The 140,437-nt window shown below is 52.8% G+C and overlaps 4 protein-coding genes across 4 annotated transcripts; 2 read left to right on the top strand and 2 right to left on the bottom strand.

Moving 5' to 3' along the window:
• Positions 1-22,552: 22,552 nt before the first annotated feature.
• On the top strand, positions 22,553-63,013 carry VWA5B2 (von Willebrand factor A domain containing 5B2). The gene is made up of 21 exons (XM_065410984.1): positions 22,553-22,691; positions 23,995-24,156; positions 34,317-34,536; positions 35,159-35,313; positions 43,025-43,156; positions 43,704-43,828; positions 44,050-44,226; positions 48,337-48,447; positions 48,884-49,086; positions 50,872-50,986; positions 52,767-52,949; positions 53,199-53,397; positions 53,730-54,019; positions 57,119-57,344; positions 57,538-57,867; positions 57,952-58,089; positions 58,579-58,698; positions 59,281-59,358; positions 60,162-60,231; positions 60,769-60,877; positions 62,345-63,013. Exons 1-21 carry the CDS (start codon positions 22,553-22,555, stop codon positions 63,011-63,013), a joined length of 3,951 nt encoding a protein of 1,316 aa, XP_065267056.1.
• Positions 63,014-63,885: 872 nt separating this feature from the next.
• ALG3 (ALG3 alpha-1,3- mannosyltransferase) lies at positions 63,886-69,828 on the bottom strand. Its single transcript, XM_065410841.1, has 9 exons — positions 69,636-69,828; positions 68,965-69,064; positions 68,599-68,746; positions 67,939-68,099; positions 66,620-66,740; positions 65,851-66,056; positions 65,463-65,539; positions 65,002-65,146; positions 63,886-64,343 (listed from the first exon to the last, which is right to left on the bottom strand). Exons 1-9 carry the CDS (start codon positions 69,826-69,828, stop codon positions 64,154-64,156), a joined length of 1,341 nt encoding a protein of 446 aa, XP_065266913.1. The 3' UTR covers positions 63,886-64,153.
• Positions 69,829-71,096: 1,268 nt separating this feature from the next.
• Positions 71,097-98,222, top strand: EEF1AKMT4 (EEF1A lysine methyltransferase 4). The gene is made up of 3 exons (XM_065411235.1): positions 71,097-71,268; positions 85,479-85,762; positions 97,646-98,222. Exons 1-3 carry the CDS (start codon positions 71,097-71,099, stop codon positions 97,931-97,933), a joined length of 744 nt encoding a protein of 247 aa, XP_065267307.1. The 3' UTR covers positions 97,934-98,222.
• An 11,901-nt stretch (positions 98,223-110,123) lies between these two features.
• Positions 110,124-110,882, bottom strand: CAMK2N2 (calcium/calmodulin dependent protein kinase II inhibitor 2). The gene is made up of 2 exons (XM_065411452.1): positions 110,714-110,882; positions 110,124-110,194 (listed from the first exon to the last, which is right to left on the bottom strand). The coding sequence occupies exons 1-2, from the start codon at positions 110,880-110,882 to the stop codon at positions 110,124-110,126; spliced, it is 240 nt and encodes a 79-aa protein (XP_065267524.1).
• Between the last annotated feature and the right edge of the window lie 29,555 nt (positions 110,883-140,437).

The following is a 140,437-nucleotide window of genomic DNA, read 5'->3' as shown; positions in this document are numbered from 1 at the left end:
TGGGTTGTGCCACTGTTTTCAGGATGTCAAGAAAGGTCTCAGAAATGGGATCTGTACCTGGGAGTATGCCTGAAAGACCCAGAGCTAGGAACAGCGATTAGTCTCTATCCAAATCCAAGGGGCTCAGAAACATGTGGGATTCAGTGCTTGAATCCAATCACAACAGACTGGTGATCATCCAGAGAGTGGGTCTGTGCCAGGTTCTAACAGCTGATTCTTTCCATTTTGAAAGTGCTGCCCAAATACTAAAGAGAGAAACGCCAACTGCTTGGTCCCACACTCAAGATTTTTGTAAAAACTCTTTAAAATCCCAATAGTAACATTTCCCTAAATTTTTAAACCAACCAATCTTTACCTGTAGCTTGTGCAACTCTAACACAGCAGCAGCACCACGGAGATTCACTGTCCAATCTGCAAGAAATGCAAAAGAGAAACAGCAGGAATTAGGGTCAAGTAAGCTCCTTTTACTAGTCCAAGCTGCCTCTGACCACATGCATCTTTCAACCTGCTTAAAGGAAGTGTCCACTGGATTGTTCATTAGATAAAAAAGCTCCAGAGAATATATTAGAGGCTCCTGGGGTAGAGACTCCCTCTCTGCTGGCCTATGAAGGGTCATGCCCAGCGTCAGTGCTGTGTATATAGAGATAAAGGGGATTAGAGTGCTTCAGAGCCCCAAGGTAACAAACAGAGCCATGGCAAATGCCCAATCTCCTCCTGTATGTTTCCCCCCCTCCCCATGAAAGGCCCACTTGCTACATGACTCTTTTCAGAAATCAAAGCACTGAAATGATGAGTGCTCTGGGATTTCACTTCCCTTTTTGGCAGGAACAGTTATTAAAAGCCAACAGCAGAATCCCATTCAGCAAACATGCCCCAGCTTGCCTCTCTTCCATGCTGGGAAACCTTAGATTTGTAAGGACTAATAGTCAATTTCACCAGTTCTGGGGCTGAGGGTTAGCTTAAGGGGTGGCATGAACACTCTTGACATGGTGATAATGAACTTTTAAAAGATTGTAATTAAAGAACTGAAAAATTGTAACCACTATTTTGACTTTTGACATGTACCCGATCCCCCTGAGTAACCCTCCAGCCATTATCCTGTCCTCCGCCCTGATTTGAAAACCTTATATCCTGGCTCTCCAGTTTAGTGGCTCGGTTGGGCTTTTGGATGCCAGTGTCATTTTGCAAACAGGCCCAGCTGTTTATTTCATGATAATCTTTAGAAGGGTGAAATTTTCTTGGGATGAAATGGTGACACCACTCTTTTTTATAGCCCTAAAACTGGCTTCCCCCTCAATGTTTCTCACTGGTCCCACCCTGTCTTTCCAGCTGCAATGCCAGAATTATGACAAGACAAAATGTTCAGATTCCAGTGACTCAAATAGTTCCTTCTGCCAACAAGTCCGGGCATATCTGTCAGGATGACTTGAACTGCTCTAGTCTGCATCCATGTGTGTGACTGTCGGGGAAACGGGGTTTATTTATGCCTCACTCTGCAGTTGTAATTCATAGAGCATCCAAATATGAATTTTTCATGATTACACTCTACCATTCTCACCCCATAGACTCTTCAAAACAAGCCCCTGTTAGATTAAAAGTGAAATTTGTTCCCTTCTTGAAATACAGTCCCCAAGCAGGCTTATTCCTAATGCTGCGCAAGTTAGTTGGTTGGCAGAGGTTTGCTCAGTTATCTGTGGGTTTCGGTAAAACCACCCCTGAAGGATAGAAGGGTTGTAGCAATAAGTTAGGTTTCATTTTAGGCTGAGCACCATCCCTGTCTGTGAATTATAATTATCGTTCATAAAGTGCTAGAGCCAAGCAGGGGCCATGAACAGGTCAGGGAGTGGAGCCTTTGACCTGTAGGTCATCACTGATCTCAGACCCACAGGCATCTATAGCGTACCCACAACATACCCCCCCCCCCCGGCAGGGGATTCAGCCCCTACTCCACTCCACCCCCCAGCATACCCCCAGCAGGGAACTCACCCCACCCCGCCCCCCAACATGCCTCCCAGCAGGGAACCCAGCTCCTACCCCACTCCCCAACATACCCCCCCGACAAGGAACTCAGCTCCTACACCACCCCCCGGTAGGGGATTCAGCCTCTACCCCACCGCGCCCCCACCCCCAACATGCCCCCCGGCAAGGAACCCAGCCCCTACCCCACTCCGCCCCCCGGCGGGGAAGGGAACTCACCCCCAGCTTGGCCCCCCGGGACTGCACCGCGACACTTCCTCACCCAGCACCCGGTGCCCTCGGTTTCTCTTGAGATCTTGTTTGCTCCACCCCAGGGCCGGGAGAGCCGCCGCTTGGGAGTTGGCCGGAGGGGGGCGTGGCATGGGGACGGAGGGCGGTGGAGAGAGGGCGGGGCCATGGCGTGGGGGATTGGCAGGAAAGAGCTGTGGCGCGTGGAGGGAAGGGGGAGGGGTGGGGAGGTTGGGAGATGGAGAAGTTGGGAGGGGGAGGGGCAGTTGGTAGCGAGAAGGGCTATGGCAGGAGGATGGGGGGGCCGTTGGCAGTGGGAGGAGCTGTGGCACAAGGGGGGTGGGGAAGTTGGCGAGGGGGGTTGGGAGAAGGAGGGAGGAGCATGTCACAGGGAAGGGGCAGTTGAGAAGACTGGCACAGTGTTGGCAGTTGGCAGTGGGAGGAGCTGTGGTACAAGGGGGTGGGGGAGTTGGGAGAGGGATGGGGGGGTTGGGAGAAGGAGGGAGGAGCATGTCACAGGGAAGGGGCAGTTGAGAAGACTGGCACAGTGTTGGCAGAGGGGAGGGGCAGTTGGCAGTGGGAGGAGCTGGGGGAGTTGGGAGAGGAAGGGGCCGTGGCACAGGGAAGGGGGGGTTGGGAGAAGGAGGGAGGAAGGAGCAGTTGAGAAGATTGTGGCACAGTGTTGGGAGAGGGGAGGGGCAGTTGGCAGTGGGAGGAGCTGTGGCACAAGGGGCTGAGGGTGGGGTGGGGGAGTTGGGAGAGGGATGGGGGGAGTTGGGAGAAGGAGGGAGGAGCATGTCACAGGGAAGGGGCAGTTGAGAAGACTGGCACAGTGTTGGCAGAGGGGGGAACCCTGATGGCCCAGGGAAGGGGGAGGGACAGTTGGGAGAGGGAAGGGCTATGGCACCATACAGGGATGGAAGCTGGGATAGCCAGGATATCAACTGTGGGATGAAATATCTCCAAAGCAGATGGGCCCCATTGCATAAATATCCAGAGGGAGCAGAGTGATGGTGCTGAGACTGGAGCAAAGGGAGGTGGACAATGTGATGGGGGAGCTGATGGGGAGAGAGACTGATGGAGCGGCAGGAGACAAATTCCTCACACAGCACCATAAGGTCAGCAATTCCTGGTAATACAGTAGTGCTTGAAGGGAAGGGTGCTTGTGGAGAGGAGTTCTTTGTCTCTGATGGAGCTCATCCCTACCTATGGTTAATGCTAAATCATCACCAGCTGTGAGTTATCATTTCTTAAGTTGAACAGCAAGGGATGAAACTGAAAACATTTACAGGATGCTAGAGCCTTTTTAATGGGCATAGCTGGATTTTCCCACTAGAGGGAGTCATTCACTCAAATATACAGAGAACAGCACAGCATTTGGCAAAATAGGCAGACACAAGCCCTTTAAGGCTAGCCCTGACATGTGTTTTACAGAGACAGGTGACTGGGCCCTGTTGAATGTACAGCTGCAGCACAAAGAGGCTCATCTCTTAAATGAGCCTGCTGCTCCTAGTCACTGGCAAGCAGAAGGAAGAGTGAAATCCTTGCTGTTTGTGGAAGTCTTGCCACCAATCAGAAATCAGTCTGTCTCCTTGCTCACCGAAAATGTTTATGCTTCAACTTTTATGTGGACAAAGTGAACTTTATGAGTGTGAGGACCTTCTACATGGGGAAAATTCCAGGAACATTCGTTGTTTCCTTGGAGGGTTGGGGGTTAGAATGTGTCAAATTTTGTTGCATAAAACCAGGCTTGAAAAAGTAAAATTTCACTCTGGATCAAATGTATTGACAATGTCACATTTGCATAGCCCTGCAAGAAGCAGCAAAATACAAGGTATCAGGTCAAATTCCACTCCCGGCGGAGTCAATAGAGTCCCTCTGGATTTACACCAGTGTGCCTGAGAGCAGAATCTGGCCCATTTCCTTTAGATTACACCCCATTTAGGAGCTCACCCTCTAGGAGGTCAAGAATCATTATCCAGGCATACACAGAGTTTATAACTCTTCATCACACAATACATTTTTGTGAGGTGTTGATGAATTCTTTTCAAGCTTGGGCTTTAACAGACACTGTGTCCTTTTCTACAGAACCTTGGGGATAATAATAGCTGCTCAGGGAGGGAAGGATGGCTAGGCAGGCTAGCTGCCTGCCCGGCAGATAAGCCTTGTCTGTCCCACTGTAAATATCTAACCCAACTTAGGCTACATCTACACTACGGGGGGGTCGATTTAAGATACGCAAATTCAGCTACGCGAATAGCGTAGCTGAATTCGATGTATCGCAGCCGACTTACCCCGCTGTGAGGACGGCGGCAAAATCGACCTCCGCGGCTTCCCATCGACGGCTCTTACTCCTACCTTCGCTGGTGGAGTAAGAGCGTCGATTCGGGGATCGATTGTCGCGTCCTGACGGGACGCGATAAATCGATCCCCGAGAGGTCGATTTCTACCCGCCGATTCAGGCGGGTAGTGTAGACCAGGCCTTAGACAGCCTTTTATATGCTGCTCTGTGCAGAGCCAGCATGCATGGAATGAATGCAATACATGTGAAAAGCCCAGGAAGGATAGAGGGGGGTAAGCAAAGACGAGGCTGCTGAAGATGAGGATTTAGCTCTCAGTACAGGAGGCTGTAAAAATCTGAAAACAAATTAACATCTCCTTCACTCCATTTCTCTAAGAGGCAGCATCGCCACCTCACCTGCATCCTCCCTTGTGCAACCTGCCGCAGCACAATACAGTCGCTTTTGGAGAAGGGGCTGTCTCTGTCTCTTTCCTTTTAATCACAGCGTCTCCCTGCAGTAGAAAATCCATCATTTCAAAACATTCCAACCCCCTCCCCCTTTTTTTTTTGAGGCTGTTTGTATCCCTGCAGGGGTGGTGTTAGAAAGTTGACCAGCAAGATGAAGGATGTTCTGTATCTCAGAGTAGGGCTAGGGAAAGCCTGTTTTATAGACACCAGCTGTTGCAGGATCACCTTGATGTGCTTCACTCCTCTGGATCCCAATAGGTACAGCAGCCATATGAGCTCTGTGGAACACCTTATTCCTTTCAGGCAAGCGGCAGATTAACAGATCCTTGTCAATTGCACTTTCTGCTGCTTAATATCAAAAGGCAAAATAACAGTTGTCATGGGAGCATAGCAGCAGCTGTGTGGGATTTGCTTCCCTGATTAAAAATCTGTGGAGCAGAGGGATGTCCTGCCACCCTAGAGGGCATGTTCCTACTCTCGCTGCTGAGCACACGACATCTCCTTCATTCTGTCTTTGGCACAATTCAGATGGGAAAGTAAGGGGACATCCCACTTCAGCACAATCCAGATAGGAGAGGGGAAGTTCAATAATTTAGCACAATGGAGAGTGGGAGGGGAGGAGCCATCCCATTCCAACATGATCAGAAGGCTTATGACTGCAATTTGTAACCCACTAACCCCCTCTTTTTGTCCTATGACTGCGGAGGCATTAATGGGCCATTCTACCTTGGTCCCTTAGAATATGTGCTGTCTACTTGTGCTAAACAATCCACCTTGCATTGGCTGTGACTCTGGGAGTACTTTTCCCAAACCTGAAGAAGAGCTCTGTGTGGCTCGAAAGCTTGTCTCTCTCACCAACAGAAGTTGGTCTGATAAAAGATATTACCTCACCCCCATGTGTCGCTAAGATCCTGGGACCGACATGGCTACAACTAGACTGCATACAGAAATGGAGTGGCAGTTTCACAGTAGCATGATACAGATGGCGAGATATGATCATCCAACTCCATTCCTTGCATCTCTCCTCATGTACTTCTTCCTTCCATTCCCTCTCTTCTCCTCCCAGCACCTTCATATCTCTTTCCTGCTGAATTTTCCCTCTCCTCCCATTGTCTTCTTGTCCCTCAGCCCTCTTTTCTGGTCTTTCCCCTCTTCTTTTTTGAGCTACCAGACAAACACACCTGTCAGTTGAAATCAGAATCAGAGCCACTTTTGTGGATAGATACGCCTTTTGGCCTAATACTGGACTGGTTCTGCAAACTGTATCGCAGATGGCCTAATCGAACTGTTCAAGCATCTAGCACATTTTTTGGCAATATGTAAATAATTACACACACAAAACGACATTAAAAGAACATTATTAAGGTGGTAAAGTCAAGCACTTAAAAATTAGGAGGTGCCAGAATTAAAGTTGCCTGTGCAACCTTAATTCAGCCCTCTTGTGTGTATGCGTTATGGTAGTCTTTCATTACATGATCACATTCTGTTTTTTTCCATAAGCAGTGTTCCCCTCACTTCCTTATGCTGCTCTACTGGTTCTTAGTACCAATCTCCTTGCCCAGCCAGTCCCAGTAGCCCCCTGACTTCTCATCTGATCTCAGGTTTTCTGCTACCTCCTGGCTCCCACTCCTTGTTTCCCTTCCTGGTTCTCAGCCCCAGGTTCTTACCCAACCAGACCCAGATTCTTTGACCAGTTTGGTCCAGTCTCTCCCATGGGTCCCAGTTTCAGTCTCCTTTCCCGGCCAGTCCTTCTCTTCCTACCGTGAACTACCAGTTCCAGATTCCCTATCTCCCACACCAGCTTCCAGTTCCAGTCTCACCCTCCCCAGGCTCCTTATCCCAATCTACTCCCAACATCCACCTGCAGGTATGGCTCTTGTCCTCTCTGCCTTTGTCTCAGGCAGCTTCCTCTTCCATGCTGCCTGGACAAGGAGAGGAGGCACTGAGAGCACAGAAGAGACAGTCTTCCTGCTCTCAGTTCAGGTGCCCAAACCCAGCACAGCTCAGAGCTGCAATTGCAGGGAAAATCCTCCTCAGCCCTAGGCTGGAGTATGCTCAGTGTGGTTGGACTCTCTGGGGACTTTAGCTGCTAAAATCTAAGAAGTCTTGACTGAGCATGCGTGAACTGTGATTTCTTTTAAGGCTTCTAACTTGGTAAAATTTGGGTCGAGTGTCACAGGGATGGCAAAAGACCCATCCCTGACAAAAGGCCACTCCCATCTGCCAAACTTCAAGTCCCTGCTCCAAAACATGGGGGTGCTGTTCAAAGAAAAGGTTGCCAGCATTTTTTGATATGGGCAAAACAACGTATTTTCCCCCAACCTCGTTCTCAGAAACAGCTCAACCATTTTGAGGCAGACATGTGGCATGGAAAATTTCACTGTGAATGTTAAAGTTTGGCAAAATGATAACTATAAACAGGGTTTTATAATGGGAAGTGTCGGGCAACTTTAATAATAGGTAGTGCTACCAGCCCTGCCTATGATAAATTATATACCCCACATATCCAGACAGTGGTGTAGATGCTGTTTGTCTATGCCCTCCAGGTGTGTATTTGGTACACCTCTGCCTTTGCTGGGAGTCATTTGGTGGCATATTGCAATGTAGATACTTTAGGGTTAGCAAACATAACTATGAGTGTTAACTTGCTGCAATATATACATATGCAAGCAGTGCAGGAGATTAAATACTGCAGTATATACATTGTAGGAAGTGGTATGCTGCAGTACATACACTGTGTAGAGTAGCCTACAGAAGTATGTGTACTCTCCAGGATGACATACTGCAGTATATGAACTGTAGAGAATTAGCACACAGGAGAGCAACTCATGCTGATGATTGCTAAATTGGTCACCAACAAAACCAGCACCATCTGTGATCTGGTTTTGGATGGGACACCAGATCTTGCATGCACCAGTAACATCTGTTTAAAATTATCTGTTGTCCCATTGTAGTTCCCCTAATTCCCTCAAAATACTCAGTACAAACTGAGAAGGTTCCCAGGAAAGGGTAAAAAGGAAAGAGAAGGCAGAGTAGCAGTCTTGTTCCCCTCCAGCCTCAAATACAGAAGATAGAGAAGATACCCCATCCTAGAAACCAAAAGCTTTCACCTGCATCCATATGGTCTGGCAGGCTAGGGACAAAAGGAACCTGCGGATCTACAGACCTCCAAATGAAGACTTCCTGAAGGAACTAATGGACCTGTTGCCTAGCATAGTGCCTGAATCACTCAGGTTCATCATTCCGGGTGACTGTATCCTACACCTAGACAACACCAAATACATCATAATATCCGAATTCCTCAGTTGCATGGAATCCATACAGTGACTGGATCCAAACCTTCAGCTGGGCACACACTAGATCTGATCTTCATCCTAATAGATATTATGGATGTCACAATCCTCACACCATCCTGGTGAGACCGTTGCCTCATCTAAGCAAAGATCATAGTCTTCCCTTTATCTCACTAGGGAAGTGAAAGAAAAATCCAGTTTACTTACAAAAAAATTTGGAATATGTTAAGATTTCAGATCACCCTAGAAGGGTTAAACCAACTAACTGCAAAGCAAAGGTGGTGATGATGAGCTAGTAAGATAGTATCACCTACTGATTACTGCTGCCAGCACTGTTGCCTCAACCTGCCCTCTGCCCTCAAGCTGACCAAGATCACCATGGTTCACCAACAAACTGCATCAGATGAAGAACATGGGCAAAAGGTTAGAACACCTGTTCCAGATCCATCCACTGACAGCACAAAGACTTCCTGCAGGGCCATGTCACTGCAGTAACAAGCAGAACCAGAATTTCAAAATCACTGTTGGCAAAGCTGTTCCACAGAGTGAACTGGCTAATCGACTTGGACTGCATCAGAGAGACATCAGACACACACGCCTCAACAGCAAGGTCTTCTACTTTCCAGAAAAGATCAACTGTGAATACATGAGGCAGAATACCTGGTAGTGGACCAGATGGCATTAACCACCTCACCCCTCTAACTGAGGTTTGTCCCATGACACACAATGAAGCACTGGAACCTCTTAGAAACATTCAACCTACCACTAATGAAACTGATCCCTGCACCTACTGGCTGGTGAAAGCCAACAAAGAACAACTGTGTCTGTCTACCACTTATCAAAATAATCAATGCATTGTTTAGAGAGGCAAACATGGCAGACTCTAAAAAATGCAAATAGTTAACACAGTCCTTAAAAAAGACAGCACGCAGTGCAGAGTCTCTCTTCAACTAGTGCCCCATCTTCAGCAGCTATTTCCTAGGCAAAATCATCAAGAAAATACTGACAAGCATGCACTAACATCATGTGACCTCTGTTAATATCCTGGATGCTTTGCAACTGGCCTCAGACAGGACACAAGATGGTGCAAATTGTGTCAAACGTCAGCCTCCTCATTGCAGCGAATGTAGGCCACGTCTCAGTGAGGATGCTGCTCAATCTCTGCAGCTTTCAACACAGCCGAACACAAGGTGCTGATGATTCGCCTACTTGACATAGAGTAAATGGTGCAGCAGTGCAATACCTCCAATCTTTCTTCTCCAGTGCGACCCAGAGAATGGTGACGGGCAATTGCCCCGTCTTGTGGAGCCCTCACATGCAGAGTCCCACAGGGATTCATCCTGACCCCATTCCTCTTCAATATCTACATTAGACTACTTGAAGACTCTGCTGCCAACAATATACCAAGTATCAGGGGGTAGCTGTGTTAGTTTGTATCCACGAAAACAACGAGGAGTCCGGTGGCGCCGTAAAGACTAACAGATTTATTTGGGCATAAGTTTTTGTGGGTAAAAAACCACTTCTTCAGATGCATGGAGTGAAAATTACAGATACAAGCATAAATATACTGGCACATGAAGAGAAGGGAGTTGCCTTACAATTGGAGAACCAGTGATGACAAGGCCAATTTAATCAGGGTGGATATGGTCCACTCCAAATAATTGATGAGGAGGTGTCAATACCAAGAGAGGGAAAATTGCTTTTGTAGTGAGCCAGCCACTCCCAATCCCTATTCAAGCCCAAGTTAATGGTGTTAAGTTTGCAAATGAATTGTAGCTCTGCAGTTTCTCTTCGAAGTCTGTTTTTGAAGTTTTGTTGTTGCAGGATGGCTACTTTTATATCTGTTGTTGAATGTCCAGGGAGATTGAAGTGTTCTCCTACTGGCTTTTGTATGTTACTATTCCTGATGTCTGATTTGTGTCCATTTGTTCTTTTACGTAGAGACTGTCCGGTTTGGCCAATGTACATGGCAGAGGGGCATTGCTGGCACATGATGGCATATATCACATTAGTAGATGTGCAGGCGAATGAGCCCCTGATGGTGTGGCTGATGTGGTTGGGTCCTATGATGGTGTCACTAGAGTAGATATGGGGACAGAGTAGGCAATGGGGTTTGTTACAGGGATTGGTTCCTGTAATATACCAGTGACACTCAGCTTTACATTTCATTTTCAGATACTGTCAGTGCCATCACAAGGATGTTGTGATGTCTACAGGAGATTAGTAACTGGATGAAGAACAGTTGGTTCAAACTATCCAGGTGAGACCAAAGTAATGTTGTCTGAAAAGGAAAAATGCTTAGAGGAACAAGCAGGGACCCTGTCCTCCTCTTCGATAGAAGGTTTCTCTACACTATTTGCCAAGTACAACAAATCCTCAGGATCATATTCAACTCATTATTAACACAATGAGGCAGCTTGCTAGAAAGTTTTGTCTCTTCCTCCCTATCCTGATTAGGACTTTGTCATTTCTGGGCTGGATTAGCATAATTTCATATCTTTGGGGCTGAAAATGAAAGCAACACTGAGAACTCCAGCTTGTGCAGAATATGGCCACTAGGCTACTTAACTTGATGGATTGCCATGAGCACATGATCCTCATCCTCTGTTCCCTCTGCATCCCAGTCTGCTTCCAATGATAGTTCAGTTAAAAGTACTGATGCAGATCTTTTGGGCCATCAGTGGATGAGGACTCAACTATATCTATGACCACCTCCCCATCTGTGACCCACTAAGTCAGGCATGTTCCTTTGGGACAATTCAGTTCACAAAGCCCAGGACAAAAGATGTGAGAGCCAGGGATAAAGGCCCAGATCCTGACTCCCATTCCATCTTGATTTGCACTGCTTAGGCCTTACAAAGCTGATGGGAAACCAGGTTAACTGGCCAATTGGGGATTCCCCCAGTTTAAGGGAATCCAAAGGTCGCATTGAACTGGTGTAGTTACACCTGAGGATATTGGCAGGATTGGCTGGAAATCAGTCAGCTCTCTTGCTTCCCACCAGGAAATCCCCAAATCACCAGACCAGGGCTGAGCATAAGGTCATTGACGGCAGGGTCAAACCAACCCTCACATGTGCAACACAACACTTTGAGGAAAAACAAGGGACAAGCGTGAATGTGCAGATAGCTGTGGGTGAACACACAAAATTGCCAGAGCTCTGGCGGTGATTTAAAGGGCCCGGGGCTCCCCGCAGCAGCTGGAGCCCTGGGCCCTTTAAATCACCCCTGGAGAAGCCGGTCCAGTCTGGCATGGCGTACTGGCTCTTGCCGGTATGCCGTACCGTACCGGCTTACTTTCACCTCTGCCTTTTGTGCCCGGAGAGGAACTCTGAGCTCCGCCCATATGTGTTGCCATTCACCTATGTGTTCCGTTTCTTTCCCAGTATCTACATGTTTATATCTGTTCAGCTCTGGATAAATGATGACTACAATAGTGGATTTAGTGTTATGAAAAAGGATAGTGGTTATTATGTATAAGCAGCTCTACAAAGAGGGGGTAACAGCATAGGCAGGGCTATAACATAGTGACAGAGAAGCCCATAAAATGGGAGTTCAGTATAGAAAACTATCCAAAACTTTGCCTGTTTTAACTGATCCTGATTGGAATGGAAATTTCCAGACCTTCCTGGCTGCTCTCTTCTAGGCTGGAATCTCAGACTGGGTCCTTTTCCACAAGATTTGTCCTTCTTCCCCTCCTGGGTGAACTTGCATCTCCTGAGATGATTAAGGGGGCAGGTGGTATGATTTAAGTCTATAAAGTCATGAATGGTGTGGAGAAAGTGAATAGGGAAGTGTTATTTTCCCCTTCATATAGCACAAGAACTAGGGGTCACCCAAAGAAATTAATAGGCAGCAGGTTTAAAACAAACAAAAAAAAGTACTTCTTCATACAACACGCAGTGTGGAACTTGTTGCCATGGGATATTGTGAAGGCCAAAAGTATAAATGGGTTAAAAAAAGAATTAGACAAATTAATGGAGGATAGGTTCATCAATGGCTATTAGCCAAGATGGTCACGGACGCCACCCCATGCTCTGGGAGTCCCTAAATCTCGTACTGCCAGAAGCTGGGACTGGATGACGGGTGATGGATCACTCAAAATTGCCCTGGTCTGTTCATTCCCTCTGAAGCATCTGGCACTAGCCACTGTCAGAAGACAGGCCACTGGGCTAGATGGACCATTGGTCTGACCCAGCACAGACATTCTTATGTTCTTATGAGATTGGGCTCTCCCTAGAGATTCTGCTATCCTGCTTCCTGCTTGCCTCTGGGCTGGCATTTCACTCTGATGAAAGCAGGAAGTGCAGAGGCTCACAATAAATGCTTTAAAATGTTGAACTGAACCTCCAAATAGCTTTTGGAGTTTGAGTTTTGGGACAATCTATGGAGTCTGTTGTCATTCTGTGCAATCCTTTCCTAGTGCTGATGGTTAGTTGTGGTGCAGTTTTGCTATAATGAGGATCTCCGTGGGAGCTGAGACCTACTTCTGGTATTGTGACACAAGGCTGTGTGTTAATACTTCAATAGGGCTTGTCTGGATTCTTGCCTCTGTGAAGTTTGGGGCTAGTATAATTAAATGAGAGAGTTCAGTCAGTTGAGGTGAGGGATTTGATCTGGGTAGTGGGTTGCAGTGTAATGCTGGGATTATGGGCAGGGAAAGTTGGTAAATGAGTCCTGGGTGGGACTGGGTACTCTGGTGTCTGAGGTAGATAAGAGCCAGGGTTGTGCACACCATGAGCAATATGTTGGGATTTCACCTCCTCCGCCTAACAGGCATTTGTCCTGACACCTCTGAGCTGGGCCTGCAGACGGGGATCAAAAGGATCAGACTTGTCTCTGCTGTAATCTGCTTGTTGTGTGTGTAAGTCTGTAGCTCACTACTGCTTTTCTGCCTGTCCCTCAAGTACCTCTGACAAGGTTCACCATCCCCCTGAGAAACAAGACAGCACATGCAGAGCAGGCTCCATCCCCTCCCAGTTGCTGCCAGACCAGTGCGTATGGCCCTTTAATTAGGCTGGGCTTGGAGCTGCTCAGCTCCCTTACTTCTGGCACTGAGGAGGGAGAGATGTAGTACAGTACTGAGGAAGCCAATGCCAGAGAGAGAGGGAGTCTGCAGCAGAGAGAGAGAGAGAGAGAGAGAGAGAGAGCAGGCTGGGGAGGGAACACATCATTTTCCTCTTGAGAGGAGAAAGAAGAGCCTGCGGGGCAGGAAAGACCAGGCTTCTAGTGAGTGTCCTGGGCAGGGCACCATCCAGAACTGGGCTGATTTCATTCCCCCTTCTTATGTGTTTCTAATTCATCTGAAGCTGGGCGAGTTGGGACTGCAGACTCTGTGTCATCCTCCAGGTAAGTGCTTAACACTCAGTCCTGCCAGGCAACTTTGCAGGGCAGAAAATGGGAGGTTTGAACAAGGTCTAGTGGTGGGGGGATGGATATGAGACCTTCGCTTTCTCAGGCTCCCCCCCAACCCTTGGGGGTAAATTGTGGCCAGCGACCCCCTAAACGGGACACGTGTGTGTCTGACTTCTGCTTGCTTATGTTTTTCATGGCTGACTGGGAGACTCATTGCAGACTGGTAATAAATTTTCTGAATTAGCAAGAAAGCAAATGAACACCATGAAATAACCCTCCAGTCAAGGCCGCAGCATCGCAGACTGACCTGCCCTTAAGTATTTGACAAGTGTAGTTTTAATTATGTATGATAATATGTCATAGTATATTAGCAAATGTTCCCTGGTCTATACTCTACAAGTCCCCGATATCTGAGGAGGGTGGAGCCTGCCCCCCAGCCCTGCTTTGGCTCATCAGGCTTTGCTGAGAAGTGGGGAGAGTGCGCTCGGGTGTCTTTGTGGGGTTTTTTTTGGTAAGAGTTACTGGGCTTGGGGATCAATGGCATGAGAATTAGCAGCTTTGATGGTACGCTGAAAAGAAAGTTATCTCTGTTTCCTGGCATTGGATTATTGTTGTAAAGATTTCTATTTGATGAATGGCTTCAGGGAAGGCAGGGATTCCCCTGACCTATTATACCCACCGCCCATGCAGGGATGGAGACTTTTAGCTTGTCTGGGATCAGTCCGCATGAAAAAGGTGCTCAAGTGAGTTTCTTCTTGATGTCAAACTCCCCTAAGATTCAGTGGCTTGGACATGAAGGGGCATCATGAGCCAAAGAGACTTTGAGGTATTTCCTTGGTTTCTGTCTGACACTTTGTTAACATGACACTTTTCCCTGCCCACCTGAGCAATGTGGTTGGGAACAGATGGGGGCTCCCATCAGGAGGCCCCGTTTTTTAATGTCCGATATGTGTATTAACTTGTGGGTGGCTCTGTCTCAATGGACTCAGGGCTGCGTTTCTTATTTCACCTTTTGTGACAGCTTCCCTCTTTGCCAGTCGGAAGTGGGAACTGCTTCTTTGAGATCTGGTGATCCCAGTGCAGCCCATAAAGGGTCAGGATAATCCCTACTTAGCCTAATGTCCTTATCACAGAGTCTCCAGGAAAATTCTCTTCCCCCTGCTCCCCCACTGTGCCTGACTCCTCCCCCTCGTTTGCACTTATGGGTGCCTTGTAAGTGTGGGTACATGGCAATTTTGTGTGTTCACCCACAGCTATCTGCACATTCACGCTTGTCCTTGGTTTTCCTCAAAGTGTTGTGTTGCACATGTGAGGGTTGGTTTGACCCTGCCGTCAATGACCTTATGCTCAGCCCTGGTCTGGTGATTTGGGGATTTCCTGGTGGGAAGCAAGAGAGAGGACTGATTTCCAGCACTGTTAGGGAAGGCAAGTCTTCCTTTATTTTCAGGTGGGTCTGTGAGACCTACAGTGCAGAGACAACTAGAGACAAGAACACAAAGGTGAGCACTTTGGTCCAAATCCTCAAAGATATTTAGGTGCCTGACTCCCATTGATACCAATGGAAATTAGGCACCTAAATACCTTTGAGGATCTGGGCCGTTGTGCAAACATCTGAAATTGGGCTGGGTGGAAACTGTGTTCATTAGGGACAAGAGAATCCACTGCGCCCATGCTAGACCTGGGGGCCCCCTATTCTGAGCTGTGAAGGAAATTCACTCTCCACATGCACCCCAGTATTGGCACACATGCTCAGAACTGTAGGATCCCCTCTGGTGGGTCAGCATAGCTTTTAACCTTCTGGATCTTGAGTAAGAGACAACACCAATAAAAAGGAGACAGCAAACTAATAGCAGAAAGTTGACAGGAGGGAGCAACAGAGGGTCCTGTGGCACCTTTAAGACTAACAGAAGTATTGGGAGCATAAGCTTTCGTGGGTAAGAACCTCACTTCTTCAGATGCAAGTAATGGAAATCTCCAGAGGCAGGTATAAATCAGTATGGAGATAACGAGGTTAGTTCAATCAGGGAGGGTGAGGTGCTCTGCGAGCAGTTGAGGTGTGAACACCAAGGGAGGAGAAACTGCTTCTGTAGTTGGATAGCCATTCACAGTCTTTGTTTAATCCTGATCTGATGGTGTCAAATTTGCAAATGAACTGGAGCTCAGCAGTTTCTCTTTGGAGTCTGGTCCTGAAGTTTTTTTGCTGTAAGATGGCTACCTTTACATCTGCTATTGTGTGGCCAGGGAGGTTGAAGTGTTCTCCTACAGGTTTTTGTATATTGCCCTTCCTGATATCTGACTTGTGTCCATTTATCCTCTTGCGTAGTGACTGTCCAGTTTGGCCAATGTACATAGCAGAGGGGCATTGCTGGCATATGATGGCATATATAACATTGGTGGACATGCAGGTGAATGAGCCGGTGATGTTGTAGCTGATCTTAACCAGATCAGCTACAACATCACCGGCTCATTCACCTGCATGTCCACCAATGTTATATATGCCATCATATGCCAGCAATGCCCCTCTGCTATGTACATTGGCCAAACTGGACAGTCACTACGCAAGAGGATAAATGGACACAAGTCAGATATCAGGAAGGGCAATATACAAAAACCTGTAGGAGAACACTTCAACCTCCCTGGCCACACAATAGCAGATGTAAAGGTAGCCATCTTACAGCAAAAAAACTTCAGGACCAGACTCCAAAGAGAAACTGCTGAGCTCCAGTTCATTTGCAAATTTGACACCATCAGATCAGGATTAAACAAAGACTGTGAATGGCTATCCAACTACAGAAGCAGTTTCTCCTCCCTTGGTGTTCACACCTCAACTGCTCGCAGAGCACCTCACCCTCCCTGATTGAACTAACCTCGTTATCTCCATACTGATTTATACCTGCCTCTGGAGATTTCCATTACTTGCATCTGAAGAAGTGAGGTTCTTACCCACGAAAGCTTATGCTCCCAATACTTCTGTTAGTCTTAAAGGTGCCACAGGACCCTCTGTTGCTTTTTACAGATTCAGACTAACACGGCTACCCCTCTGATACTTGACAGGAGGGAACAATCTGGAGTTGTTTCTTCAGGCAAAGTTAATGGCAGTAGGTGCGGTGCTGCTGGAGGTTCTGTCTTTTGGCTGAGGAGTAAAACCAAAGTCCTAACCACTTGTGTTCAATAAGGATCCCGTGGCTGGTTTTACATGAGTTGGGGTTTGACTGGCTAACTTCCAGCATGGATGATTACATTCTGTCTCCCCACATTGCCCCTGCAGAGGCAGTTGGACACAACATTCTGTTCATGTCTTGCCCTAAACTACTCTGCATTGCCACTGGACACTGTTAAACAGTGGTTACATTCCACCCCAGGGTTGGGAGTGTTATCACAGCTGAGTTTAGGACTTTTTATATATCCCATAGGTGCGGGAACTAGGGGTGCTGCCGCACCTCCTGGCTTGAAGTGGTTTCCAGCATATTCAGGGTTTACAGTTTGGTTCAATGTCTCTCAGCACCCCCACTATACAAATTGTTCCAGCACCTGATGTATCCTAAAGTGTGTTAAGGTTGCAAAGTGAAGCATTCGAAGTCTGGCTGCCTGCACAACTTTAGCTCTGCTTCTTTGTGTATGTGCCTTATGATAATCTGTAATTATACATATAGCTTTTCTGCAGGATCCCTGCCTCACACAGTGTGCTAGATAGCTGTTGCTCAGTGAACGAGGCAGCTGTTCAATATTTATTCTTATCCTTTTCATTCAGTTTATGGCCTCTGGGCCCATACACTGCTCATCCTCCAACTCCGACAATGAGTTAGGCAGTGGTCCTGAATTAATTTGTTACATGCTATAAAACTTCAGCAGCGAATGAAGTTTGGGTCCTCTTTACTCCTGCCTCATTCCATGTCCAGCCTGGTCATTAAATGTGGCTAGGTCTGTGGGGAAGTAATCATGATCATGTAATTAAAGAGTATGGTAAATTGGCATGCTGCCCTGATTTTCACCAGCTTAAGATCAAACCCTTTTGTTTGAAATTTCCTACTTTTTTACAATGAACAAACCCCCTGTATTGTGTACAGTGTTAGAAAGCTCTGTCCTGTATAATATGTGCAATCAATGAGATAGAAGCCCTGGCTTCACTCTACATGCACCATCACATACAATATCCCCCACACACCATGGCCTTAACATTGATTTCCTGCTTTACTTTCTTACTTTCTTACACATGCATGTGAAAGTCCACTGTAATGTTATGACATCACCTTTTCAGTGGAAGTTTCCACTGGGTTTGCCTATGTACCTGTGTGTAGTGCAAATGAAGCATGGCAGATTGTTAGCTTTATCATATTAAAATTAACCCCATTGCATATGCAAAACCATTATAACTTGGGAAAATTAGACAGAAATATACATGCTGAATTTCAGCAGAACACGCAAAAGTTTGACCCAGTTACAAGCTTCTGAAAATGACTCTTCAGACTCTAAGCACTTGAGCATCCTTAACTATTCCCATCACTCCAGCTAGAATACAGTCAGGCAAGTGCTTTGAGATTCATTAAGGTGAAAGGGAGCAACAGAAATGTCAGGTTATTATTTATTTTTTAAAAAATACAGTAGGAATAAACTCTCAGGAATATTGTGAGTCTTAATCAATGTTTAAATGAAAGTTCTGAGATCCGTGGATGAAAGAAGCTAGAGTATCTTATACTTCATTATCATTGCCTGATCTCACAGACACTCTGGGCCAAATTCAGATCTGGTTTAAGTAGATTTAACTCTTATTGTCTTCAGTGGATTTCCACTTCCTTACACTAGGCCTGGATTTGGCCCTTCTCTCAATATCTACTACAGATGCTGTCAACCACTCACCTTCCCTGGCTGTTTCCCAACACACAGCTTATTCCCCTGGATTCTGAATCAGTTGATCCATAGCAGGGATGCTGGCTCTTTAAATTACGATTCTCTTTCCCCTGCCAGCTGAAATAGATATTAACAATAGCTCCCTTAGGTAGAAGTGACAAGCAGGAGTGGGGTAGGAGACATAAAGAGCTAGCAAGTTATGCTTCCCTCTGTACCATTTGATAGGCAATCCAGAATAAGAGAAAGGGGCTGACACCTTGCTCAGGTGAGGGGACCTGACCTGTCTTGCAGGAGATGCTGTGGGGAGAGCAGTAGGAACCCACAGTCTTTGCAGTCACTGCCACAGACCCTTTGCTTCCCAATGGGGGAATAGGAGGAGGAGGGGCACAGGGTGAGGACCTGTGGATCTGTTTTTATTCATTACCAACTGGCTCACTGCAACCTACATAAAACATGAGAGGGACAGATGGGACTTGTTTACTTTGGTAGAATAAACGTAAAGACTGTGATCAAAAGCAGCCAGTACAGCCTCTGTGGTAAGTCCCTGGTAAACAGCTAAATGGAGCTCTGGCCAATCAGGGGCCTGGCAAATAGCGAGCTCACTGGTTGCGCATGAAGCACACTGTCTTGGGAACAAGTGGAGTGGCTCTGAGGTGAAATGTGTCTGAGCCCCCCACAGCTTCCTATGGTTTGCTTGATGCCTTCTTTTCCCTTTGCTTATGCTCAAGGGGTCCTAGTGAGGGCATGATCAGAACAGATGTACATGAGCTTGGCTTCCCAATGCCAGCTGGCACTTGGAGCAGTGGGAGTGTCCCTCTGGCAGTTCCCTATTAGGACGACTGTGCTCTAGAACCCCACCAGAGCTCTAATGCTAACCTGCTGTGATCATCCTCAGAGCAGTTTTAATGACACCCAGAACTACAGCACCACAATAGTGCCAGGACTCAAACTCCCAGCTCCTGAGCCCAAGAGGACCTGTACATCAGGGTGAAATCCTGGCGCTGTGCAAGTTAATAGGACTTTTGATATTGACTTGAACAGAGCCAGGATTTCACCCCGGGACTCTAGTGTTAGGAATCACACTCCAGCTCCTAAATGCAGCAGGCTCCACACCCAGGGCTGGATTACTACCAAGATTCACACTCCCCAGCCTCCTAGGATCTGTGCACTAATCTAAGTTGTCTGGTAATTACATTTTATGGGATGTGTAGGTGGATGGCATGGTAATGGCAATCTCAGATCATCTGTGTTTTCCTGGGTTGTACGTACTTTCTAATGCTCGTCTGTAAAGTTCCGGGACATCGTCCCCATCCTTTGTAGCCACTGCTCTCTTAACAGTGATTGACTTGATCACAGCTCTGTCTCCTCAGATTTGTTTTGGGTTTATCACTCCTCCACTTCAGTGTCTCCATTTTCCAAGTGGCGTAAGGTGCTCCAAACAGATGCATCCTTGACCCATAAATTGTGGGTACATGGAATCTTAAATTACAGTCTGTCTCATAAAGCCTGCTATTCCTGAGATGAAGGCCACTGGAGTGAGATGAAACCAGATGCTTTGTTTCCATCTGGCCTTGCCCTTTTCTCTTAGCCTATTGCACTCAGAGCAGCTAAATCTATAGCACACGTTAGTGATGCTGGGATGTCTCTATCCATTATGCATCTGGGTGAATCAAGAGTGGGAGTTGAGGTGAGGTATGTAGTAAGCTGGATGGGCACAAACTAAATACTGCATGTGTCTGGAGAAGAAGGATCAAAGGAATCTCTTTGCAGGGAAGATGCATTACGGCATATCCGAATGTTTTATGGAAATACATTGATTTGACCAGTTTGGGGATCCATTCACTTACAACTGCAAAGAAGCTCAGCTCTGGGTGGACACTGAGCTAGAATCCTTTTCTTATTCCAGGATTATGCAATCTCTTCCTGTGAAGGGGTGAGGGATATTGATGGAAGAGGGGCCAAACAGCCCCTTCACGTAAGCAGTGAGGCCTGTTGGTTCAGGCAGTCCCTCCATGTGAGTCTTGAGGCACGTTGTGGAAATAACGTTACATTTCACTTCTCGATCAGGAATATCCTTTGTCCAGAGCAATAGTTTTGGAAAAGTCTCTGAGTCGATATGGGGAACTGGAAGTAGGAATGGGGTGGGAAAGTTTGATGGCCTCAGGGATGGGCTGGTGTCCTGACCTTTTGGTATCATTCATGGACTTTTCTCAGGGTAAGTGACCACAGGTAGAAGGTAGGCATAGCCTGGGAGCTACTGTGGCCAGAAGTGGACTCTGCGTGATCTGCCTGAGGGCATTGCTGAGATCCCAGCTGTCCGAGGGATGCATCCTCCCACAATTCCTTCCCTGCTATGTTGTCTCAGATGTAGTGTTGACTTTGTTGTTAATTATTAATCCCCCAACAAACAGAGACTCCAGTCTCTGTTTTGTCTTAGCTACTCTGTGTTTTTTCCCTTCACTTGTTTATCAATTACCCTGGTAACCTTTGTGGGTGGGTGGCTGACAGGGATGGGAACAGCAGATACGGCCTGTGCTTTGAGGCTGAAGCATGGTTTGGTGTCTCCTGATGTCCAGTCCCTAAAGACAGCAGAAGAGAGCATGGAACATAGTCTGGGATGAATCTTCTTTTGCCTTCAGTGTCCATATAGGCCCCCTCTGGAGATCTTAACAGCTAGTACTGGTTTCATTGGAAAGTTTAGGCTGAGTGCTCAGCTGCTGCTGATATGGAAAAATAAACAGAGAGCAAGCGCATGGCTGTTTGATCCCAACCATGCTTAGAATCAGTCCTTGTGTTGCTCTTTTCCTCCCAGTCAAATCCATTCCAAAGGGCCACAGAAACTGGGATTTTTCTCTTAAATTCCATTAAATACAGGGGCTGAGGAAGTCCTTGCCCTGCTTAGCTTGTGGGCTCATTTAATTCTGCTGCTGTTGTGGCCAGTGAGCACTCCCGGAGTGGCTGCTCAGCCTGGCAGCATGATGCTACCTTCCTCAGGTCCCTACCAAGGATTGTTTTTTGAGACCCAGCAGTATGCAAAACATAAGAAGGCCCAGTCTTGCAATAAAGTCTAGATGCAGACAATGCACAGTTCAGAGACCCCACTCTAGTGAGTGCTGGTGTGAGCTTGAGGTGCTGGAGGAATTGTGCAATACTCATTATTGGAAGGCTTGCCAGAAAATTTTTTGTGAAGAGGGATTTGAAAGCAGAGAAGGAGGTGGTTTGGTGCATCAGCAGAGCGAGCTTGTTCCAAGTATAAGAGCATAATGGCATGGAGAAGGCATGAAGGTGGGCATGGAGGAAGGATACAGAGAGGGAAATTAGGGTAGTGCCGTAGCAGGAGCAAAGGAGAGAGCAGGAGAAATGAAGGCAGAAACATATACATGATCCTAAAGGTGAGGATGATGGATGAGAAGTATGTAATACAGCAGGCTAGGGGAAGTCAGGGAGGAGGCTCAGAGGTGGAGTGGAATGGTCAGAGAAGTGTGATAGGAGAATTTGGTATTGCACTTTAGATAGATTGGAGGGGAGCAAGATGAGATTCAGGGAAGCTGGAGAGGAGAAGATTGAATAGCTGAGGTGAGAGAGGACCAAGGCCCAGGTGAGGGTTTTAGATGAAGGTTGGGATGGAGATGAAAGGACAGTAGAGAAGTTGCAGAGTACAAAGTAACAAGACCTGATTAGAACGGAGATGTGAGGAGAGAAGGGGAGAAAGGAGTTGAATGGTACCCCGAGGCTGTACACTTGAGTGATTGGGAAGATAGTGGAATTGTCAAGGGTGACGGAGAAAGGGGGCAGAGGAGAGGAAAGATGAGAAGATCCAGGAGAGCAAAGCATCATGGAAGCCCAAGGAGCAGAGAGAGGGAGGGTGGAGGAATTGTGGAAGGAAGAATATTGTAAAATCACCAGCTTCATTGTGCAATATTCTAATCTTGCAGTTGACTTTTTAACCCCACTTCATTACAGACTTCTGGACCTCTCCTGGTAGTTAAAGACAGCATTCAGTCTGACCTCTCCTTGCCTCCAAACTTCAATGCTTGCTTGTGTTGTTTCACCTTCTCTCTATAGCCCCAGCTGGCAGGACCTGGTAGCTGTGCCTAGAGACCATGCCAGGCTTGTATTCTCTAGCTACCTGGACAGCTCTCCCTCTGAAGAGCTCATGCGTAAAGGCCTGTGCCAACGGGTACTCCCTGGGAGTCACTGCTCACCTCACTTACATCAACTCAGGGGAGGATCCTGTAGAAGGTAAGATGCATCTATCTAGATCTAAAGAATAAGTTGCACCTACTTAACTAGCAGATTGCTGGGCTATAGGAGCAGGTCTGACCTATCTTGGTGTGGAGCCGTGCTGCACCCACCCTCCTCTTCCTGTTAATCCTTGGTCTCTTGAACTCTTGCCTCTACTTAGTGAGCTAAAGGAGGAGACCCACTAGGATAGTCAGTATAGGGAACTGATCTAGGCAGAACCAAACCCAGCATGTTTCTGTAGGAGGCAGCGGAATACACATGCTTGAGCCAGGACATGAATGCTAGATTGGCAGAAGGATCTTTCCCAAACCCAGCACAGCCCATGAGTAAGAAGAGGTGGAAGCACTGGGCTTCCTTCTCCCTGACCATATCATAAGTGAATCTGGGCTGGTTTGCATCCAGGAGGCACTGATCCAGTCACCTTTCAACAAGGCGACAAATAGCCAGGCTGTTGTGCATTTAAACGGCTAGGCACCCTCTGGTGCATTAAGTAGATACTAAAATGGATCTAGAGCAGTTTCCTAGTTGCCTTACTGCATCCTGAAGGTTAAAAATCCCTTGTTGGAGGACTGGCTCGCTCAGAGGGGACTGGAACTGGGATACAAAACCTTGCATCACTAGGTCAACTGCTCTATTCTGTCCACGTTGGGAGTAGTGACTAAAAGTCGTTTCCATGTGATGGCTGTTCAGTGGTTTAGGAGGTGAAGTGAGTTAGTGAGTCTCAGTCCAATTACCACATCACAAAAGCCACCATCAGATTTGCCCCCCTTGCTGGGAGTCTCAACAGAGAAGCTATGGACCGAATAAACAAACTGAGTCTGAATTCTTCTCTTCAACATAGAGGGGTTGCCTTCAGGGCAGAGATAAGACATGTTAGGGGATGTGGAACATGGGAGAAGCTGATGTTGCAATTGCCTGTGCTGTAGCTGCGCTGAGGATAAATGGAGGTGGATGCTCTCCAGGACCTTTCACCAGCACTAAAGCAGAATTTGTGGTGAAGAGCTAATACACCTCTACCCCTATGTAACGCTGTCCTCGGGAGCCAAAAAATCTTACCGCGTTATAGGTGAAACTGCGTTATATCGAACTTGCTTTGATCCGCCGGAGTGCGCAACCCCCCCCCCTCCCCCGGAGCACTACTTTACCGCGTTATGTCCGAATTTGTGTTATATCGGGTTGTGTTATATCGGGGCTGGGAATGTTGAGCCTAAGGTTGGAATCTATTCTGAGTCAGGCTGGTTTCCGTCTGGTAGCTCTTCAAGTCTCAGCCTCAGAATTCTTTTTCCGCTGCCCCCTATAGGTGTGTTCATCTACCCCCTGGAGGAGTCTGAGGTGGTAGCAGGTTTTGAAGCTGTGACAGGAAGCAGAAGCATCACCTTCCAGATCCAGAATCGACACCGAGCAGAGGACTGCTGTGTTGACTGCAGCCCCAGTTTGGGCCAGCCATTGCTCTGTGCCAACGGTAAGTATGCTGGGTGGTGACAGGTCACCTAGCTATATTAGGACAAGGGTGTGGCTAAAATTATGTCAAAGCCAAGGGTTACTCAAATAAGCACAGATGGAATCCAAGAGCCTCCTGAGGGCTGAGAAGTTACGTTTAGCATAGGTGCTGACTTTTATTTTTCCCGGTAGGTGCTCCGCCCCAAGGCCCCACCCTACTCCATCTCCTCCCTCGAGGCCCCACCCTCACTCCACCTCTTCCTGTCCCTGCTCCGCCCCCTCCCTCGAGGCCCCGTCCTCATGCCACCTCTTCCTGCCCCTGCTCTGTCCTCTCTCCCCAAGCCTCATGCCAGCTCGCTGCCTAACAGCTGTGGTTGGTGGGTGCTGAACCATCCCTACTATTTTTTTCCCATGGGTGCTTGAGCCCTAGAGCACCCATGGAGTCAGTGTCTATGCCTGATTCTTTCCTCACTTGTAGTATTGTAAATCAGGAACAACCCCAATGGAATCAGTGGAGTTACACTGGTATAAAATTAATGAACCACAGGTGGTTCACCAGCCTGGGAAGCAGTCTGAGTGGCGCTGTGGTTCACCAGCGGATATAAACCCAATCTGACAAGCCAGAGAAGGCACGTCAGACTGGCAGTGCCAGCAAGAATCTAAAACACACTTCTTGAGTTGAAGAAGCTACTAAGCAGGGGTGAGTCTAGCTGGCATAGCTATACTGACAAAGGCGCTTTAGTGTAAACAAGGCCTGAATTAACCATATTTTTGGGCAGTTATTTTCCTTGTTTCTTGAGGAAGAGGTGTTAGTGAGGGGGCATGATTGGAGGGCACCTGTGGGCAGGGAATGATCTGCCATTGTAGGAACACATCTACCAGCTGGAGGTAGCAAGAAGAAGAGCAGGGAGACCCAGACTTTGTATTTACTTCAGGGAGCTAGTGTAAAGGAATGGGCTCTGCACAGCCCTCTGCAGTACAGGAGTACTGTTGATGTGTGGAATGGCCCATTCACCTCAGTGGGGTGTGCTCAGATGAATTAGGATGCTCCAAAGAGATGAATAGTCTAACACAGGGGTAGGCAACCTATGGCATGTGTGCCAAAGGCAGCACGCGAGCTGATTTTCAGTGGCGCTCACGCTGGCCAGGTCCTGGCCACCCGTCCAGGGGGCTCTGCATTTTAATTTAATTTTAAATGAAGCTTCTTAAACATTTTAAAAACTTTATTTACTTTACAAACAACAAAAGTTTATTTATATATTATAGACTTATAGAAAGAGACCTTCTAAAAATGTTAAAATGTATTACTGGCATGGGAAACCTTAAATTAGAGTGAATAAATGAAGACTCGGCACACGACTTCTGAAAGGTTGCCGACCCCTGGTCTAACGCAATAGCTCTGGGTGGTGTGAAATGACCCATTCATCTTAATGGGACTTCCCTTCTACCTCAGTTTCAGTTGTGGAATACCATTGTTCAAGGTAATCTCACTCTGCTTGTCAGTTTTAAAGCAACTGGAATATTAAAATCCTCTTCTTATTGGGGCGGACAGTATCTGAGGAATGCCTGAACCAAATCACTCCAAATTTGCACCATTGCCCCTGTTGTGGCAAACCAATATCCTAGATAATCTCATTATGCATGTGGATTTTAGAGTACTTTGAAAATTAAAAGAAGCTCATAATGCAGGAGGAGGACATATATTGGGAACCTCTTGATCAAATAACTTAAATTTGCACCATAAATTCTACCCTAGCCCCTGAATAGCTTTTTAATTATTGCTTCCCCAAAAGGGAAGTGGGTGGTGGAAATTATCCACGATTGATCCCGAGAGAATACCAGCATCAGAGCCATAGTTTGAGCCCCAAGTATTGTTTTTTTTAAAAAAAAGTTATAAGAAGTGTAAATTTGGATGTTATATGATTTTTTTAGTGGGACTGTATCTCACTTAAACGACCTCAGAAATCTTGACTACTAAACCAACCCTGTCGCTATTTTCAAGACAAGGTTTTTTTGAGGGCTTTTTTCCCCCAATCAGCTTTCTCTTACCCTAACCCATTCTGCTCCCAGCACTGTTCTATATGTACATGCAACGGTGGAAAGGAACAAATATTCACACCCGGATCTAGTCTTTCAGCTCCACAAAGTCGGCAGTTCCCTGATTTTGGGGAATTAGGAATGTAAAGGATCATTTCATTTTTAAAGGTGATCTGTAAAGGGGCAATAACTGAGACTGTGCCTTTGTTTGATTTTCTTCTGATGTGTAAAGAAGGCATGAAGATTTGTGGTGCTAGGTGTTTTTTGTTTTGTTGATACGTTTGTTTGTTTTGGGGAGTACAATACATTTATATTGCCTCCTTTTATATTAAAAATCCAGGTCCTGTCTAGCCTGGGGGACTCATGCTTTGGCTTTGTCTAGACTAGAGTTGGTGGTCCTGTTATAATTTGAACCAATTGATTGTAAATGTTAATTGTGTTAATAACTGAGGCTCTCCACAAATGTTTGTTCTGTAGCACAAAGTTTTGTGGTTTGCCCAGGCTGAGCCCCCATGTCCTTATACTCTGCAAATGTTTGCACCTAGATTAGCATTTACAGTCACTTAATAAGCAATTGGCAATCAATTACAACAGGAGGACAAATGCTAGTCCAGACAAAGCCTATGATAACAGGAGAACTAGTGAAATGATAACATCACAAGAGTCAAGTATCAGGGGGTAGCCCTGTTAGTCTGTATCCACAAAAACAACAAGGAGTCCGGTGGCACCTTAAAGACTAACAGATTTATTTGGGCATAAGCTTTTGTGGGTAAAAAAAACACTTCTTTAGATGCATGGAGTCACAAGAGTCAAGAGACAGAAAATTGAGCGATGGAGAGGGGAAAGGATTTTAAATCACACTTTGAAAAACTCTGTTTGGTCTGATTTTGTTAACACCTATTTAACTTCAGTGCCAAATGAGCCTTTTGGATAAAGGATGCATGGGTAGAAGGGAGGGATGAGAGTGACAGATTTGCCCCCAGATTTTTACTATCCCGTGGGGGCCAGGACAGTCCCCCCACCCAATGGCACCCCTGAGAACAGACCCTTCCCCAAGCTTGGCACTGGCAGAAATGTGGGAAGGCAGTGGCAGTGATTCTGCATGCCCCATCACCCCCAAATTGTGCCCATGGTGGCCTCCCCTCTCCCGCCACTGCAGTGGGCCCTACCCATCCCCAGCCAGGCTCCCTCTGCCTGGACTCACCTAGTGCTGCCTGCAGTTGGAGCCGACTGGGAGCTGGAGCCTGCCCAGGAGATCTACGTAGGAGGCGGGGCCATCCAACCCAGGTAAGCAAGATCTCACTGCTGCTGATGAGGCTGGGCTTCTGCAGAGCAGAGGGAGCCCTATGCTCCCCCCTAACCCTGGCTGGAGCAGCTCTCTGAGGCTGCTGGAGGAGGGTCCCCATCCCCCACTGAGGGCTGAAGTTAGGACTGGGTCAGCCTCTGCTGCAGCCGCCCAGAAGGCGCAGAACAGCTGATAGGCAGAGTGGGGCTGCATTCAGGGGAGCCCACCAAACAGCTGATTAGTGCAGTAGCCTACCAGCTGATTGGTCTAGGCGGGGCTGCTCAGGAACTGCTGATCCCTGACTGGAGCTGCAGCACCACTATTGCCGGTGGGTGCTAAGCACCCACCGATTTTTTCCCCTGGGAGTCGGTGCCTATGATGTGTAGCTTTCAAGGCTGTCTTTGTGCTTCTGGGTGTTAGCTGGGGTGGGGGATCCCAACCTCCCCTGGAAAGGTGATTCCCAAAGCAATGCTAACATAGCTGGAACCAAGAGGTGCTGGGAGTCCAGCCAGAAACCCCCCTCATGAGTTCAGCCAACAAAGTTTGGAGAAGCAGCATGTGAATTTCCGGATGGTGCCAAAGGAACTGAAACACTGAATCCTTTGAGGTTTGTCCAGGACAAATTAAAACCGACTCTTCTCCCTGTCCGGGCAGGTACTGAGGTGAGAGCTGTCCTACCTACGGGTAGGAGGAGTGATGGAGTATGGGAGTTCTCTGAAATAAACTGTTCCTCCTCCATGAATCCACTGTCCCATAGTTGGACAGTCTGTAATTTGGGGTTGATCCCTCCAGTAACAGCATCCCAGTGCCAGCTGGTTTGTCAGTGAGTGAGGGCTGATTCTCCTGAACCTGCGGTCCTGGGCCAGGCTGTCTTTGAAAAAGGGACAGTTCTCATCCCCATTAACATTTAATTGCTTTCCCTCAGCTTTTGAATATGAGCCTATAGAAACCTCTCTGTGACTTTGTCTCACTACTATCCTTTGCCTCCGAGCAACTTGAATGTGCCACCAGTTCCAGCTGCCTTGACGTCATCTGCTCTAATTCTCTTGTATGCCATGCAAGCCAGCTTCTGTCCTGTCTCCTCCATTGAAACTGCTGATTTAGCTCATTAATAATCTTCAGGCTCTCCTTTCTTTTCTCCTCCTCTGTCTTCTGGTGCTTGTAACAGTCAATCACTACTGCTTCTTCCTCCGGGACATCTGCTTCTCAGTTCAGTCCTACTGCTCCTCCTATCTCTGTGCACTCCCTCAGTGTCTCCCCTAGTGGCTTCTTTTCCTCTTCTCTCCCTCTGTTTATTGACATCCCTGAAGATCCAGGCTCTGTTCTCATTCCCCTTCTCTTCTGCCTCTTTGCTTTTTCTTTGAGTGACCTCATCTGTCCCAATAGTTTCAGCTACTATCTCTTTGCCAGTGACTCCCAAGTCTAACTCTCCTCCACCACCATCACCCACTCTGCCCCATCTCATATCTGCAGTCTTTCCTCCTGGATATGTCACATCTCCAATATTTCATTCTGAAAGTTTAGTTCTACATCTCTGGTTGCCCAAATATCCCCTACATAGCCTATCTCAAACTCAATATGTTTGAACCTGAACTCCATGTATTCCCCTAAAACCATCCCCCTCCTTTTGCAGTGATGAAGTCATCTTTCTCCTCTGGGAACATCCTCCGTTTCCTTCTCTCTGTCTCTCGCTCCCCACCATTCAATGTTAAAAGATCCATTCAGTTCCTGATCTATAAGATCTCAAAGATCCATCCCTGGCTCTCCATTCCCCCACCAAAACCTGCTCTTTGTCATCTCCTGCCATGATTGCAACCTTCTCCTCTCCTCTGGCCTCCCAGATTCTCCCTTCTACTCCACCGTGAACACTGAAGCTGACATCCATCCTCTTTTCCTGACCACTCCACTCCACTGATTGAATTCCTTCATTTGGCTGCCCCTCACCTTCCACATCCAGTTCGGCATAAAGCTCTTGCAGTTAATATATCGCTTGGGCCCGTGCATACTAGGCTCCCTGCGTTGGCGTACTGACCAGGTATGCTTTTGTCGATGCACAGTGTGGTTGCACCATTGGTAGGTATCCCAGTGTGCAATTTGCCGCCATCCAGCGCATTGGGAAATGTTAGCAATGCATGGTGGGGCAAAAAGGAGCCGCGCAGGGGTCACCGGGAGTAAGGGGTCAACTTCCCAGTGTGCAACTGTCTTCATCCCATAATGTCATCTGTATCCCATAATTTTTGCACCTTTTTAAAAAATCCCATGACCCCTTCTCACAGTTTGCCATCTCTGACATAAGCATGAAACCCGCATAGCTCTGCACTATTGTCATGAGCGTTGCAAGCACAGGAGGCATGATCCTCTGGTATTTGCAGAACTGTAAGAAGAATGGAATCTGTGGGGAATGTGACGATTTCTTGGAGGACAAAGATTGCTGTGGGACATAGTGAGACCAATTAAAGCTTGTAGGTGGTGTTCACGGAGCAGTTGCAGATGATGGAGAGCCACTTATGGCATGAGAAATGAGCACTGACAGGTGGGAACACATCATAATGCAGGTTGGGACGAGGACCAGCGGCTGCAGAATTTTCGGATGCACCAGGCCACATTCCGGGATCTGTGTGCCAACCTTGCCCCAGCCCTCTGCAGGGACACCAAAGTGAGAGCTGCACTGAGAGTGGAGAGGCAAGTGGCAATCGCACTCTGGAGACTTACAACTCCAGATTACTACCGGTCAGTGGTAAATCATTTTGGAATTGGGAAATGCACTGTGGGGGCTGTTGTCATGCAAGTGTGCAGGGGCATTAATTGTTTCCTGCTACACAGGACTGTGACTCTTGGCAACTTGTAGGACATAGTGGAGAAATGGGGTTCCCGAACTGGCGTGGAGCGATAGACGGCACGCATCTCACTATTTAGGCACCAGAGCACCTTGCCACAGAGCCGTCAACACAAATGGCTACTTGTCTAGGATTATACAAGTATTGATGGATCACCAGGGATGCTTCATGACATCAGTGTTGGCTGGTTAGGGAAGGTGCATGACACTGGCATCTTTAAGAACATAGGACTGTTCAGAAAGCTACAAGCAGGTACTTTCTTTCCCGATCAGTGGATTGCCATTGGCAATGCTGAAATGCCAATAGTGATCCTGGGGGACCCAGCCTACCACTTGTCCTCTGGCTCATGAAGCCATACACCAGGCATCTCAACAGCACCAAGGAAAGATTTAACTACTGGCTCAGCATGTGCAGAATGACAGTTGAATGTGCTCTTGGTAGATTGAAGGGATGCTGGTGCTGTTTACGCACAAGATTAGATCTCAGTGACAAAAATCCCAATGATTATAGTTATCAGCTGTGTCCTGCATAATATCTGTGAAGCAAAGGGGGAAAGTTGCAGCTGGGGTGGAGGTAGAGCGGCTTTCTCCTGAGTTTGAACAGCCACATGCAAGGGCTATTAGAAGAGCTCAGTGCAGAGCTATACGGTTCAGAGAGGCTTTGAAGGAGCACTTTAACAGTGAATCACAGTACAGTAATGCATTGTGGTGTATTGTGCTGTACCTCACCCTGCTATTTGTGGGCCTGTTAGAAATTGTGTGGTGCTTGGTGTACATCTATGAATATAACACTGTCAATGCACCTAATAATTTTACAGTGCTTGCTGTACATTTATGGTTATCACACTGTGTGTGTCATTGATCCTGTGAGTTATGTCGCACTGTAAAGTAGTTAGTAAGTAGGTGCTTTCAGAACTGCTAGACACTCTGCAGCATATGCTGGGAGCTAATACAGATGAACTAGTTTCCAAATAATATAATTTTATTCAGTAGCAAAACCAGTACAAAGAAAAATCTGTGCACTTTAAAAGCAAATACATTAAAAACTTAATAAACTAATGGAACAGAACTTAAGGGAAAGAACATTTGTGTCCTACCTACACACATTTACCTACGCATTCAGCAACTGTGGCTTTCACAGGTCAGTGTATGTGAAGCTGTGGTTGTCCTTTATGTCCCCTGGGGTGGAGTGGTAAGGTAGGGATGTGCCCCCTGATGGCAGGTGGAATGTTAGGGGTGTGTGTAGACAGGGGCGGCTCTATGTATTTTGCCACCCCAAGCACTGCAGTCAGGCAGCTTTCGGCGGCGCACTTGCGGGCGGTCTGCTGGTAACGTGGATTCTGTGGCATGTGTGCGGGAGGTCCGCCGGTTCCACGCCTTCGGCGTACCTACCGCTGAATTGCCGCCGAAACCGCGGGACCGGCGGACCTCCCGCAGGCATGCCGCCGAAGGCTGCCTGACTGCCGCCCTCACAGCGACTGGCAGGCCGCCCCCCATGGCTTGCCCCCCAGGCACGCGCTTGGTGCGCTGGTGCCTGGAGCCGCCCCGGTGTAGAGAGGTGTAATGGAGTTCTCCAGGGATAGCAAAGGGAGGCATGCCTGTGATTGTTGACCCTGAAGGTCCACAAGAGTCTGCAGCATCTGTATTTGCTGCCAGAGAAGCCTTATTATATCTTGATGCATCCCGAGTCGTTTTCTTTCTCCTCATCATCTGGCTCAGGCATTCTGAAGGTGTAGAGGGAGAACCTGCAGGTAAAACACACAGCGGTACCATTGTCAGTATAGTCACAACAGAAAGGGAAAGTTAAGATTCACAGCTCCCTTCTCTTTCTCCATTAAAGTTTTAAACAAGGCCTTGGAGAGCTTGTGCCCGGTGTCACTACAGCACCAGCCATGGTGAGTACAGCCCGCCAGGGGCGAGGAAAAGGAGGAGGAATTGCTCAGTTGCATAAAACTCTGAGTATAGGCCAGTGGTTTTCAACCTTTTCTCATTTGCAAACCCGTAAAAAATTTCAAATGGAGGTTGGACCCCTTTGGAAATATTAGACAAGTTGAAAACCACTGTTCTGTGGTAACAACAACCTTTCGTGGACCCTTACATGTCGTCTGCAGAGCCTGAGGGGTCTGCAGACCACAGGTTGAAAACCACTGGGATAGGCCAGTGTCACCGAATACTGGCACCATTTTCCATAGGTGGTGGTGGTTTAACTGATATTTCATTCCTGAGGGAAACAAAGGCAGAGAGAGCACAGCCGCTGCTGGTATCCTGAAGCTTCCCGAACCTGTATGCTGCTAGCCTGTGTATTGCAATGGTGCCTGCCATAGGCACCGACTTCCCCTCTTTCCTGTGGGTGCTCGACCCCCCCCCTGCCCCTGGCCCCGCCCCTGCTCCACTCCTTCCATGAGGCCCCACCCCACATCTTCCCACCCCTTCTCCGCCCCCATTACAACCCGTTTCCCAAAGTCCCCGCCCCAACTCTGCTCCCTCCCTGCCAATATTCCAACTCCTTCCCCAAATCCCCACCCCAGCCCCGCCTCCTCCCCTGAGCATGCCACATTCCTGCTCCTCCCCCGCCCCCCGAGCTTGCTAACGCTGCCAAAGAGCTGTTTGGCGGCAGCTGGGCAGGAAATGCTGGGAGGTAGGCGGAGGAGCAGGGACGTGGCACGCTCAGGGAAGGGGGAGGAGGAGGTGGGATGGGAGGTGAGGGGAGCTTGGCTGCCAGTGGGTGCAGAGCACCCACTAATTTTTCCCCGTGGGTGCTCCAGCCCCGAAGCCTACGGTGCCTGCTGAAGTTAACGCTGACTGGTGTGGGAAAGTGTCATACCACGGAGGAAGAAATAAGGCTGCCATCCCTAGAAACCTTCAGGAGAGGATTGCAGAGTACCTCCATGAAAGTTTTATCGAGCTCTCTCAAGAGGATTCAAGGGACACCCCTGTGTACATAACCCCACTGCTCCACACGGCTCCTCTTGCCTAACTCGCTTTTCACAACAGAGGCCTGTGGCTTGGGCTCCTCGGAGGTATCCATGGTGGTGTGCAGGACAGTGTTGGGATCTCCACCAAGTATGATATGCAGCTCTTTGTAAAAGTGGCAGGTCTGTGGCTCGGCACTGGATCAACTGTTGGCCTCCCTGGCCTTTGATATGCCTGCCGCAATTTCTTTGCTTTCGGATGACACTGCTGCTGGTCCCTATTGTACCCCTTCTGCATCCCCCAGGCAATCTGCTCATAGATGTCCATGTTTCTATGGCTGGTCCAGAGCTGTGCTTGTACAGTGTCTTTTCCCCACGGCCAAGGAGATCCAGTACCTCCTTTCTGTTCCAAGCTGGAGTGCATCTGGAGCATGTAGACAGCATGATCAGCTGGGGAGTTGCACACAACAAAAGAGAGCTGCTAGGTGTGCTTGCCAAGCTGGATAATCAGGAAAAGACATTTCAAAAATTAATGGAACGTTAAAGCGGAGGGGGGCCTTCCAGTCTCTGTGACCCCTGGGCAGTGGAATTCACAATTGTGACCAGAACTGTCAGTGTCGGGCATTATGGGACAGCTGCTGGAGGACTGTTAGGGTCGACATAAGTAACGCAGTATCTGTACTCGCATTGTATTGACTTCAGTACATTGACCATGGCTCAATGCCGCTCAGGGAGGTGGTGTTACTGCATCACTGTAATGGGGCACTTACATTGGTGGGAGACAAGCTCAAGTGTAGACACGTACGCAAATAGGTCAACACAAGATGGCTTACATCAGCTTCACTTTGTAGTTAGACCAGACTTTAGACTGTAAACTTCTAGGGCAAGGACTGTGTCTTTTTATATGTTTGTACATTGCTAAGCATACTGATAATACTTAATGTATAATGAATAATAATCCCCTTGGCCTCACTATTCCAGTTTGAGACTGTCCATGGCTGAGGAGCTGATCCCCCCCGTCCTGGTGCTGGTCTGTAACTGCGAACACCAGCTCGATGCTCGAAATGCCTGTCCTGTGGAAACTGCCTGCTGACTGTTCCTTTCCTGCCCAGGTCACCTAATCCTTGATGAAGATTTAGAGCGTTCTACCTTCATCCTCAGCACGGGCCCCATTGGGCCCTCAGAAATCCTGACTGTGGTCTTCAGCAGCAGCCAGGAGCTGTCGACCCTGCCAGCCGGTGCACTCCACATCACGTTCCCCTCCATCCTCACGCCCCTCGTGGTGGCCGTCCCGGAAAGTGCGAGTGAGCCGGGAGGCTTGTGTGACGACAGGTTGGCCCTATGGTGATTTTCATGGCTTTCTCGGAGTCTATGCCATAGTGGGGGCTGAGGAGGTTATAGAAGGGGAGGGAAAGCAGAGGGGCTATAGGGAGGGGATAAGGAGCAGAGGGATGGTTCTGTGGTCACCTCATCCCTGAGGAGATTCCCAGAATGCACCTTAACTTCACCAAACCTGAATACAGAGTCTCACGCTAGAGGGTTTGCCCAGGTCTCCCCAGTTGTGGATTCCCACATTCTCCTGCTGCGTCCTCACGGGGGGGGGAGGGGGCTGACAGGTAAATGCGGGAGGATGTTGGGGTTCAGGAAGATGCTTCATGTTCCCTCCCTGATGAACTGTGGATCTCCACTGGCCTGAGGTGGCAGTAAAGTCCCTGTGGCCTGCCTGAGATACCCAGGTGTGAACTAAAGTCTGGTGCACGTCCCAGGGTATCATCAGAGGAGCCTGTTCATCTCCCAGCTGCTGGAATGCCCAGGAGTGCATGGCAAGAGCTCTCTGCGCTGATAGGGAGAGAGGCTGCTCAGCACTGCAGAGGCTAACGTTCCCCAGCAGGCCAAGCCCACCCCTAGCGGGTGCTTTGCGGTCCGCTCGTGATTGACTTGTCTTTTGTTTCAGTCCCACTAGCTGCTTTGGAGCTACTGGCCTGCGAAGTGAACAGTCATTCATCGTGCCTCCCGAGAGCACAGACGTCTTCAGGGGCCAGGCCTACAATCCCTTCCCCTATGAATTCTCCTTTGAGCTGCTGGTCAAGGGGCCCTGCTTGCTGGCAGGTATGAGGATGATGTTTCTCCGTCGGCTTATTTTTCTCTCTCTTTTGGTGGGTCATCAGTGCTCATGGAAGTGAAGTGTCAATAGAGCTGGACAGTGTGTGGGCAACAGCTGGCCAAGCCTCCCCCTGACAGCCCATCTAGTGTCCCTCAATCCCCATCCGCAGTCGTCCCCCCCCCCCCGCTATTCCAGCCCTGGCATAACAGAAACATGCAGCTCATTTCATGTCCCTTAATCCTGACCCACCACAGCCTGCTATTCCAGCCCTCAGCTCCTTAGATCCATAGCTTACTGATCCTACCCGGCAGCTACCAAGGCTCAAACAGGGGTTGCAGAGTGTCACAAAGGCCCAAAATGAAGGGCACCAAATAATTACTATTCCACTGCAGTTATGGGATTCATTCCCTTCGTGTAAATGGCTCTCTCTGTTAACTCAGATTCATGAGTCTGTTTCTGATGGAAAGTTTCCAACAATAAAAGCTAGGGGGGAACATGTGGGTAACTTTGGGACTAAAATGAGAGATGTCCCATGAAACAAAGGATATTTGATGATGCACCTCATTCCTGAAGACATTTCCTTTTGGTATTTAAGGAAAAAGCTACCTCCTGTCCCTCCGTCCAATCCCTTCTCCAAACCTGCTCCTTCTGCCTCCCTCCATCATTGAGCCTCATTCCTGCTCCAGCCTATGAACAATAAAACTAAAGGGTTGGGGAGCTGAACTAACTTGATGTGATCCCACCATAGCCAAGGAACCTCCTGACCTTCTCTCATGTTAACCTGGTCTGTCCGACCCTCCCCAATGTCCTTGTCTGATGTTATCTCTCCCCGGGACATGTCATCTCTGATTAAGCTCCTCATGGCAGAGAGCAGATTTTGACTATAAATGCCAAGCTGTGAACCAGTGGCATTTTTGCCGTGCTCCAATACACTCACCACAGACTTGAGAGAGGCAAAACCCATCCACTTCTTTGCTGACTTTATTATCACAAAACTCCAACCCAAGCTGCCTCCCCAGGGCACTCACTTAAGACAAAAGCACCCATAGATACCTCTAGTCAAAGGGCTACTGCCACTTCCATTATATCCAGCAGGAATCAATTAACATTTCCTAGTGGTGTCCCAGTACCTTATAACCAGGAGGGTCAGCTGAAGAACCCAACCACACTGCTATATAAGTACACCATTAATAATAGAATGAGAGCTCTTGGGTGAGTCAGGGAACGCAGGAAGGATCAAAGGGCATCTGAGGCAGGTCAGTGGATGAGCCAGTCCACTTACTCCTGCCCCCAAATACCATTTGTGACGGGTTGGATCACAGAAACCCCCTTGGGAGCTGCCACCTAATGTGCAAAGACTACCCCTGCTTCTGTTTTCCCTGCCAGCTCAGGACTCCAGCACCCTGTCTTGCTGAGCCAGACACTCCCGTCTGGCTCCAACACAGACTCAGGGTCTGAATCACTTGCCCCAAAGCTGCAAGTTTACCTGAAAACAGCTCACAGAAGTGTGCTTGTCTTTAGCACTCAGATGCCCAACTCCCAATGGGGTCTAAACCCAAATAAATCCGTTTTACCCTGCATAAAGCTTATGCAGAGTAAACTCATAAATTGTTCGCCCTCTATAACACTGATAGAGAGATATGCACAGTTGTTTGCTCCCCCAGGTATTAATACATACTCTGAGTAAATTACTAAATAATAAGTGATTTTATTAAATACAGACAGTAGGATTTAAGTGGTTCCAAGTAGTAACAGACAGAACAAAGTAAGTCACAAGCAAAATAAAATAAAATGCGCAAATCTATGCCTAATCAAACTGAATATAGATTATCTCACCCTCAGAGATGCTTCAGTAAGCTTTTTCTCAGACTGGACACCTTCCAGGCCTGGGCACAATTCTTTCCCCTGGTACAGCTCTTGTTCCAGCTCAGGTGGTAGCTAGGGGATTCTTCATGATGGCTCCTCTCTCCCTCTCTGTTCTGTTCCACCCCTTTATATATCTTTTGCATAAGGCGGGAACCCTTTGTCCCTCTGGGTTTCTACCCCCCCCCCCCACTGGAAAAGCACCAGGTTAAAGATGGATTCCAGTTCAGGTGACGTGATCACATGTCACTGCAAGACTTCATTGCCCACTTGCCAGCACACACATATACAGGAAGACTAACAGGTAAACACAACCATCTGCAGACAATGGTCCTGGTTAATGGGAGTCATCAAGATTCCAAACCATCATTAATGGCACACACTTTACATAATTACAATAGGCCCTCAGAGTTACATTTTATATTTCTAGTTTTAGATACAAGAGTGGTACATTTATACAAATCAGATGATCATACTCAGTAGATTATAAGCTTTGTAATGATACCTTACAAGAGACCTTTTGCATGAAGCATATCCCAGTTACGTTATATTCACTTATTACCATATTTTCTCTAAAACTATCCCAGTTACATTATATTGACTTATTATCAAGTTTTTATAAAACCATATAGACTGCACAACGTCACACCATTGCACATCATGGATTTATGGGATAGCTGGCTGAGACCAGTCAACTCACTTCACCTGGGGTGGAGTCTTAGCCGCTACCACTTAGACCCAGCAGTAAAAACCTAGCTCTTTATTGCTTAGCCAATATCCTCCTTCACTCAGAGAAATGAAAGTGAGGAATGGCTGTGGGGAGAAGGGACGTGATGGGGATGAATTGCACAGAGACTGGAGTGTGTGCCTGAGAGGTTAGGGGAATTGATCCCATTAGCGTTGGCTCAAGGCCCATCTGCCTCTGAAGTGCTGCACTCCGGCCTCACTGTGCATCAGTCTGGAGAAAATGTCTGTTGGTGCTGAGTGGTTTATAGGCCCCTCTCTGGTAGGAGGGGGAGGTACGCTAGGAAGAGAAATGTCAAGGGGTCCCAGCTGCACTGTGAGCATACCCACAGTCCTTTTTAGACCTTGAAGAGGCTCTTCTCTGCCTCCCCTGAGTTACTGAGTCTGGGGGCGGGGATGTTGGCACTGAGCACTGGTGTGAATATTACACTGGGTGGTGACTAGCCTCGGTGGAGGCCACGCTCAGGTGAGTGTCTGTGTGTGGGGTGGAATAAGGGTGAGCAGGGAGGGGTGCTCAGGGAAGACTCTGGCCAAGTGGGATGGGCAGAGGGTTCTCAGCAGATAGCCTGTGGCTTTCTTCTATACTGTCCCTTATGCGCAGAGCCCCTTTCCTTCCACTTCCACCCTCTCCTCCTTCAGTCTCTCCTCAAAACACGCTTCCTCCTTCTGCGAGGCCTCCAAACCTTAACCTTCCCTCTTAGCAAATGTGTTTAAACACGTGCCCCTGTGTGAGTGTAAGTGCTTGTGCTCATGGCTGTGTGTGTTTGCATGCACTTGTGTAAGCAGGCATGTGTGTGAGTGCACATCTGTATGCATGCATGAGTGCTTGTCTCTGTGTGTGAGCACATGTGCATGCATGGCTCTATGTGTGCATATGCACCTGTGTTTGAATGTGCCTGAGTGTGTGTGTATGTGTTGGTATAAATACTCCTGTGTATGGAAGCATGGGTGTGTGCACATTTGTGTGTGAGTACTTGCATGTGAATGAAGTTCTGGAACAGCCATCCATGGGGAGCAGAGGAGGCAACAAACCTAACTGGTTTCAAGACTGAGCTTGATGGGTTTATGGAGGGGATGGTATAATGAGATTGCCTACCATGGCATATGGCCCCTCCGTGACTGCTAGAAGCAAATAATCCCAGTGGCCGGAGATGGACCCTAGATGGGGAGGGCTCTGAGTTACTACAGAGAATTCTTTCCCAGGTGTCTGGCTGGTGGATCTTGCCCACATGGTCAAGTTCTAACTGATTGGCAGATTTGCGGCTGCAAAGGAATTTCCCCCCAGGTCAGACTGGCAGAGACCTTGGGGTTTTTTTGCCTTCCTTTGTAGTGTAGGGCATGGGTCACTTGCTGATTTGAACTAGAGTAAATGGTGGATTCTCTATAACTTGAAGTCTTTAAATCATGAGTTGAGGACTTCAATAACTCAGCCAGAGGTTATGGGTCTAGTATAGACAGGGGCGTGCACAAGAGGGAGCAAGCAGGGGCACATGTGCCCCCAATAATCAGCAGGGGCACAGAACTCTTCTGGGGTTAGGGTGGAGAGAGCCAGCTCTTCTGGCCCTGGGGTGGCAGACTCGAGGAGAGAGCCAGCTTCTCCGGTTCCAGGGCCATGGGGGGCAGGGAGAGACAGAATGTGCCCCTCCAAAAGTGGTCAAATTTTAATTCCTGCGCACACCCCTGAGTACAGGAGTGGGTGGGTGAGGTTCTGTGGCCAGCAATGTGCAGGAGGTCAAACTAGATGATCACAATGGTCCCTTTTGGCCTTAAAGTCTATGAGTCTATGTGTGACAGTGAAAGGAGGCTGATGGAAATTCCTGAGGGGGAAGGATAATGTTGCCTCTCTGCCAAGCAATATCAGATTTTCAGGGCCTTGCATAATGATGTTAGCCAAACATAACCCCCAAGTTTGAATGTGCCTGAGTGTGTGTGTATGTGTTGGAGGCAGGTAAATGAGAAAATTCTGTCCATTTCTGTTTGACAGACCCTTCCTCCCTCTCATGGGATGGATCTGTTTTATTTTAGCAGAGCTGGTAGTGTGGCCTGTAGTTAAGATTGCATAAACTTCCCATTATAAGACCCTGTTTTCAGTTGCTTATAACTTTGCCAAACTTTAAGTATTTGGGCTGAAATTTTCCATGCCAGATGTCTGCCTCAGCCTGAGTTGTTTTGAAACATTTCCGCTGAAATGGTTTGGCTGTTTCCAGGAGCAATATTAGGGAAAAATACATTGTTTGTCCAGACCAAAAATGCAACTTTAATTTGGCCCCTTTTGCATATGCATTGTGGTACAGTCTTTAATCACATGATCACATACTACAGCTTCATTCACTGCCACAGAATGGATGGTGCTTTGGGAAGGAATCAGGGTTGGCTGTAGTTTGTCGGACCCCTGCCTCATTTGTTGCTGAATTAGGAAGTTGAGTAGTGGATGAGGCAGGGGATTCCAGGACAAGAAAGGATGGTCTCATGGTTAAGACAACTGAATGTCTCCCTGGAGAACTGGATTCTATCCCGGTCTCTGTCCCCGAGTTCCTAGGTGATTCTGGGAAAGTCACTTAAATCAAAATGTTCATGGCTGGCCACTAATTATGTGTTACTCCTTTTCTGGATGCCCAGCGGGAGATACCTATGGCCAGACGAGCAGAGTGCTCAGAATGGCAGCTGCAGACTGTTGGAACTGTGCTTTGAACATATAAAGTCCTGCTACTCTGGAAAATCGGGCCCAAGGTGTCTCACATTGGGCCCCCCAAATTAGTGGACACTTGACAATTTTAGCCTTAAACGTTCCGTGCTTCAATTCCCCATCTATAAAATGGGCGTGATAATAGCACCTATTCCCACAGGAGTGTTGTGAAGATAAATTAAAGAAAGATTGTGAAGCCCTCAGATACAAAGGTGAGAGCATCATAAAAACACTCAGGAGAGAATGAACAGTTTTGAATTCAGGGCAGGGTTTCCATGGTATGGAGTAAATAAGGTCTGGGGCAATACATTGAATGGTGGGATAAAAAATATTGACTAATTTCTCATTTACTCAATGAGGCAGGGGTCCTGTGGAAAAAATAATATGTGATCATGCAATTAAAGATTGTATCATAATGCATGTGCACAAGGGGGCTGAATTCAGATTGCAAAGGCAACCTGAGTTCTGACACTTCCTAACTTTTCAGTGCTTGACTTCACAACCTTAGGGCTGGTCTACACTAACCCCCCCACTTCGGACTAAGGTACGCAAATTCAGCTACGTTAATAACGTAGCTGAATTCGAAGTACCTTAGTCCGAAGTTACCGCGGTCCAGACGCGGCAGGAAGGCTCCCCCGTCGATGCTGCGTACTCCGCTCGCCGAGCTGGAGTACCAGCGTCGAAGGCGAGCACTTCCGGGATCGATCCGGGGCACTTCCGGGATCGATCCGGGATCGATTTATCGCGTCTTAACCAGACGCGATAAATCGAACTCAGAAAATCGATTGCTTACATCCGGACCCGGATGTAAGTGAAGACGTACCCTATGTGTTCGTTTAGCATAGCTTTTTGGATGTAATTATTATCTATTTGCAGTCACTCCAAATATCTCTGTACGTCTTCTGCGGGGGAGGAACAGCAGGGTCTAGGGGAGAGAAAGAATTGTCATAACAGGCCACAAGCATTTAAAAAAGGCACCCAGCTGATGCAGCAGGGACTTAGATTATGTCTGCCCTGCAAACAAAATCTGCAGCAGCGATTCTGAGCTGCAGCCTGCAGCCTCAGGCTCACTAGTATGGTGCTAAAAACAGCAGTGTAGACGTTCCCACTTGGCTGGAACTTGGGCTCTGAAACCTAGCGAGGGAGATGCGTCTTAGAGCCTGAGCTCCAGCCCAAGTGGCAACATCTATGCTACGCTGCTATTTTTAGCACCTTAGCTCAAGCCCGAGTCTATATACCCAGGTTCTGAGACTCGCCGCTGCAGGGTTTTCAAGGTTCCCTCCCCACTTTGAACTCTGGGGTACAGCTGTGGGGACCCACATGAAAAAACCCCAAGCTTATTTCTACCAGCTTAGGTTAAAACTTCCCCAAGGCACAAATCCTTTCTTTGTCCTTGGACGGTATTGCTGCCACCACCAAGTGATTTAGACAAACATCCAGGGAAAAGGGCTACTTGGAGTCTCTGTTTCCCCAAACCCCTTCACCCCCTTTCCTGGGGAGGCTTGAGAATAACATACTAACCAATTGCCTTTAATAAAAGTACAGACCAGACCCTTTATCTTTAGGACACTAAAATCAATCAGGTTCTTAAAAAAAGAACTTTATTATAAAGAAAAATGTAAAAAGAAGCACCTCTGTAAAATCAGGATGGAAGGTAATTTTTCAGGGTAATAAAAAGATTTAAAACAGAGGATTCCCCTCTAGGCTCAACTTCAAAGTTCCAAAAACAGGAATAAAACTCCCTCTTAGCATAGGGAAAATTCACAAGCTAAAACAAAAGATAATCTAACGCATTTCCTTGCTTTACTTACAATTTTTGTAATCTTAGATGCTTATTTCAGGTAGGGTTTTAGGAGATGTTTTTTTCCTGCCTGGTCCCTCTCTCTGTCCCAAGAGAGCACAACAAAGAGAGCACCAACACCCCTCCCCCCCCAGATTTGAAAGTATCTTCTTTTCTTATTGGTCCTTTTGGTCAGGTGCCAACCAGGTTATTTGAGTTTCTTAACCCCTTACAGGGAAAGGAGGGATTTTATGCTACCCTTAGCTGTATGTTTATGACAAGGGTTGACATACCCTAAGTGCCCTGGGATGATGTCTGGATATAAAAGCCACAATGATGATCCAGAGCTGAGACTAGATGATTTAGGCCCAGATTTTTAAAGGTATTTAGGCGTTTCTGTGTATCAATGTTGCAACATCTACTTGATTTAGGTGCCTAAGTCCCATCAACAATCAATGGGATTTTGTCTCCTAAATGCCTTTTGAAAATGAGATTTAGGCTCCTAAATTGGTTAGGCGTTACAACACTGAGTGCAGCAATGCCTGAGTACCTTTAAAAACAACAAATCATGGGCCTTACCCCTACCTCCCGTAGCCCCTTAGTAATTGTAATTTCTGCTTCTTATTCCTCCTCTGCCCTGCAGGCTTGGAGAGCCCATCGCATGCCCTACGGGCCGATGCAAACCCCTATGCCAACTCTGCCTCCACCATTTGTGTTACCTTGGCAGAGGGTCACCAATGTGACAGGAGTCTGGAGATTATCTTGTACCCCTGTGGTAAGAGGAACAAGTGAACCAACGTTACACTGGGAGCCTGCTTTTCACTTGGAGTCCACAGCTAGGGTAAATTCAGGCGGCACTGGCTCTGGGAGCTCAAGGCCTCTCCTAACAGGAGCGCTGGTTGTGGGAAGCTCCTGGTTATTACAGTTCAAGACTCTTCCAGCTGGTGGTGCTGTGGAGAAGGGAGCAGGCATGCTAAGCATGGGGAAGCTCTCCGTTGCTTAATTCTCTGCCTCTCCTAGCGGGGGGGTGCTGCCAGTGGAGTAAACCCCAGTTCTCTTACATGAAGACATATTTAGTATTTCAGAGGCATTTTCCATCTGGATTGATTTACAGTCCTAGAAGAGCTGCCTGTGTCAGGGGCCCATTCTGTTCTGCAGCCCACTTCATAAGGGAGAGGGCCTTTCATAGACCCAGCTCCCTTCCCAGACCCTCACTTCCTAACTGCCGGGTCCTCATGATTCTAAATTCTGCGGAGCACCAGGAAGTGCAGGGCCATAGGGTGGGAGCCACTGACTTCTCTGATGTTTGTCCTTTTGCCCAGAGCCCCATTGCCCTCACCTGGTCATTGAGGCGGGTGCCATGACGTACCAGGAGTATGAGGCGCACATCAGGAGTCGTCGGGATTACGTGCGAATCGCCAAGAAGGACAGTGATGGGGAGAGACAGGTGACCAACCCTGAAGGGTCTTTAACAGGGTGGTCCTGGAGGGGCAGGTGTCACGGCCAGTTAGAGGACTGGGACGGGAGAAGGTCTGGGAGAAGTCTGAGACTTGAGGGAAACAGCTGTCCTGGGCAAGGATGTGTGAGGCTCAAGGGGAAGTGCCTGTGGAAGGGGGATGTGAGGCTTGAGGATCCCACCCCACTCCTGTCTCTCTCTCATGCTCACAGGTGGCCTTCGTTCAAAAGCGATTCCACAAAGACATCTTCCACAACCCGGTCCTGATGCTGAACTTCTGTCCTGAGGTGGGCAGTGTGCCTACTGACCTCCAGACGGTCACCCGGGAAATCCTCTTCCTCATCGACCAGAGCGGCAGCATGAGTGGCCCCAACATCATCAGGATCAAGGTCAGGGGGAAAAGGGCCCAGCTTGGGGGCAGGCGGCATAAGATCCACCTAGGGGAAGAAAGCCAGGAACAAGCAGTGGCCAGGATGGCTCCAAGTCCTCAGGGTGAATCACTGACTTGTCTCAAATCTTCCCATTAGGGGTGAGGTGAGAGGGAGGAAACATTAGGTCACCCAGTGCCCTCAGATTCCTTTCCTCCTTATCAGTGGGGCCTGATGGCACAGACACTGTGTTAATCCCCTTGGTTGATCAGCTACTTAACAGGCAGGCTGGCTACCTCTATTCCCCGTGCTGCTGCTGCTGCATTTGAGGTCAGCTGAGGGACTTGCTAACAATCCCTGGATTTGAATGTTGTGGGGAGGGGCCAGGTCATACCATTTTCTTTGGAGGAGACAGACTGCAATTTGCTTCCCCACTGAGGTCTGCTGACCATCTGGGCAGGGTGTAAGACCCATCTCTCTTCTCGAGCCTTTGCTTGGGGTGGCAGGGAGGGACATGATATCCTGGAGGGGCAAGACTCCTTAGTTACTTCTGAAAACACTTTGGTCAAAGCGGAGAGACTTTAGAGATTAGAATGGAAGGAAGACAGACAGACATCACAGGCTGATCTGTATTAGAAACAGAGAAGGGAGGAGGTAACCGAACAATATGCAGGGTCAGTCCATGCTGCAGGGAAAAGACAAGGCAGATTGAAGCTGTTAATAAGAATGGCTTTTAAAGAAACGGTTGGGGGAAGGGAAGGATAGAGACATTAGAAAATGAGGAGGAGATGACATCAGTGCTGACTCGGATGTTTAAGGTTCTGAGCTGCTCAAAAAAAATTGTCTTAAATTAATAAAGCAAAGAGGTTTGGGACACTCAGGGCCAAATCCATCTCCCTCCTCCGAGAGCCTCTGGGCCATGGAACCAATATGATTTTGCACAGTATGAACAGGTGTAGGGGCAGAGGACCTGCAGTAGGCGAGTGAAGTCCTCTGCACAGCAGAGGAGTGGGGAGGGAGATGTGGATGAGCCGGAGGTGGGACCAGCGGATCTGCCGCTGTGTGGATCTTCTCATCTCCTTCCTCCCTGTGGGGGTGAGGCTGTGTAAATGCCCTGCATAGGCTACTGCAGCAACGGAACTGAAAGGTCTTTGCAGAATGGCTCCACAGCTGCTCTGCAGCCTAAGGAAATACTCCTTCACACCTTCCCTACACATCTCCACAGCCCAGCTATTCAGGCTGGATTTGCTGCATACCATAGGGAATAGTGAAGAACTGTTGATAAAACCAGGCGAGGGAATACTTGGAAAATGTGACCATATAAAGATTAGCCAGTCTGGATGGCCCTGACCCCAGGGCATTAGGGGAATAAACTGACAAATCCATTTGATCACTGAACTATTTCTATAAAGTCTTGGAGAACTGGAAAGATATGAGAGGACTGGAGAAAAATAAATGTGGTACCAGTCTTTAAAAAATGCAAGAGAATGATCCTGGCAATTACTGTCCTGTATGTCTAACTTCTATCCCTGCTAGAATAATGGGACAGGTACTCTGAGAACACTGTTTATAGAGTAAGAGGACTATGAGCAATAAGTGGCTGTACAGAATAAATCACGTCAAGCACATTTGATTGCTCTTTCTAACAGAACAGTAGAATTAGTGAATGAAAGGAACATGGCAGTTCGAGAGAGACTTCAGGAAAGAAAACACTTGACTGTGCCCCATGAAATCGTGCTTGAAACATTGTCAAGGTTCCTTCCACACTCTGAACTCTAGGGTACAGATGTGGGGACCTGCATGAAAACCTCTAAGCTTAACTACCAGCTTAGATCTGCTTTTGCTGCCACCACCTAAATTATTTATGAGTTATTTGGGAAACTCTGTCTACCTCCCTCCCCCCCCCCCCCCCGAATATCTCCCTCCCAAGTACTATAACCCTTCCCTGGGTAGCCTTGAGAGACTTCTCCACCAATTTCCTGGTGAGTCCAGATCCAACCCCCTTGGATCTTAAATCAAGGAAAAATCAATCAGGTTCTTAAAAAGAAGGCTTTTAATTAAAGAAAGAAAGGTAAAAATCATCTCTGTAAAATCAGGATGGAAAATAACTTTACAGGGTAATCAGATTTAAAGAGCCCAGAGGAACCCCCTCTAGCCTTAGGTTCAAAGTTACAGCAAACAGAGGTAAACCCTCTAGCAAAAGGAACATTTACACGTTGAGAAAACAAAGATAAACCTAACACGCCTTGCCTGGCTTTTACTTACAAGTTTGAAATATGAGAGACTTGTTCAGAAAGATTTGGAGAGCATGGATTGATGTCCGGTCCCTCTTAGTCCCAAGAGCGAACAACCCCCCAAACAAAGAGCACAAACAAAAGCCTTCCCCCCACCAAGATTTGAAAGTATCTTATCCCCTTATTGGTCCTTTGGGTCAGGTGTCAGCCAGGTTACCTGAGCTTCTTAACCCTTTACAGGTAAAAGGATTTTGGTGTCTCTGGTCAGGAGGGATTTTATAGTATTGTACACAGGAGGGCTGTTACCCTTCCTTTGATAGTTATGACAAACATTAATTCTAATTGGCTTGGATAGAAGCACTGGTACCTGGGTTGAAAACTGACTGAAGGACTGAACAAAGGGTCCTGACAAATGGCAACGGGTAGAGCTATGAGGAGGTTTCTAGTGGGGACTGTAGGGATTGTTGTCAGGACCTGTCTGAGTTCACTTGTTAATAGTGATACGTGTATGCAGCAGTGTTGTAGCCGTTGGTCCCAGGATATTCGAGAGACAAGGTGGATGAGGTGATAGCTTTTATTGGACCAATTTCTAGTGGTGAGAGAGAGAAGCTTTTGAGCTTACACAGAGCTCTCACCAACAGAAGTTGGTCCAATAAAAGATATTACCTCCCCCACCTTGTCTCTCTAATAGTGGTACTTAGCATTTACATGGTGTTTCACATATTTAAGGTGCGGTGTAAACATGAGCTAATTAATCCTCATTATAATTTTCATGTAATGATCTGAAAGCATGTTAATGAAGTTCACAGATGAGACTAACTGAAGAGGTGATACAAGCACCAGTGAGGGCAGGAAGATGATACAAAGAAACCTAAAGAGATTAGAAAAATGGGCTGCAAATAAACTGAGATTCATCCTGGGAAAATGCAGCTGTCCCATCTGGGGAGAGGGACTGAAACAGGAACAGGATGTGATCGCCTTGTCCGGCACATCCTGGAATCCTTGGCCTGTATCGAACATGTATAAATATATAGGGGCAGATCGACTCCCTCAGTCCATAGCTCCACAGTAACTCAGTGGCTGAAGTAGCCTGTGCAGGGCACTTAAGCAGCTGAGGATATGCCCTGTAGGCTCTAACCAGAAATACGCCCACGTCGTCCCCCTCTAGCCCATTCCAAAGACTAGGATCAGCGTCATTGCCTGACCCTCTGACCCCAGCACACCCCCACAGCCTTCCAGTGGCTCCCCTTCTCCACTGCATCAAATCCAAGCTTCTCGTCCTCCTTTTCAAGGCCCCTCACAGCTCAGCTTCTTCCTGCTGCTCCCCCTTGTCACATTGCCTCCGGCCTCCTTCCCCCCAGTGAGTCCAGCCTCAGCCGCGCGTTTGTCTGCTTCTCCCCCAACAGTCTCCACACCTCCTTCCGCGCTGGCCCTTGTGCATGGAGCATCCGTATTCAACTGACCCAGAAAGGCATGGGGGGCATCTGAGACTGAGAGGAGGGAAGTGACTTGGCTCAGTTGCCCAGTGAGTGCCAGTGCTGGGAAGTGACTCCACAGAGAGGTGCTCTAGCCTTGTGCCACAGAGGGAGGGGTCCCAGAGGCCATGCTTGTTGAGAGGTGTCAGAAATTGAACGGACCCACAGAGGGAATGCAGGAGTGTTCTCTCTAGCCCATGCACCAAGGCTTTGTCCAGTCCAGTTCCGAACGTTCCCAGCAGTGGGGCTCTCAGCCCTTCCCCTGGAAGATGGTTCTCCAGCCTGGTAGATCTCTTTGGTAGGGAGTAGTGCATATTCATGGACAGGGTGTGTCCCCCTTACAGCTGATCAGCCTCGCTTTCCACCCTCCCCATCATCACTGGCCTCACCTGCCCTATGTGTTATATTTCATTTCTTCCCAGGAGGCCTTGCTGGTGGCAGTGAAGAGCCTCCCTTCAGGCACCTTGCTGAACATTGCTGGATTTGGCTCCCACATCAAACCCCTCTTCCCAGCAAGCAAGCCCTGCAGCAATGTGAGTGTGGTGCATGTGAGGATTCCTGGCCCTCGTGACCCAGATGCCATCACAACCAGTCTCCCTCGTTCATCCCGGTCTGAAGCCTTCACTACACTTCCCCACCTCATGTTGACCCCCCATGACCAGCCCCTCCAATAATCGAGGCCCCCTGGTCCACGTCCCTGACTCTTCATGGGCCATGGCTGCTTGGTGCACTCTCATCATGAGCTTGTTAAACACCTAAGTCTTTTTCTCTGGCTCCTGTGATTGAAGGTTAGCTGCTCCCATGGTGTGAGCAGCGCTGGCCAACAGATCAGTGCTCGGCATCAGGCTCCTTGCTTCAACATGACCGTAGTGTGGTGGGATTGTAGACAAGAGGGGAGAAGAGTGAGAATTTGGGGGTGATTCTGTGGGCTTGGGGTGCCCCTGTAATCCACACTGTTTGTGTCAGCAGGAGAACCTCAGGCTGGCCTGTGAGCACATACAGAAGCTCCGGGCCGATATGCATGGGACCAACCTCCTGGCTGCTCTGACCTGGATCCTGGGGCAGCCTCTTCACCGCGGTTACCCGCGCCAGCTCTTCATCTTCGCGGATGCCAACGTCAGCAATGCAGGCAAGATCATTGAGCTGATTCGGAGGCAGGCCAGCACCGTCAGGTACGGAGTGTGTGTGTGTGGGGAGGGGAGGGAAACAAACCCAGGGGAGGGACGGGGCAAGAATCTTCCTGCTGCGAGGAGGATGGCTGAGGGGATGGGGAACTAGTCTGCAGCCCCTGGTGCCAGAGGGGAGCAGAGGGCCCTGCATTGGTACTGTTATACCCAGGGCTTAAATTCTCATAGGGTATTTCCCTGAGCCTCTCACAATCTCTCCCCCCCTCCCCCTGGGCTCCCTATGAAACCCCCCAGGGTTCTGTGCTTCAGCTGTGGGGCAAGGGGGGCTCAGGGCTGAAGGCCCACAGGGTGCACCATGGCTTGGAGCTTCAGCCCCATGGGTTTGAAAATATTTACCGGAATTTAAGCCCTGGTCAGAGCCGTCCCTAGGGTACGGCAAATCGGGGTGGCCGCCCTGGAGCCCGCTCTTTGGGAGCCCCACAGTGGCCGCCCCAAATTGCCATACCCTAGGGACGGTTCTGTGTGCGTGTCATGCAGGGGGCAGTAGGCCAGCCCGGGGAGGTGAGGTTAGGGTGCGGGGGGCCAGGCTGGCCTGCGGGGTCAGTGAGAGGCCTGGCACCGGCAGCGGGGGTCGGGCCTGCACTCACCGGCGAGAGGCGGCAGCAGCGACCCCAGCCCTCCCCGCTGGCTCCCAGTGTTGCTCACGGGAGGGGGCGGAAGCTGGAAAGAGGCAGGGCGGGGGTTTGGGGGAAGAGGTGGAGTGGGGGCAGGGCCTGGGGCAGAGGGGGGGATTGTTGCGGGCCCCGCACCCCCGTAGGGATGGCCCTGGCCCTGGTTATACCAAAGTTCGCTCCTGAGAGAATAACTCCCGTCCCCCACCACACACACCTCAGATAGAGCAGTCCAAACTCAGATTTCCCATTTCACAGGAAATTTTGACATTTTGAAATTTGTTTTTGTTCTCGTGAATTTCTCATGAAACAGAATTTCGGAAAAGCTTTTGGATCTGGAAAATGTTTGTTCCAGAATTTCAAATTTTTGTTTGGGGATTTTGAAATGTTATCTTGATTTTTAATTGTAATCTTCATGTCATTTTTATTATTTTTACATTACTTCAAATGTCAGCATGTCAGACTGTTTAATTAAAACACAAACAGGAGACTCAGATCTAGAAAAGAAGATGCGATGTTTCAATCAGTGCTAAGTAGCAGCTGCCCTCTAATGATTTTAACATAAAATAAAACAATAATAAAATATTGTAACTATTATATTATGTCGTAGTATTGCAGGTCTATAGCAGAGGTGCATATTGTGCATTATTGCTATGGACATGTCACAAAATAATATAAAGAATAATACAAATATACATATTAAAAATTAAAAAGAAAAGCCCCAACATTAGGATTTTTCAAAATGAAAATTCAGAATGTTCTTTGTTTTGAGTTTTTGTTTTAAATTGACATGTTTCTACAAAGGTATTACCTCACCTGCCTTATCCTCTCATCCTGGGACCAAGACAGCTACGCCAGCACTGCAAACACCGTATTTCTAAATGTTTTGATTTTGACAACAGTGGCATTTTTCATCAAAAAACTTTTCAATGGAACATTTCCGACCAGCTCTAACCTCAAACCCCAAGAGAGGGGTCTCGGAGCCTTCTCTGCCAAAGACCCCTGTGCAGACCTGGTCCCAGAAAACCTACAAATATCCCAGCCCGAGTAGGGTGGCTCAGTGCCTTCTCCTTTCAGGCTGGAGCCATCCCCGTCTAGGCCAGTGGGTCTCAGATTAGGCCCAAGGGTTGCTTTTAAGCAGTTCTGCTTATTCCTGCAGGTGTTTCAGCTTTGGCCTGGGCTCCGGAGCCTGCCGGAGGCTCCTGAGAGGCCTGGCCAAGGTGAGCAAAGGTCGGGCTGAGTTCCTGAGCCCTGAGGAGAGGCTGCAGCCCAAGGTAAGTGTCCTCCCTCTGCACCGGTATTTTGGACTCAGTTGTGGGGGTGAGAGCACTGAGGTCTCTATTAACCAAGGATGCCTAAAGCTCACCCACCATACCTAATGGGCATAGAACGACACTGGCTTCAGCTGCCCTCTTTCTGTTACAGAGGGGCATCCTACAGAGGGCACCCACAGGTGCAGCCTGCAGACAGACCAGGGGACTTGGCATGTCACACAGCTTGTGGCGTGTGCTGTGTGGCTCATGGCAGGGACCATGGGTCTCCAATACAGAGCGCGCCACTTTGATCTAGGCGGCATGGCTACACTTCACGCCTGCTGGGAATGCCCATCTACATGGCCTTGGCTGTGATGGGTTCCGTTGTGCTGGGCACTGCTCAGACACATAGTGATGTGCAATGGCCAGTGGCCAAGTGTGACGAACTGGGACTGTTCTTACTTTGGTCTTTGAATGCTGACAGGGGAGTGTGGCTAGGATGGTCTGCGTTGGGGGATGGGAGACTGACCACCTGAGCATGTAATGTGAGAACCTAGGAAGGGGTTAGAGGCCAGGTGACACCTTTGCCCGGGAAACTGAACAAAGGCTGTGGGAGGGGTCGCTGAAGGGAGAGTTTCAGGAGCTGGCTGGTGATATGGCTGGGAGGCAGACGGGGCTCTGACCTCCCAAGGGGGCTGGGGCGCCCTGGGACCCCAAGATGGACCTAACTGGGGGGGGGGGATCCTGTTGTCTGTGCCTGCAAGACCTGTCTTGGACTGTGTTCCTGTCATCTAAATAAACCTTCTGCTTTACTGGCTGGCTGAGAGTCATGGTGAATCGCAGGAAGCCGGGGGTGCAGGGCCTTGTGTCCCCCCACACTCCATGACACCAAGATGCTATGTTAATAAACTGCAAACACACACTGAGAGATGGTCCCTGCCCCAAACGGCTTACAACCTGAACAGACAAAGGAAGTAGTGGTATACTCGTGATACGGATGGGAGAGAGATTAGGGCCCAGATCCTCAAAGGTGTTTAGGCTCCTAGCTTCCATTGAAATCAAGGCTCCGAGGATTTGAGGATCTGGGCCTGGGTGACTTGCCCAAGATCACGCAGAATGAGTGGCAGAGCCAAAAATCAAACCCAGCTCTCCTGAGTCCCACCTGTCCCTTCCACCATTTCCCCGCTCTTTGTCACTTAGTCCCTGGGGGTGAAGGGCCTTGTGTCTGCTCTTGCGGCCCCCAGTACCTAGGCTGGTGCTCAGAGTGGTATCCTGGGCTCTGGAGAGAGCTGCATCCATCTCCCGTCGGTGGGAGGGAACTCAGTGCAATGGGAGCTCTGAGAGGGTAAGTGTAGGGAGAGAAGAATTAAGGTTCCCCATCCCCGAATGACTTTGAAAGATGTTTTAGTGCCCAGATCAGGCTTTGCTTGTGGACTCACTCCCCTAGGACCCACCGAGCCAGCTCTGTGCCAGTGTTCAGCAAGGCATTGGCCACCAGCATTTAACAGGGCCCCTGTAGCCCCAGATCTACCCTCATCCCCTTCTCCAGCTTGTTTCCTGCTGTCAGTGTTTCTGTGCCATCTTGTGACCCAGAGCCACTCACAGTGTCTGGGAGGCCCAGTCTGTGCTCTGAGCTCTGGGTGGCTCAGCGTTCAGTGTCAGTCATCTGCTTCTCGGGCCAACAGCTGGTTGGTAATTCAAAGGGCTGGAGCCCCCGGAGTGCATGTGGCAGTGGAACATATAGGTGGGGAGGCTGTGAGCCTCTGAGGGCTGATGGGTCTGGTTTCTGCCCCCTCCTCAGCTGATAAAGTCTCTGAAGAAGGCACTTGAGCCTGCCGTGAGTGACATCACCATAGACTGGTATGTGCCCGACACCATGGAGGCTCTGCTGTCACCCAATGAAATCGCAGCCTTGTATCCAGGAGACCGGCTCATCAGCTATTGCACCCTCTACAACATTGCCAGCTTCCGGGACAAGAAGACAGTAAGAACCCTCTGTGTAGTGGGGGTGAGGCTTTTCCACCAGGCCATGCTCACCACTGGGGATTGGACAATAGCTGCAAAGCGTCAGGCGCTGTGGTGAAGAAGGTTGCTGCTGGAGCCCTGGATGGCTGGGCCCTGTGGCGCGGAAACTCACATGCTGGTGTATTTCTTCCCCTCCCACGATCTGATGCCAACAGGAGGGCCTCTCTCTCGTGGCTGTGGCAACTACCTTGTCCTCTTGTTTTGCCAGGGTAGAGAACGGGTGTGTAGAAGCCTTTCGCGGGGCTCTGTGGGGTCAGCATTCCAGTCCCAGGATGAGGCATTTAGCCAGGACGTGGCTCACCCGTACCCAGCTGGGGAGAGCCAGGACATCAGTCAAGCCCTGCAGGAGATTTCCCGTGAGATTTCCCTGGAGTTTTCCGCTGGGGGCGTCGAGGAGTCTGAGAAGAGTGAGTGGAGCAGCGAGTGAGCACTTAGTGAGGGAGTGGGGCTGGCTGTGCCTGGGGAGGTTGGCCAATGAGATGGATGTTCATCCACAGAGGAGCTGCAGAGGCAGGATGCTGACCCCTGGCCCATCTGGTCTCTTACTGCAGGGATGTTAATGCTGGATACATAACCCTCCAGGCTTTGCAGCACCCACCCCTCTTGTCTGGAGACAGCTGGCCAAAGGATGAGTCCCTGCCAGGCAGGGTCAGAGGGCTGTAAAGGGAGGGTCTGGGGTGAGGGGGAGCGTCTCTTTCCCCAGTAGAATAGGGTTGCTGCTTGTGTCTCTCCTTGGCAGGTGTGGATCCTGTTTCTGACATCTGGAAGAGGATTTACCAGGCCTCCTACATCCAGGAGCAGTACGTCCTCACTCACTGCTCCATCAGCACCGACCGGAGCCAGGGCCTACTCTCCCATGGCTCCACCAGCAGCGAGTCCACTGGCTCCAGGGACATAGCTCCTGAGAGTGGCTCGCTGGCCTGCACCCTTGAAGCCAACTCTCAGCAGGGACAGAAGAGCGTTTCTCTGTGCGACTCCTCCACCAAATCTGCTCCACTCCCGCAGGCCGGGCTGACTGCTGGCACCAAGGTGAGGTGTGGCCGAGCCCCTGGCTGGCCACGGCTGGGACTGCCAGGAGTAGAGAAGGCTGGGGTTGGCCATCTCCTCTTGCCTCATGTACCTGCCCCCGCCCACAAATGGGTGTGAATTTCTTCTAAATCTCCTGCTCAGTCCCCACCGGAGACAAAATCCTCTATCGTGGTGACCGAGGCAGTCTCCCGGGTTCCTCCATGTTGTCCCCTGTGTTCCCTGGAGTGCAGGCAGGTCTTGGAGGGATCCCCTAGAAGGGCTGGGCTGGTTAGTGCCCTGCAATGGCATTTCATTCACGGTAGGGATTGGGCAGCTTTGAGTGCATTGGTCATATTAGTGCTGCCCAGCGGGGAGGAAATGGGGCTGGAGGAGCGATTTGCTGATTGGTGAATGGCACAGGTGAGTTATAGGGTTAGGGCTGTAGGGTTAGCCAGAGATGGATACAGGGCAGTGGTACTCCCCAGTCGGCCCGCTTGCCAGAAAGCAGAGTAACATGTAACGCGAGTGTGGTGTGACAACTGTTGGGATAGGTTCTATAGACCACTGCTAGATCATGTATTGAGCTATGTCTGTTATCTGCCTCCCGGGTTCTTGCAGTTCTAGGCCCTGACATCTGGAGAAAGAACATCCGATGGGCACAATTTCCCAGTCAAATGGAATTTAAAATGTAATTAATTAATTAAAAACACCAATACAATTAAAATCACTTAAAAATTAGTCTTAATTTAACATGAAACAAACAAAATTAAAATAAAGTGGGCTAATCTCGTACCATCTATTTAATCTTCTTATCAAATTAAGGAATACCAAATACACCACCAGTTTCTCATCAGCTTGATCTAATCATTGAGGAAGCGAGCAGTCTTTGTAATTCAGCCCCAGAATTACAGCGCATTATCTGTCTCCATCCCAAGTGAATCTCTCCTGTCCTCAACACAAATGGCTACTTCCCCAAATCAACTGTCTCCTGCCAGCTGTGGGACCTAGCACTGAATGTTGATGGGTGTCACTGCCTCAGTTTGGCTGATGGCTGCTGACCTCTGTATCACATTCCATGCTTTAATGTGGCAGCCGTCATCTCAAGATGATACTGCTTGAGAGCTGGGTCAGCCCAGAGCAGTGCAAAAGGTACCTGTTATCTCATACGGGGCTCTAGGGCTGGTCTTGCAAAACATTATCTTAAATACACAAGCCATGGGAAAGCCTACCTGTGCATCACCCATAGTTTATAATTCTTTGCCTTTAACTGTCGCCACTGTCATCCTCTCAGTCCCAGCTTGAGCTCTGGCTTTCAGAGTCTAAGCAGATCCCCAGATCTCCTGCTTTGTCAAATTAAATCCGTCTAGTTAATTTCTTCTGTGAAACACAACTACATCCTCACACCTTCCATGACATACTGGCCCATTCATGATTAAAAGACAGCTAATAAAAATAAACAAACCATTAGGGTCAAATTTAAGGCATCCATTTTGGTTCATGTGTTGGATGTGTGTGTTGTACTTTGGTTTATTTTGGAGAAAGGGTCAAAACACTGGGCTACAGTCTCCAGCATCTCAAAGTGGACTTTAAGCAATTTTTTGTTGAATCCACGGGATGATGACCTCTTCCTGATAACAGGCAAGATAGCAACATCTTCTCCTTGAGACAGACTCTCGGTGACTCTCCATGATTGCTTTTCTGAGATGAAACGAGAAATATGTACATGACAGATTTAAATTACAACACTATTCAAATCTATTTTAATTTGAGGTGACTCTGAAACAAACCAAATATATGGGCCCTTAAAATACTGATCTGCCAGTTACATGAGGGACTTGTCCACTAAATCCTCTAGATCATTCAAAAGCAGAATAGGAAAGAAAATATAATCCATCTTTCAGAACCATCCCCCTACAGCCCAGCCAATGTGAATATTAAACACTACCTCCAGCTTACATAAACGCTCCCTGCTAACTGCACAGGGGTAGTTCCGCTCTGCTGAGCAAGCAAAGTTTCACAACAGTCCTTGGCTGTCACTTCTGTTTTTCCCCAAAAACCTTGTTTCTGCTTTTCTGGCCACCAGCTTTCTGGAGCAAAGACAGAACTTTACAAAACCCAAGATTTTAAAGGGAATCAACATCTCAGTCCATACAACAGATTTAATATTTCTTTCTAAAAGGGCCCATCCAGGGAAGCCCCAGTGTGAGGACTACAGTAGGCAGGTCATATGGATCACCACTAGGTGGCTTATTGAGTTATCTCTGGCTTCTGTCCCAGGGTCCTACAGTTCTGGGCTCTGACATCTGGGAGAAAAGTGTCTGGTTTTCAGAGTTTTATATTATTTAGTAACTAAACTAACAACAACAACAAAAAACCTCACTGGAAATATACTTGTGGTTTAATGTTAACCAAATCACACTACAATAAAAGGGGTTAGTATCAAATCATCAAATTAATCTCATCGGATTAATATCAAATAACCAACAATTCCTCATCAGCTTTATCTAATAACTTGGGAATGCAGCAGTCTTTGCTTAGCTACCACCCCCAAAATAACAGGGAATGATCAATCTTTCTCATTGATAGATGTATTTATATTCTGGTCAAATGGCTGATAAAGAGAGGGGCAGATCACAGCCACGTTGAAATGAATATTTGGCCTGCAGCTCTAAAACTAGTTACGGGCACCTGCCCTGAAAATCTTGTGTTACAATTGTGGGTTGAGGCTCAGTTTGTACACAGGGTCTAGCTCCAACCTGGACACTGCTGTGACACCACCATTGCCAGCAGCCAGAGCATGTCCGACTCCAGGGAACCCGAGGAAGGGAGGTACCACTTCAGACTATGCCAGCTACTGGGCTGCCTCAAAGCCCGCTCTGAGCTCCATTGGTTTGGCTGGGACTGCAACTGCCCCAGCCTTGGGGGCAGCTTTCCCACCAGCCAGCACTTTACCTGTCAGGTCTTGAGTCCTTGCAGAGAGATGGGTGGGCTCAGCGCTAGGCCTGTGTAGAGAGATGAGCCAGCTGATCCCCTGCAGTGGCCCCAGGGGGTCTCATCTGCAGGCCCGCCCAAAGCAGGGCCCCAACTCCCCAGACTGACCCCTGAATCTCTCCTGCTCAGGCGTGCGTGGCACTGAGCTCCGAGGAGCTGGCGCGGCGGAAGAAGGCGCTGGCACGAGCTGCCTTATCTGGCCGCAGCTTTTCGTCTCCGCACGGTGAGCTGGATGCCCATCGGCTGCGCAGGGCCCTGGAGAAGGTGTCCCAGAAGCGGAACCAGTCCCTGGAAGGGAAGCTGGATGAGATTGGGCCAGAGCTGCAGAGGCTACGAAGGAGCCTGGCAGATTCCAGTGAGTGTTGTTACAGCAGGAGGGAGGCGCTGGGGGGCTGGAGCCCAAATTAGCTCAGGCCTCAGGGCAGCCCCCTCAGGATGGTGCAGGGGACTCAGGGCAGTCCCGTCCCCAGGGTGGAGCAAGGGACTGTACAAGCCCTGGGGGGCTGTCTCCCACTCTGCCCCTGGACTTCACTCTTGCTGTCTCCTAGGTAACTTGCTCTCGCCATCCCATCTGGACTGGGACATGTTGGTGGAGCCCCCGTATCTTTTCAGCGCGTCGCCCGCGGCTGAGCGCGGTGAGTGTGAGGGGGGTGCCTGTCTGCCCCTGCGATGCCAGGTGGTGATCCATGCCCTCAGTGCTGGGAAGCCCATCTCCTGGGAAGTGACAGCCACCCTGGAGCCTCTGCTCCAAGCCAGGGACGGGGAGCTGCCACAAGAATCATGTAAGGCCTGGGACAAAGTGCTGCACCATCTGACTGCCAGCTCCGTCATCCGGGACCACGAGAATGTGGCACAGAGGGAAGCTGAGCTGGAGCACAGTGAGTATGCGCTTACCTGCATGCCCCCCACACCCTGTTGGCTCCCCCCTCCCCGCCCAGCCTCACCCTGTGACTCTCTCTCAGGTTTCTCCCGGAGGCTCCGCCTGAAGGCCATTCAGTCCAGCAAGGCTTGCAACACGCCCTCCATCTACACCTGCCTGGTGCCTGTGGACTCCTCCACCCAGGAGGCCCTGCCCAGGGCCCTTGAGGTTCGCAATGCAGGTACGGCTCCCAGGATGGCACTGAGCTCCCCCCTGGTCCCCCAGCTCACCTCTAGGGACCCATGGGACTCTGTATGCACATGTGGATCTGCATGTGTCTGGGTCTGCCTGGCTCCATCCATGGGCCTGTCCGTGTGGCTGGGTCTGTCTGTGTTTGTCTCCCTGTCGGCACATGCTCAGGCATACACCTGTGTGTTCAGGTGTGTCTGGGGTCCAGGCGCAGAGATGTTTCAGGAGGGCAGCTGGCTATGCCGAGGACGGAGATAGATTAGACTCCAAAGAACTGCCCAGAGAGTGGGAAAGCCGAGTGTGAGAGGACGCATTAAAGGAACTGAGGCCCAGATCCTCAGAAGCACTTCATAGAGGATGTGGGCCTGAGCTCCTTGGGCTCAAAGCAGCAGTGGCCAGGGGGGCCTGGGGACCCTCTGCAGGCTCTGAGCCCTGCTCCGTGGTGCAGCTGCCAGCTGATGGTGAGTGTGATTCCTTCCAGGGGGCCCTTCCAGCCATCCCCGAGGGTCCCAGGCTGGGATCCGGCGCCAGCGCAGTTACTCAGTGGGCCTGGGACGACGGCGTGACTCAGAGGAGCTGGACGATGCTGTCATCTCTGCAGGTACCAGCCCAGCCCTGCATTGATAACCTGCCCCTGGCACGCTGTCCCACACCCCTGAAACCCCAACACCGCCTCCCTAGAACCAGCCCTCTCGGGGAGGAACTGCCGCAAACCAGTGAGGCTTGTCCAGGCTCCTAGAGCAATGGCAGGCTCACATCAGAGGGCTGTCAGCTCAAGGGGCCACTGATCTCAGCCACCCAGGATGGGAAACTAGGAGAGTCTGAGTAGCCTGGATCAAAGCATCAGGGGTTCTCTGGGCCACACCCAGCACCTTGAATTGGGAGCCAGGGCAGCTTACAGGGCCCTGGGGTGAGGTGCTCCCTGGAAGCCCACAGATGGCACTCCCAAGTGCATCCTTGTGCAGGTGCTGGGATCCTGGGGGTGGGCGCAGCCTGTGCATCAAATGGAGATGGAGACAGGGACAGCACTTCAGGCCTCTGCTGCTGCACTGGGGACCAAGCCGGAGCCCTAAAGCCTGTGTGAACTAGGGAGGTTGTGGGTTCATATCCTCAGCAGGCTGCAGCGGGGAGTTGGAGGGTCCCAGCACCCAGCATAGTCTCTGAATTCTTGATTCTGTTTCAGAGCGAGACGAGACACCCGCTTCTCCCATCAGCGTCTCCTCTGCTGCCGGTGCCTGGGAAAAGCAAAGCTGCCCCGATGGTAAGTCCCATGCACAGCCCAGAGCTGTTGGGGGATCTGGGAAAGCAGGCTCTTTGAGGGTTAGACACTGCGCTGCTCGGCCCTATAGGAAAACCTTAGAGAGATGGGGCCCACGGCTGCTGCCAAGCCCCCAGGAGGTTGGAGCCTTAACATGAATCATCTCACAGCCCATTTGGATGTGTACTGTCCAACCCTCAGTCCCTTGTTGGGGTGTGACCTCTCGTGAGGGGGCCGAGCCCCCTCCCCTAACCTGTGTGGTTACGTTATCAGACTGCCTGCTGCCCTCGTCTGTTGTCCTGGGACTGGCCGGAACGGGCTGCTCTCCAACCTTGCTGCTCCAGCCAGTGCACAGATGCTGGCTCTCTTGTGGAGATAAAGGGTCTGATGAAAGGGTGGCTCCCATTTCCGGGAACGTAGGAGAACCTTGGGCGGGAGCCATATCCTCTCCGCGCTTCTGACCTGCCTGCAGTACCCTGGGGGAGCGCTGGGTTTGGGAAGGCAGCCCCTGCTGGGGACAGAAACTTCCCATCCTGCCCCGTATTGCACTTGGCAGGGGATGGAGTAATGTTCAGGTGGGGCACAGGCTGGGGAGAGGCCCCAGCCTGCTGAGGCCTCGTGGATGGGGGCCTTCCACCTGCCTGGTTACCTCCTAGCGTGGCTGAGCTCTTCCCCCACAGGACGGGACGTGTTGGGGGCCTCTGTGGAGCTGTGCCGTGGTAGCAGGCAATTGTGGTGGGGATGGAGAAAGTAAGGGAGCCCAGGGGAGTGCAGCCCTATGGAGTGACCTTCTCTCCCCATGCCAGGTCCTGTGGCCAGTCCCTCTGCCACCTCCGTGGGATCCCAGAAATCCATGGAGAACTTTGCTGGCTCCAGGTAGGCTTTCTAGACTGACTCTCTGGGGTCGGAGGGCCTAGATGAGGGCCCCTTCCATGCAGAGGGGACCCTGCATTCAGCAGGAAAGGCCCCAGTCTGTCAGGGGGAGACCCCACCACTTCTTCACTGAGGGTCCCTCCCCCAAAACGTCCAATGCTTGAGCCCTGACCCTGCAGCACAGCAGGGGTTAATCTCTCCCCGTGCTGCTGCCAGCCCACCCTGCACTGCAGCGCACATTGGCCTGAGGCCCAGCAGCCTCCTGGAGAGAGGCCAGCATCGCCCTGCAGCTTGCTCACCTCGTCTCTTCGGCAGGAAGGAGCTGGAGAGGAACTGCTCCTGGCCAGGGCTCCTGCACCACGGAGGGGAGTTGGGTGTGTGTTCACTCAGTGTGGGGGGCTCACAGCCCTCCCAATGGACCTCCTCTCTCCTGGGATGTCAGGCTCCAGCCACCTCCTCCCAGCCGGAGCTGATGAGCACAGCTCTCCCAACGCCGGCAGCATCCAGGCCATGCTGCTCACTGGTCTCTTCTCCTGGCAGGTTCAGTCTCAGCAGGATCAGGGGCCACGGCCTAGCGCTGCGGCCACAGTGCCTGACCCCAGCAAATGAGCTCTTCAAGGACAGTGCCATCCATGACTACCTCCCACTGGTAAGGACCCTGCACTGCCATCCCAGCTCCTCCCCTAGGGTACTCCACTCCCAGCCATCCCACCCCTGGACCTGCAATCAAACCTGCGTCTCCCACATGATGGAGCAGACTAGTAATGACAAGGCCAGGATCCGCCCCAATCCCAACCCCAGTCTCACGGGAGCCAGGGCTCCGGCAGAGCTGCCCCCACCACTGCGTGGGATTGCCAGAGGTTAGGCTCCAAAGCATGGAGTCAACACTGTGTGCACGCCCCATGGCAGGCCTCAGCGCTGTACAGGGGAAACTGCTGCTGCCACAGCCTCCCCTACCTGCTCCACCCCAGCTCAGACCCAGAGCGGCCGTGGGATGGGGACAGACCTATGTTAGCTGTTACCACTCGCGAAAGAGAACTCGGAGCAGTGTCCGTGCTCTGAAAACATCCGCTCAATGTGCAGCGGCAGTCCAAAAAGCTACCAGTGGTAAGAACCATTAGGCAAAGAAGAGAGAATAAAACTGAAAATATCACAATGCCACTCTATAAATCCATGGTGCGCCCACCCCTGGAATCCGGCGTGCAGCTCTGGTCTCCCCATCTCAGCAAAGTGATAGTAGCATTGGAAAAGGTACAGAGAAGGGCAACAAAAATGATAAAGGGTTTGGAACAGCTTCCATAGGAGGAGAGATTAAAAAGACTGGGACTTCTCAGCTTGGAAAAGAGACGACTAAGAGGGGATATGACTTGAGGTCTATAAAATCATGACTGGTGTGGAGACAGTGAATAACGAAGTGTTATTTACCCCTTCACATAACACAAGAACCAGGGGATACCCAATGAAATTAATAGGCAGCAGGTTTAAAACAACCAAAAGGAAGTATTTCTTCCCACAACGCACAGTCAGCCTGTGGAACTTGTTGCCAGGGATGTTGTGGAGGCCAAAACTATAATGGGATTCAAAAAGGAACTCGGTAAGTTCACTGAGGATGGGTCCATCAATGGCCATTAGCCAGGATGGGCAGAGATGCAACCCCCTGCTCTGGGTGTTCCTAGCCTCTGTTTGCCTGAAGCTGGGAGTGAATGACTCAATGATGCCTGTTCTGTTCATTCCCTCTGAAGCACCTGTCACAGGACACTGGGCTGGATGGACCATTGGTCTGACCCAGCCTGGCCATTCTTATGTTCGTACATAAAGAGCCTGGGCCCAGTGCTGGGCTTCCCCAACACTGCTGCTTTTGACAGGATGGCTGGCACAGTGCCAGCATCAGCAAAAGGGCTGCCTGGTGCACAAGCACTGCCTCTCAGACTGCCCTACTGCAGCCAGGAGACCCCCCCCCCCACACACACACACCTTGGGGCTCTGGAGTGAGTGCAGGACCCCTCTTCTACACCCTAGGCTCCATGCAGTGTGAGTGTCAGACGCTGGCCCTGTGCAGTGAATGTGAGATGCTCCCCCCAGCCAGTGCGCTGTAACGCCCTCTCCTTCCCACCAGGTGCGGCTGCAGCAGGCCCTGGGCACCTTCCAGCTGACGGAAAGCTTCTCCGAAGTGGTGCAGATCCCGCTGGACCGTCTGCGCCGCGCCTCGCCGTATGCCTCGCACCGCGCCAGCCTCAGCCCTGGCTCCTGCACCTCCCCCTGGGCACTCGTTGCCAAGGGCAGCCCTGACGGCGGCCCAAAGCAAGGGACCAGCCAGCCCTCTCCAGAGGGCGTGGAGCCTGCCAGAGGCAGCCAGGAGGGGGCGCCAGAACCAGGCTCGCCTCATTCGCACAGCACCTGCTCTGAGGTCCTAAGCACCGCCATCTGGCCGCAGGCAGACAGCGGGCGCGGCTCCGAGACCGACGCCTGCGACCACTCGCCTGTCACCTCCGAAGCCGTCAGCCTGCAGGAGGTGGGGCTCGAGGCCGACGAGGGGGACCTGGAGAGTGCCAGCTGGGCCACGGCGGTGGCGCTGGCCTGGCTGGAGCACCGCTGCGCCGGCTTCTTTGTGGAATGGGAGCTGCTGGCCGCCAAGGCAGACGCCTGGCTCCGGGCGCAGCAGCTGCCGGAGGGCGTGGATGTGGGCTCCCTGAAAGGGGCAGCGCGTCACCTCTTCCTGCTGCTGCGCCACTGGGACGAGAACATCAAGCTGAACATGCTGTGCTACAACCCCAGCAACATGTGAGGGGAGGGGCAGGGCCAGGGCGCCACGTGGTGCCAATAAAGAGGTTTGGTTCAGACCTGCTGTGCCCACAGCTCCTTCCCCTCCTGAGCTGCCCCCGGGGGGCGCTTCCCTCTGAGATGGGCAGGCCCCACCCGCTCCGGCAGCCAGCTCCCTCCCCCCATCAGTACTGCTCCTGGGACCAGGAGCCGCACTCGGCCTCCTGCTGGGGGGCTGGGTAGCCCAACGAGCAGCTGAAGGGTTTGGAAGCAAGTGAGGCGCAGGCAGCGTTGGATGAAGAGGAGGCATGTGAAGCTCCCCCCCCCGCTATCTGCTCACGTAGGCCCAGGCCCCTAGCACACTGCACCCCCAGCGGGTGGGGCAGTCCCCTTACCCCCATTCTGAAGGTGGGGAAACAAACAGAGGAGGTGAAAGGTCCTTGTGCTCTGTAAAGGCAACTTGAGGCTGCTAGGGGACCAGGTTCCCGAACGATTCCATGGTGTAGGGGCAATGGGACTGAGCACGGGCCGGGGGGGGGCGATGCTTATCCCCACGTATGGTCCCAGCTCCTCTAAGACTCACCGAGTTTTAAGCACGTCGAGGGCCAGCCACATTGTTCCCTGAAACGGGTGTCTTTGCAGGTACCCCTCAGGGACTTGCCCCTGGGAGCAAATAGAAGCCAGGAGGCCTCCCTCCCAGAGCTGCCCTCTGCCACCCAGCACTAACCATACTCCCGCCCAAGGCTGAGAATGGAACCCAGGAGTCCTGGATCCTAGGCCACTGCTCTAGCCATTACACCCCACTCCCCCCCAAAAGCAGGGCAGCTGCTCCATCCTGTGAAATGGTGCCCCCGGCCCAGCAGCAGCAAGGGCCAGACAGATCAGTGCAGGCTGGGCCAGACTGCAGGCCGGGGGCAGGAGAGCCCACGGGGGCGTTGCCACGTTTATTGAGGAAATCTCATATAACAGGTGTCCCGGGCGGGCCTGCTCCACTCAGCCGCTGGGTAGGACAGGCAGAGCCACCAGCTGAGCAGCACCTGCGGAACAGCCTGGAAATTCAGCAGCCAGAGCTACCAGCCTGGGGCATCGTCCCACCCAGGCAGAATATCCAGTTCCAGCTCCCGGGGGAGGGGCTGCAGGTCCCATCGTCCAGCTGCCCACGGTCTTACTCTGTCTTTTTCAGGGAAGGGGTTGTTTTCTGGGCAGTGGGAGGGCCCGGTGGCTCCAGGGGGGCAGTGGGGCCGTACCAGAGCTGCAGAAGGATGATCCCGTGACAGAGGTGCAGGGAGGCTGAGCTGCAAAGCGTGGAGGGGTACGTGTTCCACGAGAGCTCGATGAGGCCCAGGATGAGAACCCTACAATGGGAGAGAACTGGGTCAGCGCTGGGGAGTCAGTCCCCCCCGCCCCCCAGGAGAGAGAACACCCTTCAGCTCCTCACCCCGCTATCCCAGCCCTGAGGGGCTCCCCATCACACGGATCTGCCGATACCCCTCACTCCCGACCCGCAGCCCCATGCTAGCCCAGTCCTGGGCTCCCCACCCACAGCTCTGCCGGTGCCCCTCAATCCCGACCCGCAGCCCCCTGCTCCCCCCGTCACACGGATCTGCTGGTGCCCCTCACTCCCAACCCACAGCTCCCTGCTATCCCAACCCTGGGGTCCCCCTTCACACGGATAGCTGGTGCCCCTCACTCCCGACCCACAGCCCCCTGCTATCCCAGCCCTGGGGTTCCCCGTCACACGGATCTGCCGATACCCCTCACTCTCAACCCACAGCCCCCGCGACCCTGGCCCTGGCCCTTTCCTCAGCAGAGATGACAAATCAAGCAGAGTTGTGATGTGGAGAATTACCCGGGAGGAACCCACACAGCCCCTCGTTTGCTCTGGTTTATGGCACCAGTGAAGGCCAGGGCCTGCCCTGTGCAGCACCAGCAGCGGGAGGGATTCCCAGGAGCTGGGGGCAGGACACTGGGGCACAAAGGGAGGTCGGCCCCACTCCCCTCCCAGGCACGTACCTCAGCAGGTGGCTGAGCTTCCCGGCGGGCGTGCACCACAGCAGGTAGGGCAGCGTGTGGAAATACCACACGTAGAACTGGTAGTGCAGGGACCGGCTGCAGCAAACGCCGATGAAGTTGGAGGTGAAGAGAACGAAGACGACCTGTGCGCTGCCGTTAAGGAGGGAACGGAGCTGCCGGCTCCAGGGCTACTGTCCTCCCACCCCAGGCTGGGGCTCCAGGCATGTGACCAAATCCCAGAGCCACAAGGCTGCATCGGGAGCGGCTGCTTCCCCGCTCCTAACCCAGTGTGGGGGAAGCTCCCAAACAGCCCCCGGGAGGCCCCCAGGATGCCTGGGTCTACCCAGCGCCGCACGGCTAAGAGCCCAGAGATGCTCGCACCAAGGCCTCCTCAAGCCCATGGCCTTCAGGCGCTCCCTGCCCTGCCCTAGCCTCCACCGCCAGCTCCAGGGTAAGGATATGGTTGGCCGTCAGGGGCTGGGGCGGACTCTTCCTCTCTGCTGGATCCTTCAGCAGTGACAGGAGACTTCGCTCAGACCTGCAGGGTAGAAGGACAAGCACAGGACCCCTCAGGCCCAGCCTTGGCACAGAGGCCACAGACACCCCCCCGCCATGAACTGGCCCCTCCGAGACAATACAGCCAGCAATGGCTTCACGGAGCCGGGGGCCCAGGTCTGAATGGGGGAGGCCCCAAAAATGCACTAAAGTTCTCCTCCCCCCAGGCAGGGATCCCTGTGGGTGGGGTGCCCCAGGCTCCTCTCCAAATCACCTTGCGGCGTAGGGCCTGCAGGGAAACCTCAGGGATCCGCTGCTCTGTACCCAGTGCCCCGTTCCCTGCCGGGATCTCACCTGTGCCACCGGTGCAGGGCAAAGAGTCCCAGGGCACCCAGGTGGGCCGTAAGCAGCGCCAGGTGGAAGGCCCGATGCTGGAAAACCTCCTCCGGCAGGAACCGCCAGTTCACCGTCCACTTGAAAAGGAACTGGCGGCCCAGGTCAAAAGAGCGGGTCACGTATCCAATGGGGTTCTCCAGCAGGAAGGGCAGCCCCAGGACCACCTGCAAGTGAGACTCCCGAACCATGAGAGCAGCTCCCCAGCCAGGACCCTTCCAAGTATCTCGCCGGAAGCCCCTAAGTGCTGAGGGTCGGGATTGATGGGCAGGGGAGCAGCAGGGGGCTGTGGGTCGGGGTTGAGGGGCATTGGCAGAGGTGTGGTGGGAGCAGGGGCATCGGCAGAGGTGTGGTGGGAGCAGGGGCATCGGCAGAGCTGTGGGAAGAAGCTCACACAGCATTCTCCGGGCGTGTCCTGTGTGATTTTGGGCCCCCTGCCTGGGAAGACACTGAATGGCTGAGGATACTAAGTGCGAGTCTGTGAGGGGGCTCTGGGTGGAGATGGTCTTCCCCCCAATCTCCCTCTCTACCCCCCCATCCACCTTCCTGATTTGCCCCATCCCCCATGCATCTCTGGGTGCTGGGCCTCTTGGGTTCAGCCTGGCAGAGTCAGGTGCGTCCGTGCAGGAGGCATCAGAGACCCACGGACTGGGCTGGCCAAGCAGCTGGCCCCAGCTGTGCAGAGCCCCAGCGTTCGCTTGGGCTGGGCCAGTCCCACGGGGCGGGTTACCTGCAGCAGCGCGCAGATGGAGAGTTTGGGGATGGTGCCCAGGAGGCCAAAGCGCCAGAGAAGCAGGAAGAGGAGCCCTGGAGCGAAGAGCAGGACGTTCATCTTCACCGACACGGCCAGGCTGAGGGGAGAGAGAGAGTCATTGCAGCTCACCAGGGCCCTGCCTGCAGGCTGCCCCCCCCCTCGCTGGCCCTGACCCTGCGCAGAATGGCCCCGATCCTGCCTACAGGCTGCCCCCCACGCAGGTTCCACAGCTCCAGTGCCCTAACGGACCCTACTCCAGCGCTGTGACGGTGCTGAGGCTGGTGGGGGAGGGCCCTGGATGAAAGACGGGACAGTGAGAGGAGAAAGGCAGCTGCCCATCCTGAGGGGAACGGAGCCAGGGGAACGAACTGTCCCTGTCAGAGCACGTGGCTGAGGGGTTACATGCTGTGTCTCCTGAAACGCAGGCCGAGCGGCTCAGGTAGGTGCTACTGGGGGCATGGGGACCCGGCCCAACTGCAGCGCGACTGGCTCAGACAGGCGCTGTCGGGGGCATGTCCTCCCTCGCCCGTGGCTTATGCATCTGGGCCGTTTCCAAATCCTGCTGCTTCTCCATGCTCAGCATCTCCAAAATCCGTCCTTTCCTCTCCATCCCCACGGCCAAATGGCCTGCCGGAGTGATCGCTGCCTCCTCCTCTCTGGCCTCCCAAACGCCCCCATCACCCTCTCTCCAGCCCGCACAACGTGCTGCCTCGAGAGGCCTCGTCCTGGCCCAGGGGTTTGATCAGGTCAGTCCCAGTAGGGGATCCCACCACTGGCTCCTCCAACATCACAGCCACCCAAGCTCTGGGGAAGTGCCTGTCCCTGCTCAACCTCCCTCATCTGCTTGGCGCTGCCCCTCCCCATCCCCTCTGCGGATTCCTGTGCGCAGTGACTTAAGGGACCCTGCCCTACCCATGTCTCACTCCCCCTGAGGGCACATCCACGCTGCCAGCTGACTCGGGCCAGCTGCGGGTATCTAGCTGCAGGGTAGATGGACCCTTAGGGCCCCACCTCTGTCAGGCTGCTGGAGTCAATCTTGCTGATCTGAGCAGAAGTTACCTGTGCTCGTTCCCCTTCCCCTTCCCCGAGCTCTATCCGTGACCGGGAGCTCCTGGGAGCAGTGACCGCCCCTAGTGTGGACTTGCTGCGCTCCTCAGCTCCAGAGGCCTCGTGTCCTGGAGCAGGGAGGGGTCTGTCCTGACCCAGAACAACCCACGAGAATCCCACACTCCCCAGCCAAAGGAAGGGGTCCAGAGGCTCACGCCTTGTGGTTTGGGGGAGCAGGGGGGACCCACCTGAAGAAGAAGCAGCCCCAGGACCAGCGCTCTTCCAGGAAGAGGTTGACCGCGAGGAAGAGGATGGCCATGGCGACGGGGTCATTAAAGAGTCGCAGGATGTAGATGGAGTGGATGCGGTAGGAGGCGCAGCACATAAAGAAGAAAACATAGGGGGGAACCTACGAGCAGAGACAGAGGCGGCCATTACTGCAGTCCCAGCCCCACCCCAATACTCGTCAGTCCTGACCCACCACCCCCTGGTATCCCAGCCCTGCCAATGCCCCTCAATCCTGACCTGCAGCCCCCTGCTATCCCAGCCCTGCCCCCTCCTCCCCACCTCTAGCCCCGTGCTATCCCAGCCCTGGGTTCCACCCACCTCTGCCAATGCCCCGCACTCCCGACCTGCAGCCCCCTGCTATCCCAGCCCTGCCCCCTCCCCCCCAGCTCTGCCAATGCCCCTGTCCCAACCTGCAGCAGTCTCTCATCCCTACCACCAGCTCTGTCAATGCCCTTCTCCTCAGCTACGTCGCTCCTTTGCTCCTCCAGTCTTGCCCCCCACCCCGCTGATCCTCCGCACGCAGGCCAGAGCTCTGCACAGTGCGGATGTACTCAGAGGCTGGAGCTGTGATTGCTCCCTTGGGCCCCATGTGGCTTTGGCCCTGGCAGGTGGCATCTCACCTTCCTGGTCCGGCTGTAGATGCGGAAGACGAGCAGCAGCGTCACGAGATAGAGCGCCCCAAAGAGATACTGCGCCAGGCGGATGTTGGTGCCGCGGCTGGTGATGTAGTAGAGACCCAGGAAGATGTAAACAAACCCAGCAGGGTAACTACAGAGAGAGACGGGAGTGATGGGCCGGGGCAGCCTGGGCAGTTGGGAAGGGGACCTGGCCAATGGACAGCTCCCTCCCAAGAGCCCCCTCCCTAAAGAGTCAGGCCCCATCCACCTCTTAGACACACACTTCCCTTCCTTAGCCAGCAGGAAGCCCCTGCCCCCAGGATTGGTCCCTCAAGTCCCCAGCTCCCTCCCACCCCTTCCCGTACTCACACCAGGGGCCCGGTATCTCCCTTCAGCTGGGTGTAGTCGAAGGTCCCGTTAACGACTCCCTCCACCTCATCCATGTAGGCTTTCCAGTCGATCTCTGTGTCTGTGGGGAAAGCAAGCGGCTCACACTCAGCAGCGTCTCATCACAGACAGGTGCTTGGAGGGGGCTGGGAAAACGTGATCATTCCCCAGCCCTACAGGGTGGGAGACAGACACCAAGCCAGGTCCTTGCCCCATGGGACTTCCCAACTAGGTAACACCAGAGGAGCAGCCCAGGCAGAGAGCTGGAGACAGGCACTACGGGGTTAAGTAAGAAGAGATCACAGGGAGGGCCAGGTGGGGAGCTGGGCAGGAGGCTGTTCCAGTGAATTAACTGTGAAGGGGTGAATGGGAGGAGACAAAGCTGAGAAAGAAGGGGAGAGCCAGTGAGAGGAGCTGGGGGGTGGGGCGGGACACTGAGGGCCAGAAGCTTGAATTTGACATAACAATGAAAAACTAGCCCACAGCAGCCTCAAGGGTCCCCCCCCCAGCTCTGCCAGCGCCCCTCAGTCCCAACCCGCAGCCCCTGCTATCCCAGCCCTGAGCTCCCCCCCACAGCTCTGCCAATGCCCCTCAGTCCCGGGCCGGCCCAGCTCCCCCTCGCCGCCCTGTAGGAAACGCGCCGGGCCACTCACATGCCACCCTGTGTATGACCCAGTGCGTGACCCCCACCTCCGCCAGGCAGAGCCAGGCGGCCACCAGCCCCGTGTACTGGGGCGCCAGGAGCACCCGGTGCTTCTCCTGCCAGGCTCGCCGCAGGCCCTGGCGCAGCGAGCCCGGCCCCGCCGCCCCTTTCCGCCGGAGCCCTGAGCCGGGAGCGGGAGCCATCGTCCGCCCTGCCCGGGCCAGGCTGCCAACTCCCTGCCCCGGTGTCACCGGCTAAGGGCTCCCCCACTTCGGGAGGAAACACGCAGCCGTCCCAGGGAGGCCGGTCCCCCAGGCCCTCGGGCGGGGCGGGCTGGGATGGGGCCGTGTCAGGAGCTTGCCCTGGGCCCAGCCACGTGTTGCTTGGGGCTGGCCGGAGAGAGGCAAAGCCGGCAGGGTCAGACCACCGACCCGCTGTGTGACCGCAGCCACCCCGCCCCTGCGCCATGGGGACATGGCAAAGAGCCATCCCCGTCACTGGCTGTTCTTCGTGCCTGTGCCCATAGCAAACGAGGGGGTGGCACATAGGCGGGGGTGGTTCCGGGCTGTTCCAGGCTATGGAGGGGCAGTGTGCTCTGCTGGTGAGAGCACTGGGGCTGGCTCAGCTGTTTGCTCAGTTGCCACATTTTTAAATGTCCCGACCAAGCTGTGCCTCCTAAATCCCCAGTGGCTGGTGTTGGCAACATAGGAATCATCCTGCTCAGTAGTTTGAGCATTGGCCTGCTAAACCCAGGGTTGTGAGTTCAATCCCTGAGGGGGCCATTTAAGGAACTGGGGTAAAAAAAAAAACTGTCTGGGGATTGGTCCTGCTTTGGACAGGGGGTTGGACTAGATGATCTCCTGAGGTCCCTTCCAACCCTGATATTCTATGATCTTCCCTTGCAGCCCGGCTTGGCAGGGTGTGGGGAAGCAGCTGATGCACCTCCACCCAGAGGCAGCTGCATTTCACCGCTGTGCGGGGGGGTCGCTGTATCAACAGGTGTCCTGCCCCATCCCCGACCCCGAGGGGCTGCATACTGGGCTGGGATCCTGGTACCTGTGGCGTGAAAGGCACCATGATTAATCAGTGCCCCTGACCCCAGCGTCCAGGGGGTGGCTTAAGTAGTGCATGGGGGTGACAGAAGGGACGGGGGATGGTGACACAGGGCACGGAGGGGGGGCTCTAGAGGGGGTCCCCGGGGGAAACATCGCCTCCTTCTGTCCCCTGGGAGTCGTCACACAGGGTCCACTCCCAAGGGCTCGTCCTGCCCACTGGGGCTGGAGGGGGTTAGTTTCCGGACGGAATGTTTTCAGCGTTGCACCAAACCCGGCCCGGAAGTTCCACGTGGTTTGTGGGGAAACACGTGGCAGGCGGCAGGTTTGGTTTCAGCGACCAGTTGCGGATCGGCCACGCCCCCTTATCGATGGCCCCGCCCTCATATAGGCACCACCGCGTCCCGGGGTCTGGGGGCATGGACCTTTCATGGCTGCCGGACTCTAACGTCCGGTACCGGGACCGGTGCTTCTGGGACTCGCGGTACCGGAAGGTGGGGGCTGCTCCGGCTGAGTGGTTTGGGGGCTTATCCTGCTTCCGCGAGCAGCTGGAGGCGGAGCTGCGCCCGGGGGACCGGATCCTGGTGCTGGGTAAGTGAAACCCCCTGGGGAATCCCCCTCAGCCTCACCGGAGCCTGGTGCTGGGTTAGGGGCACCCTGGGCTCTTTCCCCCTACGGGGCTGGATCTTGGTGGTGGACTTGTGCTGGGGGTCCCCGCCTGGGATGACGTGTTTCCACTATCCAGCACTAGCAGTGTTTTCCCTAGGAATTGAAATGGGGGGGTTCAAATTTACAGGGCCGATGGGGGTGAGACCGTGAGGTGAAGGTGGGCTGTATGGCACCATAGTAAAAACTGAAAAAATGTTTGGCACCATAGTAAAAACTGAAAAAATGTTTTGTGACCATTTTATTAGATTTAACTTGTGTTTTAAAACCATCACACAAATTAAAGTTGGCTGCTCAAGCCTTCTATGAAGCACGACATCTACATCCTTCTTGGTTTCCTGTTATAATTTTGCACAACTCTGTTAATGAACTTCTTGAATGCAACGTGTTCATCTTTGGCTTCTCGTGTGTCTGGTACGTCCATTCCTTCAATTGATATGTGCATTAGTTCATTCACATGCTCAGGCAGAAGGTGACTTCTTTCAGAACACAAAATTCTATTAAATGGTGAAAAAGAACGCTCAACTGTAGCTGTTGTGACTGGGAGTAGCAAGAGATGAATTCCTACTTCTTTCATCCCAGGAAATATAGCATAAAGGTCCGGTCGAGCCACTAGGGATGATAAAAAGAAGTTGAAGTCAAATCTTCATTAATTCGTCGTATGATATTCCACTCTGTGTTCAAATTCTCTATTCTGACCTGAGCACATGGCAGCCCCGTTGCTGGTAGTGCCTCACTCCACTCAACTGTCAATGTTTTAGAAGACCGGGATCTGCAAAAGCTACGTAGAGGTTGAATAGAATCTTGAAGTCGCTGTTGTAGATTTTTTTTTTTTTAAGAATCAAGTCTGTGCTTTTTCAGTTGTCTTAACAAACACTTCTTGTCTTCTTCACTTAAGGCATTTATACTGAATCCTTCATTAGTCAACTTCTGGACTGAAACTTTGCTTCTTGCAGTACTTTTTCAATGGATATCTCTCTGATTGATCCAAATGGAGCTTCTATTGCTGGACAAAGATCTACTACTGTTGTAGCAGATGCCTGGATGGCATTGTTTAATGACCCAAGTGGTTTCAACAGTAGACTTACGAGAGAGAGAGAATGGCAATAGTCTCTCTGAACGTAGTAGCAAAAGTAATCCACCAGCCTCACTACTTAGATCCATCCCATCTTGGTAGATACTTTACTCCAGCCATTATTACTGGCTTTGGAATTTTAAGACAGCAGCCAAGGATTGCTCATGAGAAAGCCAGAGGGTTTTCCCAGGTTGGACTAATTTGAACTTCAGTCCCAGTGTATCGTCTATATTTTCCAATATAGAGTCTTTTTGGACTCTTGCTGAAAAAAGAATATAATGAAGACATTAAATGTATAGCTTTTTTTAAAATGTCTTTTGAAGAGTCTGCAGCTCATACTAGCACTAGTTGGAGTAGATGGCCTCTGCAGTGTGTATAGGAGAGATTAGGGTTACACTTTTCTCTGAGCAAAGCTTGTGCTCCACCATGTCTTCCAGAGAAGTTTGCAGCTCCATCAAATGCACAAGCAGCCATCTGTTTGGTGTCCAATTGACAAGCATTTAACTCTTCTAAGATGTGGGTTGTCACAGACGCAGCCAATGTGTCTTCTATAACTTGAACATCTAGAAATGCATCTACTGGCCTACCACTGACCTCAAGATAACGTACACAATGGCTTAATACTTGATGCCCATTTGCATCGGTGCATTCATCAGCTGTGTATGCAAATTTTTTGAATGTGGTGAGAGAATTCTTCACTTTTTCAATTGTTGAGTCTTTCACTGTTGTACCATATGCTTCTAACCAGTCAGTTGAGTTTCTTGCAGAAAGCTAGTGAGCATTTGCTGGTCTTGTTCGGAACCAGTGTTCAACTTGAGGATGAACAAGTGACAATGCACTTAACACTGGCCTTCAGTTTGTAGTGTGTGGTATCTCTTGCTTAAATAGAAAGCATGATGCCACAGCCATGTTTGTTCGCACGAACTGTGTTGTGTCTTCAGCATTCTTAATAGCCTCATTAACACTCACCGATGTTGTCCTTGCTCAGTGGAGACTCAGAGTTCAGAGATGCTTTCACATGAGTTCACCTCCCAGGTGGGGGGCAAGAAGGCACCTTGCTCGTTCCTCCAGCTGGTCACTGTTCGCTCTGGTCACTGTTGTCCGTTGTGCCACCGTTCACTCCATTGCTCTGTTGCCAATGGCCCTGCGCCGTCACCTTCTGCTGCCACCTGCCACCGTGACCTCTGCGAGTTGATTTCTTGAGGTTCCACCCAGCTCTCAGTGATTTCAGCTGAGCTCTCAGTGGGGGAACCTCGCTGCTAGTGCAGACTGGGCTGTCTCTTCCACAGAAACACTGTCCCACAGCTGGTCTAAGCACTTAGACCTGATTATCAGTGATTTCAGCTGTAGTGGTCACTTAACAGAACAAAAGACTATCTATGGAGCCTAATCAGCTCTGTCTTTAAACAGTGGAGAGGGGCAGGTCAAATAATACTTGTGACTCAGGCAGACCCTCAAGCAAAACACCTGTCCCCACCCTCTCTCTTGATGCCCTTAGCACAGGCTAAGTACAGTTCTACTGCCCTTTACTCATACAATAAGAATAACATTTCATTATCCCCCCACATTCAGGTGACTTGTAACCCAACCTCAGCCAAAATCTATCACTTGGGCAACACAGCTCTGTTTGCTGGATACCTAGGTAGATTAGGTGGGAATGTAAATACAATCTGGTCCTGAAGCCTTTCCCCCAAGCTTATCACTAGCTGTCAGGGAGAGCTCATTTAGACTTTGCTTACAAATCGTCATTTCAAATGACTAGGTTGGCCAACATCACCGAAATGAATGCACTGACATTGTCCTAAAAATTACAGCTGTATAAGGAAGCTAGTCTATGTTCATACTCTTCAAATCTATTCTACTTTTTCAGATACACACTTTATCATACACTGTCTATGCTTTTAAAGTGTGTATTAATGTTTCAATTTCAATTCAAATTTCCAAACAATCACTAAACTGGCAACACTGCATGTAAGTAGTTCACAAAACTGGGCGGGGGGGTGTTGGGGAAATTCAGGGGGGATGTAGGGAAATCCCTGGGCACTAGGATGCCTTCCCTCCCCCCCGCCCTGCACTTTCGGTTTATTGGAGGTTCTCCATAAACAAAACCCTGACGGTGCCTTCCTTCTCTGCGAAGGGTGCCTCCCTGAGTTGCGGTAACATTGGGGCTTATACTCTCGGTGAGCTGCAGCCTCCAGGGGCGCCTTGGGGGACTGGTCTGCCCTAGGAGAGGCTCCCTTAGTGGGGGACCTGGATCTATCTCTGTAGAGTGGATGTTCCTGGAGAGTGCTGCACCCTTGGACTGTGCTGGGCCCTGGGACTCAGACGTGGATAAAACATGGCTCAGACATGCCTGTGCCATGAGACTGAAGCATGTTTTAACCATGTCGGGCTCTGGCATGTCCCCGGGCCCCCGGCTGAGGAGCTGGATTGGTGTCATTGGGGCAGACACAGTGCGGCCAGCAGAGAACAGTGGTGACACGCTAGCCGTGCAGCTGATGCCCAGTGACAGGGCTGGGATGGAGACACCTGTACACTGAGGTAGTGCCTAGAGGCCCCAGCCCCACTGAGCTCGGTGCCGGGTGAAGTTAGACCTATCTTCCTGGGAAGTAGCCTTGAGAATCTGGCACTGGGGTAGCCTCATCTACCTGAGCCTGCTGGCAGTTAGGAAGGAAAGCTCTGAGACCCCTGACCTGCCCCCTCTCATCTCCAGGATTGTTATCTCTGGAGCCTAATGATGTGCTGAGTGTTAATGTTGTAAACTGTTTCATTGCTGATCATTGCAGTAGAGAAATCCAGTGGCTCTGGGATTGTAGGGGGAGCCTGAGCAGAGCATCATCCCTTTACCCCATGCACATCTCCACCCTGGGCTGAGCATGTCAAGGCGCGGAGGGGGAAGGTACTGGAGAGTGAGCAGCTGCTGTTGTCCGCGATAGGCGGCAGCTGCACCGAGGGGCTGGGGACACAAGATCAATGGCAGGTTTCATCTGGATTCCCTCCCAGCGGCTGTAGGGAAGGCCTGGGCTGTGTGTGGTGACCTGTGCCTGGGCCATGTGGGAAGGTTTCTTTGAGTTGGTGGTCCTTGAAGGTGGCCTTTCTGGGGCTGAGTGTTGCAGGATGGGCAGGGGAGAACGTGGATCGGTCTTTCCCTCGGTCTGGGGAAGTAACTGGCTGCTTCTGAGGGGGGTTGTAGTGAACTCAGTGAGGAGGCATAGTGGGGTCTGCACTTACCCGGAGAGGAGAGTGTCCCCTACTGACTCAAATGCACCTCCCACTCTGGTTAGCTGCTGAGAGCTGACCCCACTGCAGCCTGTTGGAAATTTCCCTGGTAAATTTATTAAGGTTTTACCACGACTCAGTTTCCACACAAGCATTCCTTTATTCGTCCAAAGGCCACTTGGCACTGGTTACATCCAAAATATCAACATAATCAGATTCACTCTTGTATTCTACCACCGGCAACATAAGAACGGCCATACTGGGTCAGACCAAAGGTCCATCCAGCCCAGTATCCTGTCTTCCAACAGTAGGTGATCCCAGGTGCCCCAGAGGGAATGAATAGAACAGGTAATCAAGTGATCCATCCCCTGTTGCCCATTTCCCAGCTTCTGACAAAAAGAGGCTACGGACGCCATCCCTGCCCATCCTGGCTAATAGCCGTTGATGGACCTATCCTCCATGGACTTATCGAGTTCTTTTTTGAACCCTGTTATAGTTTTCGCCTTCACAACATTATCTGGCAAGGAGTTCTACAGTTTGACTGTGCGTGTGTGAAGAAATACTTCCTTTTGTTTGTTTTTAAACCTGTTGCCTATTAATTTCATTTGGTGACCCCTAGTTCTTGTGTTATGAGAAGGAGTAAATAACACTTCCTTATTTACTTTCTCCACGTAATCGCTCCTCCTTCACCTGGAGAAATTCCTCACAAAACTCCCGTTAACCCCTCTGATACATACAATACAGTGATAAGCGTCCACCCAACTACTCCAACCAGGTCAGGCCCAGGAGACCTCTTCCCCCAGAGGGGCAAGGAAAAGCTCTGACTGCTCGAAAAGCTTGCTAACAAACAAGCGATGTCTTTGCTGGTGGTTGGACCTTGGCTAAGGGCAGTTGAAGCAGTTTAGGGCTGCACTCTGCTCGTCAAGGTTTTTCCCCTTCTCTCACTTTGCCATATTTTGTCCCTGACGACTGCACTAAGCATTTCTAACCAATTCATTCACTGCACCTGGTGCCCAATTAACCATGTTTTCTTAAAGGTTTGGGCTAAGCAACAGGACTAAATAGGGGAATGCTGCTATTCCAAAGGGTCCCTATGCGTTTAACACAAACAGTCCTTCTTTCTCACGATTTCTTTCTTTTTGGTCACATGCTTTGGGCCTGTCACTCATGCTAAGATCCAAACTCCATTTAAAACCATAGCTCACCTAGGGCTAATATGGCCTATGTTCCTACATGTCCTGAGATGGTGTGGGTGTGTTCTAACCCCCCCACTCCTCCCCCATCCCTGGGTTTTCCACAGCCCCTGCTCTGTCTGGCTAGTCAGTCCCTGATCTATGCTACAGGCCCCTTGCTGCCAGTGGGTGTCCGGAACGCCTGCAGGAGGGTGGTGTGGCTCCAAGTGTCGCCAAGGACATGCCGTGCCCAGCTCCGGCTCAGCCGCACCCGTTGCTGATGTCCATTGTTGGTGCCAGGCAGGTCCTGAGCCTGGCCACTGGCCTAGCAGGGCGAGTGAGTGGTTTGGGGCTAGTGCGGATCCTAGTCCCAGGGAGGAAGCTGTTTGTGGAGCAAAGGAGCTGTAAGATGCCAGCTCGGCTTTGTAGCTTATCCCTCCAAGGTGACGTCCATATGTGCCAGCCCACCCCTTATTCTCCTGTCCCCCCCAAGACTCAATGGGGGGAGCAGCCTGAGCACCCCATTCCATAGAGCTGCAGCCTGTGTGTGTACACCGTATCCGTCTGCGAGGCCATCGAGGGCCCCCTTATTCCAGGGTGACCTTGGCAGCAGGGGGTGCATTGGAGACCCCTGAATTTCTGCTGCAGAGGTAACCTCTAGAAAACTAGTACCTGCCGATTCCTCCTGAGCGCCACCAGGGGGCAGCATGGCCCTTTCAAGCAGCACTGAGGGTGCTGGACACTGCCTGCCTCTCACTTCCAGGCCCTGTTGCCGGCGAGTGCCGAGCTCGGGGTGGGGGAGGCCCTGGGCTGTTGGGGCTGCCCCTGTGAGCTGGCTTAGGGCCAGGGCAAAGCCCGCTGGGCTCACTGCAGCAGTGGGTCTGTTTGGGGCTCCAAGTCCTTCTGGGGGCTGCTCCGCAAACCCACCCTAGGGGGACCCACTGCTCTGCTGGGGGTGTCTGGGATTGTGATCCCTCTGCTGGTCTCCTTGTGCGGCGTGTCCTGCTCGGTCTCTGCCCCCTCTTCCCTGCCTCCCCTTGAGCATCTCTGGGGAAAACCCGCTGCTCTTTCCCAGCATGCTTTGCTAATGAGACTCCTGTCTGTTGCACCCAAGAGCTGTGGGGATGCCTGGGAGTTTCTGCCTGAGATCCCCAGCCGGGTCCCGGTGGGTGCTGTGCCTAGCCGGGCTTCACACTCACCCCTCTGTTCCCCTCTGAGGCCTCACTTCATCAGAAGAGCTCACGCTGCCCTCCTCCGCCTGCAGCAGGCCCAGGGCCCACAGGGAGAACTGAGGCAGAGAGGAAATGGGAGCAAACCCAGGAGTTTTGACTCCGCCCACGGCATGCGGGACAGGAACATCCATGGGAGGGAAGTTCACTGCTCTTGTGGCCCCCGGGTATTGTCACTGGGCTCGAGCTGCCGCACCTGTGCCTGGTGTGAGCGGGGCCTGGCAGCGGGGATCCGAGGACTCACTTAGCCCAAGCCAAGCTGGGATTGCTCTGCGGGGGCTGGGCTCCACCTGGGCTGCGTGGTGGGAGCTGTCTCCTGCTGCTGGCTAGGTCTGAGGTTACTCCAGGCAGGGCCGGGACTGATCAGCGCCTCTCCCTTGTGGGCTCTGTGCTCAAGGGAGGAATGGGGTTTTGCAGAGGCCCTGAAGCCCTGCATGAGGGATGGGTCTCCCCAGCCTAGGATCACTTACCCAGGGCTGGTCCCCAATCTGTCCTGTGGCCCCTCCACCCAGTGTGCTCCGGATCTGCTGCAGTTCCCACCATCTTCCTCCTCCCCCTCCGGGAGAGGTGTCCAGCACCACCCCTAGCAGCTGGGGGCTCGGACCTCCTCCAGGGTCCCTCTTCTCAGGCCACTGGAAATGTTGGCTCCCAGCTCACCCCACTTTAATCGTTCCCCCCCCTTTCTCTGCGGTGACAGGATGAAGGCCAGGGCCAGGCGCTCCCTTGGGGGCTTCTCCCTGCACTTTCTAGAGCCCTGGCGTTTGGAGCAGACCAGCGCCAGGCCGAGCTGCGAGGAAGTCCCTAGAGACACTCATCGGTCTGGCTTTATATGTGGCCGTCCCTCCCCCGCCACTCCAATGGGACGGACCAGGCAGAGCGTCCGAAACCTCCCCACCTTCCTGGGTGGTCAGGGTGGAAGATGGGGCTAAGGGCTTGCGACACTTCAGTGACTCTGCCCCTGTTTCCCCCCCCCCCCCCCCACCGGAAATGATACTGGCCTCCTTTGTGAAGGGCTTGGAGCTCTGCGGGTGCCAAGGGCAATGGAAGAGCAAAGTGCTGGTAAGGGTGAGCTCTGGGTTCCCATCCAGAGGCTTCTGTGCAGTACCAATCAAGGCATTTTCTGGTGGCGACTGAGGAACCGTCTCCCCTCCAAGTGGGAAGAATTCCTCCTGTGGCCCCTCCGAGTACGTCTACACGGCAGCGTGAGCCCAGGGTTTGAACTCTGGCTCAAGCCTAAGCCCCCTTCCGTTTACATGCAAATCGCACCAATCCAGGGTCCCAGGACCCCACGGGGGTGGAGGGTTTGTGCCTGACTCAAACTGGGGCCTGGGTTTCAAGCCCTATTTATTTATTTATTTTACAACGTAGATGCCGCCGCACTGAACTCGTGCTCTGGGGGTCTGCTAAAAAAATACCACGGGCCGGCCTTCTGTGTCCTCTGGAGAGTCAGGTTTGGACAGTAAAGTTTTCCCGCACTGCACCACGAACCAAGGGCTAAAGGGGGTGTGTTCTGGGAGGGTGCTGGGAAGTCTCAGTTGTGGGAGTTGGACTCAGGCCTGCAAAATGCAGTGTTGATGCTGGAGTCCCAGGTGGGGACCCAGGTTCAATCCTTCCTGACCTGGGGTTGCAAACGCATTTAGATGCTCAAGCCCAGGCTCTACTAGGTCGAGTTCTGCTAACCCTGGGCTTTGCACTGCAGTGTAGACAGGCCCGAAAGGGCTTTGACCGAGAGCATGGTCCTTGCTCGCGACAACCCGCTGCGAACTGTGGGCTTGGGGCCTGAGAACAGCCATGGAGGAGCCGGCCGGCACACGCTGCCTGCGTATCGCAGAGTTGCACGTCAGTTTATGCTACACGTCCCTCACCTTGGCCGGTGAATTTGCTGACAATCCGTGTGTGCCGACTGCATTGAGGGAGGGTATCCAGGGCTGTTGCCGGTGCCTTTTATTCTGGGCAATAACATCTTTGAAGATCCGTCTATACTGCAATGAAACAGCCGTGGCCAGCCCGTGCTGGCTGACTTGGCCTCACAGGGTTAGAAAATTGCCTCGTGGGGCCCCAGTGTCCACACTGCAGTTTTATAGCCCCACAGCCCCAGCCTGAGTCAGCTGACACGGGCCGGCTGCGGCTGTTTTATTGCGGTGTAGACAGACCCCGAGGGAACCAGCCTGGCCCGTATCTCACATCTAGACCGAACGCTCTGCTTCAGGGGGAGCTACGGAAGCTCAGCTGGCCTTTGGGGAGCTGAGAGGCGACTGCACCGTCACTAATGGGAGGAGAACGTTGGTGACCTGCAGTGCCTACGACGAGGATGCGCCATCGGGACGTCCAGTTCTCTGTGCTGGCTCAGGCAGAGCCCTGGAAGTGTTCTGTGGTGTCGGAGCCAGTTTCCAGCAGCCCTTGGCTTTGACTGGGGGTTGGTAGAGCTGCAGCTTCTCCTTCCAATTAAAGGGGGCCTCCTCATTCGTGAGGATCCAAGTGCCAGCAGCTCTTAAGTTGAAATGCGACGTCTGGCTGTGGCACAGCCGGTGGGGTTTGCGAGAGCCCCCGGCGCAATGTGCTACGACTGCTTCCAAATGGAGAAGCCAGCACCTCGGTATCCGGGACTTGCTCGAACACGGTACCGTCGCTGCCGTCCCCATAGCATGGTGGAGCCAGTGCACTGGTTTTGTTAGCATCTTCGGCTGTATGTTTTGCTAGCATCTTCGGAGGTAGCATAGTCACAGGGCCGCACACTCGTGTATTTACCCTCCTGTCACCCCTGTGAGGCCAGGCAGGGCTTTCATCCCCTTGTTGCAGTCTGGGAATTGAGACTGGGCCAAGAGCCAACGAGACGTCTGGAAGAGCAGGGTCTAGAACCCAGGTCTCCTAGGTTCCGGGCTGGTGCTCTGACCACTGGGCCAGCCGCCCTCATCCAGCCCAAGCTGCAGGTGGCGGAATGGAGGAAAAGTGGAACAGAAGATCGGTGCTGCCGTTCATGCAGGATGGCTGAGCACTAGAGAAATGACCCAGCAGTGGGGGTGACCTACTGACTAGCTGAGCGGCGACCCACCGAGCATCATGGCCCGGGTGCTGGGGATGCCTAGCAAGGGGGGGGTCTTTGCTGCTTGGCTGGGCAGTGCAGGAGGTGAGATCTGAGTGGGGGCAGCCATTGCAGGCTTGTGACTCAGGGATGTCTGGGGCAGCTGACTCCTGCAGTGAATGTCAAACTCTCCCACAACTGCCGTGGGCCGGGCGGAAGAGGGACGACTGATGTCCCAGCTTCCCAGCCACACCTGGTGGCGCTTGGGCCAGCTGTTGAGATGGGCACAAGGGCTCTGACCAGAACACGTCTCACCCAGCAAGGCCCCTCGCAAACAACGGGCGAGGGCTCTGAAGGGATTCGCTGGCTGATAACTGATCTGGGTGGAAACCTTGGCTTGATCCAGTTAACAGCAAGGAGCAGTTAGGACACCTGGACAAAAGGCTAAGAAGCCAGGGGGTCTTGGCCAACACAACGTCTGCTAATCCCGAGTACAAAGCACAGAGCCTGGAAGAGGAGGTTGGAACCCCCCAGATTTCCCTGGTGAAGGCAGTTGCGTGGCAGAGGGGGCGACCCGCATGGCGTGACAATGCACAGGGCGGGATGGTTGAATGTTTTTAAAGCCCGGCCCTGGCATCTGGGCATGAATTTCCAACGCATCCTTATTTTTCTAACCCCAGCACCTCGGAGCCCTGGTCACGCACCAAGACTCCGTGGCAATAGGAGCTGTACAAACGATGGTCCCTGCCCCCAAAGAGCTTTCGATTGAAGTAGAAGACGAGAGACGACGAGTGGACACGGATAGATGGGGGAGCACAAGGAAAGACTGAGACACACTAGTATCAGCAGCCTGGCTTTGGTCGGCACTTCCTAAGGCTAAGTGCTAACGTTAGCTAACCGGGGGGGGCGTAGCCCATGAGGGATGAGGGGGGGGAATTCTCCATCACTTGAAGCCTTTGCCCCAAGACCAGGTGTCTCTGTCTAGAAGAGATGGGTGGGTTGGGTGCGGGGAGCGCTGGGTGCACTCTATGGCCAGTCTCTCTGTGGGAGGGTGGCCGGAGGTGATTCCCTTCTGGCCTCGCTGTCCAATAGCAGGAGAGCACAGCCTCACCTAGGGTGGGGAACCTGGTCATTTTGGCCAATCCGTGCCTCTGTCTGGGGAATCAATGCACTGTTCACCCGTGGAACTCCTTGCCAGGGGATGTTGTGAAGGCCAACAGTAGAACTGGGTTCAAAAAACCTAGACAAGTTCATGGAGGATAAGCCCATCAATGGCTGCTAGCCAAGGTTCAGGGTTGTCCTCCAATGCTCGGGGCACCCCTAAACCTCTGACTGCCAGGAGGGGAAGACACGTTCTGTACAGTCCCCCTGCAGCTCTGATACTGGCTGTGGACGGAGATAGGAAGCAGGGCAAGATGGCCCATGTCTGACCCAGTGTGGCAGTTCCTGTTCTTATAAACATGCTCCCCGGGAGTGACATGGGGCATTTGTGTCTTGATTTGTAACGCCTCTGGGGGTGATGGCGGGGGCTGGACAATGCCCACTGCATCCGGCCTCTCTAGCCCAACCCCCTCGCTGTCCTGAGCATGGTTCTTCTCCCGCAAATTAACCAGATCCCCCAGCAGGCCACAAGGGAAGTCCTTCTGGGGGATTTAGCGGGGAGGAGAGGAGTCAAAGCTTCATTTAATTACACCTGGTGCTTTATCCATCTCTGATCTGGCTGCTGCTGCAGCTTTTAACCTGGTGCCTCCTTAATCCGGAGTTTTCCCTGAGTTTTCGAGCAGGTTCGGATTAACCGGGTCTAATCGCCTGATCCCCTAACAGGATCAATCTATGCGATCTGTGATTAATAGCAGCCAAATCCCCTCCCTCCCCCCCCCGGGGCTGAGGGCTGCTCAGGAAAGGTAGGAGGGGAGCCCACAGGTGTGGGGTGGGGGCTGGGGCCAAGCCTGGGGGTGGGGTTGAGTGTGCTAGGCCAGGCCCCATCCGGATAGGGAAGGGAGTGCCTCACCCGGTCTGGAGCAGGCGGGGAGGGGGGTTCTGCGGTGGGGAGACACCTGCCATGGCCTAGCTGCCACCCCTGCATGAGGCTTGGCTTGGGAGCTTCCCCAGCCCCTGGTCTGAGGGCACTTGGCCAAGGCTTGGCTGTCCCAGTTGCCTTTGCTGCAGGGCGGTGCCAGGCTCTCCCCCCTCAGCCTCCCATGTACCCCTGTGGGGCTGGCTGGGGAGCTCCCTTGGGAGCGTGGACAGCCCGTTCCCTTCCCTGCTCTGCCTCACATGCGCTAGAGATTCGCAGATGCTCCTTCCCCTCCCCCCATCGGTTAAGCCCTGCCAGATGGTGCCAGGCTGCAGTAATCTGCTCACTGGCCAGTGGCCCTCTGCATCCCAGCCGCATCCCTCCCGGGTGGGTTGGCTCCCCACACAGCTCAAGGGGCGGGCAGGGGGGCAGGAACGGGGAGCCTGGGAGGGGTGTAGGGACCCACCGACTGGCCGCACCCAGCACTGTGACTTGGCTGTCAGAGAAACCATGTAAAGACCTTGGCCGCTGGGGGGTGCCCCATCTCTGCACCCCCGCCTGGCATTGAGGGGGTGCGGGGCCACTGGGAGAGCTGCCCTGTGTCTGCACCCTAGACCAGTATGGGGGGGGAGGGAGCTGCATCGCTGGGGGGAGCTGCGCTGTGTCTGCACCCCAGCCTGGTATTGGGAGGGAGCAGTATGGTGCTGTGAGGAGAGTTGCCCTTAATGCCCTGCCCATGCCCCATCTCCCTGTGAGTAGCACACTCAGAACCCGTGTTACTAGTGCTGGTGTCTGAAGCCCAGGGCGTGGCAGGGACGGGCGAGTCCCTTCCATGTCACCAGAGGATCCAGCTCTGCTGTTTGTGCTGCCCCGAGTGCCCTCCTTGCCCCAGACCACTCTGACATGGGCTGGCCCCGGTAAATCCCAAACCGGAGTCTCCCACCTGCCTGACCCGGAGTGGGGCAGGGCAGAATCTTGCTCCCTCTTCCCTGGTTCTCCGGTGCTGGGTTCCTGGCCAAACCCCTCTAGTCCAGGGTGAAACTGGCCAGGCTGCCTGTGGAGAACAGAGTTCAGCAGGGCTGGGATCTGTGTACCCAGTTGCCATGTGGGATGGAGCAGTCTTTTGGCTCCTTTGCCCGGGCACACCTGCCCACGCGTGTGGGCGCACGGGAGAGGCGGCGCCCGGGCCTGCTGTCCCACGCACTGGAGAGGCGGCGGCGCCCATGACATTAAAATGGAATTTGCAAACTGCTCATTAAGTGCAGCTTTGTCTCTAAGTTAATACGACCCCACTGCACCCCTCCCCTCCCCGTCCCAGAACTGACTGCTCTTGGAGTCGCAAAGCAGAACTGGAGGAGACCAGCTGCTTCCCACTGGGGCTGGCCCCTCGGGTGCATTGCTGGTCTCCAGGCCTTAGTCAAGATTTAAGTTCTGGCCACTCTTTCCCTGTTCCTAGCCCTCGTCTGCATGAGACTAGCCAGGCCCATCCTGATGATGGGGAGGAGTGGGAGCCCCAGCTGAGGTTTGGGACACGGGAGGCCCCACGCTGGGCCTGAGGCTGTCCTTTTCATAGACCCAGCAGGCGGTCTGGATACGTGTGGCTTGCATGTGACTCCAGAGAGGACAATAGTGTAATGACGGCTGCAGAGCCAGCAGGGGGCACCCAGGCCTTTTTGGTGAGCCCCACAAAAATGGAGGTTACTACATTTGATATCCAGCTTCCCCTGTCAGGTTGGAAGCAGGTTGTTTGGGCCCACACCCCAGGCTGGGGCCCCGTCGGTCTGAGTGCTCTGTCTCTCCCGCAGCACGTTGCGGGGCGAGGAGGCAGGCCCAGAGCTTGCTGCAGAGAGGACCTTGTGTGCCAACTGCAGTGAAGGGAAATCACTGGGGTTTGCTGGGTTAGCTGTGACAACAGACAGTCAGACCAGACTCCACTGCGCTCCCCAGCTTACCTGGGGGGCAGGGAATATATGTTTATAGTCTCACCAATCTGGGGGGGTGGGGAGGCTGCTGGGAGGGGGCAGTGGGAATGTCTCAACCTCCCGTCCCCCACTGGACTTGATACTGTGTGTGACCAAGGCTTGAGCTCCTAGGTCAGCACCCCAGCAAATGGCAGCCCCTTTGCCTCCGGATCTGCCCCTGCATCCACTGACAGTGGGGAAAAGTGCATTAGCTGGATCTTGCTGCTAAAATGACTGGCACTAAAACAGTTCACACTGACATTTGAATAGTCTTCTGTAGGTTCCAGAGTTAACAGCCAACTGAGCTGGCTGGGACAGCTGGCTCCTACTCCCCAGCTGCGAAACACCCAGGGCTCTGCTTGGGGCCACAGAACCACCCGTGCGGTTCATGGACCCATCTGCGTTGGTTGGCTCTCACCTGGCCATCCTCCTTTTTGCAGGCTGTGGAAACAGCGCCCTGAGCTCCGACCTGTTCCAGCTTGGCTACACAGATGTCACCAGCATTGACTACTCTCCAGTGTGCATCGCAGGCATGCGAGCCCGCTACGCCCAGTGCCAGGGCCTGCAGTGGGTGGTGATGGACGCTCGGGACTTGGCCTTCGCAGACGGCACCTTCGACGTGGTTCTGGAGAAGGGCACGCTGGATTCCATGATGGTGGCGGAGACGGACCCCTGGAACGTGTCGCCCGAGACCACAGCGCTGCTGGACCAGGTGCTGAAGGAGGTGAGTGGGCAGGACTCTGAAGTCGTTAGAGGCTCTGATCCCCTTATGGCAGTCAGGACAGGGTAGGACCAGACTTGGGCCCAGCTGGGACGTGAACTCGTATCGCCGGTGCCGAGACCTTGACACCAGCTCGTGCAAGCATCTGGCGGTAATGGCTGGCCTCGGTGGGAACGGGCAATCAGGTGCCCTCGAAGGGCGAGGCCCTGTCTCCGGAGTGCGGCTCCGCCAGGCTTGCTGGGGAAGGCCCGGCTGTGAAGGGGCCCGTGCGTTAAAGCTTGCCAGGCGTGGTGGACGTGCCATGTGGATGTGTGACAAACCTGGGACTGAACATCCCTTCCACCCCCAGGAGAACGGCCCCGGCTGCCTGACTGCTCCAAAGCCAGGGGCAGAGTCGGCCCAGCCCTGGGCCCTTGTCCAGGTGGGAGCCAAGCGGCATTGGGGTCAGGTCGTGGCTCAAGTCTATGCTCTGATCTATAGGTCTGGGGGAGCTGCCTCTCCCCAAATCGGGGTGCTAGTGACTCCTCCCCATGCTCTCCATACGGAGCTCTTCTACCACCAGTGTCTCCCCAGACTCCGGGGCACATCCCAGCCATTTTCCCCCCCCCACCCGGGAACTGCTGAGCAGTGAGACACTGGAGTGAATGCAGTGTCCGTGGCTTGGCCCAGAGGCCACTGGTGATCTTGCTCTGCCCCGGGGCTGTGTCCTGAGGTTGGGGAGGGGAGATGCTCTTGCGTTCCTTGCTGGTCTTTCAGAGATGGCTGCTTTGGCAGGGCAGGGATGTTGGTCCACAAAACTGCCGGATGAGCATCTCTGAAGACAACACCAGGAAGGCAAAAGCATGTGGGGGGAACTGTGGGTCAAGATTGAGAGGCTTCAGCAGAGCTGGGAGCCCAGGGCTGGGAGGGCAGAGGGGGCTGCAGATTGGCACAGAGGGGCACCGGCGGAGCTGGGGAGGGGGGAGCCCAGGACTGGGATGGCAGAGGGGGCTGCAGATTGGGCCTGGGGCTGGGCATGGTCCCATGGCTGGGACTGGCTCCTTGGAAAGAGTTAACTCTGCAGTTTCAGGACTGTTAAGGGTGTGAAATTCCTCTTCCCTGTTCCTCCCCAGTACAATGACTCATCAGGGTTGCCATGGTGATGTGGCCGCAGAGCCTGTTGCCTGCAAATCGTTTCAGTGGCTCGCCCTTTGATGTTGGGTTTGGGCGAGTGCTGCCTGGGAAGCTGGCAGTGGCCATGGGGGCAGCAGTTCCTGCCTGGCTGTTGGTGCAGGTGATGAGAGCTTGGCTTCACGCTGCCTTGTGGGGGAGCAAGAGCTGGGGCGGGGGAAGCTCTCGTTGTGTGTCAGGGGAACTGCCTGCCAGGATGATGGAGCTGGCTGGGGAATCTCCTCCCAGGGAAGGTCTGGCATAGGGGGCATTGCACTGGGGCCCCGGACACCTGGATTCTCTTCCCACCTCGGCCCTGCTGTCTGACCCTGGGCAAGTCACTTCCCCTCCCACCCGTTGTCCAAGGAGGCTGTAAATTCTCTGGCTCAGGAATGGCCTCTCGCTGTCTGTCCAGCACCCAGCACCGTGGGTCCCTGCTCTGCTGGGACGTCTGCGTGTGTCACTGATCCACAGGGCTAGCGTGGCCTTTCCAGGAGGGCAGCCCATATGGCGCTAGGCCCTCGGCCAGCACTTCTTAGGAAAGTCAGCCCCACGGTCTCGCTACCCTGATCATGGAGGTTAGGTCCATCAATGGCTATTAGCCTGGATGGGCAGGAATGGTGTCCCTAGCCTCTGTTTGCCAAAAGCTGGGAATGGCAACAGGGGATGGACCACTTGATGATTACCTGTTCTGTTCATTCCCTCTGAAGCACCTGGCATTGACCACGGTCAGAAGACAGGATACTGGGCTAGATAGACCTTTGGCCTGACCAGTAGGGCCATTCTTAAGTTCTTATGATACTGGCGCACTGGCTAAAGCATTCCTGTGTCTCATTGTGCAGCAAGACTTTACTCCTTTGGCAACAATGCAAGGCGCAGATGTTCTGTCTCTTTGCAAAACGGCTTTTTCACAACACACCAAAATATTTATTATTCAGATGGAATACAGCGTGTAAGGTCCTGAGGTTAGGATGGAAAAGACGTGCATGTAAGCTTTGCCTTGCTGCAGCGTTACCTGCCTCTGTAGCCCAAAGCATCCAGCATCTCATCTTCCCCTCACCAGTAGCCAGTTCTTATACCCACTCCGAACACCTCCACCTTCTGTTTCCAGTTACTCAGGATGGGTCTGCATGTCCTGCTTCCCCGAGCTGCCGCTCCTTATAAGTTCCTGTCTGGTCCTTGGCTTTCCATTGACTCTCCCAGGCAATTCCATCCATGCCTTGACAGTCTCTGATCATTCATTGGAACCAACAACCCAGCCATGCCTCTTGCCTACCGAGATTAACTCTTTCAGCCCTACCAAGTTTCCAGATGGAGTGGGTAAAGCGGGGCGGTGTCTACACTACAGAGCCTATGTTGGCCTAGCCTCTAGGGTAGACCCAGTGTACGCTGACAGGAGTTTTTCTGCCCGTATAGGAACACCCCTTCCCTGAATGCCATTAGCTAATTCTTCTGTCGACATGGCTGCATCTTCACGGGTTGGGTTGGCATTGCAGCAGCGGTCAGGGCTGTGACTTTTTTTTCACTCCCCTGACCGACCTGGCTAGGCCATGCTTAAAGCTTTAAGTTTAGACCAAGCCTAAGTCTTACATTTTTTTTTTTTTTCCCCCTTAAAAAATGTCCCCCATGCTGTTGTAATGCAGACGATTCAGTGAAGGTCTGGGAGCCCCAGCCTTCCCCAACAGGGGATGGATCCGGCCTGGAATCGTCCCCTAGGGAAGGGCTGGGCCCTTTGATTGAGACCGCTGGAGCCAGACTGGCTAAAATGCTTGGAAGGCCTCTCCCTTGCCCTGGGGGTGGGATTGAGTGTGGTTCCTCCTGTTTTAACTGTGCCGCATTGCTCGGGGCGGGGGGTGATCATGGTCCTCTAGGCTGAGGGGATAGCAAGAGGGGTTGGGCCCTGAGCAACCCTGCCCCAGGCAGGGTCACTGCCATTGGGCCCCCTGGGTTCTTCCTCGTGAGTCAAGTGAACCTGGGGACTAGGCACAGAAACAGGAAGTATTAGAAGCCAGATCCCATCCCCACCCTGTTTGATTCCCGCACTTCGATCCTTAGTTGGGGACCCCCCTTGCAGAGGGAGATCTGCCTGGCTTGTTCTCCTGGTTGCCCGTGGAAACCCTTGTCAGTATTGACTGGGCAGTGGTGTTACCATGGGGACGGGTGATGCCTCCAGCCTATTATTAATTGGCGCTATGGGGAGATGTGGCTGCAACAGCAGGAAGCTGATTCAACTCACCAGGGTGGGGCACTGGGGATCACTGGCCCTGGTAGTGCTGCCCACGGGGATGGTAAGTTTCTTCCTCCTCCATCCCCCCTCACCCCTCCCCCCACCTGCTCTCATCCTCTGCTTGGCCTTTTACTTTCACTGGTTTCTCTCTCCCTGGGCTGGGTTCCTCCTGGGCCAGGCTCTCCCCCCTCCTACCTGTTCTGCTCCGGGATGTCTCGCTGCACCACGTCCAGGCCTGCTCCATGGGGCTACCTCCATGGGGAACTTGCTCAGGGCCCAGGGCTCCCCTGGGTGACTCACCCTGGACCAGAGGGGTTGGTAAAGAGCCTGGCTTTCTGCTCAGCTTGAAACAGCCCTGTGCTCTCTCCAACCTACCCCTGTCCTGGGGCTTTCCCCTGCTCTCCCCCCTGTAATCACTGCCTGGCTGTGGCTAACCATGTGGTGCGTGACATGGGGGGGAGGCCTGTGTCCCATCCCCCTTCCCCCCGCTGGCTCCCATGTGTCGTTCAGAAGGAGGGGAGCCAAGGGGGTGGGAGAGATGGGGTGACCCCTGCCTCCCCATGGAGCTCTAGGAGCGTGATGCTCCCTGCCCCACCTGCCCTAGAGGCAGCAGCAGTCACCTGCATGATGGCTGGGTGCGGGGAGGGAAGACTTGGGGCATCCCTGTTGCTAAGCAAAGGGGTGTTCCAGGGACACCACGTGGCCCCCTCGTCTACCCCCAGCCAGTTCTCTGATTGTGACGAGAGGATCCTGCAAACTCTGCCCACCCCACTGGGAATCATGGGAAGTGGGTGTGGGCAGGGAGTTGCTGGGAACAGGGGTCTCACCTAGCCCCTTTCCCTGGGGCAGGCTCTCTTGCTCCGGCCCAGTCTGGTCTGATTATCTCAAACCGTGGGGCTCCCTGGCCAGCCGGCTGCTTTAGCTTCTCCATTGGCCCTGAATAATCCCTTGCCCTCTGTGGTTTGCCCTTCACTTGCTGCTGACTGTTTCCCCATCAGCCCTGGGCCACTTGCCATGGGGCTGGGGCTGCCCCCTGGTGCTAGGGGCAGTGGGAGACATGCGGGCGATGGTCCCTGCTAGCTGAGGCGTGCTCTGATCTGTGCCCGTCTCTGCTCCCACTCTCATCCTGGCTGGCGGTGATTGCTGGCTTCCCAGCCAGGCCTGGGTGGAGGTTGGGGCTGGTGGTGCTGCCTGCAGCTGTCAGTCGACCAAGTTAAGCTCTTGTAACCTTCACTCCGACCTCCGGCCCCGTGGGGCTCTGAATTCCCTGCAGCCTCTCTGGCTTAGACCTAGGCGAAGCAGCGTTCGAGGTGGGGTGGCTGGAGACGCGGGCTTTGTGCACCCTGCTCTGGGACAGGACGGCTCTGGGGTGGGGGCAGAGCTGGGCTTAGCAGCATAGGGGGCATCTCCCTGCAGCGGTGTAGGGAGAACCAGTCCCCTCAGCTCCTGCCCGGGAGCTCTGGGCGTGCTCCGCCCCCAATCCCATTGGCCCTTTTACAGCCATGTCCGACTGCAAACTCCTCCCCGATTCACACCCCCTGCCCTAACTCTCTTGCCCTAGTGAAGGGGCTTAGTGCTGGAGGGCAGCAGGCAGGGCTGGCGTGGCGCTGTCAGTGCATGAGAGGAAGGAGCCGAATTCCTCTGCTCCTCTCCCCAGCCTGTTGGATTTGTGGACACTAAGTACTGGCCAGGGGGCGCTGCCCTCCCTCTAGGCAGACCCCATGCGGTAGGGCCGCTGGTACTGCTGTGCCTGGACTGATGACCTGGAAACCCGTATTATGCCAACCGCCGCTTGATTCTGAGCAGCATCTCTCTCATGAATGTCCAACTGGCAGTTCCAATCCTCTTAGGGAGCAGCGCTGGGCTCTCGCTGTAACGAGATTACGGGCGGCCGCCCCAGCCCTTCCTAGCGAACATGGGGGATGTGTGCATGTGCACATCCACACGGCACCCTGGTGCTGCGTGAACACACATGGCGACGGCTGCAGGGGGAGCGCAGACCTGCACAGGTGTGACTTGGCAGGCTGTGTATGAAACACGTCAGCACACACACCCGTGAACATGTACAGACCCCGGTGCTCACCAGGGCATGTGGAGTTTCATGCCTCCCCTGCCTGTGCACAGGGGCTCTTGTGCCCTTCACCCCATACTCCTCTCCAAGGCAGTGCCTTCCCTCTTTGCATTCTCATTGCTGAAGCCACCTGGCTAGTGGCAGATCTGTGGACCCTGGGTCCTGCATTCGGAGCCCAGGGTGCGTGAGGGTCCCCGGGGCACCAGCTCCCCGCTGGGTGGGGGGAGTGGTAGGAAGGGACAGACACCAAACGAGAGAAGAATTGGCAGAGCTGGGTGTGTGGGGAGCCCAGAGCTGGAATAGCCATGGGGCTGTGGGTAGAGATTATGGGGCACTGGGACCCAGGGCTGGAAGAGGGGGCTCTGGGTTGGGATTGGGGAGCAGAGGCAGTGCTGGGGGAGGACGGCTCATGTAGCTGGAGCGCCCAGCGGCCCCTGTGAGTTGTGCTAGGGAGTGATCACATCCTGCTGTGCTAGTAGGGGACGGCGAGGGAGCCTGGGGGCCTCTTGGAAGCAGATGCTGCTTCTCCTGCCCATCTCCCCAGAGCCGCTACTGGTGGATAAAGTTCTGTGAAGCCGTCTCTTAGCAACAGCCATTAGTCCTCTCTTAACTGGAGATTTCACAGCAGGAGACGGATCCCACCTGGTGTGTGATGGGCCCAGACCCTTCCTTCCCCAGCCAGCCTGCTCTCAGCAGGGACCCCCCACCCCTCCCTCCTGCCCCCCCAGGCACCTCTGGGTAGTGAGGAAACAGCCTTAGCAGCCTGACGGGGGGAGATTTTGGCCTGGTGCTGGGAGCCCACTATAATGACTTTTGCACCAGACCGCAGCTCTGTCCATGTTCATGGTGCTGCTGGATTTTAACAGGGAAAGCGCAGGCGCCCAGGTCCCCAAAGGTATTTAGGCACCAAACTCCCACGGATTTCAGTGCGAGTTTGGTGCTTAAATACATTGGGGAATCTGGGCCAGACGTTTCCTGCCCCTCTTGGAGGCAGACGATCAGACTAGCCAGGCCCCTGGGCTGATCGAGTCTGGCGGTTGCCGTGTAACTCACTGGACGCTGACCCGCTGTGGGGCCCAGAGGCCTGGGAAGGACCTTCTGAAGAGAGGAGGGCCCACTGGTGAGCGTGTTGTGTCCCCTTCTGCCCGCTCCACAGAGGAGCTGAGCCTGTTCCAGCCCCAGTGGGGCAGCAGCTCTTGCTCTCAGCTCCGGAGGCGCCCGGGCAAGTGGGCCAGGCTGGCGGGTGTCGCTCTATCAGCAGTGGAGGAGCTGGAGATTGGGGCTTGTAGCCTTGACTCCATGGTAGCTCCCACTGCAGCTGAATGGTTCCTCCTGTGTCTTTAGGCAGGCTGCCTCTCAGCACCTCTCGCCTTCCCTTGGTTGTCGCTGCTCTGTCAGCAGTGCCTGAGCCCCAGCTGGGGGCCCCCCATGCTCTGTAGCCCTGCCCCGTGCTGAGCGCTTGGCTGTCCCAGCAGTGGCCTGACATCCCTCCAGCCCTTGTTGGATGTGGGCGGACAGAAGATGTTCTGCAAATTTCCTCTTCCTTTGCTCTTCTCTCTCCCCAGCTGCCTCTCTCTCCCCCCCTCCCTCAATTCATCCCAGCACTCACCCAGTTATACCCCATTTCCCCACTGTGGATTCCCAGCTGTGGCCCCTCTCATCACGGATACATCCTTTCACCCGCTCCCTATCCCATCCCAGCCCCTCTGATCACGCAGGTCTGCGTGCTCGGCCTTGGACTGACTTCCACTCCTCCCTGCTTGGCAGTTCACCAGCCTGGGCAGGGGGGCTGCTTTTCCCACCCTCTGGAGGTGCTGCTTCCCGCTCAGGGGGGACCCCGGCTCCCTGCGCTGACCCCTGGTGGCCGTAAACCCTCCGGGCCAGCTTACCACCTCCTGTGATTGAGTGATTGGCCCCAGCTGGCTGTGCTGGGGGAGCTGCTGAGGACAGGCCACTGCCAGGCGGGCTGGTGCATCCTCAATGTTTTTCAGGCTACTAACCCCCTTTCATTGCCACAGAGCAGGAATTGGGGGATGGGGGTGGAACCAGGCTGGTGGCAGTGACCAGCAGCACCCAGACCTGCCTCAGAAACTCTGCCCCATGCAGATTGGGGCTTTCACAGTTCCATTTCCATCCTCTGCTGAGCAGAATTAGGTGGGGCGTGTCTGGGGAGCAGGGGTCCCAGGTGTGGCTTAAGGGGCAGATTCTCCTAGCCCCATGCCCTGGCGCTGGGTCGGAGTTGGTTCTGGGGGCGTGGTCACACTGGCTCTCAGGCAGTCCAGGTCCTGCTGGCTGAGCATGACTGTTTGCCGGCCGGGTGAGGTCAGAAGCGGCTGGCTCCTGGCACTCCAGCCCTTCTGCAAAACAGGAACCCTTCCGGGCTGTTCACGTGGTGAGGGCATAGGGACTGGCAGGCCCAGCTGTCCCTGGGCAGGGAAATGGAGGCGCAAGGGCTGTGATTAGCTCTTCCGTTGTCTGGTTATTCTCCCCAGCTCCGTGGGTGCAGGCCCAGGTGGCTTATGGGGCTTGGTCAGCTCTGGTTCCCAGCTCCTGGGCCGTGTCCTGGGTTTGCCCCAGTTGGGCCCCTCACCCTGGCCGCGTTCTGGATGGCGCACGCCTTGCTAGGCCAGGCTCCCTGCTCAGGGCTCCCAGTGCCTGGAGAAGGGACATTCCCTGTGGAGGGACGTGGTCTATGCAGCCACCCCAGGCTCCCGAGGAATGAGAATCCCGGCTCCAGCTCTCTTGGAGAAGGCAGTGAAGGCTACGTGGGGTCCTGCTGAGTCCCTGGAGCTGCCCCGTGCGGCGCTGAGCATGAGTCAAAGGGCACGGCCCTCCGGTCGCCAGTGCAGAGAATTGAGCTCAGGCCCCTGAGCCTGCTCCAGCCTAGTTCTGAGCCCGTGCAGCTCTCCTGAGGGGCCTGACTTCAATGCATGCACCATCCCTTGCCTCCTGTTACCCACCGCTGGAATCTGGGCTTTCTGCCCTCCATCCAAGGGGGATTGGTGTGGAGGGGGTGGGAGTTGGTCACTGCAGCTCATGTATCCGTGATCTTCCAGAGCCCTAGCTCTGTGCACAGACTCCTTTCCCGCACTGAGTGCCCCAGACCCTGCCCCTTGGGGTAGGCGTTCGGGCCTTTCTGCTTCTGGGGCCCATCTAGGGCAGGTAATTTAAACATCCTATTGCCCCATCCCCCTCCCCAGCTGCTGGGACGAGAAGCGGGAGGGTGGGGCTCTTGCCTGATCACTCTGTGTGTGTGATCTGCTGCCTTGTATGGGTGGGGCTGGCCCCCAGCATCTGCCCCTCGCTGCCCAACTCTCTGCACTGGGACTTTTCATGGCCCATCTCACCCAGGGAAGGAGGAGCAGACTGCTGGGTGCAGGCTGGCCAGGGAAGCAGTGTCTCCCTGTAGCATCCTGTCTGTGTCCCGGGTGTTAGGTTATGGACTCTCTCTCTGCTGAGAGGTGATGGGGGCTCTCGCCACTTGCCTTAGTTGTGAGGCTGGTAGCCCCAGAGAGGGGCCTCCCATCCATAGAGAGAGAACCTCATTCAGGAGTGAGGGGCTGGGTCCCTGCTGGGGGCTGGGTCTCTGGGCATCAGCTAGGGGCAGCTGCTTACACTGAAGGGGAGGATGCAGAAATAACCTCCCTCTGCCCCATGTGGGTAGCAAAGGGCAGGGCTTGTGTGCCCCATCAACCCCCAGCCATGCAGCCTGGCCCCCTCTCTTGGCCCAGCGGAGGGGACCCTCTGGGAGGGGGGCTGATGTCTGTTTAAGCCTTTGAGGTTCAGAGCGCTGGCCAAGTGTAGAGCGGGGGCTCCAGGCTTTCCCGGGGGCATTGCTGGGGGCAGTGCCTGGGCCCATGGGCCAGAGTGCTAGGGAAGGCCACTGTGGCTGAGCGAGCGGGACCAGAGTGCTCACTTGTGTTGCTAGAGCCAATGGCTGTGCTGGCCAGTAGCACCTGTCCCGGGTTTCAGGGTATCTGCACCAGTATTCCCCTCTGCCCCCACCCTCCTTGGTCTTCTCCAGGAATTCCCAGCCACGTCTCGGGTCTCCAGTCGTCAGCTGTCTCTGGACCTGTGTTCCCAGGCAGGGACTTGTGTTCCACTCCCTTCTGAGCGGGGGACAGGGGTTTATGGCTGCACAGCTCCGTGCCCTACGCTGCCATGTCCCCAGCAAGCCGCTCCGCCTAAAGGCCAATCCCTGGGCTTCCTTCCTCTCCCAGGGCTCTGAGCAGTGTGTTGCCAGCAGTTACAAGTTACCCCCGGCTCTTCTGAACAAACACCTTTATTCTTACGGTAAAAACCTCCTAAAACCAATGAAAGTGCTTCGCCGTGGGCTGACGCTTGGGCGAGGTCACCCATCTGTCTTATGGGGCCCTGGTAAGTCAAAATCTCCCCAACCCTTCCAGAGAGGATGGGGCTCCCCGGGGACAAAAGGTCTCTGTCCGTTTGCTGAATCAAAACGAAGCCCTTGAGTCAGTTTAAATGCAGCCTATTTATCTCCTAAGCTCTTTCCTTGTCTGTTGCTCTGTGGAGACCCAGTCTGAACCACTGTCCGGGGTGGGGGGGGAAGGAAAGGATCTCTCTGCAGGTGTTTATAACCTGAGTGATTCACCTTAATCATCCCCATCTGTTTTTCGTTCCTGGAGGAGCTGTGGGAACCCTGCCCCTGGAGTTGCATGCGGTTCCTGGCCCCCAGTGGTACATCAACTTCATAGCACATGGTCCCCAAAGCTATTGCATGTGGTTGCAAAATCTGCCACAGCACCGACCTGGGAAGCCCAGGGCTGGCCCTTCTGCCCTACGATGCTGTGACCATCCCAGGTGGGCCCTGGTTAGCTCTATCTCCCAGGGCTCAACCTCGGCCTCCTCCCTCTCTGCTCAGAGGATACCCAGCTGCTGCATTTTCCGGACTAATAGCCCCTGCGTTGCCTGTGGCACCAGCTCTGGATTCCTCTCTGCGTCAAACGATGGACAAATGGTGTCCGCGGGAGATACCGTCCCCTGTATTGCTTTTACCCTGCCACAGAGCTCCCACCCTGCCCTGCGTGAGCGGTCCATCCCCTGCCCACCTGCTGCAGAGCCCCCTCCCCACCCCCAGCATTCGGCAAGGACTGCAGCAGCAGCAGCTCCCTGGCTCTGTAGCCCTTTGGCTAAGGGTGAGTCATGGGAGATGAAGGGCGGTCGGTCCCCACCTGTCAGGGGCCCAGGCAGCCGAGTGCAGGGGAGTTCCCGGCTCTGCGCTGTGCCCTCCCCATCAGGCTGCACTGGGAGTAGCTGTGTGGCAGAGTGCAGGGAGGCCGCCAACGCTGGCTGCTCATACCAAGCAGTGCCGTTAGCATGCTGAGCACGCCGGCGCTGGCCGTAAATGCCTTTGACATTGGATAAAGCCAAGCAAGAAAATTGATGTTCTTTTCCATCCTATTAGCAAGAGCTTAGTTCCAGTGAGGAGAAAATGATGATTAAAAGGGTCAAGTCCTCTCTGCTTCAAACACCCCGTACCTTGGACACTGTGTTTTCTAGCGCAGCTCAGGAATGTTCTGGCGGGGCAAGCACAGCGGGAGGCTGGGATGGGGGCAAACAACCGCTTGGGGGGGGGGGGGGAGCGTGGATCCTGGGGCTGTTGCCTTGTGGGGGGAGGAGTGGCGGCATGGGGTCCTGCTGCCCGTGGGGGTGGGGTAGCTCTACCCTCGTCTGTGCTGGGCATGCACAAGAGTCCTGAGAAAAGACAAAGGAGATCTCCCCCCCACCCGGTCGGAGCAGTTGCACCTGGGGCCCCTAGCGGGCTGCAGCTGGCTTCCTCGTTTGGGGGCTCTGGGAGCTGCAGCCCCAAGCCTGGCCAAGGCTCTTGCTGCATCTTCTCTGCTGTTGGATAAAATCATCATCCCTGCAGTGAGCCTTTCCCGGGTGAGCAGGGAGGGGGTCGGGCCCCTGGAGGGGTGCAGGGCAGGTGGAGGAGGCCAAGCATGGTCTCTCGGCAGCAAGAGGAGCCAGCTGATGGCAACGAATGCCAGCTCCGGCAGCAGGGAGTAGGCAGCAGAAGGCGGCCAGGGACAGTGCAGGCTGGAATCTGCTAGATCCCGTAACATCCCCCCACCTCCTTTCGGGGTGGGGGCCGGCCGCTGCTTCACCCTTTGCTGCCCAGCTGCGCTCTGCTGCCGGTGGGGTGGAGGAAATTCTTTCCTGACCCCTGTGGTGAGCAGCAGATACCCTGACACTGGGGATCAGCTCCCCTCTCCCTGCATAGCCTGAGATCTGTAGCAAGATGGGAGGTGACCCCTTTTCTGCACACTCCTGGAGCAGCCGCTGGGTTGGAGGGATGCACGGGCGGAGAGGGGCGGGGAAGGGTTCCCTGGATTTGGAGAGGTTCCTGCCCGGGAGGGGAACCTGGCAGAGTGCAGGGGGGGCCTTGACCTTGTCCCCTTTAACCTTTTCCTCACAGGTCAGCAGAGTCTTGCAGCCGGGAGGCCGTTTCATCTCCATCACCTTCGCCCAGCCGCACTTCCGCAAGCGCCACTACGCCCAGCCCGCCTACGGCTGGTCCCTGCGCCACTCCACCTACGGCACTGACTTCCACTACTTCCTCTACGTCATGTGCAAGGGCCAGGAGCTGTCCCCTGCCGACCTGGCGCTGGGGCGGAGACTCCACGAGCTGCCCTGCCCCGCCTGCCCGCCCAGCTTCCTCCAGGCCTCGGACAGCGAGGATTATCTCCGTGCTATTGAGCTGTGAGCGGGAAGGGCCTGCCACCCTTGTAGCAGCAAGGAGTTCTCCAGCCGACATGGGGACCTAAGCCAACCAGTGCCAGCTGCAGCTGCCAGTCCCAGATTCATGGGGCTGGGTGACAGCGGGCTCCTCTAATCCAGTGCCTTGCCTGTGGCTGGCAACAGGAGCCCAGCCCGTCCTGCCCGGCACCTGGGCGCTGTGAGACCAAAGGGAACAGTGCTTTGCAGCCAGTTCAATAAAGTCGGTTTCTCTCTAGTCCCCCAGCCCAGCCCCTCATCCTGGTGCTGTCAATTTCAAGGCTTCTGTACATGGGTATGTTCCCAAGGGCCACCTTGTCCCAGGACCCCTGACAATCTCCCCCCCCCCCCAAAAATGAAGGTCTGGCCTGTGCGGGGGAGGGATAGCTCAGTGGTTTGAGCATTGGCCTGCTAAACCCAGGGTTGTGAGTTCAATCCTTGAGGGGGCCATTTAGGGATCTGGGGCAACAACAACAACACAATCTGTCAGGGAGGGTACTTGGTCCTGCTGTGAAGGCAGGGGACTGGACTAGATGACCTTTCAAGGTCCCTTCCAGCTCTATGAGATAGGTCTCTCTCCATATTAGACTACAATTCCAAGCAGCCACTGGGGTCAGGCTGCTTTGGGGGGCTGTTGTGTGTACAGCTCTGCTCCCCCCTGCCCCTCCGTAGCAGGGTGGCTGCAGCCTGTTCCTCCAGCCCCAGCCCTGGGGATGTCACAGGGAGCGCCTCACATCTGGCTGCAGAGCCCAGTGGGAGAGGGGTGGCGTGGGGGCTGGGAAAGCTTGCTGCAGCCCCGCCAGCCCATTGCGGTGTGCACGCTCCATGGGGCTGGATGTGAGCAACACCCGAAACCTGCTGCAGTTCTGCAGGGAGCCAGGGGCAGGCCAGGCGGAACCGGGGAAGAGCTGGCAATGGGCACTTGTGTGGGGAGGCTCAGGTTGACTCAGCTCCCGGAAGAGTGCGGAGCCTTGGCGCTCTCCCTCCCCAGGTCGCTGGTCTTTGTGGCTGGTAATGAAGCTGCCAGAGAATCCCTGAATCATATTAATTCCCTCCATCCATCTTGGGGGGGGGGGGGGGGGGGAGGCGCCGGCCTCGCGCGCTCCCATGTAGATTTCGCAGCAGTGCAGAGGCAAAGGGAGGGATTTTAGCATCCGCCACAAGCAAATCGCTCTAATCCAGCTTCTGTCCTCGCATGATTAGGAAGCATTATGCCAGCGAGAAAGGGGCAGGGTTCCCAGCTCCCTGGGGAGCTCTCCCCTGCTCACGGGCTCTTTGTGCAGCTCCCCGGGCAAGGAAACCTGTGGCCTTGCTGGGGTTGGGGGAGGGGTTAGCCCTTGAATTGTTGGATTCAAAGGTTTGCCGTGTTGTTTTCCTAGGCATGTGGCCAGGAATAGCGGGGGAGGGGGGAGAGGCTGGTTCTACCATGCACAGCCAGGGACAGATGGGACACGACAACCTACTGCCTCGGTGTCATGCGCTGGTCGCTGGAGTGAAGCTGGCTTCTGGCTGGAAGAAGCCAGGGCACTGAAGTCACCAGGGGCTCAGGCCCTGGGATTCAGGACTCATAGTTGCTTGGTCCAGGTAGCTGCCTCTTTTGGGGGAGGGGTGAATTCTGCCCTGTGTTGCTTCAGTTCTGGGCTTCGGCCCTGTGCCCCAGCGTAGAGAACCCACCCCTTTCCCTGGCATAACTGCTTGCTCCATGGCACCCTCCTTGTCCGGTCAGCCTGGGCCTTGCAGGGGCCCCTGTCTCCTGGGTTGGGAAGAAGATTCCACTTCCACCATGTCAATTGCTGGCTTCCCAAGGCTGCCTCTGCCCTGAGGCCGGTGTGGTGCTTTCCCACTGCTGCAGTAGCACAGGTGCGGCTCCTAGCGTGCCCTGGGGCTGCAGGAGTCTGAGCAGGTCGCGGTGACATGGTGGTAAAAACCTCAGCGTGGGGTTTACAGTAGGACTCCCCTGCTGGGGCCTGCACCACCCACACTACCAGGGCCGGCGCAACCCATTAGGCGACCTAGGTGGTTGCCTAGGGCACTAATATTTGGGGGGCAGCAGCCGCCCCAGTCGTCAGCGGTATTTCGGGGGCGGGACCTTCCGCCGCCTCTGTCGGGGGTGCCATTTTGGGGGCGGGACCTTCCACCGCCTAGGGCGCCAAAAAAGCTGGCGGCGCTCCTGCACACTACAGCATCCCAAGCATGGCTGGGTAGGCAAGGCTAAGAGCCACCCCCATCCTCCTGTGTGTATGCCCTGGCCTCCACGTTGTCCCTTCACCCGTAGACTATCATTCAGTGTCATTGTGTGGCACATACAGCCATTCCGGTTTCCAGAGTAGTTCAGTCCTTGAGTGCATCAGCCCCTTCTGCACTGATGGGAACCCTCCCACAAACAACACCCTGAGGTTAAAGTGGATCTGACCCCCGCCTTTGCTCAGTTCCAGGTTCTCCCCAGTGAGCCCTCATGCCACCCTATCCCGCTGTGGTGTTGGCTTTCTTCGCCCTTGTGTTGCTCTCCCTCGGCTGGCGGGGGCCTACTGATTAGTCCCGCTGCCTTTGGGCTGTATCTGTGAAGCAGACTCACTTGCCACATGTATGTGGGAGCTTGTAAATGTCAGCACTCTCCTTGTTAGTCATCTGGCTGGCTCCCTCGTGTGCACACACCTTTTTCAGCTCCTCGGAGATGCTGCAGCCGCTGAGTCGGAGCCGCGGCACCGGATTGGCTACGAGTGCCTCTCCGCCCACACGTGTCTGAGAAAAACTATTATGTTTCCCAGTGTTTATATTAGCTCTGCATAAAATTTGTGTGCATGAAATCTTTAATGTTGCTCCTGACCTAGATTTATCTGTGTGGATAGAACGGGTGGAAAATGCACTTCACTTTTCAGCTGCCACTTTGGGAGCAGTTGAAGTTAATTGGGTTGGTTCTTTCCCATGTGGTCTGCAAGGCTTGTGTAGAATCCATATGGAATGGGCGGGGTCCCCGTGAAAGCCAGGGGCGGTTGGGGGAACGGTTTTTCCTGAAGTTCACCAATTCACTCTCCAAAGTTTACCGGGGCGATTTGGGGATCTCAGTGCAGTTCCAAGTGAAGAGCTGTCTCCATCAAAGACTCCATGAGTCTAAATTACAGCATCATCGATGGGATCGTTGGCAAACCCAAGGGCTCAATGAGTCTGGGTAGCTCATTCAGAAGAGTGGGTAATCTCAGGGTGATGGGTTTGTGCCTTATGTGAGGTGCAACCATTTATGGTTACAGGGGTAACGCTGACATTATCTGGCCTGTGTTATGCAGAAGGTCAGACTAGATTAATTTACTGGACCCTTCCAGCCTTAGACTCTCTGAGCCCTGCAGAGCCAACTCCCCTCTAGCCCCGGGAGCTCCAGGTCCAAGCACAGTAATGAGGCAATTGGGATAAATTTGCACTGATGCGGCCTCTGTTGTTGTTTGTATTTTGGTCGCATCTGTGGGCCATGATCAGGGCTCGGGGTCCCTTTGTGCTTGGTGCTGTATGTACATGATGACGAGGGTCCCTGCCCCAAGGAGCTATTGTGTGGGCAAATCCAGAGCGTGTCTAAGGTGATCAAAGTGGGACTATGTCCCAGCACGAAGTGCATTTAAAAAGCAAAAAGAGCATTCAACAAAGCAATTCAAGAGGCTTTAACTGATTGGACAGAATGGGTCCCTGTTTACATTCCCAGGGGAACGAAGGCGAAAGCAGGCAGAGGAGGAGCTGGCACTACACCTCTTTGGGCTCAAACATCCCTGTTCCTGCCACCACCTGGGCCTCCCGCTGTCTGGTTTGGCTGCCTCTGATTTGTGTTCTGGCTCTTTGGGAGGGATCTGTGGGTGGGAAGGAACTAGAGTAAGACTGAAGGTCTCGAGAGCATCGCCTGCAGAGAGCACGCCAGAATAACTGAACTTGTGCAATCACAAATGGCTCCTGGTCCCCCAAAAGCAGAGACTCCTGCTGGCTGGGGCGCCTGGCTCTCTCCAGCTCGCCTGTCTGCTAGAGAACGCCTGCAACTCGGAACGTGACGGGAGCCGGCAGCAGCTGAGCTGTGGGGCCTGGCTGTGCAAGTGCAGAAGCGTGTTCTGGCTGCTTCCTTCAGGCCTGGGCAGGGCCCAGGGACGGCTTTGCTCTTTGGCGGCCGCCAGAGCTGCCGCCTGTGTCCCCAGAGGCGGATAGCCCCAAGAGGAGGCAAACATACAGTGAGTCAGACCCACCGTCTCGCTCACTGCCCTGGGGCACAGAAAGCCTTGTGAGGGGCGAGGCCGCGGAGAGCTGGGCCTTGGCTGTGGTGATGGGTGGGGTGTGATGGGCCAGCTGCCAGGCGGGAGAGCAGGGACTCTTGAAGGCCAGGCCATGGCCACTATGGCAGGAACCAAGGACGGGCACAGTCAGGGGTTAACTGGTTACAAATTGCACACGTCCGTTTGAGCCCAAGCAAAGCCCTGATGCCATCCCAGCCGGGTATCCACAGCTGCAGCCAGCATGCCTTGCTGTGCTCTCCGAGGATGCTCTGAGCAGCTAGCCCGCGGGGCCCCAGAAACAGCCGCCTGCTCCAAAGACAAGGGGGAGGTTTGTTCTGGAGCCCCTCCCCTTGCCACCTAGGACGATGGGATTCCTTACGCAAAACCCGTAACCCCTCTGTCTGGGGCTACAGTACCCATTTGGGATCACCGAGCCCTTCCTGGGACTGTCCCTTGCGGCTTCCTCTGGCTTATGCCACCTGTGAGGCACTCCTTCCCTGTGGGTCGTGGTATCCCTGGCCAGAATCGCGACTTCAGCATCTAGAGAGACACAACACTTCAAGTCGGCTGTCCTAATGCTTCCATCTCCCTGCCTGCGAGTGACCGAAGAGGGCCGAAAGCTCACCAGCTTCCCTGAGATTAAGCCAGGCTTTCAGCCAATGGACTGGATATTTTTTTAATAATTATTTGGCATCTCATAAGCGACAAGCCCCAGAGGGCCAACTCCTTGGCAGGTGTAAATCAGCGTTACTCCATTGAGGCCAGTGGCCCAGTGGTGATTTACAGTAGCTGAGGCCCTGACCCACAGAATTCAGTAGCACAGGTTGGGCTGGGCCGGACTCTTTCCTTGCTGACAGGGTCACAGTGCAGAGGCCTGCAAGTTACCCAGTGTGATTCCATCAAATTCCATTCCTCCGGTGGCCCATGAGCTGATCTGCCGCCAGCCTGCTGGGAAACTGGGCCCCTTTGCTAGGGGGCTGGCCTGAGGTAGGAAAATGGATAAGCGCCGATGCGAGTGAACAGGTTGGGTAGCGTGTGGTGGATTCAAGGGGAAAAGCGAACTGCTCAAGACCCAGGTGTGTTAGCAGAATTGGGGTAGGCTGGGGCTAGATTCCTATGTCACCTCGAACATCCAGAAGCAAAGGGAAGGGTTCTCCAGCAGCAACTGGCTGCAACGCTGGCACCCTGAGCCCGTGAGGCCCTCCCCACTAGCACAGGGGGTACCCAGCACCACTTGGCTCCAAGCCCGTCCATCTCTGAAGCCATTAGAAAGAGAACGTTTGGCAAAGCCCAGCCTCAGAGCAGGCCCTATGCAAATAAACGCGTGAACTGACGGTGTCACTGGCCTCTTGTGAATGTTCTGTGTCTGGAGCCCGCTGGTGGGAGGTACGGCCCGGCACCTCGCAGTGGCAAATGCCTTGACGTGATGCTGGCCCCAGCATCCTGCATGTGAGGGGAGGTGACTGCTCACCATTGCCTTTCGGTAGCTCAGCAAGCCTTGGGGTGGGGGATCTGGGGGGTGCGGTACCAGCACCACTAACTGGCCGTTGAACGATACTACCCAGGGCAGGTAATAGCATTTAAATGTCACTCTAGGCTGGAAGTAAAAGGGAGACAGTTTCTGGCTCACAGGGGGACATACTTGGTTCTTGCCAGGATATGCTCTGCATAGGGACGGGTCTAGCCAGATAAGCAGCCCTGTGATGCGGTAAAACAGGGATCTGCACAGTGCCAGCATCTTCCTGTCCTATTAAATCTCTGGGCACAGTTGCCATGTTATAGGAACTTTGTTCCCAGTGTGCCTTTTGGGGGCTGGCCCTTTAAATTTAGCAGCATTGTGCAACTGCAGCCCTAAAGTAGCCATCTTGCACCTGGCAGCTGCTGGCAGCCTCTCTGGGAGGTGAGGCCCTGTTGTTTCCCCCTTCTTAATGCTGAGGAAAAGGCAGGTTTCTCCAGACCCCTTACTCCTGGGGGAGAGAGTCTTGTGTGCAGAGCGGGACCCACGGGATCTGGGAAAGTGCGCTGGGGGACGCTTTAGTGCACAGAGTTACGGGGGAGGACTGGGTTTACAGGTGGCCTGATCAAAGACATACCCATTCCCACAGTAAATTAACCCTGTGCTCGATCACTTCCAGGAGCCAGACTGTGGGCTGGAGCTTGCAGCCAGCAAGGAGTCACTAACCATTATTCTTATGTGGGCCTGAACCATGTTTTAAGCCTCACCAGCTAAAAAGTCACGGTGGGGACAGAGAACGCGCAGGAAAGGGGACTGTCGGTAAGTGCTGAAGGCTGGGGCAGGACGGGCTTTGGAAGAGGCTGGGGGAGTTGGCTTCCTCCCCTTGCCCTTGTGAGGGGTGGGGGGAGGTTGGGCAGGGGGGAGCCTGCTCTCAGGAAGGCAGGTTAACGTCCCCTTTTTTGCAGTCAGCTCCCATCTCACAGTGCAGTCCAGCCCCTGGAGGGGAATCTCTTCATCCTGCTAGCCCAGCGTTTGAGCTGACCCAAGCCTCCCCCAGTCAGCTCTGTGGGAAACCCTGGCAGGATAGTCCATGGAAACTGCCGGAGGTCTGCGCCAAGTCAATTGCATTAATCAACACCCCTCGGTGGTGTGGCAGCCCCTGACCGATCAGCTTCAGCAGCTCTCGGGGCTGCAGAGTGAGGCTCTCACCCTTTCTCACGGGTGCTGCTCTGTGAGGCTAGCTCTGGGCTGGGCTTCGTTTACACTGGCGTATGTTGGGTGACCTCTACCAGAGAGAGAGACGCCGTGCACTCAAGCAGAGGGGAGCTGCTTTCCTCCCTCCCTTTTACCCTCTTGTGGCTGGGCTTTGCTGCTGTGCCCGACCAGCTAGGCTGAATCAGAAATGCCTTGCGGCTGTATTAGTTAAGGACCCTTCTGGCCTGACCCTGGGTGGCAGGGGCAGACCTGTTCCCTTGTCCCACAGGTTCAGATTTGGAAACAGCCACACCCCAGGGCTATGAGAAGCAGCAGCAACTCTTTACGATTACATTGGGGGTGTGTGTGTGTTTGAACCATCTGCTTCCTGGTTCCAACCTTCCCATACTCCCACTGCTGGGGGATGGCTCCTTCCACCCCTTCTAACTGTAGTTTGCATAATAAGCCTTCATTCCGTTGGGCTGCGAGCCCTGTGGGGGAGGGGCTGTTTCCCTGTCTGGCTGGACAGGACCCAACACATTGTGGGCCTGAAGAGTTTACACCCGGGTAATTCTAGGGACGGCAGTGGAGTTACTCCAGATCTACACCTGTGTCAGTGCGAGGAGAAATGCTCTCTCTGGCTGCTACCAGAGTATAACTCACAATAGCCCATTAGTGCTGGTCACTCAACCTGCAGCTTCCAGCCTAGGGAGGCCTCTCCCCTCTAGGAACCTCACAAGCCTGTCTCTGGATGAAGGACACCAGCTCCGATCCTGGGCTCCACATGGGGAATTGAAGGGTCTTTCCTCCCCACACACACACACACAGGGTCAGTGGGAGACCAAAGCACCAGTGCTGCAGAGAGCGTCCTGTGCAAGCATTAGGCTGCTGGAGAAAGCCCCCAGGTACAGGCAGGGACTTTGCCATGGGCTGTGGTCTCCACTAGAATGCTCTTTGTGGAAACAGCCCATTAGTTTGGGGGGATGCAATCGAATGGGACCCCTGCCCAAACGTGCGGATCCAACTTCACAACTGGGGCCTTACATGGGCTCCTTGGGGCAGGGGCTGTGTCTGCTTTTCGCTGATGGTGTGAATACTTCAGTAGCAGTCACGGCAGGGAAGGCCTGTCTTGGTGCCCCCTGCTCTGTGCTACTGTGACCCCCTGGAGGCAGGTGCCAGCTGGAGTCCCAAGGAGAGGCAGGCATCTGCCAATCTGATTCAATAGTGAGATCTAGAAGGGGATCAGGCTGTTAAAAGGTATGAATGTAAAATGTGCTGAGAATCCAGAGGCTTTGGGGGCAGATTCCTCAGGGGGCACAGACTGGAGCATTCAGAGAGCCGGGGACATGGATCAGCAAGGGTGAGATCGGTAGGCAGCCGTGTTCCACCATTGGCCCCGTACCCACAGGCTTCCCTTTCCAGCAGCACAGCTGCAGAGACACTTAACTGCAGGGGGCTCAGACCCCCAGGTACCCCCCTTCCCCAGATCCTGAGCATTTTGGGAATGGGCATTTATTCATGTCGGTGTTAAGCCATGTAAATACAGCTTGGGCAGACATGTGTGTGTGTGTGTGTGTCTCTTGGTGTGGGTGTACTGATGGTGTTTGTTGAGTGCCTGTGTGCATGTGGCTCTGTATGGGAATCCGTGTGTTTGGCTTTGAATGTGGGTCTCTGAGTACCTATGTGTCTCTGTGTGTTGAGCGTGTATGCATGCATCTGGGAGCGTGTGCACTTTGCATGTGTGTATATGAGTCTGTCAGCCGGCCTATGTGAATGGCTGTGCATATGTGGTTCTCTGTGTGTGGGTTGAGTGTATATGGTTGTGTCTGTGGTTCAGTGTGTTTGTAAGGTGGCTCATTGCCTGTAGTTGTGGTGTGTGAATTTGACTCTTTACATAAGAACGGCCATACTGGGTCAGGCCAAAGGTCCATCTAGCCCAGTAGCCTGTCTTCTGACAGTGGCCAATGCCAGGTGCTTCAGAAGGAATGACCAGAACAGGTAATCATCAAGTGATCCATCCCCCATTGCCCATTCCCAACTCCTGGCAAACAGAGGCTAGGGACACCATCCCTGCCCATCCTGGCTAATAGCCATTGATGGACCTAGCCTTCATCCTTCCCTTACTCAGAAAAAACAAGGTTGCTTTAAAAAGCAACCAATGCAAAAGCTAGTTTAATAAATGTAAAAGACGAGAGAAGGAAGGATTGGCCCCAATGTGTAAGTGTGTTAGGGTGGCCCAGAAAGGTAAATAAGCACCCCTTCCTCCTCCCAAATAGCCCTTGAATGCCAAGTGCATTTCCCAGTGGTTTAAAGGAAATTCCCAAGGCCTGTGGGAGGCTCCAGCCTCCCCTCTCAAGGGGCTTTCACCAGTCTGCAGGGCTCAGGAAAGGGTGCAGAGCTCTGCCCCTTCTGTATTCCCCAGGTCAGCTTGGCAGACACCCTGGGGGGTTGTCACCTTCCACTACAGCATGGGGGCATGGGTCACTTGCAGGTCTGAATTAGAGTCAATGGTGGATTCTCTGTAACTTGAAGTCTTTCAATCAAGATTTGTGGATGTCAGTAACTGAGCCAGAGGTTATGGGGCTATTCCAGGCTTGGTGGGCGGGGTTCTGTGGGCTGCAATGTGCAGGAGGTCAGACTAGATGATCATGATGGGCCCTTCTGGCCTTAAAGTCTATCTGGGGCTTCTTATCGGCCTGTGCCTAAGGCAGCAATAGAGAGAGCACCTGATGGCCTGGCCATTGACCCCTTGCTGCCTTGGGGCACCCCTTCCCCTCAGCCCTGATGGATGCTATTTCCAATAAGTACTCGTGTTGGCCCTTGTGATGTGCTTGCCTGACTGTTGCATTGAGATGGAAAGCAGATTTAAAGTCTATGAGTCTATGAGATGGAAAGCAACGCTGGCTCCACTTTGGTCCGGGTGCCTCTGGGACCAACCTCCTCCTCCAGCTCCCTGCTGCAGAGTTCCTTCCACCCACCCACCCCAGGATAAGGGCAGCTCCTCTGAGAGGCCCCAGTAAAATATTTAACAGCCACAAGCCTCTCAGCAGCCTGAATTCTATTTCTGTCTTAAGTGAAAACTAGGTCACCTGATGCCTGCCCTCCCTCCCTCCCAGCGAACCTGCAGGGACTCCTACACCCTATCTCCTGAACCCTAAGCAATGCAGAGAGTCAACCCAGAGAGAGAGGTGGCAACTGCAACAAAAATGCCTGTGACCCAGTGCGGTTCTCTGGGGGCTGTGATTTCCTGGAGAACATGGTCGAAGCCCTTGAATAATCTCTCAACTATTCCCTCAACAGTCCAGATCCAAAGCCCACTGACTGTACTGGGAGGTTTTCCATTCACTTCACTGGGGTTTGGAACAAGCCCAATTACAAAGATCTTGCTAGGGAAGACACGCAGGGTTGGCTGCCTCCATTTGGTACATGTATGTATTTATTCATTGAGTTTTGTTCACCAATACAGTGAAAAATGGCATTAAAATGTACAATGGGTCATTCTTAGAATGGCATGACATTTTTTTTGCTTTGTTGTCTTCATAAAATGACATAGTATATTATTGAAAAGATGATAGTTTCTCATGCACATCAGACCAGAATAAGCTTTTTAAAAAATTAAATTAAATTAAAGTACAAAATTAAAAACACCAACTCGGAACATCCCCCAAGAAAGAGGTGTCAAATAACCAGCGAGTTATCCAAGCACATTCGTAACCAGTACAATAAGATCTTCTAAAGTCATTATGTTTCTGCATGGTCCGTCAATAAAGCCATTAATCACAGTATAAGATTCTTAGATACATTTGTTTTGTTTACTGATGTTTTGAGGTGTGCAAAACCCTAACCACATTCAAGAAGTCCTGTCCAATACTGATATATAGAATTAAGAGAACCAACCATTTAAATTCCATTCTATACACTTTTTTTTCATTCGTATGGAAAAAATAGGAACAATCTTTGATGCAATATTTCAACATTAGACATTAGCAGATCATTTTTAACAAAGATTCGGATATAAAAATACAAATATGAGGAGTTCTGTTAAAAAGAAGCGTGCCATAGTGGGATGACCAGTGGCACCAAGATGTGGCACCAGGACCAGGAAGCTCATGCAAAAAAGATGGAGCAAAAATGTCTCTCGACAGCAACATGATCACTGTCTTCTATATTATAGTCCATCCGAGTCGGAACCTCTGCCTTCCATTCAGCACCGCTGGCTTTGGATTTGCTTCCGATCTGCTGGTATTTTGCAAACTGGACAGGGATGAGGCGTGGGGATGGATGGATGAGTTAGAGAATGGGTGTGGGTCTGAAATACAGAAGGGGGCTGATTGCACACACAATGAGCTTGCTACAGCTGGAGAGGTGTGTGTCTATGCAGGGGTTAGATACACAGCCACTCGGAGAGAGACAGAGAAAGGTGTAAAGTGCATCGCTACAGGAGCCCTCTTCGAGATGAGAACGCTAGGCGATCCCAAGGGCTCCGCGCTCTCAGGGGAACAGCACCTCGGCAACGTGCCATGGGGAAAGGGGGGGCTCAGTGGGGCTGGGGAGAGGGGAATGGGAGAGGAGAGGGTGCTGGAATGGACAGCTCCCTGGAAGTGGCGTTGGAATGAACAGCTCCCAGGGAGGGTGCTGGAGTGGACAGCTCCCCGGGAAGACACTGGAAGTGGCGCTGGAATGGACGGTTCCCCGGGAGCGCGCTGGAAGTGGCGCTGGAATGGACAGTGCCCCGGGAGCGCGCTGGAAGTGGCGCTGGAATGGACAGTTCCCCGGGAGCGCGCTGGAAGTGGCGCTGGAATGGACAGCTCCCCGGGAGGGCGCTGGAAGTGGCGCTGGAATGGACAGCTCCCCGGGAGCGCGCTGGAAGTGGCGCTGGAATGGACAGCTCCCCGGGAGGGCGCTGGAAGTGGCGCTGGCCCTGGATAGCGCCTCAGCAGCCGCCTCCTCCATTCTGCAGGGAGGGGGGTTGTGAGGGCAGGAGGTGGTGCTGACAAACATGGGCATCTCCGGGGTGGGCATGGCGCCCTGGAAATCTGGACAGGGATGGATGGCCAAATCCCTTTGTCCCATTGCTCTCGGTTGGATGCTGAGGAGGGTGAGATGGCCCCATCCGTTACCGCCTCGGGCTGGGGTCTGGGTTGGGGGTGGAAGGTGTCGCCAGCAGCCTCATCTCCTTCCTTTGCTTTCCTCGTTGACCACAGTCCAACAAACATGCACGGCCAAAAGTGCTTAAAATCAGTGATCAGAGTCTGCAGCTCAGTGCAGGCGCCTCCTCTGCCAGCTTATACCCCAGAAGGCGACTTGTCTGTCATCCCCTTCAGCACCTCGTCTATTCTATCATCTTCGATCACCACTGCAGGGGGGGGGGGAGGGACAAGCACACAGTCAGGACACAGGAGCAGGAGCCCCTAAGCAAGGCAGGGCTGGCAGAGATGGCCTCCCGTGAGGCTTGGCTGGGGCTTGGACTCGCAGTATTTGCCTCCCCCATGCCCCCATCCACCCACAAGCCAACATCTGCTGATGAAATCCGCCCCAGGAAAATGGAGCGGGAGTCGCGGGCACAGAATGCGGCTGGGGGGGGGGGGAGAGCCCCAGCAGGGACACTGGGAGGGTGGCGCGGACAATGGGGAGCCCTGTCTGGGGAGGGGAGGAGCGCAGCGAGCCAGCCGGCGACTAGGGAGTGGGGGCACTGGGGCAAGGTCCCTCTGAGTCGGGGTGGGGCAGGCGGCAGCTGAACCCCCGGGTTTGCCATAGGGGGGCGGCTCCGTTCCCCTTCCCCGAGCCTGGGGTGACCCTTCCCCACTGCGGATCCGGATGGAGGGGGGGGGTCCCAGAGCCACTCTTGCCAGCGGGGAAGGCAGGGGGCGCTTACCTCTCTTGGCCCTGCCGATCTGCCCCAGCTTGGGGGGCCGCTTGGCCTGGTTGCCCCCGAAGAAGGAGTTGGTGTCCTGGAGCCGGCAGCTGAAGGAGATCTCGCTGACTTCGGAGTCGGTGCCGAAGCGGGCCACCTTCTCCTCGCTGTAAGGGAGGATCTCGGACATACTGGCAGCTGCCTGGGTCCTGCGGGGCGGCCGGAGAGCGCGATCCAGCGGCGGAGCCGGGGGGAAGGAGCCGGGCGGGCGGGCGGGCTGGCGAGGGAGTGCGGAGCGCTGCAGCCTGCCGAGGTGTCTGTGCACAGGGGCTGGGACAGCCCTACATCATAAAGGAAACCCAGGCGGAAGAATGAAGTCATGCATCCGGGGCTGGTGCGCTGAGGGCCCTGCTCTGGAAGGTCCTCCCCCAGCCCCCCCGCGCCCCTCCCCCAGCCCCCCGGCCCCCGGCTGCGCGGGGGAAGGGAGGAGGGTGACATCAAGAGGCAAGAGCGGAATGACAATGAGAGTGCAGCAAAAGCAGAGGGGAGGCGTCCGGGGTCCCTGCCTCTCCCCCCGGCCCTGCTCTCGGGGCAGCGCTCTCTGTGCGCCCCCGGGGGGCAGCTACGCACACTCCCCAGGGACCGGGGGGGGGAGGCTGCTTCAGCCAGACACCTGATGGCTCCCGGGCTGTCCCCCCTCTGTATCCCCCCCCGTGCCTCCCCCGGCCCTTTCCTCCCCCCTCTGTATCCCTCCCCCCGTACCTTTCCCGGCCCTTTCCTGCCCCTCCGTGTCTTCCCCGCCCCCCGCGTACCTTTCCCGGCCCTTTCCTGCCCCTCTGTGTCTTCCCCGCCCCCCCATACCTTTCCCAGCCCTTTCCTGCCCCTCCGTGTCTTCCCCGCCCCCCGCGTACCTTTCCCGGCCCTTTCCTGCCCCTCCGTGTCTTCCCCGCCCCCCATACCTTTCCCGGCCCTTTCCTGCCCCCCCATACCTTTCCCGGCCCTTTCCTGCCCCTATGTGTCTTCCCCGCCCCCCACATACCTTTCCCAGCCCTTTCCTGCCCCTCCGTGTCTTCCCCGCCCCCCGCGTACCTTTCCCGGCCCTTTCCTGCCTCTCTGTGTCTTCCCCGCCCCCCCCATACCTTTCCCGGCCCTTTCCTGCCCCTATGTGTCTTCCCTGCCCCCCACATACCTTTCCCAGCCCTTTCCTGCCCCTCCGTGTCTTCCCCGCCCCCCCGCGTACCTTTCCTGGCCCTTTCCTGCCTCTCTGTGTCTTCCCCGCCCCCCCCATACCTTTCCCAGCCCTTTCCTGCCCCTCCGTGTCTTCCCCGCCCCCCCCCATACCTTTCCCAGCCCTTTCCTGCCCTTCTGTGTCTTTCCCTGGCCCTTTCCTCCCCACTCTGTGTCTCCCCCACCCCCCATGCCTCCCACGGCCCTTTCCTCCCCCCCTGTGTGCCTCCCCCAGCCGTTTCCTGCCCCCTCTGTGTCTTCCCCGCCCCTCCCATACCTTTTCCGGCCCTTTCCTGCCCCTCTGTGTGTCCCCCCGCCCGTGCCTCCCACAGCCCTTTCCTCCCCCTCTGTGTCTCCCCCACCCTACATGCCTCCCCTCGCCTATTCCTCCCCTACTGTGTCTTCCTGCCTCCCCCGCCCTTTCCTGCCTCTCTGTGTTTTCCCCACCCCCTGTGCCTCCCCAAGCCCTTTCCTGCCCCCACTGTGTCTCCCCCACCCCCATCCCTTTCCTCCCACCTCTGTGCCTCCCCCAGCCCTTTCCTCCCTCCCTTTGTGTCCCCCCAGTTTTTGTCTCTCTCCTCCCCTACTGTTGATCTTTCTCTCTTAACAGGGCCTGTATTTTTAAAAAAATGCCCCCCATATTCCTTTTTCATACCAACTTCCTGGCCCCCACCCCCAACCCCCATGTCCTAGGCACAGCTCCTCCACCAGCCTTCATCTTCCCCAGGAGCCTGTTAGTGACATCCTCAAAAGGAACCCCCAGCCATCCTCCTCATCCTCCTAAGTGGCCCCCGGTGCTGCTTAAGGTTGCAGATTAGCTTCCATTACAAGCCCTGCTCTCAGATTGAGGGGATGGGGTGAAACACCTGCTTCTGGCCTGAAATTCTCTCTGCCTGGTCTCTGCTGCAAGGTGAGGTTGTGTGTGTGTGTGTCTCTCCCTCTCTCTGTGTTAATATCTGTGGTGACTGCTTCACCCGGCCAGCATTAGCATCAGTTTAGCTAGTGCCAAGGCTGTGAATGGTGATTAACCAACGGCGGCAGCGACACGAAGGCCCACGCGCTGCTCTTTAACACACACATGGCCCAATACAAGTGGAGAGGTGTATCGGCCGGGGACTCAGAGGCCTGACTGGAGGCCAGCTGGGTTCTGATGGGGTCAGTCAAGGAAGGTTGCCTACAAGAGGTGGCTTGCCAAATGCTTCCAGATCATGGAATTGGCATGCTGTGTCTACAGTTGTTTTGCAAGTTCTCAGAGCCTCAAGCCCTGAAGGCTAAGGCCTTGCCTATCCTGGGGCTATTGGTTCTGGTGTAGATTGTACTGCACCAGTGGAATATGGAGCATGGACTGGTGCAGATTATCCTGTGAGTGTGAGTCACCTCCCAGAGAGCCATGCACAGAAAGGACCCTCTGCACTAGCCACCATGCAGAGAGAGAAAGGGCTAGTTCTCTGCAATACCATCTCCCTTCTCCATCTCTTAGGGTCAATACTGGGGAGGGGAGATAAAGATTGGATGGGCTAGGGCAGCAGTTCCCAGACATGTTCCTGGCATGACACCATTTTTATCACATGTATTGCTTCCCATGACCCTGGACAGCCTGGAGGACACCACTTAAAAATGGCATGCACTGTACGTGCAAGGTTATGCTGCATGGAGGAGGCCATTTTGCTTTAGAAAATGGCCTCCTCCTCACAGCATGACGTCACACGCGTACAGTGAATGTGAGGTCACGCTGCATGGAGGGCATCCTTTTGTAGAGCAAAATATAATTCTCCAGCTGGCATGACCTCGCACAAATGGGGGTGGGGGAGGTCACGCTAAATGGCCTCCTCCACACCCTCAGGACTGCCACAACCCCACCTGCTGATGGAGTGACCCCACTTGGGGTTGTGACCCACAGTTTGGTAATCACTAGGTTATGGGAAGGAGTGGGCAGGCTGGGGGAGAGGGAGACACACCCCCTCTCTCCAAGTCTTTGAGAAACCATCTGTGGGCAATTGCAACAAGAAATGGCTGCTCAGAAATGTGTCTGTTCTCTGAGGACAACACAACTAGCCTGTTGTCCGTGCCGCATACAGGGGCACTGATGGAATGATGGCATGCCTTCGAGAGATGGGAATCTATCCTCCGCAGAAGCCGGGGGCTCTCAGTTACACCAATATCGGTCAGGAGTAGCTCCATTGAACCCAGTACAAAACCAATGCGAGTGAGAGGAGAATCACGTCCTGGGTGGGCTGGACGTTTATAGTGCTGAAATGAGGGTCATCCAGACCCTACAGGCATGGGTTACAAAGCCCTATGTATAAGAGCATGGCAAACCAGGCCGAGATATGTACACATGAGTAGTTCTGGGAGTACAGAGCGAGTCTAGGCTATTGTGATGACTGAGGTATAACATATGGGACGGAGTCCATCAGGGGAGAGCTTTCCTCAAGGGTGAAATGCACCCCCCGGCAGAATGCCAAGGGTCGGTGCATCAGTTAAGTCCCCGTGTAAGCCTTTAACATGAGGTTTAAGTGGCTCTTAAGGCCCTGGCCATGGGTGAGTCCTCTGGGTTGAATTTCACCCTTCGGGAACTCTGATACAGGCAGGTCAGAGCTGGGGGAGGGGGCTGTGGGCAGGAGGGTGGAGGTATGAGAGAGCGCTAGGCATGGGGTATCAGACAAGAGAAGGGAAGAGAGCAGCAAATAATTCACCGATTCATAATCGATCACTTGGGCTGTGTGATCGGGAAGCCTCATATACGTGGCATTTCTGCTCCCTGCCTGGATGGATGAAACTGTCGTAAGCAGGAGAAAGGGAATCAAAGAGATTTCACGGTGGGGCCAGGAGTGTTTCCTGTGTGAAGAGAGTCACGTAAGGGCAGAAGGGGGTCACCAGAGCATCACGTTTGACCACAGGCCACTAGACACCACCCAGGCGCCCCTACACCCAGCCCAACAATCAGAATTAGACCAAAGTGTTATTGCCCACAGGAGAGTAAACTGTGTGTGCCACGAGCACCTCATGTTTGATTCCAAGGGAAGCACCGCTATTGGCGGAATTCACCCCAACTCTTTCTATTCCTCGGGCACCTCTCACCATGGCACATAGCCCGTCTGCCACAGGCCAGCACACACAGCGTAATGGCAGGCCCTTGTCTCTGCAAACTCCTCCTGCCTTTGGCATTAACTGTGGGTTTCATATTCAAGACGGTCCTTTGTCCATATGTCCGTGCTGGGGTTTCTCCTGGACTATGGCGCATGCACAGAGCTTTTTCTTTCCCAGGGGCTCACAGCTCTTCTTTGCCATGCAAAGGACAACGGGGCCTGTCCACGCAGCACAGCTGTAGACAGTTTAGAGGTAAAGCAGCGGAACTATAGAAAACCGAGGGTGAAGCTGATCCCCATTCAGGAACCCTGCACAAGGGCCTATGAGATACTCAGTGCCATGTGAACGGAGTGTACAGGTCCGTGCCTTCGCCCTAAAGGCATGATTTAATGAGAGTTATGCTCCTGGACCGGAGGGTAGAACTGAGACCTATGTTTATATCGTCCACCTTTATATAGCAGGTAAAATGCATATAGGGCAGGCCAACATATATCGTCAGACCAATTGGCCAGGGGGCACCGAATACAAGTTTAAAATGGCCTCCAGGGGGTTGGCTGATGGTGCGGTCTCCAGAGCGCATCACACACCTTGGTCGCCCATCAATGGTTCTAGTTACTACACTGGTTGGAAGGGTTTCCAATTTCTTTCCATGGCTTCCCAAAGGCCCAGTTAAACAAACAGTACGGGCCTGTCAGACGCGATGCCAGCATGCTGACTCTGGGGCAAAACGGTGCCTGCGTTGATAAAGAAAGGTGTCAAGAGGATGGCATAAGCAGAGGGTGATAAGTACTATAGTAGAAGGGATCGTTGTGAATTATTATTGGACCGGTCATCATGAGTTCATTCGTCTGTGTTTGTTTATATGACAGTCGTCCCCAGAGACTGCGGTCAGGATCGGGGCCCCATTGTGCTGGGTGCGGCACAAACCCAGGGGAAGATATGTCCTGCCATAAAGAATTTACAGATCTTTAATAGAAGATCTTTATTAGAAGATCAGTCACAACAAGTAAGTGCGACAAACAACAGGATGGAGGTCAAGGGCACCCGTGAGAAGATCACATGGGCACAGATTATTGTTACAGCTGCTCTGAACTGGCTGAATCAACCTCATGTGAGCATTTATAATGCTGCGGGAGCACCTGAAAAAGTAGGCAGCAGCCCATTGCCCATGCTGAGATGTGTCCTGCTTTCCAAGCCCACAAGGGCTAATGCAGCAGCACATGTACGCACGCGCAGGAATGTGGCGGCACATGCAACCCCACGCAGACACCCTGCATGGGCACACACACATGCACATAGGCACATTCGTTCATACACACACGTGGGGAGGAGTGTGGGGTGGCAGCAACTGGCGGGGGTGGGAATAGTTTGTGGGGATGAGGGGAGAGGGTTGGGGGAAGAGAGTGAGTGTTATAGACCTAATGGTCATCCGGTTGGCTAATGAGGAGTCCCATCCATATAGAAAGAGACTAGATCAGACCAATGGTCCAGCTAGTCCAATATCTGGTCGCTGACAGTACGCAGCCACAGATGCTTCAGAGGAAGGTCTGAGAAACTCCTAGTGATCAGTTATGCTCTAGCCTGCCCACAGGGGAAGTTTCTTCCTATTCCCCATCACTTAGTGGTTGGTTTATGTCCCCACACAGGAGGGTTGATATCCCTTCTTTAAAAATATCCCATCAATGTTCTCATGATCTATAAAAATGTCTGATCCATTTTTGACTTCTACTAAGCTCTTGGCCTCAATGATATCCAGTGGCAGTGCGTTCCACAGGTTAATGTGTAATGAAATATTTCCTTTAGTCAGCTTTCTATTGGTTGCCTTTCAGCTTCACTGGCCATCCTCTTGCTCTTATATTAGCAGATGAGGTGAGCAGGAGTGCTTGACTTACCTTCCCACTCCCGTCTCTCTGTCATGTCCCCTCTTATTAATCTCCTCCCGAAATGAAACAGTTCCAATTTTTTCAATCTCTCCTCTTATGGAAGCTTTTCCAGGCCTCTAATCATTCCATTTCCTGTCTCTGCACCACCCCATCTGTATGACCAGAACAGTAACTCAGAGGAGGCTGACAATAGCACTAGGATATTTTCCATACTACTTGCTATCCAATCCCCTATGCACCCTAGCATTGTGCTTGCTTTTTCTGAGTGCCCCCGAGGCTATTAAAAGGTCAGACTCTGTTAGCTGGGGTCTCCTCTCTTTATAGGAAGATACCTGTGGGTGGGGAATTTCTATCATGTTTTCTCCCACATCTTCATCCCCCTCTCCCATTTTATTCATAATTTTAAGAATAAAAATAATTAAAACCAATGCTTTAAAAGCTTTTTTTGCAGTTGCATCTGGGCCCTGCTTTGTGAGATGGCTGCCTGGGAATAAAACTAACAGCAGAAAGACTTGGGACAAGGGCTGTTTTTTCCCCCTCATAAATGGATAATAACAGGTTGTCTTTGGGAAATCTTTTGTGCTGCATCAACTACTGGAACCACAATTGCCACACAACAGTGACTGAGGCAGCACGCATCGGGCGAGGGCTTTCTGATGACATCAAGAAAACTCTTGAATTCAGCTTCCATGGTTATCATGACATCAGAACCTGCCAGGTGTGTAGCCTTATATGGCAGCTCCGAGGTCAGTATGAATCTGTGTGTGTGTGTGTGTGCCCCTGCATGTATCAGTGTAGATACACACTCAGCCAGACACGTCACTTTCACAACACCTTCTTTCACCAAAGCTCATTACTTCTGATACATACCAATGTTTTACAAGTGAAAAAACAGGCAACATTTTCCACTCTATTCCAATTCTGAACCGATCCAAGTGATCACCGCTACTGATTGGCATGGACTATGGAAGGCCTATGGGCTGTGTTAGACAGGAAGTCAGACTAGATGATCACAGTGGTCACTAATGGTTTTATAATCTGAGTCTAGGAATTGTGCACAGCCTCCTAGATCTGTTACCTGTCTTCCTTCCTTCTCCTAACTCAGCTGCCATTTGTATCTTATCCATCTGGCACAACATGTCTTTTTTAGATCGTAAGCTCTCTGGGGAAGAGACCGGCTTTTTGTTCTCTTTGTACATCCCCTAGCACAACGGGGTCCTAGTCCGTGACAGTGGATCCTATGTGTCACAATCATACAAATAATAATAACAATAAATATAATTAACGTAAAGTGTTTGTACAGCCCCAAGAACAATAAGGCCCAACCTGGCTCTGACCTTTAGGTGCTACCTGGTAATTGCTCTGGGAGGTCCTCTCCCCGCCATGCTGGGTCCACAAGCCATCTACAATGGGGTATTTCCCTGTGACAAACACGTTCATCAAGACGAAATCCAGTCTGGGTCCATCCAAGAACGAAAAGCTGCGGAGACCATTGCCAGCTCCTGAGGTCTCGGGGATCCTTTATTACAGCTGGCCGATTGGCTGCCCCCACCCAGAAATGTGCTCCGTGAACAGACTGAAAGCTGGATGGAATTCTGGGAGTAAAAATCTTCTTTGTCAAAAACAGTGATCAGCTATCAAAGGGGGCTGGTGAGAAGACTCAGACAGCGGGCTGCAAGTTATCAGCTGAACAGTATATGTGTGAGGAAGAGAGAGAGAGGCAAGGGAGGGAAATATGCAAATATCTGGTACTTTTGGGCTAAGGACCATGGATCTGTAGACCATGGATTACCCAAAGAACAGTAAGGAAGTGGTTGGTTTCAGTGCAGTGAACAGACAGCGAGGGAAGGAAATGGTATTTTCTGTGCTGTCTAGTTGACCTTCCATGCGGCATTGGCAGGCAAAGTGCATTCCCTGAAGCAAGTGGCGGATGCAGGGTGCAGGCCTGGCGCGTGGCAGGGAATGCTGACCTCTGCTGAGCATGAGAATGCAGACACTTAGGAACTGCACCTCAAGGGCTCAGCACCTCCCATTGTGCCACCGATGGCTGGAGTCTTCACAGAGCTCAGCACCCAGCTTGCTGACCCCTCTGAAAATCTGCCCTGTGATGGCTGTGGAACAGCAGCAGAAATGAAGTCAGGTATTTGAACAATGAAGTAGGTATTTGCCCAAGTGGTTGTACAGCTGCACTTAAATATGGAGTTTGGAGGGCATGGAGGAGAGTTCACATGGAGGCCTGAGAAATTGGAGAGCTGTAACCCAGAGAGGGCTGTGAGGCTACGTTCCTTCATTGTGCTGCAGTCTTTGTTACAACATGAGCTTTAGAGTGTCACCAACTCCCATGATTTTGTTGTGAGTTTCGCAAGCTTTGGCATTTGTCTGAAAGCCCCAGCTCCAGGAGTCATGGGAACCTCAGCTTTTGTTACAAAAATATGTATGCCTCTAGTCCTTCTGGTTGCAGAGAAAAGCTGGAAACATGATCCTGAAAGGCTCAACTGGATGGGAAATATAAAGACCACGCACTCATTATTACTTTTAAATCTTATGATTTATAAGCCAATCTCATGACGTTGTGGCCCTGACTCCTGAGTTTCAAATGCTCGGGGTTGACAATGCTGGCTCTGGTGCAAAAGCTTCCACTACAGCTGACTTGAGCTCCTGGCAATTCAGAGAAGCTGCAGGTGGGGGGGTGGGGAAAAGGAGGTTGGCACGTTGCCAGGAGAGGTAGCTGACTTTCCTGCCTTCCTCCCCGTGTGACCCAGCATGTATCACTCCCATTGTGATGTCGTTCCCCTATAAACATAGCCAACTTGTTAAAGTTTTTGTCTAACCCAAAGCTGGGTAAAATGGCAGCGCTTGGTATTTCTACACCTGTCTCTTTAAATCTGGGCCTTGGGGCCAAGGTCAGCCCAGCTCTGGAGATCAGGAAGTGCTTGGCGTTTCTGACACACTGAGCTGCTGGGAATGTGCAGGTACAATAGCGTTTTGCTGTGACAGTCTTATTGTGGCGATGATCTGTAGCGATGTGTTAGACAGCTGATGCATCAGTCAGAGGCGAGTGACGAAGCTGGCCTGTGTGGAGCGCTGACTGTTTGTTTGTTCCTCTCGCCTGAAAGCTGCAGCCCACACTTGCAAAGTACAGCGCCTGTTTGCAAAGAAGAAACGTTGTGCGTGAGCCCCGCGCCCTCTCATTGCCCACAGAAAATCCAAACGCCGTGTAAAGAATTTGTATGCTGTTTAGGACTGAACTCAGAGTAGATTGAGCCTAACCCTTTAGGGAGGGTCTTGTGATCATTAAACCCGGATTATAGACCCTGCATCTGGTATAAACAGTATCGCTCTGGATAATGCAGTTGGGATTCAGGTGTTATTAGGGACATGATGTTTGCCCTGCTAACTTTTTTTGGTGTGGCAACAGCTCCAGAATGGGTTTGCTGGGGCAAAGAAGAGCTTTGCTGGAAGGATCCGAGCAACCTGTATCCTTTCTAGAGCCCGCTGGGCTGGCTTTGAATTTGCAGATGTGCTGATGAATCATTCCTGCTCTGTGCTCTGGGACTGCAATGGCCTTACAGCCCCGAATGGATCTCTCTGCTTCCTAGTGGGAGGAAGCTCATGCTGTGTCCTGCTAAAGTGAGGAGAACAGGGGGTCTCAACCCGTGTCCTGGGTCTTCAGCCGCCCGGTCCTCCCCATATTGCTCACTGGGAGGAGGGTTTCAGCTAGATTCCTTGGGAGAGGGGTCCTGGTATAGCAAAGGTTGAGAATCACTGAGGTTTAAGCAGCCACGCAGGGTGCACTCCTCAAGGCTCTGGGGCCTGCCTCAGACGGAGTTCAAGCAGGCTCAGCTGATGGGACAGCCTCTTCTGCCCCCACGGCCAGCCCCACATGCAGGCTGTTGCTTAGACCCTTCTATATTGCCCTTGACTAGTCTGTATCATACTGAATCTTACTAAGAGAAGTGATTTTTTACCCAGAGAGCGGCAGAACACATCCCTCCATCCTTGGTCAGGGTTATTTTTGTGAATAGAGAGATGTTGATCTCCTCTTGTCCAATCCACCCTGCGTGGGGCAGGGCCCTGTCCCCAGGAGGGGTGTATGAAACAGGCTGAGATACCACGTCATTGGGGTCCCGGGTGCAAGAAAGGAAGAGGGTTCTAGGGACAGTTCCCTTTCCACCTCATGGCCCTGGGCTCCAGCTCTGAGTCTGTGTAGGCTACAAGGCTGAGCGAATAGCTGCATGATAGACTAGAAAGCCAGCCTCACAGCTGTGATTTTTGTTTAAAAAAACTTCCAAGTTAGTGGTGAGACTTGGTCTTGCACATCACAGGGCCTGTTAATAAGAGAGGAAAGATGGTGCCGTGGGTTCAGCTCCTTGCTCTGTTACAGGCTTCTTGTGTGACCTTGGACCAGTCATTTAGTCTCTGTGTGTCTTAGTTCCCCAGCTGGAAAATGGCACTTCCCTGCCCTAAACGGGTGTTGTGATGTGTCCCTAGGGAGGTGCAGGATGGAGCAGAGATTCTCGCTGGGCCTCTGGATCACCTTTCATTTGTATCATGATCTTGATGCTTTGGCAGCTTCCCAGCCTCCCCAGTTGTTCTTACCTGCCCAATGACCCACCCTTCACACTAACTTGAGTCTGGGTATGTGGCTGGGAAGGAATCTGTAGCTTCATACATTTAATTTCACACAATGGCTGTGGTTTCATTTAGAAGGTCATTTGTACCGTGGGGGGTTCACCAACCAGTGGAATATTGAGTGTATTTCAGTAGAGGCAGGTTCTGTCCCCCACTCTGGTCCCTGTACACCGCTCCAGTGACACATGGGGACATTAATGTGCTGCCGCTGACCAGGGCAGAATTCCCCCAGCAAAGGCATGTGGCCTCCCACTGCTCCCCTGGCAAGCTTTGGCGCAGAGGGTGAACCGGGGAGGGGCTGGCATGGAAGATCAGGGCAGGAGGGGGCAGGCTCATAGCGTATGGCACTGCAGGGGTTCTGGGCCAGACTGCAGCCCATGAACAACACAGGACAGGCTGCCATAAGTCAGAACATCCAAGAGCTGCTCTAACTTACAACAGGGCCTATTTCAGCTCCTGCAGCAGCCCAGAATCTGTGGCCTCAATCCACCTTCACCTCTCCTCCCTTTGCTCTGTGTGTTCTGCACCTCCTGGGGGTGTGGCCCAGGACTGGACCTGGCGGCTTGGCTCATCAGAACGGAACAGGCTGACAGATCTCCACTGGGAATGTATATCACAATGGAGAATGGTTCCATGGATCACCTTGTCACACTAGAATCGCTGGTTTCTTTAACATCTAACCTTGTCACCAGCATGTCCCTGCTCTTTGTAAGAGCCTTGGAAATGCCAGAGTGGTCAGCCCAGTGGCCCATCTAGCTCAATATTCTGTCTCTGATAGAGGCCCATAGCGAGGGTCTCTACTCGATGCTTTTGAGAAGGGCATAAGAGTCCCCACAAAGGACAATTGTTGAATATCCCAACCCCAAAGGGAAGTTTCTTCCTAACTTTAGATGCTGGGTTATGCCCTAAAGCAGAAGGTTTATAAAAAAACAAACCTTCTCCTTAAAAACAGACTCCAACGAGAGACTGCTGAATTGGAATTAATTTGCAAAATGGACACCATTAAATTAGGCTTGAATAAAGACTGGGAGTGGATGGGTCATTACACAAAGTAAAACTATTTCCCCATGTTTATTTCCCGCCCCCCACCCCTGTTCCTCACACCTTCTTGTCAACTGCTGCAAATGAACCATTTTGATTACCACTACAAAAAGTTTTTTTTCTCTCCTGCTGGTAATAGCTCACCTTAACTGATCACTCTCGTTTGATATGCATCCGAAGAAGTGGGTTGTAGCCCGCGAAAGCTTATGCTCTAATAAATTTGTTAGTCTCTAAGGTGCCACAAGTACTCCTGTTCTTTTTGCGGATACAGACTAACATGGCTGCTACTCTGAAACCTCTCGTTAGAGTGTGCATGGTAACACCCATTGTTTCATGTTCTCTGTGTATATATATATCTTCCTACTGTATTTTCCACTGCATGCATCCGATGAAGTAGGCTGTAGCCCACGAAAGCTTATGCTCAAATAAATTTGTTAGTCTCTAAGGTGCACAAGTACTCCTGTTCTTTTTGCGGATACAGACTAACACGGCTGCTACTCTGAAACGTCTCCTTAATGTGACAGTGGATGTGCTCTTTGTCTGTATGAATAGCTTGGCTAAGAGATGACAGCTTATGAATAAGTCAGACAGGTGTAAACACCAGAAAGAGAGAGGAATAGTTTTTGGGTGGTACAAGAGGATGGAACAAGGAGTAATTAGACATAATGAGGAAGGTGAACAGCTGTTTTAATCTCAGGCCAACCTTCCTGCCAGCAAGATCGATCCAGCCAGAGAAGGGGTAGAGACCCCATCACTCAAACCATTTTTAATACATTTTTCTCCTGAGATAACCACAACCAGAAATTGACTGATGCTGAATATCCCAGCGTTCCAGTGACTCAGGAGACACACACCATCCAGCACACAGATAGATAAATATGTAACAAGGTGAAACAGACAAACCTAGTAAAGAGTATAATATTAATAGTGACTGATAAAAGACAAAGTGACTGGCAAGGGACCTAAGCTCCTAACATCCTAATGATCTATCATGTTGGCCTGCCCAGGAAAAGTTCTCAGGTGCTGGATAAGCAATTGTCAGGAAACTGATTTGTCCTAAGAGTAGCCTCAAGTGGTGGAATGGAAGAGACCATCCAGAGAGAGACATTGGAGAATTGGAATAAATCAACCGTGGAAGGTAACAAATGCAGTGATCCCAGTGGATCATTTCTCAGGCAAGAGAGGCTTGCCTGAGACACATTCTCAGGCACATTGAGGCTGGTGGGAAGATGGCACCATTGTAAGAACTAGCTGACACCATTTCATCATCCACAATAAGGGGATCTGCTGCGCTGCTCCACCATCAAAGTGGGCTCCCCCCTGATACTGGCCGGTGCAAGGATATTTTGCGCCCTAGGCGAAACTTCCACCTTGCGCCCTCCTTCCCCCTCCCCTTCCCCCAGAGCATCGCGTATTATAAACTTTCAAAAATTAATACTGCATAATGTGGCATTGTTCATTAGAATTAATACAAGGGGGTCAGAGGAGATGATCACAACGGTCCCTTCTGGCCCGGGAGAACGGATGAGCAAGGCGGAGGCTGAGAATGCCCCCAGCTCGCAGGGTGTGACGTTATTGACATAAACTGGGACCATATAGATCATTGTTGCAACCAAGGTCCTGTAGTGGCACCCAAATGTTGTATAAAGGGGGTCAAATGGGGTGTCTAAGACAAGGTTATGGTTTACTGGTTATGATTATGCTGTCTATATGTGTGTATCAGTTTTGTAGTTGAAGTTATGAATATGGGCTCTATACTGTCTGTATGGCAAACTTATGCTATGCTTCTGGGTGACATCCCAGACAAGCTGGGATTAGCTCTGCCTAGCCTGCTTGATGGCCCATTAAGGACCATCAGCTATACAATGGACCCATTGAGAGAAGGCAAATATGCCTTCAGACTCAGCAAAGTATGCAGGGACTGGCCCATGTGACTCCAGGCTCCATTTTGCTGTAATTTTCCACAGTAAGAACAAAGGTGTTCTTACACCTGGAAAAGACTATATAAGGCTGATGCCTCATCTCCATTTTGTCTTCAATCCGGCTTCTTACCTCTGGAAGAACTTTGCTACAAGTTGAAGCTTTGAACAAAGGACTGAGGACCCATCCCAGCGGGGGATGTATTCCAGAGACTTGATTTGAACCTGCAGTTTATTCTATCGCTGCTGCAAGCCTGAACCAAGAACTTTGCCATTACTGTATGTAATTGATTCCATTTAACCAATTCTAACTCTCATCTCTATCTTTTTCCTTTTATGAATAAACCTTTAGATTTTAGATTCTAAAGGATTGGCAACAGCGTGATTTGTGGGTAAGATCTGATTTGTATATTGACCTGGGTCTGGGGCTTGGTCCTTTGGGATCAGGAGAACCCTTTTCTTTTACTTGGGTATTGGTTTTCATAACCATTTTTCCCCATAACGAGTGGCACTGGTGGTAATACTGGGAAACTGGAGTGTCTAAGGAGCTTGCTTGTGAGACTTGCGGTTAGCCAGTGGGGTGAGACCGAAATCCTCTTAGTCTGGCTGGTTTGGTTTGCCTTAGAGGTGGAAAAAACCCCAGCCTTGGGCTGTAACTGCCCTGTTTGAGCAATTTGTCCTGAGTTGGCACTCTCAGTTGGGTTCCACCAGAACCGCATCATCACACAGGGTCTCTAAACGTTCCCAGGTTCTGAGTACTTTGCCCTCCGGGGGGGACCCATGGGCAAGGAGGGCAGAGCCTGGCTTTCCCAGGGAGCAGGTGAGGATCTCCCTGGGGATCAGGGCCGGCTCCCCGCATTGGCACAGTGCCACCGGAGGGGGGGTGTCGGTGTTTGGAAGCGGCACCTGTGCCAGCCCTTTCCCCTCCGTCGCACTGCGGGGTTTAGTTTCACTTTCCCTCGCCCCAGGAGGTGGCTGCGCCCGGCCCCAGGCACGGCGCATTGGAGGGCGAAGCTCACCTGAGCTCAGAACTGCATCCTGCCTCCCCCAACAGCTCCGTCCCTTGGCTGAGTTGGTCGTTGCGCCCGGCCGGCTCTCCTCCTTCCTCCGCCGCAGGCTCCCAATGACCGTCCTGCGCGGTGCCCCTCGCTGCGGGGGGTGGGTTTGTCATAGAGGCCTCACTCCCCACCCTTCCCCGCTCAGTTGACTCCCGTGTTGCCGGACACCGCTTTTTGGCGCCCCCAAATCTTGGCGCCCTAGGCGGCCGCCTAGTTCACCTAGTGGTTACACTGGCCCTGGGTACCCCACAGCAACAGTGTCTCTCCATGCTTTCTTCTGTGTACGCACCCTTGCTGGAGCAGTGAAGACTGACCATGGAAATACAGGTGTTTGTCTGCTCCAAGCTCACCAATTGCAATGCAGGCCTGGATACAGCCCCAGTTGGTACTGCCGGCAACAGCCCACCTTCTACATTTCACAGGCTGGTGTGAACATATCGCCCTGATGTTAGGGGCACAGGGATTCAGTTAAAGGTCCTGGTTTTAGTCTTCAAAGCCCACAATGGGCTGGCAACAGGCTACGCAGAAACCACCTTTCCCTCCATCAACACAGCAGCTGCCCCCCACCTGGCCAATGGGACAGCCTCTGAGCAGAGTGACAGTGCCAGGTGAATGGGCACAGCTTTTCTCAGCAACTGACCCAGGGCCGGTTGCCCTCTCATGCTTGACCACAGACCTTCACCCTTTCCGGATGCAATGCAACACCCACTTCTTTGCCTTGGCTTTCCCACAATAGCAACAAGGTACAAAACGATATTAACAATAGTATTAAAACCAGACAACGCCACGGTGGAAAGAAAAGCCAAGAGACAGGCTAGGGTCAGGCTACCTGTCATATTGACGTAATCTTGTTAGGTGCCCAGATACCATGGTGATGGGCTTGGTATAAGAAGCCAGACAGGCTGGAACAGACAGATGCTTTGGTGGCCAAATAGATAGATAAAATGGCCAGATAGAGAAGGCTCTCAACCTGAATCTACTAGTTAAATCGGTCTCCGTACATCTCACGGGGATGTTGGGAGGCTGAGTTTGTTAATGTTTGGGAGTCCAGATGCCACAGTGATGAGGCCATAGGAGCCTAGATTCAAATCCCTTCACAAGATCCCACTGTGCAGCACAGAGCCCTCTCAAAGAAGCCCTGATTCCAGTGGCATGACTCCTGCCCCCTCGTGAAGGTCACTCCGACCCCTTTACCTGTCCCCCTGGAAGAGGGCCAGAGCATGTGATGAAACTCGCAAATCAAGGGCTAGCCACTACTTACTCACGCACCATTTTGTCTCGGTTCTGCTCAAGTGCCACCATCGGAGAGTCCCCCTGTTTAGTATCAGAGGGGTAGCCGTGTTAGTCTGAGAGCCGTGTTAGTCTGAAAGTTCCCCTGTTTAGTCACTGGGACTTTAATGTCACTGGCTGTCCCCACAGCGGAAGGTCCCAGCACAGGCCAGGCAAGGAGGAGTCATTGCCATTCACCAGGGCTGATTCCTGGGAGACGCGGGAGAGTGGGGAGGTAGGGACTCATGTTTGCCTCCAGCCCAGTTCCTTCTGAATGAGTCCCTTGCAAACGCCTCATTCATCTTTTCCTGCGCCTGCCACCTCTGGGGAAGGAGAATGCACATCTGCATCACCTGGACGTAGAGTGAGCTGTGTAAGGGCGCTAAGGGATGTGCCCCAAGCCAGCAGGAAAGGGAGTGAACTAGGGGTTATTAGGACGGGTCCCTGGGTCGGGGGGGACGGGACAAGGGGTCTTGTTATGGCGCGTGTCGGGGGCAATTGACGGGCCCAGGGCAGGGGGGAGGGGGCGACGCTAAAGCGTTTTCTCAATGATCTGCGGAGAGGCTCCTCCCCTCCCCCCAGCTCCCCGCGAGGCGGCTGCGGCTTTGCTGAGAATCCACCTTTGGCGCAAACGGGCCGCATTAATATTCAGCACCACGGGCAGCTCCTCCACGCGCCGCCGCCCCGGCTGCAGGGCGAGATCCCGCCGCGGCTCCGGGAGGCGAAATACCTGCAGCCGGGCTGGGAGAGGGGCTGGAGCGGGGGCAATTGCACCGCCAGCCCTCGGGGTCAGGAGCGCCCTGGGGACCCCGAGCTGTGAAATGGGGCTGAGCGTTTGTGTGTGTGTGTGTGCACACCAGAGATAGAGAGACACTGCCTGATCCCCCGTGTGTGTGTGTGTGCACATGAGAAAGACACTCTAATCCCCTGTGTGTGGGTCCCTGTGTGTGTGTGTGTATACACACCAGAAATACAGAGACACTATCTGATCCCCTGTGTGTGTGTGTGTGTGTATACACACCAGAAATACAGAGACACTATCTGATCCCCTGTGTGTGTGTGTACACATGAGAAATAGAGACACTGTCTGATTCCGTGTGTGTGTGTGTGTGTGTGCACATGAGAGATAGAGAGACACTGTCTGATCCCCTGTGTGTGTGTGTGTACACACCAAAGATAGAGAGACACTGCCTGATCCCCCCCCGTGTGTGTGTATACACACCAGAGATAGAGAGACACTGCCTGATCCCCGTGTGTGTGTGTGTGCACATGAGAAAGACACTCTAATCCCCTGTGTGTGGGTCCCTGTGTGTGTGTGTGTATACACACCAGAAATACAGAGACACTATCTGATCCCCTGTGTGTGTGTGTACACATGAGAAATAGAGAGACACTGTCTGATCCCCTGTGTGTGTGTGTGTGTACACACCAAAGATAGAGAGACACTGCCTGATCCCCCCCCCGTGCGTGTGTGTATACACACCAGAGATAGAGAGACACTGCCTGATCCCCGTGTATGTGTGTGTGCACATGAGAAAGACACTTTAATCCCCTGTGTGTGGGTCCCTGTGTGTGTGTGTGTATACACACCAGAAATACAGAGACACTATCTGATCCCCTGTGTGTGTGTGTACACACGAGAAATAGAGACACTGTCTGATTCCGTGTGTGTGTGTGTGTGCGCGCGCGCACCATATATATAGAGAGAGACACTCTCTGTCTGATCCCCGTGTGTGGATTTGTGTGTGTGTACACACCAGAGATAGAGACACTGTTTGATCCCCTGTGTGTGGGTCCCTCTGTGTGTGTGTGTACACATGAGAGAGAGACACTGTCTGTCTGATCCCCTGTATGTGTGTGTGTGTGTGTGTGTGTGTGTATACACCACAGACAGACCATCAGAGACACTATCTGATCTCCTGTGTGTGTGTATGTGTGTGTGCGTGCACCAGAGATAGAGACACTCTCTGTCTGATCCCCTGTGTCTGGGTCCCTATTTGGGCCCGAGTGCCTGTATCTGTTGGTATGTGACTCCCCGAGTGTATGCCTGCCTCTGGCTGAGTCCATGTGACTATAAAATAAAAGGCAGACACATAGCCTAGTTTTATTCATAAAATCTGTTGAATGAGCCTGCAGCCCCGAGGCTGGCAGCTGCTGCTGGGGCAGGAGGATGGCGAGCTGGAAGGGGGAGCAGATACAGGGATCAGACTCTCCTGAAGGGATCCCATTTCCTGTGCAACACTTTGCTCCCACGCAGATCAGTACAGCCCAGGAGACGCCGAGATTCCCATCGACAGCCCAAACCGCAGGCCTTTCGTTCATGCTGGTGCATCCATAAATTGGCACAGAGATCAGCTCTGTACCTGGGCCATTCCCTTGCCCCAGTGTGCATTGGAAATAAGGGAGAGATGCCAGACAGATCTTTCCCCTCCTCCCCCTCGCCTCAAACACCGGACTGATATGCCAATGGGCACGCTGTTTGCAATACATTATACACGGTTCCCGAATATTGCCCCTATAGTGAGCCCCATATGTCCCTAGAGTTCGCCCAGTGGTATTTTGAAGCACCCACCATAACCATTAAATCTTATTATCATTTGTATTACAGTACAGGCCTCAGCTGAGATCATCAACACATAGTGAGAGACGGTCCCTTCCCCAAAGAGCTCACACCCAGTTTAGTGTCATAGCGACAAGAAAAGCATTTGGAATGCTCGGGATTGGTGGATGAACCCTGCCGATCTCTAAGAAGATCCCCGTTTTCACAGCCCCCAGCCAGCCTCCCGGGAAATGCCTCATCAGGACTTCTCAGCACGGACAGACCGAAGTGTGACTCACAGCTGCTGCCTTGGCGAATGGGCCCTGGCAAAGAAGTTGCACTGCTCTGTAGAGGTGTTCCTGCCATCTTAATCTTCCTGCGAGACCTGGGTGAGCCCAGTGACCCCCGCAGCCATATGCACATTATGCAGCGTGTACCATTGGCAGCGGCATGGAGAGGCAGCACTGGCCACCCCACTGTGCCCACTCTGGTTTGGCCCCACTGGTCCTCTGTCATGATGGAGGAGCCGGGGGGTCAAAATTGAGGGAGTGGGGTTGTGACTCTGTGTACGGGGGTGGGGGGGTGGCAGCTCTGCTCAGGTTTGGCCTCGCAACCCCGCCATCATAGGGCCAAATCTGAATGAATAGTGGGCCGGCTAGCGCTGTTCCTCCTTGCTGCTGCCAGGGGGCTGGCTCCTGTGCCAGGAATTCCCCCTGGGGGCCTGCCTGGCCTCACCCCACTTCCAGCAGCCCATGTCCCCTCTCAGGGATGTGGAGTGATGCTGCACCTGGACTGGCTGAGCTGGAAGGCAAGGGCTGAGCATGGCGTTGGTAAGGAACTGGGACCAGCGGCTTCAGCAGGGATGGCTCCACAGGGATTGACGACATGGGAAACATTTCTGGGGGCACCTCTGAAGGCCCCACTTCTGTGGAATCTTGTGTGTGCACCAGTGAAAATTTAGCACCATTCCTCACAGCAGGATGTCAGCCCGAACCTATTTCCCTACAGCGGCCTGGCCTGGGCTATCTTTCTGGCTGAGGGCTTTATCCTGCTGCCCATCACTGTAGCATCTGATAAAATCAATAGCAAGAGCAAAGCCTTTAGGGGACTTCCTGGAAGCTCTGTGTCTTTTCCCTTCATGGGATAAAACTCTGCTTTGGGGAGGGGTTGTGGTTGTTTGTGGGGGTATTTTTGGAGGGTGGGGGCACTCTGTGGAGGAGGGTGTTGCAGTGATTGCCATTCTTGCTAGGGCAAAAAGGCTTTTTCAAAGAGGAAGGTTTTGCAATGGTTCCTAAAGATGGTCAGAATCTGGGTTCACCTGCCCTGCTCTGGAAGATTGTTCCATAGCCGGATCTCCGTGTCAGAGTACATTGGCCCCAGCTCTCATGCACTTTGGCCTGAGCTTTGTGACCTGCATTATCCCAGAAGAGCCCAGCTGCCTCAACAGTTCATAGATGGAAATTCAGTCTTCGGTGTAGCTGGGGCTTGATCCGCTAATTAGGATCAAGGCCTTAAACTGCTGTCTGAAACTGCCTGACAGCCAATCAAGGGCTGATTTAACAAGATAACATGAGCATCAATCCCCTCCCCTTACTCCCAAGAGATAAATAGCTCCTTGGAGCAGTGATTTCACACTGATATTAAGGTCAACCAGGTCCCCAGCATGTGGCCTCCTCTAGTCCCCCATCTAGTCTGGCCCAGAATAGCCTAATGGTGATCCCATCCCCCCACCCTCCTATATTGACAAATGTCATTTTTCATTATAATTTGTTCTTTCCAGTTTATGATCCTTCGGTTCATCACCCCTTATTGAATCCTTGCACTGCTGAGAACTCTCCCCTCTTCCTAACATTAGAGTAGATATGACAAATGGAACTCTCCCCTCCTGCCCAGTCCCCTTAACCTCTCCTGTGGGTCCTGTCCCACAAACATTTGATCATGTGGACCAGGCATGGCCAGAGCATGACCACATGAAACCCATGAAGTTGCAATACGTAGGGTCTAGACAGACTATATGAGTGTGGCCCATCGGGACCACCTGTCCCAGAATTCAGTGCTCCTCCATAGTCTCCCCAGACCACTCCCCCAGTGTTAAAAGAGGAGGGCAATTGCCACTTCCTCCATTTGGCCAAATCACAGGCAGCCCTTAGCCTCCTAGCAGGCTACCAATGTAGCCCCCTCATCTGGGCCTCCCCTGATGTGGGCCATAAACTCAGCCCAGGGAAATAGCTCTCCTCAGACATTCCCTTCCTGGGTGGCTCTGAAGAGGCACAAGATGCAGATGAGACTTTCCAGCTGCTCCCCATGTTCTTGCCTATTAAAACGCTCTGGTGAGAAGGACTGAAGCACTCAGGAGAGAAGCAGTTCTGCCTATTAAACGCCATCCTCCAAGCCTGGACTCTCCACCTTCTCTCCAATCCCGCCTGAAAAGAGCCTGCCAGTGCTCCTGGCCTCTCCATTTCCCTCTCCTTGGCTGATTATGGTCAAGCTCTGTAAAGTGCCCCAGGTTAGAGTTTGTGGCAGAGACATTGCATGGAATTGCCAGCCCGGTACTGAGCTCCCTTGGGGTCAAATCCAAGAGTCACTTCTGCAGCTTCCTTCCCTTCTGTTCCGAGGGGGAGGTCTTCCCCTTGCTGGTGCCTGAGCAGCCTGGGATGGTGCAGGGGTCTCACAGGGGCTGGCAGGGAGGCAGAGTCCTCCCTTCCAGGCCACAGAATGGAAGTGGAGTTGTGGCAAGACAACTTTTGGAGCATCTGGATTCCTATGACTTCCCTTGTGTCATGGGCCTGCAGAGGTCTGTTGCCTGGGCCTTTATACAGTCTCCTGAGAGTACCCCTATTTCCTGCCAAACCCTATGCTTAGCCCTTTCAAAGGCAAGCTCTGTAGCTCCCCGACTGCGAGATGGGGCCTCTGGGCTCCAGCACCCTCTGTGTGTTACTGTGTGCTCTCAACGGTGAGTTCAGATGCTTGTTGGAGACTTCTACCCCTTCAGGGAGCAAGCAACCAGTGAGTGTTTTCAGTGACGCAGGACAACCTTTTCAAAACAAGGCAGCATTTCTTAGTCACCTGGGATCCAGCGTCTGACAGTCCTTAGGGGAGCATGGAATAGCCAAGCTTAAGACAGTGCCTATACAGGCAGAAGCAACAGCCCCATTACTCCATGCCTTCCTCGACTCCATCTTGTCTCTGTCACTCTGTGTTTCTCCTGCTCAAGACTTTTCCACTCTGCTTCCCTGCAGACAATTGGAGGACGCTCTTGGCTGCCAGTTGCTAGGAGTTAACGGTCCAGTTCTTGGGTCTTCCATTCATATGTGTTGATCCCGTTCAGATGTTGACGGTGCAATAGAATCCAACCCTGCCAGATCTAATGCCTGCAGGACAATCAGTTATCCCCACTTCTCCTGGTCCCTAGAGTAGGAATCAACCCCTTCACACTCAGATTGTTCCTAGAAATAATACAAAAATGTTGTGCACTCCCCACATCTTGTCTGGCCTGGGTCCAGCGCAAAGCCAGGTGGCTGATCTGACAGTGGATGACAATCAGGGGTCCATGCTAATATTACTAACTCTATTGGCTGCCTTTAATATCAGGACTCAGGAGGTGGTCCTGATACTTTTGTGGTCCCTGGTGGGAGAGGACAGGACTGCCCATAGGTGGTTTCATCCCTGGATCTCTGAGAGTAGTGCTAGACAATTGCTCTTCTGCCCCAAGAGCTCCCTCATGTGGGTAACACAAGGTTCTCCGCAGTCACCTGTTTATTTAATGGACAAGGGAGGCCATTCAGGGCTGAGCACTATCAGGATGCCAGACACAGCTTTGTTGCTCTCTTTCCCAGCCCGGTGTGTGGGAGAGACTGGGGCATGAATGAGAGTGAGCCAGTAGGGACTTAACACAGATATGACCACAGGGGGTTAGAGGAGACACCTGGGCAATTTTGCTAAGATTATATCAGCCACTTGGACGGCAGGCTTTGTCCAAAGCTTGCATCTCGGGGCTCTGGCTGGGTTCTAGATGACCAAGCAGCAGCAGTGATAAAGATGCTGTTTTTCCATTTGTGTCTGCCTGGGGGAATTGTGACCTTTTCCTCAGATATGCACCTTGAGGCATGAATTTTGCCTGTCTTCTCTGGCCTGGATCACTGTAATGCCCTTGTTCTATGGGCCGTGGCTTCACCTTAAATCCATTCAGATGCTGAACTTAGTGCAGATGGCAGTGGCTGGTTAAATGGAGTATCCCGCTGTGAGCACATGACATCTATGCTCTGGACTTTGCACTTGGCTACTTATTGCCTTTGGAGTTAAAGGTGCTGGTTCTCACCTACAGAGCCCTAAGCGGCCTGGGGAGATGCTACTCTGTGCCATAGCTGCAGTCAGCCGGACTCCACCGGGTATGAACAAGAGAGGCTGCTGGCAAAGTGCTCTCAAGAGGGGCTCTCAACGTTGGCATTCACTCCCCTTGGCCTGAAACAGCTGGACTCTCTTGCCCTTCTGGACTCACTGCAGAGCCCCTGTTGGAGCAGGCATTTGTGATTCTTGTGGGAGCCTGAGCCTTGGGTGGATTTGTTCCGGGATATGTTCTTGCCAATTAGGGGTGATCTAGTGTGGGCGTGGGATTCACTGCTGGCTTGTGTCGAGTTTATTGGGTAAGGGCTGCATTTGTAATTGGCAGCCAGAGCCCCAGAGGCTGGGATTGGCATTTGTAATGTTTTTCTAGATCCAAACAAACAAACAAACAGGGGCCAACAGCAGTGATGGTATATGTCCCACAAGGAACTAGACTCAGAACCCACCAGCTCTGTCACTTGGCAGCCATCTAACAGCTATCAGATGGGAACACCAGTCAGTCGTTGCTGATCTGGGCTGCACTATAGACCAAAGTCTGCTGGGCCTTCCAGGGCCCTGTAATTGGTCCTATTGGGAAGATGTTTGGGTCTTTTCACACACCCTTTCTGGCTACAGCTGCAGTGATACAGAATCATAGAAACGTAGTCTGGAAGGGACCGCGAGAAGCCATCCAGTTCAACCCCCTGTGCTGAGGCAGGACCAAGAAAACCAAGACCGTCTCTGACAGGTGTTTCTTCAGCCTGATCTTAAAAACCTCCAGTGATGGATTCTCTGTAACTTAAGGTCTTTAAATCATGATCTGAGGACTTCAGTGACTCAGCGAGAGGTCAGAGTGGGTGGGTGAGCGTCTGTGGCCGGCAATGTGCAGGAGGTCAGATTAGATGATCCCAATGGTCCCTTCTGACCTTAAAGTCTATGTGTCTATGGGGATACCACAACCTCCCTTGGAAGTCTATTCCAGAGCATGACTACTCTTAGAGTTCGAAAGTTTTTCCTACTATCTAACCTAAATCTCCCTTGCTGCAGACTAAGCCCATTGCTTCTTGTCCGACCTTCAGTGGACATGCAGAACAATTGATCACAGTCCTCTTTATATCAGCCCTGAACATATTTGAAGACTGCTATCAGGTTCCCCCCTCAGCCTTCTTTTCTCTAGACTAAACACGCCCAGTTTTTTAACCTTTCCTCATAGGTCAGATTTTCTATACCTTTCCTATCATTTTTATTGGTCTCCTCTGGACTCTCTCCAATTTGCCCACATCTTTCCAAACGTGTGGTGCCCAGACCTGGACGCAGTGCTCCAGCTGAGGTCACATCAGTGCGGAGTAGAGCGGGACAATTACCTCCTGTGTCTTACGTACAACACTCCTATTAATAAACCCCAGAATGATATTAACCTTTTGCACAAGTGCATCACATTGTTGACTCATATTCAATTTGTGATCCTCTAGAACCTCCCGATCCTTTCCAGCAGCACTGCTGCCTCGCCAGTTTCTCCCCATCCTGTAGTTGTGCACCGATGACTCCAGTTACCTTTGTCCCTAGGAGCACCGAGGTCTTTTCAGAAACTCAAACCAGAAATCCCAGCCGTCAGTCATGCATTTCAGCTCCCTGCTCCCATAGGGGTCAGAACTAATCCTGCACCGTTTGTTAATTGCGCAGATGTTTTGCCCTTGTAATTCTGGCCCATGGACACTTCTTGCTCATGGGGTCAGGAGGTTCCTGGGGCTGGGGATGGGAAGGGAGTTGAATGGCTGGAAAGTGAATGAAGAAAGGTGAGCAAAGGGCTGATGTTTAAAGGGAGCATGGAGGGTTGCTAAGCTGTTTGGAGTGTTGCTTGTAACCTGGGTCCCCCTACCTTGCCCCCTCTCCCCTGTCCTTTGTAGTGACCAAGCTCTGGGGGAGTAATTGGAGCAAGAGTGGGTCATTGAGGCTGCAGTCAGGGCCCCCTTTGGGATGATGAGACCAGGAGAAACCGTAAGGCCATGAGCTGACCACTAGGCCAGCTGGTCATCAGACCTTCCTGCTACAATCGGAAAGCAGTCAGGGCCGGGGGACACTGCTGTCATGAGTTGTCTGATTTTCTGCAGGGGTGCAGGGGGGGCGACGTAACTTTTTTCCTCCTGTGGTTCAGATATAAAAATGATATTAAAAAAACCCAACAACTCCTCAGCCCTGAGTGTTAGGGAAAAGCCTGGCAGGACCAGGGACTCTGGTAGGTTACAGAGCAAGGGACTTCACTGGGGATGCCCCCCCGCTGCCCTTCCCAAAGCTGCTCGAGTGAGCGTGTGACATCCAGTGTGGAGGAAGGATTGGTGTGATGGGGGTCTACAGGCCTCACACTGAACCAGGGTGGGGAGTAGATAGAGTAATACTGGACTAGTGAGGCCTCCCCTCAACAGGTACAGGGCATGTTCCCAGTGGAGGAACAATTTAAAGGCTGCTGGTAGTCCACGAGAAAGTGAGGGGGATGAGTTGCAAGTGGCACCAGGCAGCAAAGCTGATGCTGAGAGCTCTGCCAGGAGGGGCAACTGCTTGGTGACGGCTGCTCTAGGGACTTGGATTCCATCCCCCATTTTCTTTGGGAGTTGAAAGCCCTAAGAGAGAGTGACTGGTTGGACAGGATGCCAAGAGGCTGAGGAGAGTCTGCCAAGCCAGCGACCATGCCCCAAACTGGGGAGCTCCAGACTGCTCGGAGGAAATGACCTGGGAGAAGCATAATTTGGGGTAGCTCAGTAACAGAGCTGGGCACTTTGATAAACTTCTAGGGCCCTGGGTGGAGTGTGAGGGCCTGGGTCCCCCTACCTTGCCCCCCCTCCCCTGTCCTTTGTAGTGAGCAAGCTCTGGGGGAGTAATTGGAGCAAGAGTGGGTCATTGAGGCTGCAGTCAGGGCCCCCCCTGGGATGACTAGATCAGGAGACATGTTAAGGCCATGAGCTGACCACTAGGCCAGCTGGTCATCAGACCTTCCTACTACAATCGGAAAGCAGCCAGGGCCGGCGGACACTGCTGTCATGAGTTATCTGATTTTTTGCGGGAGTGCAGGGGGGAGACTTAACTTTTTTCCTCCTTTGGTTCAGTAATAAAAATGGTGTAACACCCCCCCGTCCCCCAGCCCTGAGTGTTAGGGAAAAGCCTGGCAGGGCCAAGGACTCTGGTAGGTTCCAGAGCAAGTGTGACTTCACTGGGGCTGCCCCCCGCTGCCCTTCCCAAAGCTGCTCGAGTGAGCATGCGACCTCCAGTGTCACTGCTCTGCGCCTCCGGTGCTCTTGGTGACACACATATGCTGAGCCGTCCATCTGCAGCGCTCTAAGCAAATTCTGCTGGCATCAGCCAGCTCTGCCTTCCACAGCTGGCCTGCTGGATCGATGAGGAGGGGGCAGGGGCCTTCATCACTCCAACAGGAGGCAGTGACAGGGAGAGGAGAAGCTGGAGCGAGGGGGACATGCTTAAATCAGGTCAGGATGGGGATTTGCTGGGGGAATGGGACCGGGAGCCCCAGGACTGACTGGCTTTCCTCTTAGCAGAAAGTGGCACCATCAGGGCAGAGCGAGGGCCCACTGGTGGAACCATGTGGGGGAACCTATACGACCAAATGGCCTCTCCCTGCCTGGAGCCTGAGCTGCCTCTCGCCCACTGGGATGCAGAGATAGAGGAAGGGCTGGATAAGGACACATCTTATGGACTGAACCCCCTGGTCATCCTAGAATGGGGGTGGGGGGACGACGGAGCTCTGTGGACATGTGCTGATTGTTCCCTGGCAGCCCAGCCCCTTCTCTCCCTGGGGGTAGTTCACACCTGCTGTATAACATCCTCGCCCCAGGCTCCACAGAAGGGAGATGCCAGGAGCCCTTGTGCCTGGGAGCTGCGGGAGCCAAGCCGAGCACAGGTTCTGCCCAGGTTCCCTCTTTACCGTTCATTCCCAGATGGACTCTCCTGGGCTTTAAATCCGTCCCCAGGGGCAGAAACCTCCCTTTCTATACTGGATCTGTCCCTCTCCCAGGGATGACGCCCTCTGATAAATCACCTCTGTGACGGGTTGGATCACAGAAACCCCCTTGGGAGCTGCCACCCGATGTGCAAAGACTACCCCTGCTTCTGTTTTCCCTGCCAGCTCAGGATTCCAGCACCCTGTCTTGCTGAGCCAGACACTCCAGTCTGCTCTGACAAAGACTCAGGGTCTGAATCACTTGTCCCAAAGCTGCAAGTTTACCCAAAAACCAGCTCACAGGAGTGTGCTTGTCTTTAGCACTCAGATGCCCAACTCCCAATGGGGTCTAAACCCAGATAAATCCGTTTTACCCTGCATAAAGTTTATGCAGGGCAAACTCATAAATTGTTCGCCCTCTATAACACTGATAGAGAGATATGCACAGTTGTTTGCTCCCCCAGGTATTAATACATACTCTGAGTAAATTACTAAATAAAAAGTGATTTTATTAAATACAGACAGTAGGATTTAAGTAGTTCAAAGTAGTAACAGACAGAACAAAGTAAGTTACAAGCAAAATAAAATAAAATGCGCAAATCTATGCCTAATCAAACTAAATACAGATAATCTCACCCTCAGAGATGCTTCAGTAAGTTTTTCTCAGACTGGACACCTTCCAGGCCTGGGCACAATTCTTTCCCCTGGTACAGCTTTTGTTCCAGCTTAGGTGTTATCTAGGGGATTCTCCATGATGGCTCCTCTCTCTCTCTGTTCTCTTCCACCCCTTTATATATCTTTTGCATAAGGCGGGAACCCTTTGTCTCTCTGGGTTTCCACCCCCCCTCACTGGAAAAGCACCAGGTTAAAGATGGATTCCAGTTCAGGTGACATGATCACATGTCACTGCAAGACTTCATTACTCACTTGCCAGCACACATATACAGGAAGACTCACAGGTAAACACAGTCATCTGCAGACAATGGTCCTTGTTAATGGGAGTCATCAAGATTCCAAACCATCATTAATGGCCCACACTTTACATAATTACAATAGGCCCTCAGAGTTATGTTTTATATTTCTAGTTTTAGATACAAGAGTGGTACATTTATACAAATCGGATGATCACACTCAGTAGATTATAAGCTTTGTAATGATACCTTACAAGAGACCTTTTGCATGAAGCATATCCCAGTTACATTATACTCACTTATATTTTTATAAAACCATATAGACTGCACAACGTCACACCCTCCTCCTGAACTTACTGCCAGAGACTTGGACACTGACCATGGCGGAGGCAGTATACCTAAAATTCGTTTTTGGGCTCCCCTATGGGGCAGACACTCCTGTGTCCCCCAAAAGGGAAAGAGACCCTGATCCAGCTGTAGGCTCACAGCTACCAGCTATGAGAGACCTTTCGCTGGCCAGCAAAATCCCCCCCCTTTCACTCAGGTTGGGTTTGCTTCCAGCTAGAGTCCTTGGGGTTTGTTCCCACCGCAGCAGTCACCAGGACCCCAACTTCCAGCTCCAGGATACATGTCTCTGTGCACCTCTTCCACTCCATTACAGCCAGGTCATGCTTCTGGGTCTTAATTGCTTTGTCTCTTAAGTCCAGGCTGGTGGGCAGCCTTTTCTTTTTCCAGGGCAGCCTTTTCCCAGGCAAATTGTACATCAATTTCCATTTGTCTTCCCTTGAGACCATCACTTGATGAGCTGGGATACCACAGAGAACACCCTCCTGCCAGAACAGGCACCCCTCCCCTCCTGTCTTGCTAGGTTAGACACTCCAGTCAGCTTCAGCACAGACAGAGGTTGGGCCACACCCATCTGCAGTTCACTGAAACTGAGATGTACTCAGCTCAGGGGCTTCTTAGTTAACAGAGACATTTCCAGCGCCCATTGTTCAGTCTTTCTGGGCAATTTGCAACTTGTGTAGTTTTAGCTTCTTTTGATCTTCATTCTTACTTATTTTGCTTCCTTTTCTGTCCCTAATTTCCTTTCCCGAAATAAGCAAACAGAAAATAACAAACCAGTAACCACTTTGTCTGTTCTTCAGCCACCACACTTAAAATTCACTTAAAATCACTACCAGTATCTCAAAGCAATCAGCTGTGCACAGATCCTGCCGACTACGCCACTGTGACGGGTTGGATCACAGAAACCCCCTTGGGAGCTGCCACCCGATGTGCAAAGACTACCCCTGCTTCTGTTTTCCCTGCCAGCTCAGGATTCCAGCACCCTGTCTTGCTGAGCCAGACACTCCAGTCTGCTCTGACAAAGACTCAGGGTCTGAATCGCTTGTCCCAAAGCTGCAAGTTTACCCGAAAACCAGCTCACAGGAGTGTGCTTGTCTTTAGCACTCAGATGCCCAACTCCCAATGGGGTCTAAACCCAGATAAATCCGTTTTACCCTGCATAAAGTTTATGCAGGGCAAACTCATAAATTGTTCGCCCTCTATAACACTGATAGAGAGATATGCACAGTTGTTTGCTCCCCCAGGTATTAATACATACTCTGAGTAAATTACTAAATAAAAAGTGATTTTATTAAATACAGACAGTAGGATTTAAGTGGTTCAAAGTAGTAACAGACAGAACAAAGTAAGTTACAAGCAAAATAAAATAAAATGCGCAAATCTATGCCTAATCAAACTAAATACAGATAATCTCACCCTCAGAGATGCTTCAGGAAGTTTTTCTCAGACTGGACACCTTCCAGGCCTGGGCACAATTCTTTCCCCTGGTACAGCTTTTGTTCCAGCTTAGGTGTTATCTAGGGGATTCTCCATGATGGCTCCTCTCACTCTCTGTT

Source organism: Emys orbicularis, chromosome 9, assembly GCF_028017835.1.
Source record: "Emys orbicularis isolate rEmyOrb1 chromosome 9, rEmyOrb1.hap1, whole genome shotgun sequence".
NCBI classification, from domain to species: domain Eukaryota; kingdom Metazoa; phylum Chordata; order Testudines; family Emydidae; genus Emys; species Emys orbicularis.
The sequence above is the reverse complement of the archived record's forward strand: the minus strand, read 5'-3'. Positions and strand labels throughout refer to the sequence as shown.

Excerpts from the sequence above, each read along its gene's own strand:
- VWA5B2 (XM_065410984.1), top strand. The coding sequence starts at position 22,553 with ATGCCAGGCTTGTATTCTCTAGCTACCTGGACAGCTCTCCCTCTGAAG. Across the intron at positions 24,157-34,316 it reads GCCATTGCTCTGTGCCAACG|GTCACCTAATCCTTGATGAA; the intron begins GTAAGTATGCTG and ends TTTCCTGCCCAG. Across the intron at positions 60,232-60,768 it reads GAGAACTTTGCTGGCTCCAG|GTTCAGTCTCAGCAGGATCA; the intron begins GTAGGCTTTCTA and ends TTCTCCTGGCAG.
- ALG3 (XM_065410841.1), bottom strand. The coding sequence starts at position 69,828 with ATGGCTCCCGCTCCCGGCTCAGGGCTCCGGCGGAAAGGGGCGGCGGGG. Across the intron at positions 68,747-68,964 it reads GGAGATACCGGGCCCCTGGT|TTACCCTGCTGGGTTTGTTT; the intron begins GTGAGTACGGGA and ends CTCTCTCTGTAG. Across the intron at positions 65,147-65,462 it reads CCAGCCCCTGACGGCCAACC|AGGTCGTCTTCGTTCTCTTC; the intron begins ATATCCTTACCC and ends ACGGCAGCGCAC.
- EEF1AKMT4 (XM_065411235.1), top strand. The coding sequence starts at position 71,097 with ATGGACCTTTCATGGCTGCCGGACTCTAACGTCCGGTACCGGGACCGG. Across the intron at positions 71,269-85,478 it reads GGACCGGATCCTGGTGCTGG|GCTGTGGAAACAGCGCCCTG; the intron begins GTAAGTGAAACC and ends TCCTTTTTGCAG. Across the intron at positions 85,763-97,645 it reads TGGACCAGGTGCTGAAGGAG|GTCAGCAGAGTCTTGCAGCC; the intron begins GTGAGTGGGCAG and ends TTTTCCTCACAG.
- CAMK2N2 (XM_065411452.1), bottom strand. The coding sequence starts at position 110,882 with ATGTCCGAGATCCTCCCTTACAGCGAGGAGAAGGTGGCCCGCTTCGGC. Across the intron at positions 110,195-110,713 it reads GATCGGCAGGGCCAAGAGAG|TGGTGATCGAAGATGATAGA; the intron begins GTAAGCGCCCCC and ends CCCCCCCTGCAG.